At 34.9% G+C, this 144,179-nt stretch overlaps 1 protein-coding gene across 1 annotated transcript; it reads left to right on the forward strand.

The window, feature by feature from the left end:
• Positions 1-16,293: 16,293 nt before the first annotated feature.
• Positions 16,294-111,930, forward strand: LOC149230801 (jacalin-related lectin 3-like). Its single transcript, XM_089379059.1, has 13 exons — positions 16,294-16,483; positions 17,158-17,400; positions 33,160-33,354; positions 34,134-34,352; positions 46,635-46,829; positions 47,558-47,800; positions 73,088-73,282; positions 73,818-74,060; positions 91,565-91,759; positions 92,499-92,717; positions 108,343-108,537; positions 109,257-109,475; positions 111,648-111,930. The coding sequence occupies exons 1-13, from the start codon at positions 16,295-16,297 to the stop codon at positions 111,708-111,710; spliced, it is 2,613 nt and encodes an 870-aa protein (XP_089235185.1). The 5' UTR covers position 16,294; the 3' UTR covers positions 111,711-111,930.
• The last annotated feature ends 32,249 nt before the right edge of the window (positions 111,931-144,179 follow it).

Here is a 144,179-nt window from a genome sequence, read left to right on the forward strand (position 1 = left end):
GGTCAGTAGTAGATTAAGTCATTGGAGACTGTGTAAACTCAGAGGGAGTCTCGCTTTAGAGGGAGTAGCCCTATGGAAGTGTTTAGGTCTTCAGGTTAAGACGAGATGATGCAAAGGAACTATCGATATTACAAGGTTAATTCTACAAAGTATATTGCAGTGATGGATGCCATATGGGCTACTGTCATCGGTGATGAAGTTGATGGAGACTTCCTAGTGTTGGAGGTACCTCCCTCACTATGAGGAAGTGTTGATATTTGTAGCTTGAGAGGTACTCCAAACCCTAGGATAGTGGGTTTTGGAAGAACTATCACACAAAAGTGACTTGTGGATAAAGAACCCAAGTTTGTGGGCTTTGTACCCAAGCTTGTGGGTGTGAAACCACCAAGAGAAACCATGGTTTGACACAGGGAGGTGAAGGGGCAGCCATAGAGGAGCTAGGGGCCACTTCAAGCACTTAAAAAGGATGTATCAAAATGGAGTTGTGAATTTTTATATGTGGTTGTGGGTTAATTTGTCAAGGAGAGTAGGTCGACTAGGGCTAGATTAGCCCTCTTGATAGTTCATTAGGAGCCACATGTTCACGACGCTCCTAACGAAACTGTAAAGCTTTGAAATATTAGTATATACAAAGCCCTCATTAAAGAGAAGAAGCAATCATATATTAATAAGAGACAAGAGCATCTTATTCACCTTTCTAAAGTTGCACCCAAAAAAATTTGGCAGATGGTGCTTGTTCGTAAATCTAAAGATAATCATTCGATCCCCTTAGAAAAGTGGGACATATTTCTTAAGACATTGTATGACTCCCCGAACACCATGGGCAACATCGTTAGCCCTCCTATTAACGAAGATATCTTTTGTCTTGAGGACTCAAGAAAAGTGGGACATCTATCTTAAGATGTTGTATGACTCCCCGGACACCATGGGAAACATCGTGATCACTCCTATTAAGGAAGATATCTTTTCTCTTGAGGACGTTGAGTCTGGGATTAATAATCTCACTAGGGGGAAGATAAAGACATTTAAGGATACCAAGCTGAGATCTTAAAGTTTGTAAGATCTATCCTCATTCCTCATCTCCACAAGCTTCTCAATTTGGTTGTAAAGCATGGCTTCCCTTAACCTTGGACATAAAGCCTTATTGTGCCTATCTTTAAAAATGAGGACAAAACCTTTCCCGCTAATTACATGACCATTATGATTAGCCACATCTTAGCTTAGATTTATGGTCTCATTTTGGAAAAGAAAATTAGCCATTAGCTTGAAAGGAATAGTAAAAGAGCTAAAGGGAAAGTTGGGTTTAGGAGATACCACTCGACTATAGACCACCTCGTCACTCAGGATCATTGCCGAGGAGTGTTGCAATAGTAAAGCTGATATATTTTGTTACTTTGTGGACTTTAGAAAATCCTTCAACATTGTTCCTCATTATAAGATTTGGAAAAGACTTGATGAGATCATAATTGTTCCTCCTAAGTTGAAGATTGCTATGATTCACCTCTACGAGACGGTTGTTGCCAATATTAAAATCACCAAAGGGTCATATAAAGATATTAAATGAAATATCAGGGTTAAGCAAGGGTGACCCCTTTCCCTACCCTTTTTTTATTTACATCGATAGGTTAGAGGAGTGTTTGGAAATCGAGGGGTGCAAAGGAACTGAGCTTGCTAGTATTACCATCACTCTTCTCCTCTACGCCGATGATATCGTTCTTCTTGCTAGAAGCCATTAGGAACTAAACAAGAAACTCAAGACTCTTCATTACTATTTCTCTAAGATGGCTATGATGGTTAATACTGACTCTATTATATTACAATCATAAGCAACATTTAAAAGAAGCTGGTTTTATATGACCCATAAAAAATTGAGGAATAGTTGAATTCATCCAAGTGTAGAGCTAACCAAATCCCAAATGAAGATTGTGTGCCTGATGAAAAGAGCAGCAAAAATTATTCGGTTTGTAGCCAAAATAAGAATACTCATGATATTTGGTACAATGTCATATATAAAGATTCCAATCTACACTTCTGTAATTGCAAGTGGGCCCTAAATGGAAATGTCTGTAAACATGTGTTGAAAGTTGAGATGTTGGCAAGTAACATTAGTTTGGGTGAAAATGTATTGCCTAATGTCAATAATCCTACTACATAAATTCCTAGAATTTTATTTGATTTGAATGAATCACTTATATTGGGCCCAAAAATCCAAACAGAGCTTCTACCATGCCTTGATTCTCCTCCTAGTCTAAATTATCATAATGAAACAAGCATTGATGATTTAGATAATTTCACATATAATGTTGAATCAACCAATGTACGACTAGATAGTGCATTATTTGAAGACGATGAGATGAAACGTGTTAACTCATCAACTCATGAGAAATTGAGATCCATAATCCCTGCAAATTTGGAACAGGTATATGCATTAAACAACTTGGTAGCAAAGCATGTCAAGAATACAACAGAATGTTTTTCAATACTATAACTCCATCCAAGATCACTACCAAGAGAAAACATAGTTTCTTGAGCCCAGTCAATAAGAAAAGGCGTTGTGGTCGCAAGTCAAAAGCAGGGAAAGCTAAACTACAATTTGAAAGGGTTGGACGAGTTCGTGCAAAAAAAAGAGCATGAATGAACAACTGGAGTTATCTTCTCAACAACAAAGAAATGTGGACCACATGCCTGAGTTAGTGCAACATTCTATTATACACAAAAATGGTATGGAAATACGAAGTTATGCATTTTTCATGTGAAATATGATATACTATCATTTGCAATGCATAGGCATAACTATATGAACTTTTTTTGTTGTTACAGTTGGTGGGACAACTTGTCGACTCCAATTATTTAATGAGCATGTCGGTGAAAGAAACTATATCATTGGGAACACTTCTCCAATCAATACCATCCAAATCTCCTCCCCGAGGGTGCTTCCCCCTATTGTATAACAAATCAGAGGAGCATCCGGATCAGTACAATCTGCTCTGAAGGAAAATATGGATGGGACAATTTTGGCTAAAAGTAATGTATTTCCTGTGGCTAGTGTGTAGTGGTAGGATTCTCACCTGGGATGAATTATAGAAGAGAGAAATCCATGGGCCCTCTTTTTGCAATATGTGTGCCTCTCAAACTGAACCATAGAGCATCTCCTGAATATATGCCCCTTTGTAGCCCGACTCTAGCGGAATATAAATACTCTTTTTGATCATCTAGACCGGGATAATACCAGTATCCAATCCACCATTGGGAGTTGGAGGAAAAAAATCTCTTCCAATCTGATGGTAAATCGACCCTGGTGTCTATCTCTCGACTTTCTTTTATGGGTAGTATGGAAGGAAAGGAACATGAGGATTTTCAAGGACCAAAAATTGTCACACTTGCAAATCTAGAAAGAAATACTCCAAAATGTAAGAGAATCTATACTAGAAGATAAATGGCATCCTGATGATTGGAAGGTCAACCCCCAAGAAGCGCGAATATTGTCTACTCTCGACTTATCCCAGCAAATGCTTGCACCTTCATATTGGAACTTAAATTTGCCTCTCAGCCAATCTCCTTCTCGCTTCTCATGACCCCTGAGGGTTTTCTCAAGCTAAACTTCAATGGGGCATCCAAAGGTAACCCTAGGGATGTGGGTTTTGGAGGGGTCATCAGGGATTCGCGGGGCCAGGATGTCCAAATATATGCTTCGGATTGTGGCATGGCAAGTAACAAAGAAGATGAATTCGATGTTGTTAAACATGGTTTGATAATAGCCAAAAGGGAAGGGTTGAGAAAAATGGTGGTGGAAGGTGACTCTTCTCTGGTCATTAATACTATTAAAAATCTTAACCATGGGTCCCAGTGGGAAAATATTAGTAAAAGTTGGAGGACTGCTCACTTGATCTAGGATATCAGTGAACTTATTCAATATTTCGAATATATCATCCCCTCACATGTCTCTTGCAATGGCAACAAAGCTACATATTTCTTAGTAAACTAGGGCCATCTTCAGCCGAGAGTTAATATAGATAAGCCTTGGATAAGGGAGATTGGGGAAGAAGGAATGGAACAATTGACTTTGATTTTGAACCAGGATCTAGCTCTTAATCAGAAACCTGATCGGGGTGTGAGACAGCTGAAGGCCCGCTTGGTCTTGATTGATATGATAGAGCTTGTATTGTTTTGGGACGGTGGGTAGTATCCCTCACACCCTCACACATGTATTCACTATGAAGCGTCACAGATCTTGGCAGATCCATGACATGAAGGTTGGTAATCCTTGGCACCTATAGGTGGTGGGAGCAAAGGTGACGTTAAGACCATATATCCTGCGTATAAACCTAGGTCCTTAGTTTCTTAAGGAGCCTAAGTTTGTTGGTTACAGGTTTGCGACAACGGGAACACGAGAGGAGTACCTAGCTGCTACATGTCTCTACTTGAGGTTGGCGTATAAAGTCTGGTTTGCCTATGTTGTCTTTACTCTTGGCCTCTGTACAGTGGCTTGGGTCACGAGTGCGGGAAAGTGGGAGCAGGGTGAAGAAAGGGAGCCCGACCTTGGTAGATATGGTGAAGTCTCAACCTCATAGTGGAGCCTCAGGTCAAGGTGGAAGAGGTAGAAGACAATAGGAAGATAAAGGAAAAGATGCACATCCATCTTCCGATCAGACTGAGCAGTAGATGACTGCGCGACAAAGAATTGAATGACAAGAGACTGCGCGACAGGTGACTGCGGGGCAGGTGACTACGTGGTAGATGATTGCATGGTAGGGGACTACATGACAGGGGATTGCGCGACGGGGGATAGCGTGGCATGGGACTGCGTGGAAGATGGGTCGAAAAAAAATTATGAGAATCTTCAGGCCACGGTCAAGGCTTACTACGAAAGGACCCCAACACAGGTGAAACAATTGATTGCGAACTGAGAGGCAGAGTTGAATTCATAAGCTAAGCTAGAACTTCCAGTCGAAGAGTGGGGGGAACTAATCACGGACCCTAGGTACACAAGCGACCATCTCACCTTGTTCATACAGTCCATTCATCTTTACTGGTTAATGAAGTGCATAATGGCCAAAGCAATGGCTGCGACCACCAACGGAGTATTGCACAATGACGTCGAGTCGGATCTGTTAGCTCTGTTACGCAACGCTGATATTCTAAGATCAGAAAGGATCATGGCCTGATTGTTACATCCAAAGAAGGGGTTTCACATTGGTCACTCTTCTCTTCTTTCCTTCTACCCCGCTTACTCTCCTCCATCTCTGTTTCCCTATTTGCCTCCTAAACCCGACAAAGTAACCCCCTTTGACTTTAGCCCCGAGCGTAAAACCCCAAACCTACCATAAAACCCTACCATATGTCTTCGTGCGTTCATAACTCGTCGTGCCGCATCCCCACCGTTGATCACCCTGCTGATCCAACGGCTCCCGTCACACCTGATAAAGGCGACCCACTCCACAACTCTCCACTGTCAGATCATATTTGCCAAGATCTGACGGTCTTCGCTTTCATCGCACCAACAACTTAATTGAGCGATAGCGCGCAATTAGAGCGGTTTTTCTCTCTCATTCGCTGATACGTGTCGATCGTTGAATGGAATCACTCGGCCCCGGGATTTTACCACTTTACGCTTGAAAGCGGTGCGATGAAAACCATTACCGCCCGAACAAACCGCCCTCGCCCGTTAAACGCCCGTGCAACTCCATTTCCCGATGACCGTTCGATCTGTTCGCTGAAGATCCAATGGCCCTAACTCACCCCAATATCACCTCGGCCGATAGCCTTTGCCGAGCCATCTCTGCCATCCAATTCCTCGATCCGACAGCCATTCTTCTCACTCATCCAAATCATTCACCTACCCATGCATTCCACGTCCTCAACCATTCTATTTGCCCGAAGAAGGAGATGACCAGCTCCGCCATCCTCAGTCACAGTCAAACCCCCAACAACCATATTTAACAGAAAGCATGGCCAAGGGAGAAAAGGACATAACATGACTCTGTAACTAAATTTATCAATCATGGACTCCACCGGTACGAGCACTTCAACCACCTAAAAGGACAACACAGCACCTGAACAGATTGGATTCACCCACTGAAGTAAGCAAACAAGTTCAGAGACTCCATCAGACAGTTAAATGCGGTTGGTGGTCAATTATGACCCCTCCATACCTAAACGGCCAAGTGCCCTTGAAATGTAAATCTATAAATATCTAGGAGCAAGATGTAATCAGGGTTGGCATTTGATGTAAGGTTCAACTTCTGGAGACTATAGATATTTTGTCACTTGCAGCGTCTCATCTTCATTTTCAGCTAATGCAAGCTTCTTTTGCTGTTAACTGCTCACTGTCCATTTTCCTCTGATTCTAAGCTTGTGCCTGATATGCTGTGATTCTTGATCTTTTGATGTTTAACACTAGATAACTGTCATCTTATCTCTGTGTTAGAATGTTGAATGTATTACTGAATAAGATACTCAGGTTTCTTTCTATCTAATGTAGGAGAGCTGTCATCCTGTCCTCGCATTAATAGATTAGATTTACAGGTTTCTTTACTAGTTGCAACCGGCCATCACATGGTCTTGTGTATCTGCTGGTGTGGTTAGTATTCTCCATATTCACCCTATATCTAAACTATGAGCATTGGTGGTCTAAATCCTTGTAGTTTGGGGGTGTTCATGCATGTCTGGAGTGTAACAAAGTAGAAGTGGTTATCTCACTTGAACCAAACCATCATTCCTTCCATTAAACCTGCAACAATAGTTGAATTTATATGTTACTAGGCATCTCCGAGCTACAACCTAGGAGAGTTTCTTAAAATCCTAACATAATTGGCGCCGCTGTTGGGGAAGCATATTGAAGCTCAGCTTCCCTGGAAGAATGACATAGATCCAGCTTTGATGATAGACAAAGTTTGGACACATTCTTGGTTGTAATCATCTATCTGGCGACTCTACTGGAGGCTGAACCTTGTGGCGACTCCACATCACAGTTTTGGCTTAGTTTGTGAGACACACTTGGAGAAATCCTCAGAAATCACCTGCTGACCTGGTGCCTGACCCTGAGAAGCTTGTTAAGCAAAGCAAGATCTCACGAAAAGGAGCATCGGGATCAGGTAAGCATAAACAACCTTATCTATCTCTGCAAGAAAGGCTTGTAACTGAGCATTCACACGTTGAAAATATAGAGCCTATCACTATCAATGAAGAAATACACTCAAAGATTCATAAAGCTCCTTACTCAATAAGTTTCCCTTTGGATCTCAGTCCAAAGGAAACCTCCCTTCCAGTCCATAATATTCTTTTAGCCCTGTCAGTCATTTCTCAACTCCCTACCTTTCAAACTGCCAGTATCCTTCCCTCTACCCTAGTCATGGTAGGCCCACAAGCACCTACCAAAATGGAAAGAATCATAGCTGCTAGGTATGGACCCCTGGTCCTGCATGTTCCTTTGAATGCCATGCCTGCAGGAGAGTATTAGAAATACATGCCTAAGTTCACTGGTACAGAGGGAGTAACAGCTGAAGAACACCTTGAGTCTTTTTATAGCTATGTTGATAACCTAGATATCAGTGAAGATGATGTGTGGATGAGAGTGTTTGTCCAAAGCCTTGATGGAGAGGCTAGAAAATGGTTCAAAGAGCTGACCCCTAGGTCTATAGCAGACATTGAAGCATTAGATGATGTGTTTTTAAAGCATTGGGGAGATAAGAAAGACTTGCTATACTACCATACCGAGTTTGGCAACCTCAAAAGGGAAAATGGGGAGTCATTCTTTGATTTTAATAAAAGATTCAATCGTATGTATAGCAAGATACCAGCTGAAGTAAAGCCTACCCCCACCTTTGCAAAACTCACCTATGCCAATGCCTTTGATTCTGATTTCTACCTGCTATTAAGAGAAAGAAGATGTGCTACACTAGCCGAAATGCAGCCTTGGAGGTGGAATCCAATATCATGGCTGCAGAGAAACTCAAAGGCCATGCTGATAGAAAGAGACAGAGGGGTGAGTCTTCTTCTTCCTCTTTATCTTCAGATCCCAAAATGGACAGAATGTCTAAAATGATAGAGTCATTAGCTGCTGAAAGCTCCAAGCTGAAGGTTGAGCAGAGTTCTGGGAAAGCAAGGCTTCCTAACACGTTTGCTCCTAGAAATCCAAATCCATATAGAAGAGCAAATGAACAATTGCAGATCATCAAGAGGGGCAAAGAGGCCAGTGAATAACAAAGGGTTAAGACTCCTTTCTAGAACGTAGTCATGGAGGAGGAGCAGTTTGAAGAAGAGGATGAGATCCACAGTATGGAAGATAAGGGCAGTGCCCCTTTTTTAACCAAAGCTGCCTATGAGAAGTCATTATTCAAAGGCCAAATCAACCAAGAGTGGGACAGAGGAGTTGTTCTGCAAACTGAAGATCAGCAGAGATATAATCTGAGGTCTTTGATGGATAATGTCCAAGTAGCTCCTGCTCATAAATTTGTTGTCCCTGCAGAACAACAAGCTAATAAGCAGAAGCAACTAGCAACAGATCCCATCATCCTCAAAGCTCCAACCATAGAGGTAAGAAGCCTTGACAGGTCCCCTTCTTCTTTCAGTTTTCAATCAGAAAGTCAGAAGCCAAGAATACCCATGCTTCTGATTGAACCAGTGAAGAATGAGTCCCTCAAGAAATCTAGCCTTGAAGGTCTTGAGCCTAAAGCCAACCAAGCTTCCAATGACTATGTGAATCTGCAAATTGACCAACCTGCTGTTATTCTTAGCCCAGTGGTAAAAATTTGTGAAGTCAGCTCCCGATCATCTTATGTTTCTCTGTCTGTTCAAGAGACAATCCCTCATAATTACCCCCTAAGCACTGGAGCCAACCATAATTCAATGACCAAGACTGACATGGATAAGCTCAGCCTTGACATTACGAAGCCTGCCTAGTTGGCCTCCACACAACCTAAAAAGGCAGTTTGCCAGATACAGAGGAAGAAGGCTCACAAATTTGGGACACCTCCTTTGATGGGGCTTGTTCTAAGAAAGCTATAGGAGCAGGTGAAGTCTTTGTGTCCCTAACACAAGAATACATTGATTCACCATTTATATTAATTGTACAGGGCACAAATGACACAACCGAGTACACGACAGCCCTTATTATTCAGCAGGTGTACAAAAGATTCCACGAAAAACATCCAAGGATGAGAGCATACAGAGAGGGGGTGAAATATAAACCATCTCTACCTGATAAGGTCAAATGCCCTAAACTTTTTGAGGTAGGTGATCAAATCAACAGGCTTTTGCAAGTCTTTGATGAATTGGCTGACATGCACATTGACCAAGAGAAAGAAACCTTTCATAGAAAGGTAAAAAGGGTCAATTCTTAGTATGGTGACTGTTTTCTCCAATGGGATGCATTGAAGGAAAGGTAGGGAGATCCCGGTAAATTCAATGCTCTACGGACAGGATCCTTTGTCATTACTCAGGTCCAGGGGAACAACACTTTCATGCTGCAAAGTATGGAAAGAGGAATAGTTTTTGATGGCCCAGTTAATGGGCGGTTTTTGAAGATTTATGTTGTTTAAGGGCTTTAGGCCTTAGCATTGTAAATATGTTCTTTTTACAAGTTTTAATGTAGGCTTAATTAGACTCCATGCCCAATGGAACACTAGGAAATATTGCTGATCTTGTTTTTGTGTGAAAGGCAGTGGTCTACAGTTCTTGAAACCTCACAGGGAGGATTTCATCCCCAGAAGGAGCCAGTGTTAGCTCTGCTATGCAATGCTGATATTCTAAGATCAGAAAGGATCATGGCTTGATTGTTACGTCCAAAGAAGGGGTTTCACATTGGTCACTCTTCTCTTCTTTCCTTCTACCCTGCTTACTCTCCTCCATCTTCGTTTCCCTATTTGCCTCCTAAACTTGACAAAGTAACCCCCTTTGACTTTAGCCCCGAGCGAAAAACCCCAAACCTACCATAAAACCCTACCATATGTCTTCGCACATTCATAACTTGTCGTGCCGCATCCCCACCGTTGATCACCCTGCCGATCTAATGGCTCCCGTCGCACCCGATAAAGGCGACCCGCTCCACAACTCTCCACCATCAGATCATCTCCACCAAGATCTGACAGTCTTCGCTTTCATTGCACCAGCAACTTAATCAAGCGACAACGCGTGATGAGAGCGGTTTTTGTCTCTCATCTGCTACTACGTGTCGATTGTTGAATGGAATCGCTTGGCCTCAGGCTTTTACCACTTTATGCCTGAAAAGCGGTGCGATGAAAACCATTACTGCTCGACCAAACCGCCCTCACCCATTAAACGCCCGTGCAACTCTATTTCCCGATGACCGTCTGATCTGTCTGCTGAAGATCCAACGACCCTAACTCACCCCGATCTCACCTCAGTCGATAGTCTCTGCCGAGCCATCTCCACCGTCCATTTTCTCGATTCGACGACTATTCTTCTCGCTCATCCAAATCATTCACCTACCCATGCATTCCACGTCCTCAACCATTCTGTTTGCTTGAAGAAGGAGATGACCATCTCTGCCATCCTCAGTCATAGTCAGACCCCCAACAACCATATTTATCATAAAGCATGGCCAAGGGAGAAAAGGACATAGCACGACTCTGTAACTAAATTTATCAGTCATGGACTCCACCGGTACGAGCACTTCAACCGCCTAAAAGGACAACACAACACCTGAACAGATCAGATTCACCCACTGAAGCAAGCAAACAAGTTCAGAGACTCCTTTAGGCAGTTAAATGCGGTTGGTGGTCAATTATGACCCCTCCATACCTAAACAACCAAGTGCCCTTGTAATGTAAATCTATAAATATCCAGGGGCAAGATGTAATCAGGGTTGGCATTTGATGTAAGGTTCAACTTCTGGAGACTGTAGATATTTTGTCACTTGCAGCGTTTCATCTTCATTTTCAGCTAATGCAAGCTTCTTTTGCTATTAACTGCTCACTGTCCATTTTCCTCTGATTCTAAGCTTGTGCCTGATATGCTGTGATTCTTGATCTTTTGATGTTTAACACTAGATAACTGTCATCTTATCTCTGTGTTAGAATGTTGAATGTATTACTGAATAAGATACTCAGGTTTCTTTCTATTTAATGTAGGAGAGCTGTCATCTTGTCCTCGCATTAATAGATTAGATTTACAGGTTTCTTGTCCTGCCATCACATGGTTTTGTGTATCTGCTGGTGTGGTTAGTATTCTCCATATTCACCCTATATCTAAACTGTGAGCATTGGTGGTCTAAAGCCTTGTAGTTTGGGGTGTTCATGCATGTCTGGAGTGTAACAAAGCAGAAGTGGTTATCTGGCTTGAATTAAACCATCATTCCTTCCATTAAACCTGCAACAATAGTTGAATTTATATGTTACCAGGCATCTCCGAGCTACAACCTATGAGAGTTTCTTGGAATTCTAACAGGGTCTACAAGACATTCAAAATGAGCTCCAGCTTATCCAACGTCAGTTGCAGAACGAGAACGACACTCTGGACCGCATCAAGCGACATATCCCATGTCTGCCACAAACTGAATTACCAGGGTCAAGTGCTAAAGATCCTGGTCAGGTGGAATAGTTAGATGATTAGTGGATTGAAGTTATGACTGCTAATTTTAGATTTTTTTGGATGTTTATGTCGAGTAACATTTATGTTTTCAGTCTAATTTTTATTAGTTGGTTTCTAGATTGTTGACCTTATAAGGCTTGGCTAAAAAGGCTCAAACTATTTATGTTTTGGATGGCTTATAATGCAATTCGGTGGCCAACAAATCTGGTTTTCCACTGGGTAGGTTGAGGCCACCGAATGACTCATATATTTGTAACCTACCTATTTATAGAGGAATGAATGAAAGGTACTGCTAAGCTTACAAAAAAAAATACTAAAATATAATATTAATTAATTTATATCAATATAAAAATATATTATATAATAACACTTTATTGTTTAATTTTTTTTGTTTTAAATAATAATATTCATGTTATGAAAATATATATAGCAATTATTTAGTTTAGTTCATTCAATTTTTTTTTTTTAATGTTATAAATTATTTTTTATATAAGAGGCATGTACTAAACAACAATGTTGCATATTATACTTGTTTATATTTTTATTGATAAAATTTACCAAATATTGCAACATTTTTTGTCCAATCATCCTATTGTAAATGGATGCCCAGATGGTAGAAGATAATTCATAACTTTGAAAACTTATAATCAATTGACAAGATTGTGCATATTTTTTAATAACTTCTTTTACTTATTAGGTGTAAAAAAAATTTTTACTTTTATTTATTATTATATAAATATAAATTTATTATTTACCTCATATATAAATATTATACTATTTCATATAAATTATGAAAAACTTAAAATATTTATTTCAAATTTATAAAATATTATCTAAATATACATATTTCATATTACACAATTTTTAAAATTTTATTATTAGAAGATAATTCATAATTTTGGAAGTTTTAATTTCTGAAAAAAATAGAGATTTCTTTTACTTATTACTAATTAATCATGTAAATTAAATAATTTGGTAAATATCCATAAATATTAAAACACTTGTATTATAAACATATTATATTATTAGAATTTAAAAATAAAGTAAAAACTAAGTAAATTATAACTTTATTTTAAATTACATTAATATTGATTATAAAAAGAATTAATATAAATATTAAACATATATACAAGTAAAAAAAATGTAATAATATTTTTATCCATCTAGATTTATTCTCATTTTACTATAGATATAGATATTTTTATCTATCTTGATCTACTCTCAATTTACTACGGAGATTTTTAATTTGTAAATAAGTTTTGTCACAATATTATGGGTCAATACCATCACTTATCAATATCATATGCAGAAAAATAACAAATAACTCTATATAATACTTGTTGATATAACATTTTTTTAATTAATCAATTTAATTAAAATAGCAAAAAAAACATCACTACTTTGAAATAAATCTTAATCTTTGATTTGTGTATACATCTAAGAATATTCTAAAATATTTATAGAAGGTAAATTTCTACCATCCACATTATTAATAATTAAATTAAAATTATAAAAACAATTAAACATATCTATTAACATAATTATTATATAAATTTGTAAATTAATTTTCAATTATTATTATATAAATTTAAATGTATAAATAAAACATAAAATTTCTCACTCAAAATTACAAATGCAAATCAAATGAAAATATCCTTATCTTAAAATTATGCGTCGTTTAAATCGTCCTTACCTGTCGCGGTCCTTCTTCTGTAGTACATGGCGGCGGGATGGATGACCCTTCCTGATGCACATGGCGCGGGATGGATGACCTTTCCTTTATGGTAAGCCATGCTCATGTATTTACATTTTTGAATCCTCCACTGTCACGGTCACTGTCAAAGCATTCAATACCCTATAGCGTAGGAAATATGGCTTTCCCAGCCCTGACCAGCCCCAGCTACCGCCGCGGGATTCCTCTTGTATCGACGGTATCGAGGCCTGTTGAGCGATCCAACGGCCAGGGTTGGTTCCTTCAACTTTCAATACCCTTGGCGTCGTATCGAGGTTTCATTCTTCCGTCAGTGCTCGTGACTCCTGCTTGGTCTGCTGCTGCCTACCGTGGTCTCATTCCAGCTTCGAACCAGAGCTCTATTGAGGTTTTTGAAAGGCGCTCGAAGTGCCAATCCTTGTCCTCACTGCCAGAGTTGGCATTCCGGGTAAGTTAGCTGCTGGTTAGTTTTCCTGTTTTTGTTTTTCTTTCCTGCAACCATGTTTTAACCTTTCTCCATAGCAGACTAAGCTCTTCTCTAAGGAAATCTTCGAATACTTAATCTATTTGTGGTGGTTTGCTCGTAGGTACACCTTGCTCTCGTTTTCGAGTTTGCTACCAGATGGGAGCGGTGCCTTCGAGGAACAGAGATGACTCCGAGGTTTTCCACTGGGTATGAGGGTTTCCGCCCTGGTTTGTCTTACAACATGCTGTAGTTTTTTCTTGTTTCCTTCGCGGAAGGAGATGGTTCACCCTTCCTGCGTAGTCTAGCCGTCCTCTTGGGCAAATGTTCATATTTTGGAAAATGTTTAAGTGTATGCTTATGAAGAGGCACTGACCCTCTGGCTTCGGTCCGGAGGCCTGAATCATGTCTTTTGTTTTTTTGTTTTAAGAAGCTTGTTAAATTTGAGGGGATTTCACCTCTGATATTTTGAGCCACACTAGCCAACTTTGTAATTGTAATAGCTACCTTCTGTAAGTCGATTCTCTGTTCTAATCTTGGCACTGAAAGACATTTACGCTCTAAAGCTTGTTAATGTGTAATAAAATGGTCGATCTTGTTAATGTGTAATAAAATGGTCGATTTTGTATTACCTTGAGTTACTCTTCCTGGGTTATGTTACACAGAGAACGTTTTCCAAAATTATGTGATGCTGTCGTACGTTACTGGCTTATCAACTATTATTTTGTTTATGTGCTTCTGGTTATGCTATTATGTAGAGGGTTTGGTTTGGTAAATCGTCTCGGTTACCGGACGGTATTCTTATTCGCTATTTCTTGATGTGCTTTTAGATGGAATTATCTCCGTTGATATTTGTTGGGTTTGATTACAGTTGGGGTTTGGAATCTCGTCCAACCGGAAACGGGTTAATCCCTCTGTGTTTAATTCTGTTACGTCGAGCCACAGGGTTTAGGCCTGAGTCCTCACATTCAGGGTCTTTGAAAGAACTAGCTTAATTCTCTGTTGCAGAGTCATGACCAGAAGTTAGAACCTGGTCTTTACGAAAATATTTCCCTGTTCCACCGCATTCTGACCCTGTTTTTTTTTTAATAAGAATATAGTCTAATTTATTTCTGAATGTCGATGAACGTTCGTGTATAAGGGTTGCACAGCTTCCCACAGATTATCTAGTCTCTGCTGCAGTGGGATACGCTGACCAACGTGAGTCCTCCCACAGACTGTCGTCAGTACATACCCTCAATACTGCATTGGCCACGCACCTTAACAAACGCGCAGTTCAGCGGAAATATCATAGATACAATTTCAAATCCAGTAATTAAAAAAAAACACGGGGAAAACGAATACGCCATTACAGAAAAAACAAAAAACACTATATGCACTGCCAAGAGAAAACTCTTATGACTGAAATTTGCCCTGCTGCAATCTATTTTAAGAATTTGTGGCATATCAAGAAAATAGCACACTATATGAACCCGGAATATGTGAAATAGGAAATTAATAAACTGGCATCAAGACGGTACCTTTCGGCGCTTCCTCGAATTTTAGTTGCACACGAACAGAGGACGATGATAGGCCGTGACTTCAGTCACGCAAGGAGGGTGTGGGTAGCTGGTTTCCACCATTTGCAGATGTTACGGAGGAAGACGGGTTGTGTGCAGCTTTGCCGTTAACTGTGAATGCAACTATGGGCGCTTGAAGGTTTGCCCTAACTGTTAGTGCGGTTGTAAACACATTGTCATGAGTCCAGATAAATCAAAATAAAACTTTAAAATCAAAAATAAAAAATTTCTCCAGAATATTTCAAATTCTACAGTACATAGTTTTTTTACATCTAAACATTGTATTGGGCTTCTTTTGTGACGCCCACAAACTTACGTCCTGTGCCTTTCGTCACGGTGCTTGCGTGGGTAAACTATGGCAGCCCACAAAGAAGATTTATGGAATAAGAATTTAACTTTGATACCGCCATTGTGTCTGTTGAGATGAGATTCTATACCATCCAACCTGTGATATTGTGTCTGTACTCTGTTGGGATGTGATAACAAACCATCCCAACCCTGAAAGATGCGACGATATTCGTGCAAAGATTTGTGGAATAAGAATAAGATGGGATTTTATGCCATTCCCATCTCTGCACCTGTTTCTCTTTTGCCCTTTTTTGTTCGCTTGAATGGTCTGAATTCTACCCAATAGTTCCCACGAAAATTCCCATGCGTTTCAGATTGAATGTACCGATTCAGCCACTCTCTCTCTCTATATATTGCTCGGTTTCCACCTGAAATCTCAGAATTCAAGGTAGGTTTATGCCACTTCAATTTCAATCAAACTCTCTGCGCCTCTGACTCCGCCTCCCTTTGAAGTAAACGTTAAGGTAATTCTCAATCGAAAGCATCTATCTATTTTAATAAAAAAATGTTTTACAAAAAATATTGATCATATTTACGATTTGTTATTTTCTATATAAAATCTAAATAAAAAATTAATATTAATTTTATTATAATTATGATATTATTCGTCTATTTTAGGAAATAAGGAAGTTAATTATTTGAAATTTGGTTTTTCAGAATCCGATGACTATATCAGTTGGCCCATGGGGAGGCGAAGGTGGAGATTCATGGGATGATGGGGTGTATGCCGGCATTCGCCAAATAATATTAGTTCACGGAAATGTGATAGATTCCATCAACATTGAATATGAAAGGAATGGGGCTTTTGTTTGGTCGAAGCATGGAGGAAGCGGAGGAAATAATATCGAGAAGGTATTGATCTAATTAGAATTTTGAAGTTTATATGTATTTAAAAGTATGAAATGAATTTAAAGTTTATATTTAATTTTTTTGGTTTGTTTTAATATGTTTGTGATTTGAAAAATTGTGTTTTATAAGAAATTTAGAGGTTTTATGTAAAAAAAAATTTGGTAGAAATCACAAAAGATAAATTTTTGGCCAAAATATTTCTCTTATATAATTTCTAGCAGTAAATTAGATATATTTAAGTTCTTAAAATATTTTTGAAATTATTTTTGATTTGAATTACACAATAACTATTTTTAATTATTAAAAAATTTAAAATCAAAACAAAATCTTTTAAAACGAATCATTGAGAGAAATTATAAATATTTAAAAAATATATATATATATATATTTATTAAATTATTATCTATAAATATAATTAGTTATATTTAGAAAATTAGAATGTATTTAATTATATGAAAGTGGTGGTTTTTTTTTTTTTAATTATATGAAAAGAAATGCATTAGGTAAATAAATGAAATTTAAATTAAACTAAAAATATATGAAAATTAATATGAAAAAAATAACATTTATTTATTTATAAATTATGATATACTTTTGATATGTATTTTGTAATTATGTTAAACTTGTACCATTATTCAATGATTACTGATTTTTTATTTTTTCTTTTTATGTGTAAGATTGAATTGGATTATCCCAAGGAGAGAATCACATCAATAAGTGGACATCACGACGGTTATTTGAGGTCACTCACTTTTGAGAGCAACGTGAAGATATATGGTCCTTACGGAGTTGAAGATGGCACATATTTCTCATTACCCATGGCAGAAGGGAAGATAGTAGGCTTCCATGGTCGAAGTGGTTGGTATATAGATTGCATTGGGGTATATATTTCAAATTTGCAAGCTCCAGCAATCTCAAAGGTACGGACATTTTTTTTTTTAAATTTTAATAACGTACGTGTCATATGCATATAGGATGGATTTTAAAGAACTTTTTGTTTTTATTAATTGATTTTTTTAAACCGATTTTTTTCAAGGATTAGGTTGTTTTCATTTAGTTTTATTAATCAGGTTGTTTGATTAGTTTTAATGGGAAACACGAAGTTTATTAAAGTAAGTTTTCTAGTCTTTTATATAATTGTTATTGGATTTTATAAATTTCTTATGAATGATTTTTTATCCAAAACTTTTTACATTAATGTTAGAGAAATCCAAAATTTATTAAAATAAGTATTCTATTATTTTGTATTATTGTTATCAAATTAAATATAATATTTAGTTTAAAATATTTCACACTTATTTTTACAAAAAGTATCTGATGACTTCTTTTAGCTTTATATTTAATATGTAATAGTTACAGGGATTTATAGTATATCTTCGTACAATTTTAGGGTTTGGAAGATGAGTTTTTTCTTTGATTTATATTTTTTTGAATAAATTCACAAATAAATACATATTTTTTAAATGAAAATTTTAAATAAATTTTCAATATATCATTTTTCATAAGTATATAAAATGATTGTTTTTTTTTAAATTTAAACTTTCAATATTTTACATATTAGTTTTTATTAATGATCATGTTTATTTTTAAATTTAACATAATGAGATGTTGGTTAAAGATCCACTAATTATCTTCAATTTCTCAAAATTAGCATTTTTTTCAACAAAAGAATAGAGGATATGGAAATCAATGTTATCCTCATGAGTGCATGTCCTAGCATTGGAGGTAGTGCTTAGATTTTAGTACCATATGAAAATTTTCCAACAACTTTATATGGATTGAATTTATGGGTTAGATTAGCATAATCTTTTATCCATAAAGGATTAAGATTGGCTTTATGGGCTATAATATTGAATTAAACCTTACCAATTTTAGCACCAAAGCCATTGAGGAGAATAATGCCCTCTTTGGATTAGAGGGTAGAAGTATCATTTTCTAAATTAATAAAAGGGTGTGTTTAAAGGTAACAGTGAAAGTGAAAAAATAACAAGGAAAAGTGATTCTTTGTATTAAAAAATGATATTAAGTCAAATATCTTAGTTAGAGTGATCCCTTGCACATGTCCTAGCATTGGAGGTAGTGCTTAGATTTTAGTGCCATATGAAAATTTTCCAATAACTTTATATAGATTGAATTTATGGGTTAGATTAGCATAATTTTTTATCCATAAAGGATTAAGATTGGCTTTATGGGCTATAATATTGAATTAAACCCTACCAATTTTAGCACCAAAGCCATTGAGGAGAATAATGCCCTCTTTGGATTAGAGAATAATGGCCTCTTTGGATTAGAGGGTAGAAATATCATTTTCTAAATTAATAAAAGGGTGTGTTTTTTTGTAAAAGGTAACAGTGAAAGTGAAAAAATAGGAGATAACAAGGAAAGGTGATTCTTTGTGTTAAAAAATGATATTAAGTCAAATATCTTAGTTAGAGTGGTCCCTTGCACATCAATTTTTTGTTTCTAATGGATAAAATTGTGTATCTATATGTTTGGTAGAGTTTTTTGTTTCAAGGAGAAATAGATTATTTGATGATAGGGACTTTCTCTCAGGAAGTTTTTTTAAATTTCATTTCAGAATTTTAAGTTTTCTTAGCTCCTATTTGTTACATTTAAAATTAATACATCCTTCATTATATTTATATTCCGATAGATGTGCGAAAATCCAAAGGTAAAAAGGGCCCAATTAGAATATCTTCCATTGAAAGTGTGAACCTTGTAGCCATGGACCAAATTCAAAACATACTAATTATTATTCTTCAATATAAAATGTAATTGAGTATGCAAATGCAAGATGAAACTATTTAAAAATAGACTAGCATATATAATCCTATCTATGTTTTGCTAGCTTAAATCACTTTTAGGAAATCTTGGGACAAGGTTGAAATATTGGGACAAGGTTGAAATCTTGGGATAATGTTGAAATATTTCTTCGGCTTTTGGACACGAAAATCTATTCCTATTTTTGTGGCATTGCCACCCAGATTCAAAATGCATTTGTTTTATTTTGATTTTGATTCCCTTCATGTCTAGTAACTCCTCAATTAGTGCAACTGTGAGAAATATATTTTCTTTGGAAATAAACAACTTGTAGTAACAAGAAGGTTAACATCCTTTTTCAGTGTTGGAAACACATTTATCGAGGTTTTCTTCATAATTTTTCACACACTGACCTACTAATTTTCATTAAAACTAAAATAATAGCCTCAAAGTCCCAATGCATACAAAATTAAGTTTAAAAAATTCCAAGTTGTTCTTCATGGATTTTGACATTATGCAACACTCTAGAGATGAGAAAACATAGTTTTTTCTTGTCATATTGGCTTTATATGAGCTAAGTCATGAAAAATAATTTGGAAAAGGAGAGAAAAATATCAAGGAAGGAGGAACAAAAAAATTAGGGAATGCGAAATTAGCGCAAAAGTGGTAGAATTTAACCATGAGAATGTTGAGTGTTTCATGTTGTAGTCAAGAATGGAAGTATAGTAAGCACATATCCCAAAACATAATTAAATTTAATAATTTTGAATGCTAAGAGAAAAATCATCAAGTGAGGTAGATAATGTTAATAGGTGAGTGATTTTCCAAAGAGAGGAAAATTTCTAAGTTTGATAGTCAGTAAGCCCAATTATCAGCTTTGGAAGATGAGAAACACTCCATGGTGGTTGATTTGACTTTTGAGGGTGAACCACTAACATCAAGTAGTAAGAAGATTGACTCAATGGCATTGATGTATTACTAGATTACCCAACCAACCATTTACCTTTTATTAGGGAAAATACCAAAGAATGGTAAAGTTTGTAATGTGCATATACTCCTATATGAGCCATAATTCCAACTTTATACAAATTGTATATTTCAAAATTATTTCAACTTAGCTCATAGTTTCCATAAATTAACAACTTTTATACCATTAATTATACAAATTTCACTTTTCTCGAGGCTCTTACAACTAGATTCTATACTTTAATACCTCAATTTCACATTGTGGCCACTCTACTAGGTATAATTCCTTCACTAGGGTACCCTCGATACCATAATGATTCCCTATAATGCAATATGATGTATACTATCATTATATTAAACACATAAAATAACAAGAGCAACAATATCAACATGCATAAGCACATATAAAACACACACACAGAGAAGATGTAACACAACATTAAGCACATGGAACCATATTTCTAACACTTATCTTGTGCAAATGACACTAATTAGCTATAGAGCTTCAACATTCCATCTATCCATAAACCTTGTTACTCTAGCCCTATCAATAGTAGGTCACCTGAGAGTTGGGACTACGATTCCATAATGGAAATCACTATCTAATCCAACTGAGTCTCATAGTCAATACAAGCAATGCCTAGGATATGGTATAAAACTCTAATAACAATTCCAACTACACTCTCATTCCAATCAAGCTACATAACTCAAGGAATTGTAACCACTTCTCTACGTCAAAGTCCCTCAATTTGTCCAACTTCACATCTAGGGATCTAACATAGACCAACTAAGATGTCTTAGAGTTGTGGCTCTAGGAACTATAACTAGAATAATGGACTCTTTAGGTTCCCTCCAAGCCTCACATTTTGGTTATTCGTATTGACCCAATTCCCCCCTCCAATGCTCCAACATTCCCCTAATAAATGGAAGGAGTAATGCAATAGAATCCCACCTATGATTGACAAGTTTCATAGGAAAATAGGGCCTCATTCCTTTATAAGATAAGGCACACCATAGCTAGACTATAAAGGAAAGGAATAACAATGAAAATGAATGTATTTTTCACTATTTCCATGCTTTAAATATGTATCTCTCTATTGGAAAGTTGTCATCAAGGATCATATCCCCGTGACTTGGGAACTCATTCCTATACTTATGAACTTGGGAAATAATATATGAATTATGACACATTTTGGTTATTCATATTGACGCAATTCCCCCTCCAGTGCTCCAACCTTCCCCTAATAAATGGAAGGAGTATTTTCAATACAATCCCACCTATGATTCACAAGTTTCATAGGGAAGTAGGGCCTCATTCCTTTATAAGATAAGGCACACCATACCTAGACTATAAAGGAAATGAATAATAATGAAAATGAATGTATTTTCAATATTTCCATGCTTTAAATATGCATCTCTCTATTGGAAAGTTGTCATCAAGGATCATATGCCTGTGACTTGGGAACTCATTCCTATACTTATGAACTTAGGAAATAATATATGAATTATGACACAAGACTTGGGGATATTATATTATTTCTTTTTCTTAGTGACTTCTATTAAAACCTTATCCCTCTTTTTCTCATGTGGAGTCCTACTACCTTTTCCATACTCTATTCTAACTTGATTTGCAACCATGATGCATTTTATTGATAAAAAAAATTACGTAAAATTACATAATTAGGCTATTCAACATTTTATTAGTGTAGGATTTTTGGCCCAAAATATTATGGACACTCTGTATCAACATCAAGCTAGGTCACTATGCTATAACTGATATGCACATGAACTTATTACAACTTGAGAATCAAGTTTTGGGTATTACATTCCACTTTCATTATTCTTGAATTGTCCTTGGTACACTATGTACAAATATACATAAATTATATGTAAAAACAACTCAACAATTTCATAGTTTAATGACCCTAACAATTCCAACCATTAATCTCTCATTCTCATTACCCTACACAACCCAAGGAATTATACCCCCTTCTTTGCTTTACAATCCCTAAGTTTGTCCCACTTCCCTTCCATGGACCCATTACAGGCTAGATAGGAAGTCTCAGAGTTGTGCCTATAAGAACTCTACCTTCACAAACAAAGCCTCCAGATTTTCGAAATATCTACAAGTATGCTTCCCACATCACATCCTCTAGCTCTCATTTCTCTTCTTGTGTTTTGAAATATGTCTATTAGACTTGTCATATTATTTTGTTCTTAAGATTTATTTCATTTTAGTTATCATTGGTATTTCATTGCTTTTTGCTTTAGAATGAACCATCTCCTAGTGTTCTTATTTTTGGGTACTCAATTCATTTCTTTATTCTTCATATATTCTCTGGGTATTCAATTCATTTCTTTATTCTTCATATATTCCTATCCATGTGACTTCTCAATTATGAAATGTAATCATGTATTCGAAAATAATTTTGCAATCATAGTACAACGCTTATCTATATGGATTTTCTTTGCTTCACAAAGATTCTATAGGAAATAATTCATCCCTTGGCACACCCTAATGATTCCAGCCACATGTATTCTTAAATTGTCTCTTCCTTTTTATACTCAACCTCTAGACTTAGGTATCCCCTTTGTTACTAAATACATCCTCGAGAAACACATCATTAGATAAGGTTTTTACATCTATGGAGAGTTCCATTTTACTTTTATGCATCCATTGTATCCATTATTCAACAATTCATAGCAATTATATTTTCTAGGGTCATCACAGTGGCATTCTTGTTGAGCTTTCATCTTTTCAACTATCATTATTTTCATAAATTTGTGTCCTCAAAGGAGATTTCTTGTAGTCCATCCTCATGTGACTACTTTAACATGAAACTTTTCATTATAACATCTAGTGGCCCTTGTAACGTTATTGATTTCATGCATTAGAAATAATTACAACATTTCAATTATTACATATTAATTTCAATGAAATAGAACATAAGCACACATCCATACAAATGCATTCAATAATTCCTTCATGCATATATTCGTTGAGATGTTCTCGCATAAAAATAAGGTTTTCTTAAAGGGAAATAAATCCCTAACATAACATCTACCATTAGATTTATTATTTCCAAAAAAGTCTCTTCGAGGATGTTTCCTCTGAACTCCCACTAAGGGAAACAATTATCACTTCCCCCTCGAACCCCCTAGTCAGAATAGTAGGGAAGAAATCCCCCTTACACCCCTTGTCAAGAACTAGTGTGTCCAAATGTGACTAAAAACAAGACCTCTAAAATCAAGAAGATAATCAGACTCCACAATTAACAATCTCCCACTTGGAGACTACTTATAATAGCTATATTTCTACTACACTTGTTGACTGTGCTTTCAACTTTGGACTTGGTTAGTTTATCCTATTTATCAACATTCGTGAAGACCAACTAAAACTAAGTCGAAACTCACTTTCTCCTTGATTTCTACTTTCATTAACATGTCTACAATATTTTGGCTACTATATGTCTTTTCCAACTTCAACTATACCTCTTCCAAAATTAATTATATGAAATGGTACCTAAGTTGTATATGATTACTCTTGAATGAAACGCTGATGTCTGTGCAAGATGAATAGAATTTCCATTATCACTATACAACCCACTACTCTCCTTCTTTCCTAGTTCCTCCATGAATCTTTATAACCAAATAATATCTTTATTGGAGTTTGTAGCAGCAACATACTCTACCTTCTATTGTTGAAATTGCAACAACCCTTTGCAATTTTGAGATCCAACTTATTATTTTTCCACCTATAGTAAAAATATAGTTTGTGGTACTTCTCCTATTGCATATACTACCTTCCATATTTGAGCAAACATATCCCTATAGAACAATTTTTGTACCTTCAAATCATAATATTGAATAGTAGTACCTTTCACGTACCTAAGAACCCACTTTTACTACCTCCTAATGGTTTTTTCCCTGAAATTTCATACACTTGCTCACAACCTCCACCGCATGTGCAATATTTGGCCTTATGCACACCATAACATACACCAAGTTTCCAATTATTGATGAATATGGAACCTTGGACATGTATTCTATTTCCTCTTATGTCTTTGAATGCATCTCTTTAGTCAATTTGAAATGGCTAGCCAAATGTGCAATGACTGGTTTTCATCTTTGATTTTAAATTTCCATCACCTTTTCTATATATTCACTCTGATACAATGTTAGTTTATGAATTTTCTTGTATCTCGTTATTCTCGTTCCAAGGATTTTCTTTGCAACACCTAAATCCTTCATAGAAAATGAATTAGCTAATTTTCTTTTGATCACATTTATATCCTGCATGTTAGACCTTATAACAAGCATGTTTGATCTACATATGATAATAAGATGTGATAGCTACGATTAAATAGTCTCTTAAAATAAATGGAATGGTTAGACTAACATGTATAATAACCTTGTTCTATCATAAATCTGTCAAACTTCAAATATAGTTATCATGGTGCTTTTTTTGAACTATACAAACTCTTCTTTAGTCTGCACACTATTTTTCCCTTCCCTTTGACCTTGTATCCTTGTGCTTTTGTATATAAATTTCTTCCTCCAATTCTCCATGGAGAAAAGTTGTATTTACATATAACTTCTCAAGATGCAAATATTCTATTTCCACTAAAATTAAAATATTTCTAATTAAATTCATTTTGACAACATGAGAAAACATTTCATCAAAATCTGTACATTTCTTCTATGAAAACCCCTTTAAAACAAGTTTGGCCTCATACCTCTTATTTCCTCCATCTTATTCCTTTAAACTTTAAACCCATTGTTTTTTCAATTTTCTTTTACCTACAAGGAATGGGACCAAGTCTTGTGTTTGGTTAAGTGCCAAATAGTCCATCTCTTCAGTCATGACTAGCTCCCATTTCATTCTAGTTTCTACTTGCATTGCTTCTTCAGATCTTTATGGTTCACCAGAATCAGTCAACAATACATGGCACGACAATGAAGAGTATCATTTAGGGGGTATTCTTAACTTGGTTTATATTCAAATAACACTTGTAGGGGTTTTTTGTACCTATTGTTTGTCTTGTTATTGAACATTTTTGTATTTTGGCACCTTTGGAATTTCTTTTTCTGTGATTTCATCGAGCATTGTGTATTTTATGTTTCCTGTTTCTTATTTCTTTCTTTGTAACTGTTTTTCATACAAGACCTTCTCATTGAATACCATATCTCTACTCCTAATGATTTTGTGGTTTTCATAATCCCATAAGTTATAGCCAAAATAGTTAAATCCATATCTAGTAAAGGTCCACTTCTTGGATTTTGCCCCAAGATTTGTATTATTTTCTCTATCAATATGGACAAATGCTTCATAGCCAAAATTTTTCAGAAATGAGGAGTTTACCTTTTTACATGTCCATGCCTCCTATGGAATGCCACCATCCAAGGAAATTGAAGGCCCTCTATTTATTAAATAAATAACAATATCAAAAAAATATACTAATAACTCAAGGGTAATCCTACATTCAATCTCATACTCCTTGCATAGTCCATGATTGTCATATTCATCCTTTTGTACACACCATTTTCTTGTGGTATTCCCAGAACTATCTTCTATATATCAATCACATGGTATGAAAAATAACTATCAAACTCATTCCTGCAATATTGATCTCCATTATGTGATCTGACACTTCAACTTATTTCCTGTCTCATTATCGACCAAAATTTTCATATTCAAAGACATCATATTTGTTTTTAATGCAATAAACCTAAGTTTTCCTAGTTACATCATCAATAAAACCAACACAATAACAAGAGCCACCAAGAGAAGATACTTGAGTCGGTACCCATACATCTGCATGCACAAGCTATAACTTTTCACCCTTCCTTTCCTTCCCAACTTTGACAAATATAAGTATTTTCCTTTTCCATAAATACAATGCTCACAAAATTCCAAATCAACTTGCTTCAAATCTAGAAATAATTTCCTTGAGTGGAAAATATGCATCCCATTCTCACTAATGTTCCCAGGCCTATGATTCCATAATTTTGTATCCATTCTTATAGAAGCTAAAGCAATATAAATATCAACATTATTAGTACATAAATGCAATTTAGTTACCTTCTCTCCTTTTCTATTATGAGAAATCCTCTAGTGCCCTTCCAAGAATTTCCTGTAAATGTGACTATACAATATTCACTTCCCAATTTCCCTATTGCAATTAGATTTTTTCTTAAATCAAGAGCGTGCCTTGTCTATTTCAAAAAACATTGGTTTACATTTTATAATTTTATCCATACTTTACCCTTTCCCACAATTTTACATGGTTCACCATCAACTAAGTAAACCTGTCCAAAATCACCTTGAATATGATAATGAAAATAATTCTTATGGGGTGTGTCATGAAATGAAGCCCTTGATTTTATCACCCAAGAAGCGATAATGTTATCTATTGAAAGGATTAAATTATATTGTAACACATAACCTGCTACATTTTCTTCTTATTATTCTCTTGTTGTCCATCTTCTTTTTTATTTTAGAGACCAACAATATTCCTTCTTGTGTCATTTCTTCCCATAATGCCAACATTCTATTCTCCCTCTATATTTGGATTTTCCCTTCTTAGGCTTTACATGATTCCTTGGGATCTTTCTTCTCTCCCTTTGTATTCCCCTGTTCTCTATAGTCAAAACATTTCTTCACATCTCACTTATGATTTTTTGTGACATTTCATCTCTATGGATAGCACCAACAACATCATGAAACTTTAAAGTGTTTGAACAAAATATAAAATTACTCGTAGTGATGGCCTTGTTATTCTCTTGTTGTCGATCTTCTTTCTTATTTTATAGACCAACAATATTCTTTCTTGTGTCATTTCTTCCCATAATGCCAACTTTCTATTCTTCCTCTATATTTGGATTTTCCCTTCTTAGGCTTTCCATGATTCCTTGGGATCTTTCTTCTCTCCCTTTGTATTCCCCTGTTCTCTATAGTCAAAACATTTCTTCACATCTCACATGTGATTTTTTGTGACATTTCATCTCTAGGGATAGCACCAACAACATCATGAAACTTTAAAGTGTTTGAACAAAATATAAAATTACTCGTAGCGATGGCCAAGCCATTATATTTTTTTAGTGATGAGCACACAATAAAAAAAGTCCTAACCTCATCACCAAAATTTACTCCTATAGAATTTAATTGATTGCTGACCATTTTAAATTCATTGAAGTGATTAGTAATGGACCCACCTTCTAACATATTTAAATTAATTAAATGCCTCGTAATAAATACCTTGTTGGAAGGTGAGGGTTTTTCATACATTTGAACCAATGTTTTCCTTTCTTTCAAAATGTTTAAAGCCACTGATGTTGCTCGCTATAGTTGTATTGTTTTGAGTCCCTTTCTATCAAGAATATCCCATTATTCATTTCCATAGTCACTGGCTTTTTTTCTATTCTTCCCATTTGTACAAGAAGTTTTTTTTGATAAAAATAATATTTCCATAGCTCGTAGTTTTTGCCGGTAAAATTATCAACCCTAAAATCTTTGTCGCTATTGCTCCTACTCGAACTAGGAACCTTCATTTCCTATGAGTTTTATGAGTGAAATAACCCTTTGGCTATGATACTAGTCGTTCGAATTGAAATCACAGAGAGAAAAAATAAAACGAATGCAAAAATAAAACATATAATGAAATAATACAAAGGAGACACTAATATACATTGTTCACCAAATTTGGGCTACATCTGCTAAGAAATATGTGTTCATTCCTTCTATTCGATCTAGCAAATTGAAGGGATTACAACCCGTAGCACATCTACTCCAACCTTCTCCTCTCTCTCACAATATCCTCTCTCTCAATTAAAATGCTATCTCAATAATACACAATTGCAATATGGTCCCTTCATAAAAATAGTGTTTCCTTTTATGAAAAAGGCTCGAACATAAAATCTACCATCAAATCTATGACCTAATGATGAATAGTCAATATTTACTATGAAATTACCATATTTTACAAGTAGAATTTTCCAAAAAATTCTCTGGAGGGGCACTTCTATCGAACACCTATAAGGAGGCTCCAAATATTTGTCACCACCCCTTGGACCCATCGACGATAATAGTAGGGGGAAAGCGCCCCCCATCCCCCAAACCCCTCATTAGAAACAAGGGTCCAAACACATCTAAAAATAAGACTTATAAATCATGAAGATAATGAGGCTCCACAAATAATGAGAGATATAAATCAATAGGTAGATCTAAATCTCTGAGAAATTTCTTATGGAAATGGAAGGAATGTATAAAAATTGGGAATTATAAGAAGGATTAGAGATATAAAAGTGTTGGTAAAGGAAAGGGATTTTGTGGTGTTACCTCTATATAAAGGAATTCCTCTTTAGAGGAAGGAGGGGATGTGTACTTGGCTTCTTCAACCACAAATTCAAATCATGATGTATGGCTAATTGATTAGGGTGCTTCTTTTGAAATGAATCCTCATAGGGAGTAGTTTTATGGATATGAATAGTTTGATGGAGGTGACATTTTACATGGAGATGAATCAATATATAGAATCATATGAAGATAAAAATCCAAGTTGTTGCTCAAGGATGGAAGGGTTGGAACACTCAATGGGGTTTTTTCACATTCCAAAGTTGGATAGAAACTCGATATCTATAAACATGATGAATGAAAGTAGGTGTATGTACTATGTTTGAAAGGAAAATCTACAAAGTGGTTCTAGGAGAAATTACGTTTTTAAAGGGAGTTCATAATGGAACTTTGTATAAGCTTATAGGTAGTAATTTCACTAATGGGTGTAATAATTTTGTTGTCCCCGAGGGTGGAAATGAAGAATACAAAACCTTTATTGTCTCTAGAGAGAAGAAAATTATATGGAATCAAATAATAGGGCATATTGGAGATAAGGGCCTTCAAGGATTACATGGTAAAGGTATGGTTGTAGATATGACTAATTGCACACTAGAGGTTGATTTTTGTTAACATTTTATGTATGACAAAGATAATCAGGTGAGATTCTCATATGGTGCTATAAGACAAAAGGGAATCTTGGAGTTAGTACATAGTGATGTGTTTGTACCTATTCTTGTTCCATCATTAGGTATATTTGTGTACTATGTTTCGTTTATAGATGATTTCTCAAGGAATACATGGGTTTATATTTTTGAAATAAATATAAGGTCTTTAGTAAATTCGAGGAATTTAGGATTTTGTAGAGAATTGGATGGAAAAAAAAATAAGTGTGTTGATGATAGATAATGGTGGAGAGTTTTGTGAGAATGATTTAAAGGATTTCTATAGGAAGTGTGGAATAGAAAGGAAGAATACTGCTCCATACATATATCAACAAATTGAGGTTATAGAAAGGATGAATAGGACATTGATGTAACTTAGAAAGAAGCATTCTTAGTGGTTCCTATTTAGAACAATTAGGTTGAGGTAGTGGATACTACATGTTATCACATAAATCAATCACCCTCACTCTCTGTGTTTTTGGTTGTGATGCTTATATACATGTGCTAAACAAAAATAGGAGTAAGCTAGATAATAAAGTTGAAAGGTGTATTTCTATTAGTTATAATGATGTTAATAGTCAAAATGTTTTCTTTAGAGAGGTTAAAGACATTCCCAAATAGGAAGTCCTACCAAAGGAAAAAGAACTAGACAAAATAGAAGTTGAGTTTAAGGATGAAGAATCTAAATAAATGATAGGAAATGAATTAGAAGAAGAGGAAACTCATACTCTAGTATTGAGGAGGTGAGCTCAACAAAGAAGAAAAAAGGGTATACTCCATCTAATTTGCTTTAGTTTTCCTTCATATATTATCGATGATTATCCCAAAACTGTTAGGGAGGTAGTGGATTTAAAGGACGATAAACACTAAAATAAGGCCATGGATAAAGGAGTGACTACCTAGGATAATAATGAGTATTTGGATCTAGTTCATTTGTTGGCTAGAATCAAATCCATTATTAGTAAATGGGTATTTAATAAGAAGTGGAATGGAGAATGTAAAATGAATATGTACAAAGATTTCTTAGTAGAAAAGAGATATTCCTAGGTAGATGGAATTAATTTTGGTGAAATTTTTTCTTATTCTACTAAATTAACTTCTATTAGATTCATTTAGTCTATTGTTGCTACTTTTCTTCTTGAATTAGAGAAGATGTATACAAGGATAACAATCATACATGGAGATAATGAAGAAGAAATCTATATGAAACAACTATTAGGCTTCACATTCAAGGGGAAGAAAGAGTTGGTTAGCCAATTGTTAAGGATTATTTTAGTGCGGTGCCCTTATCCAATGTTTGTTCCAATTCCTTCTTTGCTTGAGCGAATTCTCTAGATGCATTCTAAATGATGGTCAACATTTCTTGATTGCCATGTGTTGTTACTTGTTTTTAGAGGTCAGCTATCTTTGAATTCATTTGTTCATCACGATCAACCAATTCTTATGCAAGCTATTTGACTACAACAATTGGATCATCAGTTCCATCTGAAATATCAATGTGTAGTTTTTCTGCTACTCGATTCTTGCATTCCAACCAAACCTCCCTTTGTTGTTTCTTTCTATGTTTAAGATTATTATTGTATATCGACCTCTTATTCTACCTATTTTTAGCATCTTGAACAATATCTTGTAGACAAGAAAATAATTATCGATTTGACACATCCTTGAGTTCATATACTCTACTTGCGATATCTTTTACTGGAGGTTTTTGGGACGACAGAGTAAAAGTTCGTGGTGCAGTTGGTTGATGCTCTGGAGTATTTCACTGAGTGTATATTGCATTTGTGGATCAATATTCACTGACATACCTCTAGTTGCATTGTCCGAATTGGTATGGTCCGTTGATACTTGTGTGTCGTTTTGTTGAGTGGATTATGTTTTGACTTATGGCGAAATTGTGTGTCGGACGATGGATTTGTTTTTGTGTCGACTTGAATTTTTTGTGTGTCAACTTGAGTACACTATGTGTCGACTTGGATAGGATGTGTGTCATCCTGAATAATCTGCCCTTTCCTTCCATGTACTTCCTCAATAATAGGCGTGGAGAGATGACGGGTGAATTTTGGAACTTGCACCTTTTGCTTACCTGCTCTACCGATTTGACCTTGAGTCTGTCGTCGGGGTAGAATTTTGTTTGGTGTGGTCGACTAAGTCAATTGCTGTTGTATTTGAGCCTATTTCTTGTCCATTAAATTGTGTCTGACTGTCTCAATAAAGATATATGTGGTTTAGTCTAAGGATCACAAAATGTCGGGTCCAATGGATGACCCAAGAAACTGTTGTGACCTTGTTTGCTTTTTGACTTATTTTCCTTTTGTTTGAGTGTCCTCTAGGACTTGTTTTACAATAACATCCAATCTTTCTTGAATCTAGGGGTATTCAAACTTGATACATGTGAAAACTTCTCGCCAATTTATTCCAACTGTTGGCGTTTTGACCTGAGTTGAATTATGTTCTTCTCTACCTATAACATTTTGTGGGGATTCTGCTAGGGGCACTGATAAGTCAAATTTAAAAGGTTCTATATACAACTCTGCCTCCCATTCCATTTCATTCTCTGCATCTGCCAATGGTAGGAGTACATCCGTCTAGGGATCTCTAACTAGTGATGGAATCAGAAACACCATATTAGTTTGCCAAATTAGTTCTTCAAATATATGGTCGAGAGTCAAATGATATGGAAGTTCCTAGGGGTTGACATCATTGGAGTCAACATACCAAACCTTGGTTTCATCCAGGCATGATTGAATAAGAGACAACATGGGCAACAAACATTAGACATGTTAAGGAACCTGCCATCTATTTGAGATTAACTTTAGGTTTAATAACCAATTTCTAAATATTTCACGGGGTCCAACCGACTGTGGTTTCTCCAACGAACCATGTGAAAATATCTTAAAATCATTCATTAATGGAAACGAAATTGATCGAATTTCGTTCCTCCAACGAGGAAGACTTGTCTTTTTGCTAGCCAAATTAACAATGATGGGAACTGAATAGTCTTACCTGAATTCTGACATTCTTGGAAGTTGGATTTAACCATGTCAACTTCATGTTGTGACCAATTGTATACTCTCCAAGTCTACACCATTTGCCCAATTGCTTCAAGCATGTACAGTTTTTTGTCAGAAGATCTTCATGTTGGACTAAGGCATAGGGAGATGATGATGCATGCCCATTTGATCTGCAAGGCCCAAAAATTGTCTGATGATTAAACCTTTGGAGTTATTTGTTGTCGTCCCACTAGTAAACTTTCAAATCCACATAGCCATGTCGACTGTCTTTGGGATTTTGTCTCCACGGTGTGGTAGACTGGTGAGGTTATAAATAGAATTTTACAAAGTAATTAGTGGTTTTTCTAACCATAGAAGTTCATTACGGTACCAACTAACAATAACCCAACCCTGAAAGATGCGGCGATATTCGTGGCAAGATTTGTGGAATAAGAATAACTTTCTGTCGCCATTCTTTCGGCTTGGATGGGATTTTATGCCATTCCCATCTCTGCACCTGTTTCTCTTTTGCTTTTTTTTGTTCGCTTGAATGGTCTGAGCTCTACCCAATAGTTCCCACGAAAGATGCCTTTTCTTTAAAAATTCCCATGCATTTCAGATTGAATGTACCGATTCAGCCACTCTCTCTCTCTATATATTGCTCGGTTTCCATCTGAAATCTCAGAATTCAAGGTAGGTTTATGCCACTTCAATTTCAATCAAACTCTCTGCGCCTCCGACTCCGCCTCCCTTTGAAGTAAACGTTAAGGTAATTCTCAATCGAAAGCATCTATCTATTTTAATAAAAAAAATGTTTTACAAAAAATATTGATCATATTTACAATTTGTTATTTTCTATATAAAATCTAAATAAAAAAATAATATTAATTTTATTATAATTATGATATTATTCGTTTATTTTAGGAAATAAGGAAGTTAATTGTTTGAAATTTGGTTTTTCAGAATCCGAAGACTATATCAGTTGGCCCATGGGGAGGCGAAGGTGGAGATTCATGGGATGATGGGGTGTATGCCGGCATTCGCCAAATAATATTAGTTCACGGAAATGTGATAGATTCCATCAACATTGAATATGAAAGGAATGGGGCTTTTGTTTGGTCGAAGCATGGAGGAAGCCGAGGAAATAATATCGCGAAGGTATTGATCTAATTAGAATTTTGAAGTTTATATGTATTTAAAAGTATGAAATGAATTTAAAGTTTATATTTAATTTTTTTGGTTTGTTTTAATATGTTTGTGATTTTAAAAATTGTGTTTTATAAGAAATTTAGAGGTTTTATATAAATTTTTTTTTGGTAGAAATCACAAAAGATAAATTTTTGGCAAAATATTTCTCTTATATAATTTCTACGGTTAATTTATTATAGATCGCAAAAGCTTAGCAGTGAATTAGATATATTTAAGTTCTTAAAATATTTTTGAAATTATTTTTGATTTGAGTTGCACAATAACTACTTCTAATTATTAAAAAATTGAAAATCAAAACAAAATCTTTTAAAACGAATCACTGAGACAAATTATAAATATTTAAAAATATAAAAAAAAATTATATTTATTAGATTATTATCTATAAATATAATTGGTTATATTTAGAAAATTAGAATATATTTAATTAAAAAAATTATATTTATTAAATTATTATCTATAAATATAATTGGTTATATTCAGAATATTAGAATATATTTAATTATATGAAAGTGGTAGTTGTTTTTTTTTTAATTATATGAAAAGAAATGCATTAGGTAAATAAATGAAATTTAAATTAAACTAAAAAAATATGAAAATTAATATGAAAAAAATAGCATTTATTTATTTATAAATTATGATATACTTTTGATATGTATTTTGTAATTGTATCAAACTTGTAATATTATTCAATGATTACTGATTTTTGATTTTTCCTTTTTATATGTAAGATTGAATTGGATTATCCGAAAGAGAGAATCACATCAATAAGTGGACATTACAACAGTTATCTGAGGTCACTCACTTTTGAGAGCAACGTGAAGATATATGGTCCTTACGGAGTTGAAGATGGCACATATTTCTCATTACCCATGGCAGAAGGGAAGATAGTAGGCTTCCATGGTCGAAGTGGTTGGTATATAGATTGCATTGGTGTATATATTTCAAAGGTACGGACATTTTTTTTGGTTATTATTTTGTTGCTGTTGTTTTGTTGTTTTTCTCTCTTTTATGTTGTGTTTTTTCATCTTTGATTTTGTTTCTTTAAATTTTAATAACATACGTGTCATATGCATATAAGATGGATTTTAAAGAACTTTTTATTTTTATTAATTGATTTTTTTAAACCGATTTTTTTAGAGGATTAGGTTGTTTTCTTTTAGTTTTATTAATTGGTGTTTATTAGGTTGTTTTCTTTTAGTTTTATTAATCAGGTTGTTTGATTAGTTTTAATGGGAAATACCAAGTTTATTAAAGTAAGTTTTCTAGTCTTTTATATAATTGTTATTGGATTTTATAAATTTCTTATGAATGATATTTTATCCAAAACTTTTTACATTAATTTTAGAGAAATCCAAAATTTATTAAAATAAGTATTCTAGTATTTTGTATTATTGTTATCAAATTAAGTATAATATTTAGTTTAAAAAATTTCACACTTATTTTTACAAAAAGTATCTGATGACTTCTTTTAGTTTTATATTTAATATGTAATAGTTATAGGGATTTATAGTATATCTACGTACAATTTTAGGGTTTGGAAGATGAGTTTTTTCTTTGATTTATATTTTTTTGGAATAAATTCCCAAATAAATACATATTTTTTAAATGAAAGATGTAAATAAATTTTCAATATATCATTTTTCATAAGTAATATAAATGTTTTTTTTTTCTTTGTTTTGTTCATCTTTTCAATATTTTGCATATTAGTTTTTATTAATGATCATATTTATTTTTAAATTTAACATAATGAGATGTTGGTTAAAGATCCACTAATTATCTTCAATTTCTCAAAATTAACATTTTTTTCAACAAAAGAATAGAGGATATGGAAATCAATGTTATCCTCATGAGTGCATGTCCTAGCATTCAAGGTAGTGCTTAGATTTTAGTGCCATATGAAAATTTTCCAATAACTTTATATCGATTGAATTTATGGGTTAGATTAATAATCCTTTATCCATAAAGGATTAAGATTGGCTTTATGGACTATTACATTGAATTAAACCTTACCAATTTTAGCACCAAAGCCATCGAGGAGAATAATGCCCTCTTTGGATTAGAGGGTAGAAATCCCACCTATTGTCAATAGAATCCCACCTATGATTCACAAGTTTCATAGGGAAGTAGGGCCTCATTAAATAAAATTTTGGGAACTTGCACCATTTGCATACCTGCTCTACCCATTTGACCTTAAGTCTGTCGTCGGGCTAGAATTTTGCTTGGTGTGGTCGACTAAGTCAATTGCTGTTGTATTTGAGCCTATTTCTTGTCCATTAAATTGTGTCTGACTGTCTCAATAAAAATATATGAGGTTTAGTCTAAGGATCACAAAATGTCGGGTCCAATGGATGACCCAAGAAACCGTTGTGACCTCATTGGCTTCTTCACTTATTTTCCTTTTGTTTGAGTGTCCTCTAGGACTTGTTTTACAATAACATCCAATCTTTCTTGAACCTAGGGGTATTCAAACTTGATACATGTGAAAAATTCTCGCCAATTTATTCCAACTGTTGGCGTTTTGACCTGAGTTGAATTATGTTCTTCTCTACCTATAAGATTTTGTGGGGATTCTGCTAGGGGCACTGATAAGTCAAATTTAAAAGGCTCTATATACAACTCTGCCTCCCATTACATTTCATTCTCTGCATCTGCCAATGGTAGGAGTACATCCGTCTAGGGATCTCTAACTAGTGATTGAATCAGAAACACCATATTAGTTTCCGAAACAAGTTCTTCAAATATATGGTCGAGAGTCAAATGATATGGAAGTTCCTAGGGGTTGACATCATTGGAGTCAACATAACAAACCTTGGTTTCATCCAGGCATGATTGAATAAGAGACATCAGGGGCAACAAACATTAGACATGTTAGGGAACCCGCCATCTATTGGAGATTGACTTTAGGTATAATAACCAATTTCTAAATATTTCACGGGGTCCAACCGACTATGGTTTCTCCAACGAACCATGTGAAAATATCTTAAAATCATTCATTAATGGAAACGAAACTGATCGAATTTCTGGTGAATCTCGTTTCTCCAACGAGGAAGACTTGTCTTTTTGCTAGCCAAATTAACAATGATGGCATGATTGAATAAGAGACATCATGGGCAACAAACATTAGACATGCTAGGGAACCCGCCATCTATTGGAGATTGACTTTAGGTTTAATAACCAATTTCTAAATATTTCACGGGGTCCAACCGACTATGGTTTCTCCAACGAACCATGTGAAAATATCTTAAAATCATTCATTAATGGAAACGAAATAGATCGAATTTCTGGTGAATCTCGTTTCTCCAACGAGGAAGACTTGTCTTTTTGCTAGCCAAATTAACAGTGATGGGAATTGAATAGTCTTACTTGAATTCTGACATTCTTGGAAGTTGGATTTAACCATCTCAGCTACATTTTGTGCCCAATTGTATACTCTCCAAGTCTACACCATTTTCCCAATTGCTTCAAGCATGTTCAGTTTTTTGTCAGAACGTCTTCATGTTGGACTAAGGCATAGGGAGATGATTATGCATGCCCATTTGATTTGCAAGGCCCAAAATTGTCTGATGATTAAACCTTTGGAGTTATTTGTTGTCGTCCCACTAGTAAACTTTCAAATCCACATAGTCATGTCGACTGTCTTTGGGATTTTGTCTCCACGGTGTGGTAGACTGGTGAGGTTATAAATAGAATTTGACAAAGTAAATAGTGGTTTTTCTAACCATAGAAGGTCATTACGGTACCAACTAACAATATACTTAGCGACTTCTTCCTTCAACCAACGTAAATATGCAACTAATGGTGTGTTGAGGTTATAAATAGAATTTTACAAAGTAATTAGTGGTTTTTCTAACCATAGAAGGTCATTACGGTACCAACTAACAGTATACTCGGCGACTTCTTCCTTCAACCAACTTAAATATGCAGCTAATGGTGTGTTGAGAATGTCCCAGATGCTTGTTGTCCGTAATATTTTGTTCTACTTGATCCATTCATTATTAATTTTGGCCCACTTCATGAATGTTTCAACATGATTTCCCAAAAAGTATCGTTGATTTTTTCTTGTCTAATTTTGTTGATTTGGACCTGGAAATATATTGCAGTTCCTTGGTCAAATTTAGCTTTTGTCCTTGGTTCTACAATGAAATTTGGTTCCTAAAAACACACTCTCTTCTTATCCATTTTGAAATATTCTTGGAACTCTTCTGTTCTTAAACACTCAAGTAGTTTGGGATAAAAAATAACCAGACTTGGAAACTCTGGAAATTTTGAAAGTTCGACCACTTTGTCTAGTGAAAATTCAAGAAAACTAATAAGCAATGTTGCATGTATCTTCATGTTTATAGTTTTCAAATTAAATGTTGCATTGATTTTGACCTCAGGATCCATTTGAAGTTGTCTCGTCACAATAACACTCATATTTTGCATATTTGTCAACTCTTGTGACGCAAATGGTTCACTTATTTTTTTAGATTTGATGGTTGATTCAGATTTAAACTTTAATGCGACATCTCAGGGTTATAAATGTGACTTGACTGCCCCATCATATGGGCCTGATTGTTGAATATATCCATTTGATTCTCTTGAATTTTACTTTTTTGTTGTATTTCTACTTTTCCATTGGTCAAGTAAAATGACCTCCTTTGGTCGATATCACCAACGTGATGTGTAATACCGGTCTTTTCAGTCGAGTTGGTCAGTTGGTTGGTCCAACTTCTGATCATGGGGGCTTCACTGGGGGAGCAATATCATACCATGTCGGTTCATATTGGGGGATATATATTGAGGAAAGAATGACATAATATATTGGCAGATATATGCGGGTAAAGTGTTTTTATATTGGCAAATATAAAATAATGGAGCTTAAAGTTAATGAAAAAAATATAAAGGAGTATAAAAAATGCTAATGAAAAAATGGATACTTACAATATCTAGTGAAATAGGGGTTTTTTAAATTGGGAAGCTATATTGGGTTCATATTTGTAGGGGGTTAAATAATGTGATTTTTAGATGGATTTTCCAATATGTTGTCAAATTGAGGATATTGTTTAATATGCCATGAATGCACGTGATATATAATGGAGCTTAAAGTTAATGAAAAAATATAAAAGGATATAAAAAAAACTAATGGAAAAATGGATACTTACAATATCTAGTGAAATAGGGGTTTTTTAAATTGGGGAGCTATATTGGGTTCATATTGGTAGGGGGTTAAATAATGTGATTTTTAGATGGATTTTCCAATATGTTGTCAAATTGAGGGTATTATTTAATATGCCATGAATGCATGTGATATGTCAAAGGTTCACTAAGTGAATCCCCCGTGCTTTCTACCTTTATTCCATCCTTGGATACTACATAACCTAGCAATATTCCAATTGGTGTAGAAAAAAATACATTTTTGATGTTTAAAGATAACTAAATATGTTTGCATCTTTCAAGCATTAAACGTAGCCATTGAATATGATATTTTAATAATGAATATATTGTCTAATCATCAAAGTATAATTCCATTGTATTATAGATGTATCCTTGAAAGGATTTGAATACAATCCTTGAAAACACTGCAGGTGCATTCTTTAATCCAAAGGGAATTATTGTGCATGCAAAAGGCCCAAATTCAGTAACAAATGTGGTTTTCTCCTAGTATTCCTCCACAATAGGCACTTGATTGTACCTTGAGAATCCATCTATAAAGGAATAACACCCATGGCTCACTACTTCATTTATTATTTCATATGTGAATGGAGTAGGGAATGGATTGGTTAGTGTGAGCTTGTTTAGTGCACAAAAATCAACACATATTCCCATTCTTGTAGGGTCGTGCCCTTTTTGTCCCACAACCATGAGAATTTCCTATTCTGACTTATTGATAGGGTAGATGATGCCAACAACTAGCATCCCTTCTATCTCTTTTTGTACAATGGGTTTATATTTACGTGCAAGTTTGTATGGTATTTTATTTATAGGTTTCCCTCATGAAATGAGGTCAATTTTCATTTCCCCCATTTCCTTAACAAGTCCCTTGATTCTTTTATAATTATGGGAAAACAATTCTTGGTACTCTTTTAGTAAGTTGATGAATTTTGTTGTTTGTTTGTCTGACTAGTAGTCACCTATTTGGGCTAGCTTAGGTTGGTCGTCATTTGATATATCAACTTCCTTTGTTTTAATCTCTACATCCATCTATTCAGGGGCTGTTGACTTGTCGAGTCTCTGACATCTGACTTTTACCTCTCGATATGTGGGTGGAAAGTCTAATTGATCAAGGTTTTCATTTTCTTTCTTTTCCACTTTAAACATTGATTTAATTTTTCTGAGATTTTCGGAATGTTCCTTCTTCCAACAAAAAATTTGACTAGTAGTATGAGTATCTTCCATTTACAAACGACTAGAAATTTTGTCATTTGATAAGCATGACACATGATTGCATATAGGATTTGATGAGATGTGAATTTCTACTTCTTATTTCCACTTATTGAAGGATTTTTCCTTCAAAAATTATTTAATATACTGAGTTTCCTTGACCAATTCCTACTCTTTTGGCTAGAATTCAAAGTGCTTAATAAAATTATCTTTAGTTCTTTCCCTTGTAATGATTGATCACGAGCTTCCTCCAGTTTGTACCATTTATTAGGAAAATTATCCAAAGTGTTAGGAAACATACGAGGCAATACCATTTCATCCCTATATCTAATTCTTCACCATTATGAATCACAATTTTGTATATGAAGAACGAGATCTTGTACGGGCTGGAATATTGGGATATTTTCTTCTATTGATAACTTATGCCCTTCAAAACTTTCAATAAAATATGTTGTGGTTATTGTCCATGTTTGGATTTGGGTTGAATGAGTATCCCACCAAGGAGCTGCTTGACCAATGAAAGTATGAACCAAGCTCTGCATTCTCCCTTGATCTCCAATATCTTTGCTCACTTGCTCAACGTGATTCATAGGAGAAGCCCATTCTTTGAATCTAAGTATATTATTGGAGTCTTCATTTAAATCAAACTGTAACAATGATGACACTCCTTTGGTTTTCCTTTCTTAGATTATGGGCACAGATTTTATGGCGTAACATGACCAAACATTCTTCATTGGTATTTCTTCAATTGTCTAATGTTCTTTCACTTTAGATTCATAATTGTCGATTTTACATTCATAGATCTTGGTGTCAGAATTTTGTCCAATAGAAAGTGGGGAGCCGATTAATACCTCTCTGAATACATTAGGCTCCAAATTTCCTTTATCTTCTTGGAGGACTTGATATAGCCTCCTTGTCTCTGATTTTTTTCCCATGGTTCAACCAAAGGATTTCCTTCGCGAGGGTTAAGGCAAATAATTATCTTATTATTATTACCTTCTAGTTTAATTACGTCTTTTTCTAAAGATATGGTGGCTTTCATCCTTCGACCCCATGGTCTCCTGACTAAATTTGGATAAGCCGGAATTCCATCGACTAAGTCAATGGATTCGAAGTCAACAAAGGTCGAAGTTCCCATAATTGATGGTTTAAGTTGTCATAGTGTTCCAATTGGCTCATTGAACCTTTGGTAAACTAATTTAAGATAGTAGTCTTGTGAAGTGATGGTTTCCCAAAATTAATCCATGTTTCTCTCGAAAGCATATTTACTTGAGATCCAAATTTGAAAAGACTTGTTTCATCATATATCCATTTATTTGCAAATTTACCCGAGGGTTGTCATCGTCTGAAAATCCACTTTATGAAGATGGCACACGTTTTTGCATTGATTTCTTTCTTCATTGCAATCTTTTAATATATTTACAAGTTCAACAAGGCGACCAAATGATTATTCTTCCTTTAATAGTTCCAGAGGATTCATCGATTCCAAGAAGTATTTTCTTGACCCGTGCTAGACCTAGTAAAGACATGGAGGTTTTTTGGATTTATAATATCTTTCTTTGAGAATGATTGTAACAAATTGACAACCCTTTTATTTAATATATTTGGAAGAATTTTAGGGAAATCCTCCAATGAGTGCTCACCCAAACCACACATATTATAAGAACATAAGTTGGTCTTGTCTTTCAGTGGGCATCTAGGTGCCGCGGGGCCCTCTTGGTAGCATCTAAAATAATAATTCTTCCTCACTCTCAACCTCTACCATAACCTTGACCATTGTGTCCTCCACTTCAACCACCATTTCCTCCTCTTTTGTTTTCTCTTCCTCCTTGGATAAGTGGCTCATTATATTGACCCGAAGCCTGAGTATGGTAAACAACATGATATTTGGGATTGTTCTTCACATTTGAATGACCTTCTTGCATTGAGTGGCTATTATCATCATATATTTAACACCATTTTGGCTTAGTATTATGTAAATTATACTAACATTTATGAAATCCCCATGACACTTATACCTGTCTTTTGGGCTATGAATTTGATGAGAAGAATTGGACTTTGCATGTCCCTTGGAACATTCATCTCTCTTTGGAGGCAATTTTCCATTATCACCACGATCATGGTGTGACATATAATCACTTCATGATTTCTTTGCCTCAACAATTTTGGAGCACCCTCCATTTTCTCCATGGTCATAACCCAATCCTTCATATCATGGTCATTCCTTCACCTCGATAGGATTAATGATACCTTGTCCATTGACTCCGAGGTCTCTTCAATCATAGCCCATCTAATTTAAAAGCTTCATACCAATACCCTTGGTATGCTTTTCAAAGGATTCAAAATATGTGTTATCAACATTAGCTGAAGGAGTAGAACTAGAAACACTAATTACCTCCTTTGGCCTATCACCCATCTTTTCTCTTTCAGATGCTGATGACGAAGTGGATGATGACTCTAGCCAACCAATTTTACCAATTGACACATAGGGAGAATATTTCAGATGCTGGCAAAAATTCCAAGCATTATTTTCAACATAGGGTCGATATTCGATGTATGAACCATGCCCACAAATTGGCTTCATCTTGGAGGGATTATTTGCTGCATTGAGGATGGAACTCTACCAGTTTGTTCCTCCAATACATGCTGCAAATGTAGGCACATTTTCCTTTTATCCTCCTCTGCAATTTCAAGCAATCTCCTTAGCTCGACATTCTCCATTTGAAGAGATAGATTAATCACCTCCAAATTTTGGAGTCTTTCACGCTTCAGTTTCTTGCCCATAGTTTCAATCCAGTCAGAAGCCGCTTTGATACCAACTGATATAAAAATGGGATAACAACACTCCTTGATAAAAACTGGTCGTCCTCTAACACTTTTGAAGTTAATAAAATGTGTCTTTAAAGGTAAAATAAGTTTCATAACCTCTTCAAGATGGAAAGTTAAGTTTTCACATGAACTTAAAAGAGAAACAAATTCACATGCAACTCAAGATGATAAACATGAATAGAAGAAACCAACATTTGATAACATAGTTCACCACTCTTGGGCTATGTCTCTGGGCCCTGCTCCAATGACTAGGCCTGCTATATTGATTTCAGCAGAAATATCACAAATTGTTGACACAAGAGTGGCTTATTTCTCCTACCAAGAAACATTCTTCTACAAATAATTCTCACTCAAAAATATGATTCCGTACAAGTCATGATGTCAACAGAAAAAGGACACTCTCACAACACAGGTCCTTATACTCCACCTTAAATCCAAACACAAACATACAACAAATCCACAATGAAGTGTTGAAAAGAGCTTCTGTCATGTGCACATTGAGAAAACACTAAAAATAGTTGCTGTGTTGAAGTAACAACTATTTCAGATGGAACTAGAAGGTTGGAAAACCTCTGACTATGCTCTCTCCATAAAAAATGCCGCCTTGTTGCTGCAAAACTTTGGTTGTCTCTAGTACTGAAGGACATAACTGTGAAAAAGTCCATCATCCAGTGCCCAAATCAGAAAACTGAAGATGCCATTAAGTCCAGGACACTCAAGAAAACCGTATTTAGACTGTATACTTATTCGCTATTTCTTGATGTGCTTTTAGCTGGAATTATCTCCGTTGATATTTGTTGGGTTTGATTACAATTGGGGTTTGGAAGCTCGTAAACCCGGAAACGGGGTCGAACCATGTCTTTCTTTAAAGAATTTAGACGAGTAATCCCTTTGAGTTTAATTCTGTTACGTGGAGCGACAGGGTTTAGGCCTGAGTCCTCACATTCAGGGTCTTGTACTCGCCTCCGGTTGCGTACTTCCCTTTTTAAGAACTAGCTTAATTCTCTATTGTAGAGTCATGACCAGAACCTGGTCTTTAGGAAAATATTTCCCTGTTCCACCGCATTCTGACCCTGTTTTTTTAATAAGAATATAGTCTAATTTATTTCTGAATCATGTCTTTTTTTTAAGAAGCTTGTTAAATTTGAGGGGATTTCACCTCTGATATTTTGAGCCACACTGGCCAACTCTGTAATTGTAATAGCTACCTTCTGTAAGTCCATTCTCTGTTTTAATTTTGGCACTGAAAGACATTTACGCTCTTAAGCTTGTTAATGTGTAATAAAATGGTCGCTTTTGTATTATCTTGAGTTACTCTTCTTGGGTTATGTTCCACAGAGAACGTTTTCTAAACTTATGCGATGCTGCCATACGTTGCTGGCTTATCGACTATTATTTTCTTTATGTCCTTCTGGTTATGCTATTCTGCAGAGGGTTTGGTTTGGTAAATCGTCTCGGTTACCAGACAGTATACTTATTCGCTATTTCTTGATGTGCTTTTAGCCGGAATTATCTCCGTTGATATTTGTTGGGTTTGATTACAGTTGGGGTTTGGAAACTCATCCACCCGGAAACGGGGTCGAACAATGTTTTTCTTTAAAGAATTTAAACGAGTAATCCGAGTTTAATTCTGTTACATGGAGCGACAGGGTTTAGGCCTGAGTCCTCACATTCAGGGTATTGGACTCTGCTCTGGTTGCGTACTTTCCTTTAAAAAAACTAGCTTAATTCTCTATTGCAGAGTCATGACCAGAACTTGGTCTTTAGGAAAATATTTCCCTGTTCCACCGCATTCTGACCCTGTTTTTTTTAATAAGAATATAGTCTAATTTATTTCTGAATGTCGATGAACGTTCATGTATAAGGGTTGCACAACTTCCCACAGATTATGTAGTCTCTGCTGCAGGGGGATACGTTGACCAACATGAGTCCTCCCACAGACTGTCTGCAGTACACACCCTCAATACTGCATCAGCCACGCACCTTAACAAACGCGCAGTTCAGCGGAAATATCATAGATACAGTTTCAAATCCGGTAATTAAAAAAAAACATGGGGAAAACAAATACGCCATTACAGAGAAAACAGAAAACACTATATGCATTGCCAAAAGAAAACTCTTATGACTCAAATTTGCCCTGCTGCAATCTATTTTAAGAATTCGTGGCATATCAAGAAAATAGCATACTATATGAACCTGGAACATGTGAAATAGGAGATTAATAAACTGGCATCAAGACGGTACCTTTCGGCGCTTCCTCGAATTTTAGTTGCACACGAACAGAGGACGATGATAGGCCGTGGCTTCAGTCACGCAAGGACGGTGTGGCTAGCTGGTTTCCACCGTTTGCAGATGTTACGGAGGAAGAAGGGTTGTGTGCAGCTTTGTCATTAACTGTGAATGCAACTATGGGCGCTTCAAGGTTTGCCCTAACTGTTAGTGCGGTTGTAAACACATTGTCATGAGTCCAGAAAAATCAAAATAAAACTTTACATATTAACAACATTTTTGTAAACCAAAAATTTCTCCAGAATATTTCAGATTCTACAGTACATAGGTTTTTTTTACATTTAAACATTGTGTTGGGCTTCTTTTGTGACGCCCGCAATCTTACGTCCTGTGCTTGCGTGGGTAAACTATGGCAGCCCACAAAGAAGATTTATGGAATAAGAATTTAACTTTGATACCGCCATTGTGTCTGTTGAGATGAGATTCTATACCCTCCAAGCTATGATTGTGTCTGTTGGGATGTGATAACACACCATCCCAACCCTGAAAGATGCGACGATATTCGTGCAAAGATTTGTGGAATAAGAATAACTTTCTGTCGCCATTCTTTCGGCTTGGATGGGATTTTATGCCATTCCCATCTCTGCACCTGTTTCTCTTTTGCATTTTTTTGTTCGCTTGAATGGTCTGAGTTCTACCCAATAATTCCCACGAAAGATGCCTTTTCTTTAAAAATTCCCATGCATTTCAGATTGAATGTACCGATTCAGCCGCTCTCTCTCTATATATTGCTCGGTTTCTACCTGAAATCTCAGAATTCAAGGTAGGTTTATGCCACTTCAATTTCAATCAAACTCTCTGCGCCTCCGACTCCGCCTCCTTTTGAAGTAAACGTTAAGGTAATTCTCAATCGAAAGCATCTATCTATTTTGGAAGGATGACACTAATGTAAACTCCACTCCATTGGGTTTCATGGCGCGCTGTATTTTATGGTTTACCAAACCCACAGGAATCTAATTGCAACTTGAGTTAAATACTGTTGAATTAATTCGGTGGGATTCAGTGCTGTTTGAATTTCTGGAACAATTCAAACTGAGGAGAAACTAACATCAGCCATGGTACGTAATGGCTGTATGTGCTTTGATCATCTATATAATTTTTTTTCCTTTTAATTATTTTAATATTTTATTTAAATTATTAATTAAGATCGGCCTGCGAATATCCTCTCCTATCAAGTTTTTATTTGTAAAAAGCAATTTTATTTATATTCATACACAATATATAATGGTATTCGACCGAGATTGTGATTGCTTTAATTATATATCTCAATAAAATAATTAAATTAATTAAATTGTAATTGCTTTAATTTTATTCACGAAAAAAGTTAGGCACAATAGTTATTTTAAATTTTATTTAATAAAAAATATATTCTTATCTAATCATATTATTATAAATATTAATATTTTTATGAAATAAAATTATTTTAAATATTAAAATATTTATTATTATTAAAATTTATTTTAAATTTAATTATTAATAAATTAATTTTATATTCAAATTATAAGAACATCAAAATTTACTAATAAATTTTATGAAAAGAATAAATATCGTTAAAAATATATATATATATTTTTAATGTTTATTAAACGTTTAATTATTAATAAAAAAATGTTTGATCATATTTACGATTTGTTATTTTCTATATAAAATCTAAATAAAAAAATAATATTAAATTTTATTATAATTATGATATTATTCGTTTATTATAGGAAATGAGGAAGTTAATTATTTGAAATTTGGTTTTTCAGATTCCGAAGGCTATATCAGTTGGCCCATGGGGAGGCGAAGGTGGAGATTCATGGGATGATGGGGTGTATGCTGGCATTCGCCAAATAATATTAGTTCACGGAAATGTGATAGATTCCATCAACATTGAATATGAAAGGAATGGGGCTTTTGTTTGGTCGAAGCATGGAGGAAGCGGAGGAAATAATATCGAGAAGGTATTGATCTAATTAGAATTTTAAAGTTTATATGTATTTAAAAGTATGAAATGAATTTAAAGTTTATATTTAATTTTTTTGGTTTGTTTTAATATGTTTGTGATTTGAAAATTTGTGTTTTATAGGAAATTTAGAGGTTTTAAGTAGAATTTTTTTGGTAGAAATCACAAAACATAAATTTTTGGCCAAAATATTTCTCTTATATAATTTTTACGGTTAATTTATTATAGATCACAAAAGCTTAACAGTAAATTAGATATATTTAAGTTCTTAAAATATTTTTGAAATTATTTTTGATTTGAGTTACACAATTTTTTAAGATGGTTAAGTTTTAAATAACTACTTTTAATTATTAAAAAATTTAAAATCAAAACAAAATCTTTTAAAACGAATCATTGAGACAAGTTATAAATATTTAAAAATATAAAAAAATTATATTTATTAAATTATTATCTATAAATATAATTGGTTATATTTAGAAAATTAGAATATATTTAATTATATGAAAGTGGTGGTTGTTTTTTTTTTAATTATATGAAAAGAAATGCATTAGGTAAATAAATGAAATTTAAATTAAACTAAAAAAAATATGAAAATTAATATGAAAAAAATAGCATTTATTTATTTATAAATTATGATATACTTTTGATATGTATTTTGTAATTGTATTAAACTTGTACCAGTATTCAATGATTACTGATTTTTGATTTTTTCTTTTTATGTGTAAGATTGAATTGGATTATCCCAAGGAGAGAATCACATCAATAAGTGGACATTACGACAGTTATCTGAAGTCACTCACTTTTGAGAGCAACGTGAAGATATATGGTCCTTACGGAGTTGAAGATGGCACATATTTCTCATTACCCATGGCAGAAGGGAAGATAGTAGGCTTCCATGGTAGAAGTGGTTGGTATATAGATTGCATTGGTGTATATACTTCAAATTTACAAGCTCCAGCAATCTCAAAGGTACGGACATTTTTTTTTTCTTTGTTATTGTTGGTTTATTTAATTTTAATAACGTACGTGTCATATGCATATAGGATGGATTTTAAAGACCTTTTTATTTTTATTAATTGATTTTTTTCAAGGATTAGGTTGTTTTCTTTTAGTTTTATTAATCAGGTTGTTTGATTAGTTTTAATGGGAAACACGAAGTTTATTAAAGTAAGTTTTCTAGTCTTTTATATAATTGTTATTGGATTTTTTATATAATCAGGTTGTTTGATTAGTTTTAATCGGAAACACCAAGTTTATTAAAGTAAGTTTTCTAGTATTTTATATAATTGTTATTGGATTTTTTAAATTTCTTATGAATGATTTTTTATCCAAAACATTTTACATTAATTTTAGAGAAATCCAAAATTTATTAAAATAAGTATTCTAGTATTTTGTATTATTGTTATCAAATTAAGTATAATATTTGGTTTAAAAAATTTCACACTTATTTTTACAAAAAGTATCTGATGACTTCTTTTAGTTTTATATTTAATATGTAATAGTTATAGGGATTTATAGTATCTCTTCGTACAATTTTAGGGTTTGGAAGATGAGTTTTTTCTTTGATTTATATTTTTTTGGAATAAATTCTCAAATAGATACATATTTTTTAAATGAAAGATTTAAATAAATTTTCAATATATCATTTTTCATAAGTAATATAAAATGATTTTTTTTTTGTTTTTTTTGTTATTGTTTTTTTCTTTTCTTTGTTTTCCATCTTTTCTTTTTAATTTTAACTTTCAATATTTTGCATATTAGTTTTTATTAATGATCACATTTATTTTTATATTTAACATAATGAGATGTTGGTTAAAGATCCACTAATTATCTTCAATTTCTCAAAATTAACATTTTTTTCAAGAAAAGAATACAGGATATGGAAATCAATGTTATCCTCATGAGTGCATGTCCTAGCATCGAGGTAGTGCTTAGATTTTAGTGCCATATGAAAATTTTCCAATAACTTTATATCGATTGAAATTATGGGTTAGATTAGCATAATTTTTTATCCATAAAGGATTAAGATTGGCTTTATGGGCTATAATATTGAATTAAACCTTACCAATTTTAGCACCAAAGCCATTGAGGAGAATAATGCCCTCTTTGGATAAGAGGGTAGAAATATCATTTTGTAAATTAATAAAAGGGTGTGTTTTTTGTAAAAGGTAACGGTGAAAGTGAAAAAATAAGAGATAACAAGGAAAAGTGATTCTTTGTATTAAAAAATGATATTAAGTCAAATATCTTAGTTAGAGTGATCCCTTGCACATGTCCTAGCACTGGAGGTAGTGCTTAGATTTTAGTGCCATATTAAAATTTTCCCATAACTTTATATCGATTGAATTTATGGGTTATATTAGCATAATCTTTTATCCATGAAGGATTAAGATTGGCTTTATGGGCTATAATATTGAATTAAACCTTACCAATTTTAGCACCAAAGCCATTGAGGAGAATAATGCCCTCTTTGGATTAAAGGGTAGAAATATCATTTTCTAAATTAATAAAAGGATGTGTTTTTTTTTAAAGGTAACAGTGAAAGTGAAAAAATAGGAGATAACAAGGAAAAGTGATTCTTTGTATTAAAAAATGATGTTAAGTCAAATATCTTAGTTAGAGTGATTGCTTGCAAATCAATTTTTAGTTTCTAATGGATAAAATTGTGTATCTATATGTTCGGCAGAGTTTTTTGTTTCAAGAAGAACTATATTATTTGATGATAGGGGCTTTCTCTAAGGAAGCTTTTTTAAATTTCATTTCACAATTTTAAGTTTTCTTAGCTCCTATTTGTTACATTTAAAATTAATACATCCTTCATTATATTTATATTCTGATAGATGTGCAAAAATGTCCCAAGGTAAAAAGGGCCCAATTAGACCATCTTCCATTGAAAGTGTGAACCTTGTAGCTATGGACCAAATTCAAAACATACTAATTATTATTCTTCAATATAAAATGTAACTGAGTATGCAAATGCAAGATGAAACTATTTAGAAATAGACTAGCCTATATAATCCTATCTATGTTTTGCTAGCTTAAATCACTTTTAGGAACCAATTGATATAAAATAAAAGTAGAGCTATAGAGAGTAAGGAGAATAGTCCATGAACTACAATGAACACTAAACTTAAGGAAAACTCTTAAAACTAAGGATAACCTATAAATAATTGAGATTGGATACTAGATTCATGTTAGAATTGATGTAAAATAGAGAGATATGTATAAAGAGTAAGAATAATATTCCAACAACTACCATAGGTTTGTTATGGAAAATTTATAATATTTGAGGATGGATAATAAGTTATTGGGGGAATATCTACTTTACATCAAGTAGCTAACAATGCATAAGGCAAGCAAGAATTTGCACTATAAGCAGCATAATAAACTATAGATGACAACATCGATCCCCACAAGCTTAAAAAAAGGCTATGAGTAGATATAATTGTCCATAAACATCCACAATTTGCAAGAATATAAGAGCATAAGCTAACAATGTATTCTATTCAATAAGGCAATTTACATTATTAGAGTAGAATTTTTTTAACACAAAGATAACTTTGAAGTCCATTTATATTATATGTTATTTTGCTCAATATTTCACTTTCTAACCTCATTCCTCAAAAGTGATTTGAATCAAAAAAGCAACTTTGGCAAGGCCTTTTCTTCACACTCTTCATAGAAATTTGCAAGAAGAAATTTAGGTAGGAGATCAAGTGGTCAAATGAAAAGGATATCAAATGTGTAGTTTTATGAATATGTTCCTTTGACACTCTCTCAAAAAAATCCATATCCCTTTAAACATAATATTCACAATAATTGAAAGGAAATGTGGGAATTGAGTTGGTAAACATTCATCAATGCATGTCAAACTTGTAACCATTAAACCATTATGAAAGGATGAACAAGTCCATGCGTTGAAAATGAAAATGGCCATGAGATTACCATAAATTAAAATGTAATATAATTTATGTATTTCTACTTGAATTCTTCATCATGGATGAACACGTTTAAATCTTGGGACAAGGTTGAAATATTTCTTCGGCTTTTGGACACCAAAATTTATTCCTATTTTTGTGGCATTGCCACCCAGATTCAAAATGCATTTGTTTTATTTTGATTTTGATTCCCTTCATGTCTAGTAGCTCCTCAATTAGTGCAACTGTGAGAAATATATTTTCTTTGGAAATAAATAACTTGTAGTAACAAGAAGGTTAACATCCTTTCTCAGTGTTGGAAACACATTTATCGAGGTTTTCTTCATAATTTTTTCACACATTGACCTACTAATTTTCATTAAAACTAAAATAATAGCCTCAAAGTCCCAATGCATACAAAATTAAGTTTAAAAAGTGGCATGTTGTTCTTCATGGATTTTGACATTATGCAACACTCTAGAGATGAGAAAGCATAGTTATTTCTTGTCATATTCGCTTTATATGAGCTAAAATAATTTGGAAAAGGGCAGAAAAAAATATCGAGGAAGGAGGAACAAAAAAATTAGGGAATGCGAAATTAGGGGAAAAATGGTATAATTTAACCATGAGAATGTTGAGTGTTTCATGTTGTAGTCAAGAATGGAAGTATAGTAAGCACATATCCCAAAACATAATTAAATTTAATAATTTTGAATGCTAAGAGAAAAATCATAAATTGAGGTAGATAATGTTAATAGGTGAGTGATTTTCCAAAGAGAGAAAAATTTCTAAGTTTGATAGTCAGTAAGCCCAATTATCAGCTTTGGAAGATGAGAAACACTCCATGGTGGTTGGTTTGACTTTTGAGGGTGAACCACTAACATCAAGTGGTAAGAAGATTGACTCAATGGCATTGATGAATTACTAGATTACCCAACCAACCATTTACCTTTTATTAGGGAAAATATCGAAAAAAAGTAAAGTTTGTAATGTGCATATACTCCTATATGAGCCATAATTCCAACTTTATACAGATTGTATATTTCAAAATTATTTCAACTTAGCTCATAGCTTCCATAAATTAACAACTTTTATACCATTAATTATACAAATTTCACTTTTCTAGAGGCTCTTACAACTGGATTCTATACTTTAATACCTCAATTTCACATTGTGGCCACTCTACTAGGTATAATTCCTTCACTAGGGTACCCTAGATACCATAATGATTCCCTATAATGCAATATGATGTATACTATCATTATATTAAACACATAAAATAACAAGAGCAACAATATCAACATGCATAGGCACATATAAACCACACAAACAGAGAAGATGTAACACAACATTAAGCACATGGAACCATATTTCTAACACTTATCTTGTGCAAATGATACTAATTATCTATAGACCTTCGACATTCCATCTATCCATAAACCTTGTTACTCTAGCTCTATCAATAGTAGGTCACCTGAGAGTTGGGACTATGATTCCATAATGGAAATGGCTATCTAATCCAACTGAGTCTCATAGTCAGTACAAGCAATGCCTAGGATAAGGTATAAAACTCTAATAACAATTCCAACTACACTCTCATTCCAATCAAACTACATAACTCAAGGAATTGTACCCACTTCTCTACTTCAAAGTCCCTCAATTTGTCCAACTTCACATCTAGGGATCTAACATAGACCAACTAAGATGTCTTAGAGTTGTGGCTCTAGGAACTATAACTAGAATAATGGACTCTTTAGGTTCCCTCCAAGCCTCACATTTTGGTTATTCGTATTGACCCAATTCCCCCTCCAGTGCTCCAACCTTCCCCTAATAAATGGAAGGAGTATTGGCAATAGAATCCCACCTATGATTCACAAGTTTCATAGGGAAATAGGGCCTCATTCCTTTATAAGATAAGGCACACCATACCTAGACTATAAAGGAAAGGAATAACAATGAAAATGAATGTATTTTTCACTATTTCCATGCTTTAAATATGTATCTCTCTATTGGAAAGTTGTCATCAAGGATCATATGCCCGTGACTTGGGAACTCATTCCTATACTTATGAACTTGGGAAATAATATATGAATTATGACACATTTTGGTTATTCGTATTGACCCAATTCCCCCTCCAGTGCTCCAACCTTCCCCTAATAAATGGAAGGAGTATTGGCAATAGAATCCCACCTATGATTCACAAGTTTCATAGGGAAGTAGGGCCTCATTCCTTTATAAGATAAGGCACACCATACTTAGACTATAAAGGAAAATAATAACAATGAAAATGAATGTATTTTTCACTATTTCCATGCTTTAAATATGCATCTCTCTATTGGAAAGTTGTCATCAAGGATCATATGCCCGTGACTTGGGAACTCATTCCTATACTTATGAATTTAAGAAATAATATATGAATTATGACACAAGACTTGGGGATATTATATTATTTCTTTTTTCTTAGTGACTTCTATTAAAACCTTATCCCCCTTTTTCTCTTGTGGAGTCCTACTACCTTTTCCATACTCTCTATTCTAACTTGATTTGCAACCATGATGCATTTTATTGTTAAAAAATTATGTAAAATTACATAATTAGGATATTCAACATTTTATTAGTGTAGGATCTTTGGCCCAAAATATTATGGACACTCTATCCCAACATCAAGCTAGGTCAGTACCCTATAACTGATATGCACATGAACATATTACAACTTGAGAAACAAGTTTTGGGTATTACATTCCACTTTCATTATTCTTGAATTGTCCTTGGTACACTATGTACAAATATACATAAATTATATGTAAAAACAACTCAACAATTTCATAGCTTAATGACCCTTGTAACAATTCCAACCATTAATCTCTCATTCTCATTACCCTACACAACCCAAGGAACTATACCCGCTTCTTTACTTTACATTCCCTAAGTTTGTCCCACTTCCCTTCCATGGATCCATTATAGGCTAGATAGGAAGTCTCAGAGTTGTGCCTATAAGAAATCTACCTTCACAAACAAAGCCTCGAAATTTTTGAAATAGCTACAAGTATGCCTCCCACATCACATCTTCTAGCTCTCACTTCTCTTCTTGTGTTTTGTAATATGTCTATTGGACTTGTCATATTATTTTGTTCTTAAGATTTATTTCATTTTAGTTGTGATTGGTATTTCATTCCTTTTTGCTTTAGAATGAACCATCTCCTAGTGTTCTTATTTTTGGGTACTCAATTCATTTCTTTATTCTCATATATTCTCTGGGTACTCAATTCATTTCTTTATTCTTCATATATTCCTATCCATGTGACTTCTCAAATATGAAATGTAATCATGTAATCGAAAATAAATTTGCAATCATAGTACAACACTTATCTATATGGATTTTCTTTGCTTCACAAAGATTCTATAGGAAATAATTCATCCTTTGGCACACCCTAATGATTCCAGCCACATGTATTCTTAAATTGTCTCTTCCTTTTTATGCTCAACCTCTAGACTTAGGTATCCCCTTTGTTACTAAATACTTCCTCGAGAAACACATCATTAGATAAGGTTTTTACATCTATGGAGAGTTCCATTTTACTTTTATGCATCCATTGTATCCATTATTCAACAATTCATAGCAATTATATTTTCTAGGGTCATCACAGTGGCATTCTCGTTGAGCTTTCATCTTTTCAACTGTGATTATTTTCATAAATTTGTGTCCTCAAAGGAGATTTCTTGTAGTCCATCCTCATGTGACTACTTTAACATGAAACTCTTCATTATAACATCTAGTGGCCCTTGTAACATTATTGATTTCATGCATTAGAAATAATTACAACATTTCTATTATTACATATTAATTTCAATGAAATAGAACATAAGCAAACATCCATACAAATGCATTCAATAATTCCTTCATGCATATATTCGTTGATATGTTCCCTCATAAAAATAAGGTTTTCTTAAAGGGAAATAAATCCCTAACATAACATCTACCATCAGATTTATTATTTCCAAAAAAGTCTCTTCAAGGATGTTTCCTCTGAACGCCCACTAAGGAAAACAATTATCACTCCCCCCTCAAACCCCCTAGTCACAATGGTAGGGAAGAAATCCCCCTTGCACCCCCTGTCAAGAACTAGTGTCCAAATGTGACTAAAAACAAGACCTTTAAAATCAAGAAGATAATCAGACTCCACAATTAACAATCTCCCACTTGGAGACTACTTATAACAGCTATATTTCTACTACACTTGTTGACTGTGCTTTCAACTTTGGACTTGGTTAGTTTATCCTATTTATCACCATTCTTGAAGACCAACTAAAACTAAGTCGAAACTCACTTTCTCCTTCATTTCTACTTTCATTAAAATGTCTATAATATTTTTGCAATTATTTGTCTTTTCCAACTTCAACTATACCTCTTCCAAAATTAATCATATGAAATGGTACCCAAGTTGTATATGATTACTCTTGCATGAAACGCTGATGTCTGTGCAAGATGAATAGAATTTCCATTATCACTATACAACCCACTATTCTCTTTCTTTCCCAGTTCCTCCATGAATCTTTATAACCAAATAATATCTTTACTAGACTTTGTAGCAGCAACATACTTACCTTCTATTGTTGAAATTGCAACAACCCTTTGCAATTTTGAGATCCAACTTATTATTTTTCCACCTATAGTAAAAATATAGCCCGTGGTACTTCTTCTATTGCATATACAACCTTCCATATTTGAGAAAACATATCCCTATAGAACAATTTTTGTACCTCCAAATCATAATATTGTATAGTAGTACCTTTCACATACCTAAGAACCCTCTTTTACTACCTCCTAGTGCTCTTTTCCCTGAAATTTCATACACTTGCTCACAACTTCCACTGCATGTGCAATATTTGGCCTTATGCACACCATAACATACACCAAGTTTCCAATTATTGATGAATATGGAACCTTGGACATGTATTCTATTTCCTCTTATGTCTTTGAATGCATCTCTTTAGTCAATTTGAAGTGGCTAGCCAAATGTGCAATGACTGGTTTTCATCTTTGATTTTAAATTTCCATCACCTTTTCTATATATTCACTCTAATACAATGTTAGTTTATGAATTTTCTTGATTCTCGTTCCAAGGATTTGCTTTGCAACAACTAAATCCTTCATAGAAAATGAATTAGCTAATTTTCTTTTGATCACATTTATGTCCCGCATGTTAGACCCTATAACACGCATGTTTGATCTACATATGATAATAAGATGTGATAGCTACTGTTATATAGTCTCTTAAAATAAATGGAATGGTTAGACTAACATGTATAATAACCTTGTTCTATCATAAATCTGTCAAACTTCAAATATAGTTATCATGGTGCTTTCTTTGAACCATACAAACTCTTCTTTAGTCTGCACACTATTTTTCCCTTCCCTTTGACCTCATATCCTTGTGTCTTTTGTATATAAATCTCTTCCTCCAATTCTCCATGGAGAAAAGTTATATTTACATCTAACTTCTCAAGATGCAAATATTCTATTTCCACTAAAATTAAAATATTTCTAATTAAATTCATTTTGACAACATGAGAAAACATTTCATCAAAATCTTACATTTCTTCTGTGAAAACCCCTTTAAAACAAGTTTGGCCTCATACCTCTTTTTTCCTCCATCTTATTCCTTTAAACTTTAAACCCATTTGTTTTTCAATTCTCTTTTACCTACAAGGAATGGGACCAAGTCCCGTGTTTGGTTATGTGCCAAATAGTCCATCTCTTCTGTCATGCCTAGCTCCCATTTCATTCTAGTTTCTACTTGCATTGCTTCTTCATATCTTTATGGTTCACCGGAATTAGTCAACAATACATGGCGCGACAATGAAGAGTATCATTTAGAGGGTATTCTTAACTTGGTTGATATTCAAATAACACTTGTAGGGGTTTTTTGTACCTATTGTTTGTCTTGTTATTGAACATTTTTGTATTTTTGGCACCTTTGGAATTTCTTTTTCTATGATTTCATTGAGCATTGTGTATTTTATGTTTCCCATTTCCTATTTCTTTCTTTGTAACTGTATTTCATACATGACCTTCTCATTGAATACCATATCTCTACTCCTAATGATTTTGTGGTTTTCATAATCCCATAAGTTATAGCCAAAATAATTAAATCCATATCCAGTAAAGGTCCACTTCTTGGATTTTGCCGCAAGATTTGTATTATTTTCTCTATCAATATGGACAAATGCTTCATAGCCAAAATTTTTCAGAAATGAGTTTACCTTTTTACATGTCTATGCCTCCTATGGAATGCCACCATCCAAGGAAATTGAAGGCCCTCTATTTATGAAGTAAATAACAATATCAAAAAAATATACCATTAACTCGAGGGTAATCCTACATGCAATCTCATACTCCTTGCATAGTCTATGATTGTCATATTCATCCTTTTTTACACACCATTTTCTTGTGGTATTCCAAGAACTATCTTCTTTATATCAATCACACGGTATGAAAAATAACTATCAAACTCATTCCTGCAATATTGTTCTCCAAACTGATCTGACACTTCAACTTATTTCCTGTCTCATTATCAACCAAAAATTTCATATTCAAAGACATCATTTTTGTTTTTAATGCAATAAACTTAAGTTTTCCTAGTTACATCATCAATAAAACCAACATAATAACAAGAGCCACCAAGAGAAGATACCTGAGTCAGTACCCATACATCTGCATGCACAAGCTATAACTTTTCACCCTTCCTTTCCTTCCCAACTTTGAGAAATATAACTATTTTCCATTTCCATAAATACAATGCTCACAAAACTCGAAATCAACCTTCTTCAAATCTAGTAATAATTTCCTTGAGTGGAAAATATGCATCCAATTCTCACTAATGTTTCCAAGCCTATGATTCCATAATTTTGTATCCATTCTTATAGAAGCTAGAGCAATATAAATATCAACATTACTAGTACATAAATGTAATTTAGTTACCTTTTCTCCTTTTTCTATTATGAGAAATCCTCTAGTGCCCTTCCAAGAATTTCCTGTAAATGTGACTATACAATATTCACTTCCCAATTTCCCTATTGCAATTAGATTTTTTCTTAAATCAAGAATGTGCCTTGTCTATTTCAAAAAACATTGGTTTACATTTTATAATTTTATCCATACTTTACCCTTTCCCACAATTTTACATGGTTCACCATCAACGAAGTAAACCTGTCCAAAATCACCTTGAATATGATAATGAAAATAATTCTTATGGGGCATGTCATAAAATGAAGCCCTTGTTTTTATCACCCAAGAAGCGATAATGTTATCTATTGAAAGGATTAAATTATTTTGTAACACATAACCTGCTACATTTTCTTCCTTATTATTGTCTTGTTGCCCCTCTTTTTTTATTTTAGAGACCAACAATATTCTTTCTTGTGTCATTTCTTCCCATAATGCCAACATTCTATTCTCCCTCTATGTTTGGATTTTCCCTTCTTAGGCTTTCCATGATTCCTTGGGATCTTTCCTCTCTTCCTTTGTATTCCCCTGTTCTCTATAGTCAAAACATTTCTTCCCATCTCACTTATGATTTTTTGTGACATTTCATCTCTAGGGATAGCACCAACAACATCATGAAACTTTAAAGTGTTTGAACAAAATATAAAATTACTCGTAGCGATGGCCAAGCCATTATATTTTTTTAGTGATGAGCACACAATAAAAAAAGTCCTAACCTCGTCACCAAAATTTACTCCTATAGAACTTAACTGATTGGTGACCATGTTAAATTCATTGAAGTGATTAGTAATGGACCCACCTTCTAACATATTTAGATTAATTAAATGCCTCATACTAAATACCTTTTTGGAGGGTGAGGGTTTTTCATACATTTGATCGAATGTTTTCCTTTCTTTCAAAATGTTTAAAGCCACTGTTGTTGCTCGCTATAGTTGTATTGTTCTGAGTCCCTTACAATCAACAATATCCCATTATTCATTTCCATAGTCACTGGCTTCTTTTCTATTCTTCCCATTTGTACAAGAATTTTTTTTTGCTAAAAATAATATTTCAATAGCTCGTAGTTTTGGCCGCTAAATTATCAACCCTAAAATCTTTGTGGTTATTGCTCCTACTTGAACTAGGAACCCTCATTTCCTATGAGTTTTATGAGCGAAATAACCCTTTGGCTATAATACTAGTCGTTTGAATTGAAATCACATAAAGAAAAAATAAAACGAATGCAAAAATAAAACATATAATGAAATAATACAAAGGAGACACTAATATACATTGTTCACCAAATTTGGGCTACATCCGCTGAGAAATATGTCGAGACACTGTTTTAGAGGTTTAATATGTGAGAATGTACATTGGTCAAGGTCCCTATTCATGTAGGTATAAATTTATTCATAGATAAAAGAGTGAGAGGAGATGTCCCATGGTCCCCATGCTAGTGTTTTTGATAGTTTGATGTATGAAACTATTGTAGTCTAGCAGAAGGTGTGCATGGGTTATCAGTAAAAAGGACAAAAATAACTCACATAATCATAAACAACATAAGGAAGGTAGAAGAGACACAAGGTATTAGAGAACCAACAAAGAAGTACTTTTTATTATATTCTATTAAAGCGATGCTCAAAGAGAAAGTTATGGCGATTTTCCCAAGGTGACTCGTTTGGAATGTAATTTCGGGATCTTCAAAAACCCTAACTTCCTCAGATTATATTTCCGAAAATATAGCGAGACAGGATCTAAAATTCGGACTCGAGGTTTAGCGCAATTTCGTCTCAAGTGGGTTTTTTTTTAGCTTTTGAAACGTCACAAAAAACAAGTTATAGCGAAAATGCCACGATGCCTGTTTGGAGCAGTGAAACCCTAGAATCCAAAGCTCTGATACCAAACGTTATGAAACCAGCTAACAAAAAGATAGAAAAGATAGATGAACTCCTTAAGAATAAGCCTCTTCGAGGGGGCAACCTCCTTTACATTACACAAATGAACAATTCTTGGATGATTCAAATGACAAAACCTTCTTTCTATGTATATGAGTCTAAGGGGTCACAATATAACCAAGAAATAACAATAGAGGGATTCTATGGGGCACAATAATAACAATATCGGAACAATAGGGGCACAGCAATAACAATAAGGGATACAACGACAATAGTAATGGGGGAATCACCAGTATTATAGGGACCTAACAGAAGACAAGTCGCAGATGAGAATTTCTTAATCCTTTGGATGACTGCATGTTGAATATAGATAGGTTAGCCAATTGTTAAGGATTATTTTAGTTTGGTGCCCTTATCCAATGTTTGTTCCAATTACTTCTTTGCTTAAGCGAGTTCTCTAGATGCATTCTTAATGATGGTCAACATTTCTTGATTGCCATGTGTTTTTACTTGTTTTTAGAGGTCAGCGATCTTTGAATTCATTTGTTCATCACGATCAACCAATTGTTATGCAAGCTATTTGACTACAACAATTGGATCATCAGTTCCATCTGAAATATCAATGTGTAGTTTTTCTGCTACTCGATTCTTGCATTCCAACCAAACCTCCCTTTGTTGTTTCTTTCTATGTTTAAGATTATTATTGTATATCGACCTCCTGTTCTACCTATTTTTAGCATCTTGAACAATATCTTGTAGACAAGAAAATAATTATCGATTTGACACATCCTTGAGTTCATATACTCTACCTGCTATATCTTTTACTAGAGGTTTTTGGGACAACAAAGTAAAAGTTCATGGTGTAGTTGGTTGATGCTCTGGAGTATTTCACTCAGTGATCAGAGTACTTAGTGTATATTGCATTTCTGGATCAATATTCACTGACATACCTCTAGTTGCATTGTCCGAATTGGTATGCTCCGTTGATACTTCTTGTGCGTCGACTTGTTGAGTGGATTATGTTTTGACTTATGGCGAAATTGTGTGTCGGACGATGGATTTGTTTTTGTGGCGACCTAGATTTTTTGTGTGTCAACTTGAGTACACTATGTGTCGACTTGGATAGGATGTGTGTCATCCTGAATAGTCTGCCCTTTCCTTCCATGTACTTCCTCAATAATAGGCGTGGAGAGATGAGGGGTGAATAAGAAAATAAATAAAATTTTGGAACTTGCACCATTTTCTTACTTGCTCTACCCATTTGACCTTGAGCCTGTCGTCGGGCTAGAATTTTGTTTGGTGTGGTCAACTAAGTCAATTGCTGTTGTATTTGAGCCTATTTCTTGTCCATTAAATTGTGTCTGACTATCTCAATAAAGATATATGTGCTTTAGTCTAAGGATCACAAAATGTCGGGTCCAATGGATGACCCAAGAAACCGTTGTGACCTCATTGGCTTCTTCACTTATTTTCCTTTTGTTTGAGTGTCCTCTAGGACTTGTTTTACAATAACATCCAATCTTTCTTGAATCTAGGGGTATTCAAACTTGATACATGTGAAAAATTCTCGCCAATTTATTCCAACTGTTGGAGTTTTGACCTGAGTTGAATTATGTTCTTCTCTACCTATAAGATTTTGTGGGGATTCTGCTAGGGGCACTGATAAGTCAAATTTAAAAGGCTCTATATACAACTCTGCCTCCCATTCCATTTCATTCTCTGCATCTGCCAATGGTAGGAGTACATCCGTCTAGGGATATCTAACTAGTGATGGAATAAAAAACACCATATTAGTTTGCAAAATTAGTTCTTCAAATATATGGTTGAGAGTCAAATGATATGGAAGTTCCTAGGGGTTGACATCATTAGAGTCAACATAACAAACCTTGGTTTCATCCAGGCATGATTGAATAAGAGACATCATGGGCAACAAACATTACACATGCTAGGGAACCCACCATCTATTGGAGATTGACTTTAGGTTTAATAACCAATTTCTAAATATTTCACGGGGTCCAACCGACTGTGGTTTCTCCAATCAACCATGTGAAAATATCTTAAAATCATTCATTAATGGAAACGAAATTGATCGAATTTCTGGTGAATTTCGTTTCTCCAACGAGGAAGACTTGTCTTTTTGCTAGCCAAATTAACAATGATGGGAACTGAATAGTCTTACTTGAATTCTGACATTCTTGGAAGTTGGATTTAACCATGTCAGCTACATGTTGTGCCCAATTGTATACTCTCCAAGTCTACACCATTTTCCCAATTGCTTCAAGCATGTTCAGTTTTTTGTCAGAAGATCTTCATGTTGGACTAAGGCATAGGGAGATGATGATGCATGCCCATTTGATCTGCAAGGCCCAAAATTGTCTGATGATTAAACCTTTGGAGTTATTTGTTGTCGTCCCACTAGTAAACTTTCAAATCCACATAGTCATGTCGACTGTCTTTGGGATTTTGTCTCCACGGTGTGGTAGACTGGTGAGGTTATAAATAGAATTTTACAAAGTAATTAGTGGTTTTTCTAACCATAGAAGGTCATTACGGTACCAACTAACAATATACTTAGCGACTTCTTCCTTCAACCAACGTAAATATGCAGCTAATGGTGTGTTGAGGTTATAAATAGAATTTTACAAAGTAATTAGTGGTTTTTCTAACCATAGAAGGTCATTACGGTACCAACTAACCATATACTTAGCGACTTCTTCCTTCAACCAACGTAAATATGCCTCTAATGGTGTGTTGAGAATGTCCCAGATGCTTGTTGTGCGTAATATTTGGTTCTACTTGATCCATTCATTATTAATTTTGGCCCACTTCATGAATGTTTCAACATGATTTCCCAAGAAGTATCGTTGATTTTTTCTTGTCTAATTTTGTTGATTTGGACCTAGAAATATATTGCAGTTCCTTGGTCAAATTTAGCTTTTGTCCTTGGTTCTACAATAAAATTTGGTTCCTAAAAACACACTCTCTTCTTATCCATTTTGAAATATTCTTGGAACTCTTCTGTTCTTAAACACTCAAGTAGTTTGGGATCAAAAATAACCAGACTTGGAAACTCTGGAAATTTTGAAAGTTCGACCACTTTGTCTAGTGAAAATTCAAGAAAACTAATAAGCAATGTTGCATTGATTTTGACCTCAGGGTGCATTTGAAGTTGTCTCGTCACAATAACACTCATATTTTGCATATCTGTCAACTCTTGTGACGCAAATGGTTCACTTGTTTTTTTAGATTTGATGGTTGATTCAGATTTAAACTTTAATGCGACATCTCAGGGTTATAAATGTGACTTGATTGCCCCATCATACGGGCCTGATTGTTGAATATATCCATTTGATTCTCCTGAATTTTACTTTTTTTGTTGTATTTCTACTTTTCCATTGGTCAAGTAAAATGACCTCCTTTGGTCGATATCACCAGCTTGATGTATAATATCGGTCCTTTCAGTCGAGTCGGTCAGTTGGTTGGTCCAACTTCTGATCACGGGGGCTTCACTGGGAGAGCAATATCATATGATGTGGGTTCTTATTGGGGGATATATATTGAGGAAAGAATGACATAATATATTGGCAGATATATAGGCGGTAAAGTGTTTTTATATTGGCAAATATAAAAAATGGAGCTTAAAGTTAATGAAAAAATATAAATGGGTATAAAAAATGCTAATGGAAAAATGGATACTTACAATATCTAGTGAAATAGGGGTTTTTTAAGTTGGGAAGCTATATTGGGTTCATATTGGTAGGGGGTTAAATAATGTGATTTTTAGATGGATTTTCCAATATATTGTCAAATTGAGGGTATTGTTTAATATGCTACGAGTGCACGTGATATGTCAAAGGTTCACTAAGTGAATCCCCCGTGCTTTTGATTTGAGCTTTATTCGGTCTAGTCAAGTCAATTTCTCTGTAATGATGTTCTCTGAATTCCGTTCAACATTCTTCTCTTCTTTCATGATGATGTCAGTTCTTCTCTTTTTTCCCAAGATTTTGTAATAGTACTTCTACTAACTTACTAGCTTAATCCATTAAATGAAAATATTAAATAGAAATATACTAATATACATTTAAAATGTTAGCTTAGCCTACCATAATGTGTTTTTTAGACTAGCCTATGTGACTAGTGCCTCACAGAGGTTTTCACCAGCGACATGCCAATACTTATCAAGAGATATATTTTTTGAGTTGGAAACCATCGAAAAGTGATTTAAATAAGTGCCCTTGTAATTTCTTTAATTGGACAACCCTTGAAGAACACATATCGTCAATAAGAAAGGGTCTAAACCGTGTAATTTTTAACTTTTTAGGCTCTTCCTTCACCCAACTATCGTAAAACAAAGCTAAGTCTATGAATTTTAAGTTCTTGGTCTGCAAATTTCTATCATGCCATGCTTTTTGCTGACCCTTGATAACTTGTTGCTAGTGAGTTGCATGGAGTCTATCTTCTTCTAAGCGTTGTATTTAACGAGTTCATCCCTTTTCTGCTTTTTTATTATATTTTAGGATAGTTTACACACTTGCAACATTTGATGTATAGTGGAGTGGTACATTTGCCTCTTTCACATAAACAATTTTGAATGATTTTAACCCAGTCGATTGCTTATATGTTGTGCGATATTCCCACAAGACAACTGGGAATTTATCATCCCAATCATCTATGTCGAGGTTCCATATCTTGGTTAGTCCTCTATGCAATGTTTTATTAAATGATTCTACAATGCCATTTGTCTGTGGGTGTTAAGCAATGGTTTTTATGTGACCAATCATGAAAATGTGCATCAAAGTTTGGATTGTAACATTGATAAAATAAGTTCCCCTATCATTGATTGTTATTAGGGGATAGCCAAATAGTGTTACTCTATTCGCATAAATGAATTAGCTATTACTTCTTTCGTACATGATTTCACTGGATCTACTTTTACCCACTTCATCATTAGAGAAATTTTGAGTTCTAAAATGGGCCTCCTAAGGAATATTATAAAATAACGGTGGAAAATATAAAATAAATTATATTGCCTCATCAAATTTTGGAGGGAAAAAGAAAAAACTATTTTTCAACTCGTATTTTTAACTTATCTCGCTTCGATTTTACTCAAATCTTTAGCGAGAGCAAGGAGTACCCATGTTGCATAATTTTGAAATGTGAAATGCACGAAAAAATGTGATTGCATATTGATTTCTTTTGCTTGAAATTTGAGTAAAATCGTAGGGAGTTAATTTGAAAATACGAGTTGAAAAAATAGTTTTAATTTTTAATTTTTATACCTTTTTACTCCAGGAATGGTTGAATTATTCCCCATGGTTGACATCATCATATTAAATTCTATTGGTTCTTATAAATTTGGTTTTTATTGTACATTTTTGTTTTGAGGCCCATTTCTGACCTCAAATTTTCTCTAATGCAAACATCCCATTGTTGTTATAATATATTTTTCTCTCGTTCGTCTAGCTCTTTTGTGAAATGGTCCAATAAATTGATTTCCCAAATCCCAAAAGGTAGTGTTGGGATAATTGAGTGAAGCGACATGATTCTTTGCTAACGATCGAGTTGATCTTTTGGACTTGCACTCGACAATCCTGAAATAGAGTCGTGCATCATAATCTTGCTTGCAAAATCTTCATTGTGGTCATGTCACCTTGATAATGTTCGCCTACAACTCCTTTATGGGATTCACTAATAGTAGCTTTCCTTCCATGTTCCAATGTGCACCATTTGAGAATATCGTTTTCTCCTAGCTTGTGTAATTGACCATTTATTAATAAAAATGATGCCACTTTAATTGCTACAATCTTCTTCTTTTTATTTGTCAATCCATCAGGTGCCTTTCTTGTGTGTAGAAATTGTGCAATTTATGCAAACTCTAAAGGAATTGCTTCTACTTTAAATAGGTGAGAATTTGGTAAGTCATCCTCTAGGTCTATCGACTCTTCCCCTATCTCCAACTAGGACAAATGATCAGACATGACATTCTTCTTACCAGGTCGGACGATGAATTCAAACTCAATTTTTTGAAATAATAATAACCATCGAGAGATCCTTGATCGATGGACTAACTTATTAATAATATATCTCATAGCTTGTTGATATGTAAAGAATATGAATGGGTTAGTAAGGAGTTAATGAAAAAATTTATGTAGTGCAAGGATAATGGCGAGTGATTCTCTTTCAGTTTTCGAGTAATTTTTTTCAGCTTTATTTATCTTCTGGCTAGAATAAGCATTGGGATGATGTATAGACTCATTGTATGGCTGTGCTAAAATGACCTCGACCACCAAATTACAAGCATCAACATGAGCATGAATTTTTTTAGGACGGTCGGGGAATTTTAAGTTAGATGCCTCAACCAACTTCTTCTTTAATAGTTGGAAGGATTCCTTGCATTATGTCGGCCATACATATGGAACATCCTTTTTCAGTAACTCATCCATTGGAAAAATAAAATCAGAGGAATGCCTTATCAAAATCTTGTAGTATCGTTTGTGCCCAAAAAATATTTTGATCTGTTTTTTATTAATCGAAAATTACTTTGATCTTTGCCATGTCTACCTTTATTCCATCCTTGGATACTACATAACTTAGCAATATTCCAATTGGTGTAGAAAAAAATACATTTTTGATGTTTAAAGATAACTAAATATGTTTGCATCTTTCAAGCATTAAACGTAGCCATTGAATATGATATTTTAATAATGAATAGATTGTCTAATCATCAAATTATAATTCCATTCTCCCTTGATCTCCAATATATTTGGTCACTTGCTCAACGTGATTCATAGGAGAAGCCCATTCCTTGAATCTAAGTATGTTACTGGAGTCTTCATTTAAATCAAACCGTAACAATGATGACACTCGTTTGCTTTTCCTTTCTTAGATTATGGGCATAGATTTTAAGGCGTAACATGACCAAACATTCTTCATTGGTATTTCTTCAATTGTCTAACGTTCTTTCACTTTAGATTCATAATTGTCAATTTTACATTCATAGATCTTGGTGTCAGAATTTTGTCCAATAGAAAGTGGGGAGCCAAATAATATCTCTCTGAATACATTAGGCTCCAAATTTCCTTTATCTTCCTGGAGGACTTGATATAGCCTCCTTGCCTATGATTTTTTTTCCCATGGTTCAACCAAAGGATTTCCTTCGCGAGGGTTAAGGCAAATAATTATCTTATTATTATTACCTTTTAGTTTAATTATGTCTTTTTCTAAAGATATGGTGGCTTTCATCCTTCGAACCCATGGTCTCCCGACTAAATTTGGATTAGCCGGAATTCCATCGACTAAGTCAATGGATTCGAAGTCAACAAAGGTCGAAATTCCCATAATTGTTGGCTTAAGTTGTTATAGTGTTCCAATTGGCTCATTGAACCTTTGGTAAACTAATTTAAGATAGTTAGTAGTCTTGTGAAGTGATGGTTTCCCAAAATTAATCCATGTTTCTCTTGAAAGTATATTTACTTGAGATCCAAATTTGACCATGACTTGTTTCATCATATATCCATTTATTTGCAAATTTACCCGAGGGTTGTCATCGTCTGAAAATCCACTTTATGAAGATTTCACATGTTTTTGCATTAATTTCTTTCTTTATTGCAATCTTTTAATATATTTACAAGTTCAACAAGGCGACCAAATGATTATTCTTCCTTTAATAGTTCCAGAGGATTAATCGATTCCAAGAAGTATTTTCTCTACCCGTGCTAGACCTAGTAAAGACATGGAGGTTTTTTGGATTTATAATATCTTTCTTTGAGAAGGATTGTAACAAATTGATGACCCTTTTGTTTAATATATTTGGAAGTATTTTAGGGAAATCCTCCAATGAGTGTTTACCCAAACCACACATATTATAAGAACATAAGTTGGTCTTGTCTTTCAGTGGGCATCTAGGTGCCGCAGGGCCCTCTTGGTAGCATCTAAAATAATAAATCTTCCTCACTCTCAACCTCTACCATGACCTTGACCATTGTGTCCTCCGATTCAACCACCATATCCTCCTATTTTGTTTTCTCTTCCTCCTTTGATAGGTGGCTCATTATATTGACCCGAAGCCTGAGTATGGTAAACAACATGATATTTTGGATTGTTCTTCACATTTGAATGACCTTCTTGCATTGAGTGGCTATTATCCTCATATATTTAACACCATTTTGGCTTAGTATTATGTAAATTATACTAACATTTATGAAATCCCCATGACACTTATACCTGTCTTTTGGGCTATGAATTTGATGAGAAGAATTGGACTTTGCATGTCCCTTGGAACATTCATCTCTCTTTGGAGACAATTTTCCATTATCACTACCATCATGGTGTGACATATAATCACTTGATAATTTCTTTGCCTCAACAATTTTAGAGCACCCTCCAACTTCTCGATGGTCACAACCCAATCCTTCATATCATGGTCATTCCTTCACCTCGATAGGATTAATGATACCTTGTCCATTGACTCTGAGGCCTCATCAATCATAACCCATCTAATTTAAAAGCTTCATACCAATACCCTTGGTATGCTTTTCAAAGGATTCAAAATATGTGTTATCAACATTAGCTGAAGGAGTAGAACTAGAAACACTAATTACCTCCTTTGGCCCATCACCCATCTTTTCTTTTTCAGACGCTGATGGCGAAGTGGATGATGACTCTAGCCAACCAATTTTACCAATTGACACATAGGGAGAATATTTCAGATGCTGGAAAAATTCCAAGCATTATTTTCAACATAGGGTCGATATCCTGTGTACGAACCATGCCCACAAATTGGCTTCATCTTGGATGGATTATTTGCTGCTTTGAGGATGGAACTATACCGGTTTGTTCCTCCAATACATGCTGCAAATGTAGGCACATTTTCCTTTTATCCTCCTCTGCAATTTCAAGCAATCTCCTTAGCTCGACATTCTCCATTTGAAGAGATAGATTAATCACCTCCAAATCTTGGAGTCTTTCACGCTTCAGTTTCTTGCCCATAGTTTCAATCCAGTCAGAACCCGCTCTGATACCAACTGATATAAAAATGGGATAACAACACTCCTTGATAAAAACCGGTCGTCCTATAACACTTTTGAAGTTAATAAAATGCGTCTTCAAAGGTAAAATAAGTTTCATAACCTCTTCAAGATGGAAAGTTAAGTTTTCACATTAACTTAAAAGAGAAACAAATTCACATGCTACTCAAGATGATAAACATGAATAGAAGAAACCAACATTTGATAACATAGTTCACCACTCTTGGGCTTACGTCTCTGGCCCTGCTCCAATGACTAGGCCTGCTATATTGATTTCAGCCGCAAATGAGTACATCACAAATTGTTGACACAAGAGTGGCTTATTTCTCCTACCAAGAAACATTCTTCTACAAATAATTTTCACTCAAAAATAGGATTCCCTACAACAAGTCATGATGTCAACAGAAAAATGAGACTCTCACAACAGGTCCTTATACTCCACCTTAAATCCAAACACATAAACATACAACAAATCCACAATGAAGTGTTGAAAAGAGCTTCTCTCATGTGCACATTGAGAAAACACTGAAAATAGTTGGTATGTTGAAGTAACAACTATTTCAAATGGAACTAGAAGGTTGGAAAACCTCTGGCTATGCTCTCTCCATAAAAAATGCCGCCTTGTTGCTGCAAAACTTTGGTTGTCTCTATCACTAAAGGATTTGACTGTGAAAAAGTCCATCATCCAGTGTCCAAATCAGAAAACTGAGGATGCCATTAAGTCCAGGACACTCAAAAAACCGTATTTAGATTGTATACTTATTCGCTATTTCTTGATGTGCTTTTAGCTGGAATTATCTCCGTTGATATTTGTTGGGTTTGATTACAGTTGGGGTTTGGTTGGGTTTGGAAGCTCGTCCACCCAGAAACAGGGTCGAGCCATGTCTTTCTTTAAAGAATTTAGACGAGTAATCCCTCTGAGTTTAATTCTGTTACGTGGAGCGACAGGGTTTAGCCCTGAGTCCTCACATTCAGGGTCTTGTACTCGCCTCTGGTTGCGTACTTCCTTTTTAAGAACTAGCTTAATTCTCTGTTGTAGAGTCATGACCAGAACCTGGTCTTTAGAAAAATATTTCCCTGTTCCACCGCATTCTGACCCTGTTTATTTAATAAGAATATAGTTTAATTTATTTCTGAATCTTGTCTTCTTTTTTCTTTAAGAAGCTTGTTAAATTTAAGTGGATTTCACCTTTTGATATTTTGAGCCACGCTGGCCAATTCTGTAATCGTAATAGCTACCTTCTGTAAGTCCATTCTATTCTGTGATTTAATTTTGGCACGGAAAGAGATTTACGCTATTAAGCTTGTTAATGTGTAATAAAATGGTCGCTTTTGTATTATCGTATTATCTTGAGTTACTCTTCATGGGTTATGTTCCACAGAGAACGTTTTCTAATCTTATGCGAAGCTGCCATACGTTGCTGGCTTATCGACTATTATTTTCTCTATGTCCTTCTGACTACGCTATTCTGCAGAGGGTTTGGTTTGGTAAATCGTCTCGGTTACCGGACAGTATACTTATTCGCTATTTTTTGATGCGCTTTTAGCCGGAATTATCTCCGTTGATATTTGTTGGGTTTGATTACAGTTGGGATTTGGAAACTCGTCCACCCGGAAACGGTGTCGAACCATGTTTTTCTTTAAAGAATTTAAACAAGTAATCCCTGTGAGTTTAATTCTGTTACGTGGAGCGACAGGGTTTAGGCCTGAGTCCTCACATTCAGGGTTTTGGACTCTCCTCTGGTTGCGTACTTTCCTTTAAAAGAACTAGCTTAATTTTCTATTGCAGAGTCATGACCAGAACTTAATTTTCTATTGCAGAGTCATGACCAGAACCTGGTATTTAGGAAAATATTTCCCTGTTCCACCGCATTCCGACCCTGTTTTGTTTTTTTATTTTTTTTTTATTTTTTATTTTTTATTTTTATTTTTGGTTTTTGGTTTTTTTTCAATTACAATATGGTGTAATTTATTTCTGAATGTCGATGAACGTTCGTGTACAAGGGTTGCACAGCTTCCCACAGATTATATAGTCTCTGCCGCAGTGGGATACGCTGACCAACATGAGTCCTCCCACAGACTGTCTTCAGTACATACCCCCAATACTGCATTGGCCACGCACCTTAACAAACGCGCAGTTCACCGGTAATAAAAAAAAAAAACACGGGGAAAACGAATACGCCATTACAGAGAAAACAAAAAACACTATATGCACTGCCAAAAGAAAACTCTTTTGACTGAAATTTGCCCTGCTGCAATCTATTTTAAGAATTTGTGGCATATCAAGAAAATAGCACACTATATGAACCCGGAATATGTGAAATAGGAGATTAATAAACTGGCATCAAGACGGTACCTTTCGGCGCTTCCTCGAATTTTAGTTGCACACGAACAGAGGACGATGATAGGCCGTGGCTTCAGTCACGCAAGGAGGGTGTGGCTCGCTGGTTTCCACCATTTGGAGATGTTACGGAGGAAGAAGTGTTGTGTGCAGCTTTGCCGTTAACTGTGGATGCAACTATGGGCGCTTGAAGGTTTGCCCTAACTGTTAGTGCGGTTGTAAACACATTGTCATGAGTCCAGAAAAATCAAAATAAAACTTTACATATTTACAACATTTTTGTAAACCAAAATTTTCTCCAGAATATTTCAAATTCTACAGTACATAGTTTTTTTACATCTAAACATTGTGTTGGGCTTCTTTTGTGACGCCCGCAATCTTACGTCTTGTGCCTTTCGTCACGGTGCTTGCGTGGGTAAACTATGGCAGCCCACAAAGAAGATTTATGGAATAAGAATTTAACTTTGATACCGCCATTGTGTCTGTTGAGATGAGATTCTATACCATCCAACCTATGATTGTGTCTGTTGGGATGTGATAACACGCCATCCCAACCCTGAAAGATGCGACGATATTCGTGCAAAGATTTGTGGAATAAGAATAACTTTCTGTCGCCATTCTTTCGGCTTGGATGGGATTTTATGCCATTCCATCTCTGTACCTGTTCGTTTGAATGGTCTGAGATTCTATACCATCCAAGCTATGATTGTTTCTGTAACACACCATCCCAACCCTGAAAGATGCGACGATATTCGTGCAAAGATTTGTGGAATAAGAATAACTTTTTGTCGCCATTCTTTCGGCTTGGATGGGATTTTATGCCATTCCCATCTCTGCACCTGTTTCTCTTTTGCCTTTTTTTTGTTCGCTTGAATGGTCTGAGTTCTACCCAATAGTTCGCACGAAAGATGCCTTTTCTTTAAAAATTCCCATGCATTTCAGATTGAATGTACCGATTCAGCCACTCTCTCTTAGAATTGAAGGTAGGTTTATGCCACTTCAATTTCAATGAAAGTGTCTGCGCCTCCGACTCCGCCTCCTTTTGACGTAAACGTTTAAGGTAATTCTCAATCGAAAGCATCTATCTATTTTGGAAGGATGACACTAATTTAAACTGCACTCCATTGGGTTTCATGGCACGCTGTAAATGATGTATTTTATGGTTTACCAAACCCACAGGAATATAATTGTATTTTATGGTTTACCAAATCCTGTTTTGAATTAATTCAGTGAGATTTAGTGCTGTTTGAATTTATTTTATGGTTTACCAAGCCCACAGGAATATAATTATTTTAATATTTTATTTAAATTATTAATTAAAATCGGCATGAGAATATCCTCTCATATCAAGTTTTTGTTTTTATTTGTATACTCATGTCAAGTTTATATATATTATATTATATTTTGTTCGTTTATTTATTTATTGTTAAATTTTTTATTATTTAAATTAATATTTAAATATATTTTAGATTTAATTATTATTTTTAGTTATATTTATATTTATTTTAAATTTATATATTTATTTTAAAAAATAATTAAAAAGCAATTTTATTTATATTGATACACAATATATAATGGTATTCGACCGAGATTGTGATTGCTCTAATTATATATCTCAATAAAATAATTAAATTGTAATTGCTTTAATTTTATTCACGAAAAAAGTTAGGCACAATAGTTATTTAAATTTTATTTAATAAAAAATATATTTTTATTTATTCATTTTATTATAAATATTAATATTTTTATAAAATAAAATTATTTTAAATATGAAAATATTTATTATTATTAAACTTTATTTTAAATTTAATTATTAATAAATTAATTTTATATTCAAATTATAAAAACATCAAGATTTACTAATAAATTTTATAAAAAGAATAAATATCGTTAAAAAATAATTTTTTTTAATGTTTATTAAACGTTTAATTATTAATAAAAAATGTTTTACAAAAAATATGGATCATATTTACGATTTTGTTATTTTCTATATAAAATCTAAATAAAAAAAAAATAATATTAAATTTTATCATAATTATGATATTATTCGTTTATTTTAGGAAATGAGGAAGTTAATTATTTGGTTTTTCAGATTCCGAAGACTATATCAGTTGGCCCATGGGGAGGCGAAGGTGGAGATTCATGGGATGATGGGTTGTATGCTGGCATTCGCCAAATAATATTAGTTCACGGAAGTGTGATAGATTCCATCAACATTGAATATGAAAGGAATGGGGTTTTTGTTTGGTCAAAGCATGGAGGAAGCGGAGGAAATAATATTGAGAAGGTATTGATCTAATTAGAATTTTAAAGTTTATATGTATTTAAAAGTATGAAATGAATTTAAAGTTTATATTTAAGTTTTTAAAATATTTTTGATTTGAGTTACACAATTTTTTAAGATGGTTAAGTTTTAAATAACTATTTTTAATTATTAAAAAATTTAAATTCAAAACAAAATATTTTAAAACCAATAATTGAGACAAATTATAAATATTTAAAAATATAAAAAAAATTATATTTATTAAATTATTATCTATAAATATAAATGGTTATATTCAAAAAATTTGAATATATTTAATTATATGGAAGTGGTGGTGGTTGTTGTGTTTTTTTTTTTTTTAATTATATGAAGAGAAATGCATTAGGTAAATAAATGAAATTTAAATTAAATTAAAAATATATGAAAATTAATATGAAAAAAATAGCATTTATTTATTTATAAATTATGATATACTTTTGATATGTATTTTGTAATTGTGTTAAACTTGTACCAATATTCAATTATTACTGTTTTTTGATTTTTTCTTTTTATGTGTAAGATTGAATTGGATTATCCCAAGGAGATAATCACATCAATAAGTGGACATTACGACAGTTATCTGAGGTCACTCACTTTTGAGAGCAACATGAAGATATATGGTCCTTACGGAGTTGAAGATGGCACATATTTCTCATTACCCATCACAGAAGGGAAGATAGTAGGCTTCCATGGTCGAAGTGGTTGGTATATAGATTGCATTGGGGTATATATTTCAAATTTACAAGCTCCAGCAATCTCAAAGGTACAGACATTTTTTTTTTTTTAATTTTAATAATGTACGTGTCATATGCATATAGGATGGATTTTAAAGAACTTTTTATTTTTATTAATTGATTTTTTTAAACGGATTTTTTTAAAGGATTAGGTTGTTTTCTTTTAGTTTTATTAATCAGGTTGTTTGATTAGTTTTAATCGGAAACACCAAGTTTATTAAAGTAAGTTTTCAAGTTTTTTATATAATTGTTATTGGAATTTTTAAATTTCTTATGAATGATTTTTTATCCAAAACTTTTTACATTAATTTTAGAGAAATCCAAAATTTATTAAAATAAGTATTTTAGTATTTTGTATTATTGTTATCAAATTAAGTATAATATTTAGTTTAAAAAATTTCACAATTATTTTTACAAAAAGTATCTGATGACTTCTTTTAGTTTTATATTTAATATGTAATAGTTATAGGGATTTATAGTATATCTTCGTACAATCTTAGGGTTTGGAAGATGAGATTTTTCTTTGATTTATATTTTTTTGGAATAAATTCTCAAATAAATACATATTTTTTAAATGAAAGATTTAAATAAATTTTCAATATATCATTTTTCATAAGTAACTCCTCAATTAGTGCAACTGTGAGAAATATATTTTCTTTTGAAATAAACAACTTGTAGTAACAAGATGGTCAAGTAAATTTTCAATATATCATTTTTCATAAGTAGCTCCTCAATTAGTGCAATTGTGAGAAATATATTTTCTTTTGAAATAAACAACTTGTAGTAACAAGAAGGTTAACATCCTTTTTCAGTGTTGGAAACACATTTATCGAGGTTTTCTTCATAATTTTTCACACACTGACCTACTAATTTTCATTAAAACTAAAATAATAGCCTCAAAGTCCCAATGCATACAAAATTAAGTTTAAAAAATGGCATGTTGTTCTTCATGGATTTTGACATTATGCAACACTCAAATGAGAAAACATAGTTCTTTCTTGTCATATTGGCTTTATATGAGCTAAAATAATTTGGAAAAGGAGAGAAAAAAATATCAAGGAAGGAGTAACAAAAAAATTAGGGAATGCGAAATTAGGGGAATTTACCCAATTCCCCCCTCTAGTGCTCCAACCTTCCCTTAATAAATAGAAGGAGTATTGGCAACAGAATCCTACCTATGATTCACAAGTTTCGTAGGGAAAGAGGGCCTCATTCCTTTATAAGATAAGGCACACCATACCTAGACTATAATGGAAAGGAATAACAATGAAAATGAACGTATTTTTCACTATTTCCATGATTTAAATATGCATCTCTCTATTGGAAAGTTGTCGTCAAGGATCATATGCCCGTGACTTGGGAACTCATTCCTATACTTTTGAATTTAGGAAATAATATATGAATTATGACACAAGACTTGGGGATATTATATTATTTCTTTTTCTTAGTGACTTCTATTAAAACCTTATCACCCTTTTTCTCTGGTGGAGTCCCACTACCTTTTCCATACTCTCCATTCTAACTTGATTTGCAACCATGATGCATTTTATTGATAAAAAATTATGTAAAATTACGTAATTAGGCTATTCAACGTTTTATTAGTGTAGGATTTTTGGCCCAAAATATTATGGACACTTTATCCAAACATCAAGCTAGGTCACTATCTTATAACTGATATGCACATGAACATTGAGAATCAAGTTTCAGGTATTACATTCCACTTTCATTATTCTTGAATTGTCCTTGGTACACTATGTACAAATATACATAAATTATATGTAACAACAACTCAACAATTTCATAGTTTAATGACCCTTGTAACAATTCCAACCATTAATCTCTCATTCTCATTACCCTACACAACCCAAGGAACTATACCCACTTTTTTACTTTACATTCCCTAAGTTTGTCCAACTTCCCTTCCATGGATCCATTATAGGCTAGATAGGAAGTCTCAGAGTTGTGCCTATAAGAACTCTACCTTCACAAACAAAGCTTCGAAATTTTCAAAATAGCTACAAGTATGCCTCCCACATCACATCTTCTAGCTCTCACTTCTCTTGTGTTTTGTAATATGTCTATTGGACTTGTCATATTATTTTGTTCTTAAGATTTATTTCATTTTAGTTGTGATTGGTATTTCATTCCTTTTTGCTTTAGAATGAACCATCTCCTAGTGTTCTTATTTTTGGGTACTCAATTCATTTCTTTATTCTTCATATATTCTCTGGGTATTCAATTCATTTCTTTATTCTTCATATATTCCTATCCACGTGACTTCTCAAATATGAAATGTAATCATGTATTCGAAAATAAATTTGCAATCATAGTACAACACTTATCTATATGGATTTTCTTTGCTTCACAAAGATTCTATAGGAAATAATTCATCCTTTGGCACACCCTAATGATTCCAGCCACATGTATTCTTAAATTGTCTCTTCCTTTTTATACTCAACCTCTAGACTTAGGTATCCTCTTTGTTACTAAATACTTCCTCGAGAAGCACATCATTAGATAAGGTTTTTACATCTATGGAGAGTTCCATTTTACTTTTATGCATCCATTATTCAACAATTCATAGCAATTATTTTTTCTAGGGTCATCACAGTGTCATTCTTGTTGAGCTTTCATCTTTTCAACTATCATTATTTTCATAATTTTGTGTCCTCAAAGGAGATTTCTTGTAGTCCATCCTCATGTGACTACTTTAACATGAAACTCTTCATTATAACATCTAGTGGCCCTTGTAACATTATTGATTTCATGCATTAGAAATAATTACAACGTTTCAATTATTACATATTAACTTCAATGAAATAGAACAGAAGCAAACATCCATACAAATGCATTCAATAATTCCTTCATGCATATATTCGTTGATATGTTCCCTCATAAAAATAAGGTTTTCTTAAAGGGAAATAAATCCCTAACATAACATCTACCATCAGATTTATTATTTCCAAAAAAGTCTCTTCAAGGATGTTTCCTCTGAACCCCCACTAAGGGAAACAATTATCACTTCCCTCTCGAACCCCCTAGTCACAATAGTAGGGAAGAAGTCCCCCTTACACCCTGTGTCAAGAACTAGTGTCCAAATGTGACTAAAAACAAGACCTTTAAAATCAAGAAGATAATCAGATTCCACAATTAACAATCTCCCACTTGGAGACTACTTATAACAGCGATATTTCTACTACGCTTGTTGACTGTGCTTTCAACTTTGGACTTGGTTAGTTTATCCTATTTATCACCATTCTTGAAGACCAACTAAAACTAAGTCAAAACTCACTTTCTCCTTGATTTCTACTTTCATTAACATGTCTACAATATTTTGGCTACTATGTGTCTTTTCCGACATCAACTATACCTCTTCCAAAATTAATCATATGAAATGGTACCTAAGTTGTATATGATTACTCTTGAATGAAACGCTGATGTCTGTGCAAGATGAATAGAATTTCCATTATCACTATACAACCCACTATTCTCCTTCTTTCCCAGTTCCTCCATGAATCTTTATAACCAAATAATATCTTTACTAGACTTTGTAGCAGCAACATACTCTACTTTATATTGTTGAAATTGCAACAACCCTTTGCAATGTTGAGATCCAACTTATTATTTTTCCACCTATAGTAAATATATCCCCTGTGGTACTTCTCCTATTGCATATACCACCTTCCATATTTGAGCAAACATATCCCTATAGAAAAATTTTATACCTCCAAATCATAATATTGAATAGTGGTACATTTCACGTACCTCAGAACCCACTTTTACTACCTCCTAATGCTTTTTTCCCTAAAATTTCATACACTTGCACACAACTTCCACTGCATGTGCAATATTTGGCCTTATGCACACCATAACATACACCAAGTTCCCATTTATTGATGAATATGGAACCTTGGACATGTATTCTATTTCCTCTTATGTCTTTGAATGCATCTCTTTAGTCAATTTGAAATGGCTAGCCAAATGTGCATTGACTGGTTTTCATCTTTGATTGAAATTTCCATCACCTTTTCTATATATTCACTCTAATACAATGTCAGTTTATGAATTTTCTTGATTCTCGTTCCAAGGATTTGCTTTGCAACAACTAAATACTTCATAGAAAATGAATTAGCTAATTTTCTTTTGATCACATTTATATCCCGTATGTTAGACCCTATAATAAGCATGTTTGATCTACATATGATAATAAGATGTGATAGTGATCGTTATATAGTCTCTTAAAATAAATGTAATGGTAGACTAACATGTATAATAGCCTTGTTCTATCATAAATCTGTCAAACTTCAAATATAGTTATCATGGTGCTTTCTTTGAACCATACAAACTCTTCTCTAGTCTGCACACTATTTTTCCCTTCCCTTTGACCTCATATCCTTGTGTCTTTTGTATATAAATTTGTTCCTCCAATTCTCCATGGAGAAAAGTTATATTTACATCTAACTTCTCAAGATGCAAATATTCTATTTCCACTAAAATTAAAATATTTCTAATTAAATTCGTTTTGACAACATGAGAAAACATTTCATCAAAATCTATACATTTCTTCTGTGAAAACCCCTTTAAAACAAGTTTGGCCTCATACCTCTTTTTTCCTCCATCTTATTCCTTTAAACTTTAAACCCATTTGTTTTTCAATTCTCTTTTACCTACAAGGAATGGGACCAAGTTCTGTGTTTGGTTATGTGCCAAATAGTCCATCTCTTCTGTCATGCCTAGCTCCCATTTCATTCTAGTTTCTGCTTGCATTGCTTCTTCATATCTTTATGGTTCACGAGAATCAGTCGACAATACATGGCGCGAAAATGAAGAGTGTCATTTAGGGGGTATTCTTAACTTGGTTGATATTCAGATAACACTTGTAGGGGTTTTCTGTACCTATTGTTTGTCTTGTTATTGAACATTTTTGTATTTTGGCACCTTTGGAATTTCTTTTTCTGTGATTTCATCAAGCATTGTGTATTTTATGTTTCTCGTTTCCTATTTCTTTCTTTTTAATTGTTTATCATACATGACCTTCTCATTGAATACCATATCTCTACTCCTAATGATTTTGTGGTTTTCATAATCCCATAAGTTATAGCCAAAATAATTAAATCCATATCCTGTAAAGGTCCACTTCTTGGATTTTGCCACAAGATTTGTATTATTTTCTCTATCAATATGGACAAATGCTTCATAGCCAAAAAATTTCAGAAATGAGGAGTTTACCTTTTTACATGTCCATGCCTCCTATGGAATGCCACCATCCAAGGTAATTGAAGGTCCTCTATTTATTAAGTAAATAACAATATCAAAAAAATATACCAATAACTCAAGGGTAATCCTACATGCAATCTCATACTCCTTGCATAGTCCATGATTGTCATATTCATCCTTTTTTACACACCATTTTCTTGTGGTATTCCAAGAACTATCTTCTATATATCAATCACACGGTATGAAAAATAACTATCAAACTCATTCCTGCAATATTGATCTTCATTATCTGATCTGACACTCCAACTTATTTCCTGTCTCATTATCAACCAAAAATTTGATATTCAAAGACATCATATTTGTTTTTAATGCAATAAACCTAAGTTTTCCTAGTTACATCATCAATAAAACCAACATAATAACAAGAGCCACCAAGAGAAGATACCTGAGTCAGTACCCATACATCTGCATGCACAAGCTATAACTTTTCACCCTTCCTTTCTTTCCCAACTTTGAGAAATATAACTATTTTCCATTTCCATAAATACAATGCTCACAAAATTCCAAATCAACTTTCTTCAAATCTAGTAATAATTTCCTTGAGTGGAAAATATGCATCCAATTCTCACTTGTGTTCCCAGGCCTATGATTCCATAATTTTGTATCCATTCCTATAGAAGCTAAAGCAATATAAATATCAACAGTACTAGTACATAAATGCAATTTAGTTACCTTCTCACCTTTTTCTATTATGAGAAATCCTCTAGTGCCCTTCCAAGAATTTCCTGTAAATGTGACTATACAATATTCACTTCCCAATTTCCCTATTGCAATTAGATTTTTTCTTAAATCAAGAACGTGCCTTGTCTATTTCAAAAAACATTTTTTACATTTTAGAATTTTATCCATACTTTACCCTTTCCCACAATTTTACATGGTTCACCATCAACGAAGTAAACCTGTCCAAAATCACCTTGAATATGATAATGAAAATAATTCTTATGGGGCGTGTCATGAAATGAAGCCCTTGATTTTATCACCCAAGAAGTGATAATGTTATCTTTTGAAAGGATTAAATTATATTGTAACACATAACCTGCTACATTTTCTTCCTTATTATTCTCTTGTTGTCCATCTCTTTTTTTATTTTAGAGACCAACAATATTCCTTCTTGTGTCATTTCTTCCCATAATGCCAACATTCTATTCTCCCTCTGTGTTTGGATTTTCCCTTCTTGGGCTTTCCATGATTCCTTGGGATCTTTCCTCTCTCCCTTTGTTTTCCCCTGTTCTCGATAGTCAAAACATTTCTTCACATCTCACTTATGATTTTTTGTGACATTTCATCTCTAGGGATAGCACCAACAACATCATGAAACTTTAAAGTGTTTGAGCAAAATATAAAATTACTCGTAGCGATGGCCAAGCCATTATATTTTTTTAGTGATGAGCACACAATAAAAAAATGTCCTAACCTCGTCAGCGAAATTTACTCCTATAGAACTTAACTGATTGGTGACCATGTTAAATTCATTGAAGTGATTAGTAATGAACCCACCTTCTTACATATTTAGATTAATTAAATGCCTCATAATAAATACCTTGTTGGAGGGTTTGGCGCAGCGAAACCCTAGAATCCAAAGCTCTGATACCAAACGTTATGAAACCAACTAATAAAAAGATAGAAAAGATAGATGAAAGCCTTATGAATAAGCCTTTTCGAGGGGGCAACCTCCTTTACATTACACAAATGAACAATTCTTGGATGATTCAAATGACAAAACCTTCTTTCTATATATAGGACTCTAAGGGGTCACAATATAACTGAGCCGACCTAACAATAATAATATAAAGACACAAAAATAACAATAAAGGGATTCTATGGGGCACAATAATAACAATATGGGGACAATAGGGGCACAACAATAATAATAACGGATACAACGACAATAGTAATGAGGGAATCACCAGTATTATAGGGACCTAACAGAAGACAAGTCGCAGATGAGAATTTCTTAATCCTTTGGATGACTGCGTGTTGAATATAGATAGATTAGCCAATTGTTAAGGATTATTTTAGTGTGGTGCCCTTATCCAATGTTTGTTCCAATTACTTCCTTCCTTGAGCGAGTTCTCTAGATGCATTCTAAATGATGGTCAACATTTCTTGATTGCCATGTGTTGTTACTTGTTTTTAGAGGTCAGCTATCTTTGAATTCATTTGTTCATCATGATCAACCAATTGTTATGCAAGCTATTTGACTACAACAATTGGATCATCAGTTCCATCTGAAATATCAATGTGTAGTTTTTCTGCTACTCGATTCTTGCATTCCAACCAAACCTCCCTTTGTTGTTTCTTTCTATGTTTAACATTATTATTGTATATCGACCTCCTATTCTATCTATTTTTAGAATCTTGAACAATATCTTGTAGACAAGAAATAATTATCGATTTGACACATCCTTGAGTTCATATAGTCTATGTGCGATATCTTTTACTAGAGGTTTTTGGACGACAGAGTAAAAGTTCATGGTGTAGTTGGTTGATGATCTAGAGTATTTCACTGAGTGATCAGAGTACTTAGTGTATGTTGCATTTCTGGATCAATATTCACTGACATACCTCTAGTTGCATTGTCCGAATTGGTATGGTCCTTTGATACTTCTTGTGCGTCGACTTGTTGAGTGGATTATGTTTTGACTTATGGAGAAATTGTGTGTCGGACGATGGATTTGTTTTTGTGGCGACCTGAATTATTTGTGTGTCAACTTGAGTACACTATGTGTCGACTTGGATAGGATGTGTGTCATCCTGAATAGTCTGCCCTTTCCTTCCATATACTTCCCTGATAATAGGCGTGGAGAGATGACGGGTGAGTAAGAAAATAAACAAAATTTTGGAACTTGCACCATTTGCTTACCTGCTCTACCCATTTGACCTTGAGTCTGTCGTCGGGCTAGAATTTTGTTTGGTGTGGTCGAGTAAGTCAATTGCGGTTGTATTTGAGCCTATTTCTTGTCCATTAAATTGTGTCTGACTGTCTCAATAAAGATATATGTGGTTTAGTCTAAGGATCACAAAATGTCGGGTCTAATGGATGACCCAAGAAACTGTTGTGACCTCATTGGCTTCTTCACTTATTTTCCTTTTGTTTGAGTGTCCTCTAGGACTTGTTTTACAATAACATCCAATCTTTCTTGAATCTAGGGGTATTCAAACTTGATACATGTGAAAAATTCTCGCCAATTTATTCCAACTGTTGGCGTTTTGACCTGAGTTGAATTATGTTCTTCTCTACCTATAAGATTTTGTGGGGATTCTGCTAGGGGCACTGATAAGTCAAATTTAAAAGGCTCTATATACAACTCTGCCTCCCATTCCATTTCATTCTCTGCATCTGCCAATGGTAGGAGTACATCTGTCTAGGGATCTCTAACTAGTGATGGAATTAGAAACACCATATTAGTTTGCAAAATTAGTTCTTCAAATATATGGTCGAGAGTCAAATGATATGGAAGTTCCTAGGGGTTGACATCATTGGAGTCAACATAAGAAACCTTGGTTTCATCGAGGCATGATTGAATAGGAGACATCATGGGCAACAAACATTAGACATGCTAGGGAACCCGCCATCTATTGGAGATTGACTTTAGGTTTAATAACCAATTTCTAAATATTTCACGGGGTCCAACCAACTGTGGTTTCTCCAACGAACCATGTGAAAATATCTTAAAATCATTCATTAATGGAAACGAAATTGATCGAATTTTTGGTGAATTTCGTTTCTCCAACGAGGAAGACTTGTCTTTTTGCTAGCCAAATTAACAATGATGGGAACTGAATAGTCTTACTTGAATTCTGACATTCTGGGAAGTTGGATTTAACCATGTCAGCTACATTTTGTGCCCAATTGTGTACGCTCCAAGTCTACACCATTTTCCCAATTGCTTCAAGCATGTTCAGTTTTTTGTCAGAAGATCTTCATGTTGGACTAAGGCATAGGGAGATGATGATGCATGCCCATTTGATCTGCAAGGCCCAAAATTGTCTGATGATTAAACCCTTGGAGTTATTTGTTGTCGTCCCACTAGTAAACTTTCAAATCCACATAGTCATGTCGACTGTCTTTGGGATTTTGTCTCCACGGTGTGGTAGACTGGTGAGGTTATAAATAGAATTTTACAAAGTAAATAGTGGTTTTTCTAACCATAGAAGGTCATTACGGTACCAACTAACAATATACTTAGTGACTTCTTCCTTCAACCAACGTAAATATGCAACTAATTGTGTGTTGAGGTTATAAATAGAATTTTACAAAGTAATTAGTGGTTTTTCTAACCAGAGAAGGTCATTACGGTACCAACTAACAATATACTTTGCGACTTCTTCCTTCAACCAACGTAAATATGCAGCTAACGGTGTGTTGAGAATCTCCCAGATGCTTGTTGTGCATAATATTTGGTTCTACTTGATCCATTCATTATTAATTTTGGCCCACTTCATGAATGTTTCAACATGATTTCCCAAGAAGTATCGTTGATTTTTTCTGTCTAATTTTGTTGATTTGTAACTGGAAATATATTGCAGTTCCTTGGTCAAATTTCGCTTTGGTCCTTGGTGCTACAATGATATTTGGTTCCTAAAAACACACTCTCTTCTTATCCATTTTGAAATATTCTTGGAACTCTTCTTTTCTTAAACGCTCATGTAGTTTGGGATAACAAATAACCAGACTTGGAAACTCTGGAAATTTTGAAAGTTCGACCACTTTGTCTAGTGAAAACTCAAGAAAACTAATAAGCAATGTTGCATGTATCTTCATGTTTATAGTTTTCAAATTAAATGTTCATTGATGTTCATTGATTTTGACGTCAGGATGCATTTGAAGTTGTCTCGTCACAATAACTCTCATATTTTGCATATCTGTCAACTCTTGTGACGCAAATGGTTCACTTATTTTTTTAGATTTGATGGTTGATTCAGATTTAAACTTTAATGCGACATCTCAGGGTTATAAATGTGACTTGACTGCCCCATCATACGGGCCTGGTTGTTGAATATATCCATTTAATTGCCGTGAATTTTACTTTTTTATGTTGTATTTCTACTTTTCCGTTGGTCAAGTAAAATGACCTCCTTTGGTCGATATCACCAGCTTGATGTGTGATATCGGTCCTTTCAATGGAGTTGGTCAGTTGGACCAACCAATTGCTGATCACGGGGGCTTCACTGGGGGAGCAATATCATACGATGTGGGTTTTTATTGGGGGATATATATTGAGGAAAGAATGACATAATATATTGGCAGATATATAGGGGGTAAAGTGTTTTTATATGGCAAATATAAAAAATGGGGCTTAAAGTTAATGAAAAAATATAAAGGGGTATAAAAAATGCTAATGGAAAAATGGATACTTACAATATCTAGTGAAATAGGGGTTTTTTAAATTGGGAAGCTATATTGGGTTCATATTGGTAGGGGGTTAAATAATGTGATTTTTAGATGGATTTTCCAATATGTTGTCAAATTGAGGGTATTGTTTAATATGCCACGAATGCACGTGATATGTCAAAGGTTCACTAAGTGAATCCCCCGTGCTTCTGATTTGAGCTTTATTCGGTCTAGTCAAGTCAATTTCTCTGTAATGATGTTCTCTGAATTCCCTTCAACATTCTTCTCTTCTTTCATGATGATGTCAGTTCCTCTGTTGTGCCTTGTTGTTTAGATAATTTATCAAATATGATCCTTGCTCCATTTTTCGTAGGCTTGTTTCTCTATTCTAATGATTTATTTCCTTAACAACCTTTTGTTTTGATGGTACAATTATTTTTTTCCCAAGATTTTGTAATAGTACTTCTACTAACTTACTAACTTAATCCATTAAATGACAATATTAAATAGAAATATACTAATATACATTTAAAATGTTAGCTTAGCCTACCATAATGTGTTTTTTAGACTAGCCCATGTGACTAGTGCCTCATAGAGGTTTTCACCAGCCACATGCCAATACTTATCAAGAGATATATTTTTTGAGTTGGAAACCATCGAAAAGTGATTTAAATAAGTGCCCTTGTAATTTCTTTAATTGTACAACCCTTGAAGAACACATATCGTCAATAAGAAAGGGTCTAAACCATGTAATTTCTAACTTTTTAGGGTCTTCCTTCACCCAACTATCATAAAACAAAGCTAAGTCTATGAATTTTAAGTTCATGGTTTGCAAATTTCTATCATGCCATGCTTTTTGCTGATCCTTAATAACTTGTTGCTAGTGAGTTGCATGGAGTCTATCTTCTTCTAAGCGTTGTATTTAACGAGTTCATCCCTTTTCTGCTTTTTTATTATATTTTAGGATAGTTTACACACTTGCAACATTTAATGTATAGTGGAGTGGTACATCTGCCTCTTTCACATAAACAATTTTGAATGATGTAAACCCAATCGATTGCTTATATGTTGTGCGATATTCCAACAAGACAACTCGGAATTTATCATCTCAATCATCTATGTCGAGGTTCCATATCTTGGTTAGTCCTCTATGCAATGTTTTATTAAATGATTCTACAATGCCATTTGCCTGTGGGTGTTAAGCAATGGTTTTTATGTGACCAATCATGAAAATTTGCATCAAAGTTTGGATTGTAACATTGATAAAATAAGTTCCCCTATCATTGATTATTATTAGGGGATAGCCAAATAGTGTTACTCTATTCTCATAAATGAATTTAGCTATTACTTCTTTCGTACATGATTTGACTGGATCTACTTTTACCCACTTCATCATTAGAGAAATTTTGAGGTCTAAAATGGGCCTCCTAAGGAATATTATAAAATAATAGTGGAAAATATAAAATAAATTATATTACCTCATCAAGTTTTGGAGGGAAAAAGAAAAAACTATTTTTCAACTCGTATTTTCAACTTATCTCCCTACGATTTTACTCAAATCTTGAGCGAGAGCAAGGAGTACCCATGTTGCATACTTTTGAAATGTGAAATGCACGAAAAAATGTGACTGCACAACGATTTCTTTTGCTCGAAATTTGAGTAAAATCGTAGGGAGTTAATTTGAAAATACGAGTTGAAAAAATAGTTTTATTTTTTAATTTTTATACCTTTTTACTCCAAAAATGGTTGAATTATTCCCCATGGTTGACATCATCATATTAAATTCTATTGGTTCTTATAAATTTGGTTTTTATTGTACATTTTTGTTTTGAGGCCCATTTCTGACCTCAAATTTTCTCTAATGCAGACATCCCATTGTTGTTATAATATATTTTTCTCTCGTTCGTCTAGCTCTTTTGTGAAATGGTCTGATAAAATTGATTTCCCAAATCCCAAAAGGTAGTGTTGGGATAATTGAGTGAAGTGACATGATTCTTTGCTAACGATCGAGTTGATCTTTGACATACATCACATTTTTGGACTTGCACTCGACAATCCTGAAATAGAGTCGTGCATCATAATCTTGCTTGCAAAATCTTCCTTGTGGTCATGTCACCTTGATAATGTTTGCCTGCAACTCCTTTATGGGATTCACTAATAGTAGCTTTCCTTCCATGTTCCAATGTGCACCATCTGAGAATATCGTTTTCTCCTAGCTTGTGTAATTGACGATTTATTAATAAAAATGATGCCACTTTAATTGCTACAATCTTCTTCTTTTTATTTGTCAATCCATCAGGGGCCTTTCTTATGTGTAGAAATTGTTCAAATTATGCAAACTCTTAAGGAATTGCTTCTACTTTAAATAGGTGAGAATTTGGTAAGTCATCCTCTAGGTCTATGGACTCTTCCCCTATGTCCAACTAGGACAAATGATCAGACATGACATTCTTATTACCAGGTTGGACGATGAATTCAAACTCAATTTTTTGAAATAATAATAACCATCGAGAGATCCTTGATCGATGGACTAACTTATTAATAATATATCTCATAGCTTGTTGATATGTAAAGAATATGAATGGGTTAGTAAGGAGTTAATGAAAGAATTTATGTAGTGCAAGGATAATGGCGAGTGATTCTCTTTCAGTTTTCGAGTAAATTTTTTTAGCGTTATTTATCTTCTGGCTAGAATAAGCATTGGGATGATGTATAGACTCATTGTATGGTTGTGCTAAAATGACCTCGACTACCAAATTAGAAGCATCAACATGAGCATGAATTGTTTTAGGACGGTCGGGGAATTTTAAGTTAGATGCCTCAACCAACTTCTTCTTTAATAGTTGGAACGATTCCTTGCATTATGTCGGCCATACATATGGAACATCCTTTTTCAGTAACTCATCCATTGGAAAAGTAAAGTCAGAGTAATGCCTTATCAAAATCTTGTAGTATCGTGTGTGCCCAAAAAATATTTTGATCTGTTTTTTATTAATAAAAAATTACTTTGATCTTTGCCATGTCTACCTTTATTCCATCCTTGGATAGTACATAACCTAGCAATATTCCAATTGGTGTAGAAAAAAATACATTTTTGATGTTTAAAGATAAATAAATATGTTTGCATCTTTCAAGCATTAAACGTGGCCATTGAATATGATATTTTAATAATGAATAGATTGTCTAATCATCAAAGTATAATTCCATTGTATTATAGATGTATCCTTGGAAGGATTTGAATACAATCCTTGAAAACACTGCAGGTGCATTCTTTAATCCAAAGGGAATCACTGTGCATGCAAAAGGCCCAAATTCAGTATCAAATGTGGTTTTCTCCTAGTATTGCTCCACAATAGGCAATCAAGCAATAGGCACTTGATTGTACCTTGGGAATCCATCTGTAAAGGAATAACACTCATGGCTCACTACGTCATTTATTATTTCATATGTGAATGGAGTAGGGAATGGATTGGTTATTGTGAGCTTGTTTAGTCCACGGAAATCAACACATATTCCCAATCTTGTAGGGTCGTGCCATTTTTGTCCCACAACCATGGGAATTTCCTATTCTGACTTATTGATAGGGTAGATGATGCCAACAACTAGCATCCCTTCTATCTCTTTTTGTACAATGGGTTTATATTTATGTGCAAGTTTGTATGGTATTTTATTTATAGGTTTCGCTCTTGAAATGAGGTCAATTTTCATTTCCCCCATTTCCTTAACAAGTCCCTTGATTCTTTTATAATTATGGGAAAACAATTCTTGGTACTCTTTTAGTAAGTTGATAAATTTTGTTGTTTGTTTGTCTGACTAGTAGTCACCTATTTGGGCTAGCTTAGGTTGGTCGTCATTTGATATATCAACTTCCTTTGTTTTAATCTCTACATCCATCTATTCAGGGGCTGTTGACTTGTCGAGTCTTTGACATCTGACTTTTACCTCTCGATATGTGGGTGGAAAGTCTAATTGATCAAGGTTTTCATCTTCTTTCTTTTCCACTTTAAACATTGAATTTTTTTTTTTTTTTTTGGTTGTTATTTGAGATTTTCGGAATGTTCGTTCTTCCAACAAAAAATTTGACCAATAGTATGAGTATCTTCCATCTTCAAATGACTAGAAATTTTGTCATTTGATAAGCATGACACATGATTGCATATAGGATTTGATGAGATGTGAATTTCTACTTCTTATTTCCACTTATTGAAGGATTTTGCCTTCAAAAATGATTTAATATACTGAGTTTCCTTGACCAATTCCTACTCTTTTTGCTAGAATTCAAAGTCCTTAATAAAATTATCTTTCATTCTTTCCCTTGTAATGATTGATCACGAGCTTCCTCCAGTTTGTACTATTTATTAGGAAAATTATCCAAAGTGTTAGGAAACATACGAGGCAATACCCTTTCATCCCTATATCTAATTCTTCACCATTATGACTCACAATTGTGTATATGAAGAACGAGATCTTGTACGGACTGGAATATTGGGATATTTTCTTATATTGATAACTTATGCCCTTCAAAACTTTCAATAAAACATGTTGTTGTTATGGTCCATGTTTGGATTTGGGTCGAATGAGTATCCCACCAAGGAGCTGCTTGACCAATGAAAATATGAACCGAGCTATGCATTCTCCCTTGATCTCCAATATATTTGGTCACTTGCTCAACGTGATTCATAGGAGAAGCCCATTCCTTGAATTTGAGTATATTACTGGAGTCTTCATTTAAATCAAATTGTAACAATGATGACACTCCTTTGCTTTTCCTTTCTTAGATTATGGGCATAGATTTTAAGGCGTAACATGACCAAACATTCTTCATTGGTATTTCTTCAATTGTCTAACGTTCTTTCACTTTAGATTCATAATTGTCGATTTTACATTCATAGATCTTGGTGTCAGAATTTTGTCCAATAGAAAGTGCGGAGTCGATTAATACCTCTCTGAATACATTAGGCTCCAAATTTCCTTTATCTTCCTGGAGGACTTGATATAGCCTCCTTGTCGCTGATTTTTTTTCCCATGGTTCAACCAAAGGATTTCCTTCGCGAGGGTTAAGGCAATTAATTATCTTATTATTATTACCTTTTAGTTTAATTATGTCTTTTTTTAAAGATATGGTGGCTTTCATCCTTCGACCCCATGGTCTACTGACTAAATTTGGATAAGCCGGAATTCCATCAACTAAGTCAATGGATTCGAACTCAACAAAGGTCGAAATTCCCATAATTGATGGCTTAAGTTGTCATAGTGTTCCAATTGGCTCATTGAACCTTTGGTAAACTAATTTAAGATAGTTAGTAGTCTTGTGAAGTGATGGTTTCCCAAAATTAATCCATGTTTCTCTTGAAAGTATATTTACTTGAGATCCAAATTTGACCATGACTTGTTTCGTCATATATGCATTTATTTGCAAATTTACTCGAGGGTTGTCATCATCTGAAAATCCACCTTATGAAGATGGCACACGTTTTTGCATTAATTTCTCTCTTCATTGCAATCTTTTAATATATTTACAAGTTCAACAAGGCGACCAAATGATCATTCTTCCTTTAATAGTTCCAGAGGATTCATTTATTCCAAGATGTATTTTCTTGACCCGTGCTAGACCTAGTAAAGACATGGAGGTTTTTTGGATTTATAATATCTTTCTTTGAGAAGGACTGTAACAAATTGACGACCCTTTTATTTAATATATTTGGAAGAATTTCAGGGAAATCCTCCAATGAGTGCTCACCCAAACCACACATATTATAAGAACATAAGTTGGTCTTGTCTTTCAGTGGGCATCTAGGTGCCGTGGGGCCCTCTTGGTAGCATCTAAAATAATAAATCTTCCTCACTCTCAACCTCTACCATGACCTTGACCATTGTGTCCTCTGCTTCAACCACCATATGCTCCTCTTTTGTTTTCTCTTCCTCCTTGGATAGGTGGCTTATTATGTTGACCCGAAAACTGAGTAGGTAAACAACATGATATTTTGGACTGTTCTTCACATTTAAACTGAGGAGAAACTAACATCAGCCATGGTACGTAATGTCTGCATGTGCTTTGATCGTCTATATAAATTTTTTCCTTTTAATTATTTTAATATTTTATTAAAATTATTAATTAAGATCAGCATGAGAATACCCTCTCATATCAAGTTTTTATTTGTATACTCATGTCAAGATTATATATATTATATTATATTTTGTTCTTAATTTTTTTATTATTTAAATTAATATTTAAATATATTTTAAATTTAATTATTATTTTTAGTTATATTTATATTTATTTTAAATTTATATATTTATTTTAAAAAATAATTAAAAAGTAATTTTATTCATATTGATACACAATATATAATGGTATTCGACTGAGATTAAGATTGCTGTAATTATGTATCTCAATAAAATAATTAAATTAATTAAATTGTAATTGCTTTAATTTTATTCACGAAAAAAGTTTGGCACAATAGTTATTTAAATTTTATTTAATAAAAAATATATTTTTATCTAATCATTTTATTATAAATATTAATATTTTTATAAAATAAAATTATTTTAAATATGAAAATATTGATTATTATTAAAATTTATTTTAAATTTAATTATTAATAAATTAATTATATATTCAAATTATAAAAACATCAAAATTTACTAATAAATTTTATAAAAAGAATAAATATCGTTAAAAACTAATTTTTTAAATGTTTATTAAACGTTTAATTATTAATAAAAAAAATGTTTTAAAAAAATATTGATCATATCTACGATTTTGTTATTTTCTATATAAAATCTAAATAAAAATAATAATATTAAAATTTATTATAATTATGATATTATTCGTAAAAATAATAATATTAAATTTTATTATAATTATGATATTATTCGTTTATTTTAAGAAATGAGGAAGTTAATTATTTGGTTTTTCAGATTCCGAAGACTATATCAGTGGGCCCATGGGGAGGCGAAGGTGGAGATTTATGGGATGATGGGTTGTATGCCGGCATTCGCCAAATAATATTAGTTCACGGAAGTGTGATACATTCCATCAACATTGAATATGAAAGGAATGGGGCTTTTGTTTGGTCGAAGCATGGAGGAAGCGGAGGAAATAATATCGAGAAGGTATTGATCTAATTAGAATTTTAAAGTTTATGTGTATTTAAAAGTATGAAATGAATTTAAAGTTTATATTTAATTTTTTTGGTTTGTTTTAATATGTTTGTGATTTGAAAATTTGTGTTTTATAAGAAATTTAGAGGTTTTAAGTAGAATTTTTTTGGTAGAGATCACAAAACATAAATTTTTGGCCAAAATATTTCTCTTATATAATTTCTATGGTTAATTTATTATAGATCACAAAAGCTTAACCGTAAATTAGATATATTTAAGTTCTTAAAATATTTTTGAAATTATTTTTTATTTGAGTTACACAATTTTTTAAAATAGTTAAGTTTTAAATAACTACTTTTAATTATTAAAAAATTTAAAATCAAAACAAAATCTTTTAAAACGAATCATTGAGACAAATTATAAATATTTAAAAGTATAAATATATATATATATATATATATATATTAAATTATTATCTATAAATATAAGTGGTTATATTCAGAAAATTAGAATATATTTAATTATATGAAAGTGTTCCTTGTTTTTTGTTTTTAATTATATGAAAGAAATGCATTAGGTAAATAAATGAAATTTAAATTAAACTAAAAGTATATGAAAATTAATATGAAAAAAAATAGCATTTATTTATTTATAAATTATGATATACTTTTGATATTTATTTTGTAATTGTATTAAATTGTACCATTATTCAATGATTACTGATTTTTGATTTTTTCTTTCTATGTGTAAGATTGAATTGGATTATCCCAAGGAGAGAATCACATCAATAAGTGGACATTACGACAGTTATCTGAGGTCAGTCACTTTTGAGAGCAACGTGAAGATATATGGTCCTTACGGAGTTGAAGATGGCACATATTTCTCTTTACCCATGGCAGAAGGGAAGATAGTAGGCTTCCATGGTCGAAGTGGTTGGTATATAGATTGCATTGGGGTATATATTTCAAAGGTACGGACATTTTTTTTTTCTTTGTCCTTTCTTTTATGTTGTGTTTTTTTATCTTTGTTTCTGTTTCTTTAAATTTTAATAACGCACGTGTCATATGCATATAGGATGGATTTTAAAGAACTTTTTATTTTTATTAATTGATTTTTTTAAACCAATTTTTTTCTAGGAGATAACATTGAAAGTGAAAAAATAGGAGATAACAAGGAAAAGTGACTCTTTGTATTAAAAAATGATATTAAGTGAAATATCTTAGTTAGAGTGATCCCTTGCACATCAATTTTTTGTTTCTAATGGATGAAATTGTGTATCTATATGTTCGGTAGAGTTTTTTGTTTCAAGAAGAACTATATTATTTGATGATAGGGACTTTCTGTAAGGAAGCTTTTTTAAATTTCATTTCACAATTTTATGTTTTCTTAGCTCCCATTTGTTACATTTAAAATTAATACATCCTTCATTATATTTATATTCTGATAGATGTGTGAAAATGTCCGAAGGTAAAAAGGGCCCAATTAGACCATCTTCCATTGAAAGTGTGAACCTTGTAGCTATGGACCAAATTCAAAACATACTAATTATTATTTTTCAATATAACTGAGTATGCAAATGCAAGATGAAACTATTTAGAAATAGACCAGCCTATATAATCCTATCTATGTTTTGCTAGCTTAAATCACTTTTAGGAACCAATTGATATAAAATAAAAGTAGAGCTATAGAGAGTAAGGAGAATAGTCCATGAACTACAATGAACACTAAACTTAAGGAAAACTCTCAAAAGTAAGGATAACCTATAAATAATTGAGATTGGATACTAGATTCATGTTAGAATTGATGTAAAATAGAGAGATATGTATAAAGAGTAAGAATAATAGTCCAACAACTGCCATAGTTTTGTTATGGAAAATTTATAATATTTGAGGATGGATAATAAGTTATTGGGGGAATATCTACTTTACATCAAGTAGTTAACAATGCATAAGCCAAGAAAGAATTTGCACTATAAGCAGGATAATAAACTATAGATCACAACATCGATCCCCACAAGCTTAAAGAAAGGCTATGAATAGATATAATTGTCCATAAACATCCACAATTTGCAAGAATATAAGAGCATAAGCTAACAAGTTATTCTATTCTATAAGGCAATTTACATTATTAGAGTAGAATTTTTTAAACACATAGATAACTTTGAAGTCCATTTATATTATATGTTATTTTGCTCAATATTTCACTTTCTAACCTCATTCCTCAAAAGTGATTTGAATCAAAGAAGCAACTTTGGCAAGGCCTTTTCTTCACACTCTTCATAGAAATTTGCAAGAAGAAATTTAGGTAGGAGATCAAGTGGTCAAATGACAAGGATATCAAATGTGTAGTTTTATGAATATGTTCCTTTGACACTCTCTCAAAAAAATCCATATCCCTTTAAACATAATATTCACAATAATTGAAAGGAAATGTGGGAATTGAGTTGTTAAACATTCATCAATGCATGTCAAACTTGTAACCATTAAACCACTATGAAAGGATGAACAAGTCTTGGGGATATTATATTATTTCTTTTTCTTAGTGACTTCTATTAAAACCTTATCCATCAGATTTATTATTTCCAAAAAAGTCTCGTCAAGTATGTTTCCTTTGAACCCCCACTAAGGGAAACAATTATCACTTCCCCCTCGAACCCCCTAGTCACAAAAGTAGGGAAGAAATCCCACCTTACACCCCCTGTCAAGAACTAGTGTCCAAATGTGACTAAAAATAAGACCTCTAAAATCAGGAAGATAATCAGACTCCACAATTAATAATCTCCCACTTGGAGACTACTTATAACAGTGATATTTCTACTACACTTGTTGACTGTGCTTTCAACTTTGGACTCGGTTAGTTTATCCTATTTATCACCATTGTTGAAGACCAACTAAAACTAAGTCGAAACTCACTTTCTCCTTGATTTCTACTTTCAATAACATGTCTACAATATTTTGGCTACTATGTGTCTTTTCCAACTTCAACTATACCTCTTCCAAAATTAATCATATGAAATGGTACCTAAGTTGTATATGATTACTCTTGAATGAAACGCTGATGTCTGTGCAAGATGAATAGAATTTCCATTGTCACTATACAACCCACTTTTATCCTTCTTTCCCAATTCCTCCATGAATCTTTATAACCAAATAATATCTTTACTAGACTTTGTAGCAGCAACATACTCTACCTTCTATTGTTGAAATTGCAACATCCCACTTTTCTCCTCCTTTCCCAATTCCTCCATGAATCTTTATAACCAAATAATATCTTTACTAGACTTTGTAGCAGCAACATACTCTACCTTCTATTGTTGAAATTGCAACAACCCTTTGCAATTTCGAGATCCAACTTATTATTTTTCCACCTATAGTAAAAATATAGCCCGTGGTACTTCTCCTATTGCATATACCACCTTCCATATTTGAGCAAACATATCCCTATAGAACAATTTTTGTACCTCCAAATCATAATATTGAATAGTAGTACCTTTCACGTACCTAAGAACCCACTTGTACTACCTCCTAATGCTTTTTTCCCTTAAATTTCATACACTTGCTCACAACCTCCACTGCATGTGCAATATTTGGCCTTATGCACACCATAACATACACCAAGTTTCCTATTATTGATGAATATGGAACCTTGGACATGTATTCTATTTCCTCTTATGTCTTTGAATGCATCTCCTTAGTCAATTTGAAATGGCTAGCTAAATGTGCAATCACTGGTCTTCATCTTTGATTTTAAATTTCCATCACCTTTTCTATATATTCACTTTGATACAATGTTAGTTTATGAATTTTCTTGATTCTCGTTCCAAGGATTTTCTTTGCAACACCTAAATCCTTCATAGAAAATTAATTAGCTAATTTTCTTTTGAGCACATTTATATCCCACATGTTAGACCTTATAACAAGCATGTTCGATCTACATATGATAATAAGATGTGATATCTACCATTATATAGTCTCTTAAAATAAATGGAATGGTTAGACTAACATGTATAATAACCTTGTTCTATCATAAATCTGTCAAACTTCAAATATAGTTATCATGGTGCTTTCTTTGAACCATACAAACTGTTCTTTAGTCTGCACACTATTTTTCCCTTCCCTTTGATCTCATATCCTTGTGTGTTTTGTACATAAATTTCTTTCTCCAATTCTCCATGGAGAAAAGTTATATTTACATCTAACTTCTCAAGATGCAAATATTCTATTTCCACTAAAATTAAAATATTTCTAATTAAATTCATTTTGACAACATGAGAAAACATTTCATCAAAATCTATACATTTCTTCTGTGAAAACCCCTTTAAAACAAGTTTGGCCTCATACCTCTTTTTTCCTCCATCTTGTTCCTTTAAACTTTAAACCCATTTGTTTTTCAATTCTTTTTTAACTACAACGAATGGGACGAAGTCTCGTGTTTGGTTATGTGCCAAATAATCCATCTCTTTTGTCATGCCTAGCTGCCATTTCATTCCAGTTTCTACTTGCATTGCTTCTTCATATCTTTATGGTTCACCGAAATCTGTCAACAATACATGGCACGACAATGAAGAGTATCATTTAGGGGGTATTTTTAACTTGGTTGATATTCAAATAACACTTTTAGGGGTTTTCTGTACCTATTGTTTGTCTTGTTATTGAACATTTTTGTATTTTGGCACCTTTGGAATTTCTTTTTCTGTGATTTCATCGAGCATTGTGTATTTTATGTTTCCTGTTTCCTATTTCTTTCTTTGTAATTTTTTATCATACATGACCTTCTCATTGAATACCATATCTCTACTCCTAATGATTTTGTGGTTTTCATAATCCCATAAGTTATAGCCAAAATAATTAAATCCATATCCAGTAAAGGTCCACTTCTTGGATTTTTCCGCAAGATTTGTATTATTTTCTCTATCAATATGGACAAATGCTTCATAGCCAAAATTTTTCAGAAATGAGAAATTTACCTTTTTACATGTCCATGCCTCCTATGGAATGCCACCATCCAAGGAAATTGAAGGCCCTCTATTTATTAAGTAAATAACAATATCAAAAAAATATACCAATAACTCAAGGGTAATCCTACATGCAATCTCATAATCCTTGCATAGTCCATGATTGTCATATTCATCCTCTTTTACACACCATTTTCTTGTGGTATTCCAAGAACTATCTTCTATATATCAATCACATGGTATGAAAAATAACTATCAAACTCATTCCTACAATATTGATCTCCATTATCTGATCTGGCACTTCAACTTATTTCCTGTATTATTTTCTCTATCAATATGGACAAATTCTTCGTAGCCAAAATTTTTCAGAAATGAGGAGTTTACCTTTCTACATGTCCATGCCTCATATGGAATGCCACCATCCAAGGAAATTGAAGGCCCTCTATTTATTAAGTAAATAACAATATCAAAAAAATATACTAATAACTCAAGGGTAATCCTACATGCAATCTCATAATCCTTGCATAGTCCATGATTGTCATATTCATCCTTTTTTACACACCATTTTCTTGTGGTATTCCAAGAACTATCTTCTATATATCAATCACATGGTATGAAAAATAACTATCAAACTCATTCCTGCAATATTGATATCCATTATCTGATCTGATACTTCAACTTATTTTCTGTCTCATTATCAACCAAAAATTTCATATTCAAAGACATCATATTTGTTTTTATTGCAATAAACCTAAGTTTTCCTAGGTACATCATCAATAAAACCAACATAATAACAAGAGCCACCAAGAGAAGATACCTGAGTCGGTACCCATACATCTGCATGCACAAGCTATAACTTTTCACCCTTCCTTTCCTTCCCAACTTTGAGAAATATAACTATTTTCCATTTCCATAAATACAATGCTCACAAAATTCCAAATCAACCTTCTTCAAATCTAGTAATAATTTCCTTGAATGGAAAATATGCATCCCATTCTCGCTAATGTTCCTAGGCCTATGATTCCATAATTTTGTATCCATTCTTATAGAAGCTAAAGCTATATAAATATCAACATTACTAGTACATAAATTCAATTTAGTTGCATTCTCTCCTTTTTCTATTATGAGAAATCCTCTAGTGCCCTTCCAAGAATTTCCTGTAAATGTGACTATACAATATTCACTTCCCAATTTCCCTATTGCAATTAGATTTTTTCTTAAATCAAGAACGTGCCTTGTCTATTTCAAAAAACATTGGTTTACATTTTATAATTTTATCCGTACTTTACCCTTTCCCACAATTTTACATGGTTCACCATCAACTAAGTAAACCTATCCAAAATCAACTTGAATATGATAATGAAAATAATTCTTATGGGGTGTGTCATGAAATGAAGCCCTTGATTTTATCACCCAAGAAGCAATAATGTTATCTATTGAAAGGATTAAATTATATTGTAACACATAACCTGCTACATTTTCTTCCTTATTATTCTCTTGTTGTCCATCTCCTTTTTTATTTTAGAGACCAACAATATTCCTTCTTGTGTCATTTCTTCCCATAATGCCAACATTCTATTCTCCCTCTATATTTGGATTTTCCCTTCTTAGGCTTTCCATGATTCCTTGGGATCTTTCCTCTCTCCCTTTGTATTCCCCTGTTCTCTATAGTCAAAACATTTCTTCACATCTCAATTATGATTTTTTGTGACATTTCATCTCTATGGATAGCACCAACAACATCATGAAACTTTAAAGTGTTTGAACAAAATATAAAATTACTCGTAGCGATGGCCAAGCCATTATATCTTTTTAGTGATGAGCACACAATAAAAAATGTCCTAACCTCATCACCAAAGTTTACTCCTATAGAACTTAAATGATTGGTGACCATGTTAAATTCATTGAAGTGATTAGTAATGGACCCACCTTCTAACATATTTAGATTAATTAAATGCCTCATAATAAATACCTTGTTGGAAGGTGAGGGTTTTTCATACATTTGATCCAATGTCATCATCAAACCCTCAATTTTCCTTTCTTTCAAAATGTTGAAAGCCACTGATGTTGCTAGCTATAGTTGTATTGTTTTGAGTCCCTTTCTATCAAGAATATCCCATTATTCATTTCCATAGTCACTGGCTTTTTTTCTATTCTTCCCATTTGTACATGAAGTTTTTTTTGATAAAAATAATATTTCCATAGCTCGTAGTTTTGGCCGGTAAAATTATCAACACTAAAATCTTTGTCGCTATTTCTCCTACTCGAACTAGGAACCCTCATTTCCTATGAGTTTTATTGGTGAAATAACCCATTGGCTATGATGCTAGTCGTTCGAATTGAAATCACAGAGAGAAAAAAAAAAAACGAATGCAAAAATAAAACATATAATGAAATAATACAAGGGAGACACTAATATACATTGTTCACCAAATTTGGGCTACATCTGCCGAGGAATATGTATTCATTCCTTCTATTCCCTCTAGCAAATTGAAGGGATTACAACCCGTAGCACATCTACTCCAACCTTCTCCTCTCTCTCACAATATCCTCTCTCTCAATTAAAATGCTATCTCAATAATACACAATTGCAATATGTTCCCTTCATAAAAATAGTGTTTCCTTCTAGGAAAAAGGCCCGAACATAAAATCTACCATCAAATCTATGACCTAATGATGAATAGTCAATATTTGCTATGAAATTACCATATTTTACAAGAAGAATTTTCCAAAAAATTCTCCGGAGGGGCACTTCTATTGAACGCCTATAAGGAGGCTCCAAATATTTGTCACCACCCCTTGGACCCAATGACGATAATAGTAGGGGGAAAGCGCGCCCCCTTCCCCCCCCCCTCCCCCCCCCCTGGCCCCCCAAACAAACCCCTCATTAGAAACAAGGGTCCAAACACATCTAAAGATAAGACTTATAAATCATTAAGATAATGAGGCTCCACAAATAATGAGAGATATAAATCAATAGGTATATCTAAATCTCTGAGAAATTTCTTATGGAAATGGAAGGAATGTATAAAAATTGGGAACTATAAGAAGGATTAGAGATATAAAGGTGTTGGTAAAGCAAAGGGATTTGGTGGTGTTACCTCTATATAAAGGAATTCCTCTTTAGAGGAAGGAGGGGATGTGTACTTGGCATCTTCAACCACAAATTCAAATCATGATGTATGGCTAATTGATTAGGGTGACCTCATTGGCTTCTTCACTTATTTTCCTTTTGTTTGAATGTCCTCTAGGACTTGTTTTCAAACTTGATACATGTGAAAACTTCTTGCCAATTTATTCCAACTGTTGGAGTTTTGACCTGAGTTGAATTATGTTCTTCTGTACCTATAAGATCTTGTGGGGATTCTGCTAGGGGAACTGATAAGTCAAATTTAAAAGGCTCTATATACAACTCTGCCTCCCATTCCATTTCATTCTCTGCATCTGCCAATGGTAGGAGTGCATCCGTCTAGGGATCTCTAACTAGTGATGGAATTAGAAACATCATATTAGTTTGCCAAATTAGTTCTTCAAATATATGGTCGAGAGTCAAATGATATGGAAGTTTCTAGGGGTTGACATCATTGGAGTCAACATACCAAACCTTGGTTTCATCTAGTCATGATTGAATAAGAGACATCATTGGCAACAAACATTAGACATGCTAGGAAACCCGCCATCTATTAGAGATTGAATTTAGGTTTAATAACCAATTTCTAAATATTTCACGCGGTCTAATCGACTGTGGTTTCTCCAACGAACCATGTGAAAATATCTTTAAATCATTCATTAGTGGAAATGAAATTGATCGAATTTCTGGTGAATTTTGTTTCTCCAACGAGGAAGACTTGTCTTTTTGCTAGCCAAATTAACAATGATGGGAACTGAATAGTCTTACTTGAATTCCGACATTCTTGGAAGTTGGATTTAACCATGTTAGCTACATGTTGTGCCCAATTGTATGCCCTCCAAGTCTACACCATTTTCCCAATTGCTTCAAGCATGTTCAGTTTTTTGTCAGAAGATCTTCATGTTGGACTAAGGCATAGGGAGATGATGATGCATGCCCATTTGATCTGCAAGGCCCAAAATTGTTTGATGATTAAACCTTTGGAGTTATTTGTTGTCGTCCCACTAGTAAACTTTCAAATCCACATAGTCATGTCCGTTGTCTTTGGGATTCTGTCTCCACGGTGTGGTAGATTGGTGAGGTTATAAATAGAATTTTACAAAGTAATTAGTGGTTTTTCTAACGATAGAAGGTCATTACGGTACCAACTAACAATATACTTAGCGACTTCTTCCTTCAACCAATGTAAATATGCAGCGAATGGTGTGTTGAGGTTATAAATAGAATTTTACAAAGTAATTAGTGGTTTTTCTAACCATAGAAGGTCATTACGGTACCAACTAACAATATACTTAGCGACTTCTTCCTTCAACCAACGTAAATATGCAGCTAATGGTGTGTTGAGAATGTCCCACATGCTTGTTGTGCGTAATATTTGGTTCTACTTGATCCATTCATTATTAATTTTGGCCCACTTCATGAATGTTTCAACATGATTTCCCAAGAAGTATCATTAACCAACTTAGATGCCTCAACCAACTTCTTCTTTAATAGTTGGAACGATTCCTTGCATTATGTCGGCCATACATATGGAACATCCTTTTTCAGTAACTCATCATCCATTGGAAAAGTAAAGTCAGAGTAATGCCTTATCAAAATCTTGTAGTATCATGTGTGCCCAAAAAATATTTTGATCTGTTTTTTTATTAATCGAAAATTACTTTGATCTTTGCCATGTCTACCTTTATTCCATCCTTGGATATTACATAACTTAGCAATATTCCAATTGGTGTAGAAAAAAATACATTTTTGATGTTTAAAGATAACTAAATATGTTTGCATCTTTCAAGCATTAAACGTAGCCATTGAATATGATATTTTAATAATGAATATACAATCCTTGAAAACACTGCAGGTGCATTCTTTAATCCAAAGGGAATTACTGTGCGTGCAAAAGGCCCAAATTCAGTAACAAATGTGGTTTTCTCCTAGTATTCCTCCACAATAGGCACTTGATTGTACCTTGAGAATCCATCTGTAAAGGAATAACACTCATGGCTCACTACCTCATTTATTATTTCATATGTGAATGGAGTAGGGAATGGATTAGTTATTGTGAGCTTGTTTAGTCCACGAAAATCAACACATATTCCCAATCTTGTAGGGTCGTGCTCTTTTTGTTGCACAACCATGGGAATTTCCTATTCTGACTTATTGATAGGGTAGATGATGCCAACAACTAGCATCCCTTCTATCTCTTTTTGTACAATGGGTTTATATGTACGTGCAGGTTTGTATGGTATCTTATTTATAGGTTTCGCTCCTGAAATGAGGTCAATTTTCATTTCCCCCATTTCCTTAACAAGTCCCTTGATTCTTTTATAATTATGGGAAAACAATTCTTGGTACTCTTTTAGTAAGTTGATAAATTTTGTTGTTTGTTTGTCTGACTAGTAGTCATCTATTTGGGCTAGCTTAGGTTGGTCGTCATTTGATATATCAACTTCCTTTGTTTTAATCTCTACATCCATCTATTCAGGGGCTGTTGACTTGTCGAGTCTCTAACATCTCACTGTTACCTCTGGCTGGAATATTATCCCCCAGTTTGTACCATTTATTAGCAAAATTATCCAAAGTGTTAGGAAACATACGAGGCAATACCCTTTCATTCCTATATCTAATTCTTCACCATTTGACTCACAATTTTGTATATGAAGAACGAGATCTTGTACGGGCTGGAATATTGAGATATTTTCTTGTATTGATAACTTATGCCCTTCAAAACTTTCAATAAAATATGTTGTTGTTATTGTCCACATTTGGATTTGGGTTGAATGAGTATCCCACCAAGGAGCTGCTTGACCAATGAAAGTATGAACCAAGCTCTGCATTCTCCCTTGATCTCCAATATATTTGGTCACTTGCTCAACGTGATTCATAGGAGAAGCCCATTCCTTGAATCTATGTATATTACTGGAGTCTTCATTTAAATCAAACTGTAACAATGATGACACTCTTTTGGTTTTCCTTTCTTACATTATGGGCATAGATTTTATATCGTAACATGAGAAAACATTCTTCATTGGTATTTTTTCAATTGTCTAACGTTCTTTCACTTTAGATTCATAATTGTCGATTTTACTTTCATGGATCTTGGTGTCAGAAAGTGGGGAGCCGATTAATATCTCTCTGAATACATTAGGCTCCAAATTTCCTTTATCTTCCTGGAGGACTTGATACAGCCTCCTTGTCTCTGATTTATTTTCCCATGGTTCAACCAAAGGATTTCCTTCGCGAGGGTTAAAGCAAATAATTATCTTATTATTATTACCTTTTAGTTTAATTATGTCTTTTTCTAAAGATATGGTGGCTTTCATCCTTCGACCCCATGGTCTCCTGACTAAATTTTGCATTAATTTTTTTCTTCATTGCAATCTTTTAATATATTTACAAGTTCAACAAGGCGACCAAATGATTATTCTTCCTTTAATAGTTCCAGAGGATTCATCGATTCCAAGAAGTATTTTCTTGACCCGTGCTAGACCTAGTAAAGACATGGAGGTTTTTTGGATTTATAATATCTTTCTTTGAGAAGGACTGTAACAAATTGACGAGCCTTTTATTTAATATATTTGGAAGAAGTTCAGGGAAATCCTCCAATGATTGCTCACCCAAACCACACATATTATAAGAACATAAGTTGGTCTTGTCTTTCAGTGGGCATCTAGGTGTCGTGGGGCCCTCTTGGTAGCATCTAAAATAATAAATCTTCCTCACTCTCAACCTCTACCATGACCTTGACCATTGTGTCCTCCGCTTCAACCACCATATCCTCCTCTTTTGTTTTCTCTTCCTCCTTGGATAGGTGGCTCATTATGTTGACCCGAAGCCTGAGTATGGTAAACAACATGATATTTGGGATTGTTCTTCACATTTGAATGACCTTCTTGCATTGAGTGGCTATTATCCTCATATATTTAACACCATTTTGGCTTAGTATTATGTAAATTATACTAACATTTATGAAATCCCCATGACACTTATACCTGTCTTTTGGGCGATGAATTTGATGAGAAGAATTGGACTTTGCATGTCCCTTGGAACATTCATCTCTCTTTGGAGACAATTTTCCATTATCACTACCATCATGGTGTGACATATAATCACTTGATGATTTCTTTGCCTCAACAATTTTAGAGCACCCTCCAATTTCTCCATGGTCATAACCCAATCCTTCATATCATGGTCATTCCTTCACCTCGATAGGATTAATGATACCTTGTCCATTGACTCCGAGGCCTCTTCAATCATAACCCATCTAATTTAAAAGCTTCATACCAATACCCTTGGTATGCTTTTCAAAGGATTCAAAATATGTGTTATCAACATTAGCTGAAGGAGTAGAACTAGAAACACTAATTACCTCCTTTGGCCTATCACCCATCTTTTCTCTTTCAGATGCTGATGACGAAGTGGATGATGACTCTAGCCAACCAATTTTACCAATTGACACATAGGGAGAATATTTCAGATGCTGGCAAAAATTCCAAGCATTATTTTCAACATAGGGTCGATATCCTGTGTACCAACGATGCCCACAAATTGGCTTCATCTTGGAGGGATTATTTGCTGCTTTGAGGATGGAGCTCTACCGGTTTGTTCCTCCAATACATGCTGCAAATGTAGGCACATTTTCCTTATATCCTCTTCTGCAATTTCAAGCAATCTCCTTAGCTCGACATTCTCCATTTGAAGAGATAGATTAATCACTTCCAAATTTTGGAGTCTTTCTCGCTTCAGTTTCTTGCCCATAGTTTAAATCCAGTCAGAACCCGCTCTGATACCAACTGATATAAAAATGGGATAACAACACTCCTTGATAAAAACTTGTCATCCTCTATTACTTTTGAAGTTAAAAAAATGGGTCTTTAAAGGTAAAATAAGTTTCATAACCTCTTCAAGATGGAAAGTTAAGTTTTCACATGAACTTAAAAGAGAAACAAATTCACATGCAACTCAAGATGATAAACATGAATAGAAGAAACCAACATTTGATAACATAGTTCACCACTCTTGGGCTACGTCTCTGGGCAAACATGAATAGAAGAAACCAACATTTGATAACATAGTTCACTACTCTTGGGCTACGTCTCTGGGCCCTGCTCCAATGACTAGGCCTGCTATATTGATTTCAGCAGCAAATGAGTACATCACAAATTGTTGACACAAGAGTGGCTTATTTCTCCTACCAAGAAACATTCTTCTACAAATAATTCTCACTCAAAAATATGATTCCCTACAACAAGTCATGATGTCAACAGAAAAAGGACACTCTCACAACAGGTCTTTATACTCCACCTTAAATCCAAACACATAAACATACAACAAATCCACAATGAAGTGTTGAAAAGAGCTTCTCTCATGTGCACATTGAGAAAACACTGAAAATAGTTGCTGTGTTGAAGTAACAACTATTTCAGATGGAACTAGAAGGTTGGAAAACCTCTTACTATGCTCTCTCCATAAAAAATGTCGCCTTCTTGCTGCAAAACTTTGATTGTCTGTAGCACTAAAAGACTTGACTGTGAAAAAGTCCATCATCCAGTGCCCAAATCAGAAAACTGAGGATGCCATTAAGTCCAGGACACTCAAAAAACCCTATTTAGACTGTATACTTATTCGCTATTTCTTGATGTGCTTTTCGCTGGAATTACCTCCGTTGATATTTGTTGGGTTTGATTACAGTGGGGGTTTGGTTACAGTTGGGGTTTGGAAGCTCGTAAACCCGGAAACGGGGTCGAACCGTGTCTTTCTTTAAAGAATTTAAACGAGTAATCCCTCTGAGTTTAATTCTGTTTGGAAACTCGTAAACCCGGAAACGGGGTCGAACCGTGTCTTTCTTTAAAGAATTTAAACGAGTAATCCCTCTGAGTTTAATTCTGTTACGTGGAGCGACAGGGTTTAGGCCTGAGTCCTCACATTCAAAGTCTTGTACTTGCCTGTGGTTGCGTACTTTCCTTTTTAAGAACTAGCTTAATTCTCTGTTGTAGAGTCATGACCAGAACCTGGTCTTTAGGAAAATATTTTCCTGTTCCACCGCATTGACCCTGTTATTTTAATAAGAATATGGTCTAATTTATTTCTGAATCATATCTTTTATTTTTTTGATGAAGCCCCTTAAATTTAAGGGGATTTCACCTTTGATATTTTAAGCCACGCTGGCCAACTCTGTAATTGTAATAGCTACCTTCTGTAAGTGCATTCTTTGTTTTAATTTTGGCACGGAAAGACATTTACGCTCTTAACCTTGTTAATGTGTAATAAAATGGTCGCTTTTGTATTATCTTGAGTAACTCTTATGGGTTATGTCCACAGAGAACGTTTTCTAAACTTATGTGATGCTGCCATACGTTGCTGGGTTATCGACTATTATTTTCTTTATGTCCTTCTGGTTGTGCTATTTTGCAGAGGGTTTGGTTTCGTAAATCGTCTCGGTTACCGTACAGTATACTTATTCGCTATTTCTTGATGTGCTTTTAGCCGGAATTATCTCCATTGATATTTGTTGGGTTTGATTACAGTTGGGTTTGGAAACTCGTCCAACCGGAAACGGGGTCGAACCATGTTTTTCTTTAAAGAATTTAAACGAGTAATCCCTCTGAGTTTAATTCTGTTACGTGGAGCGACAGGGTTTAGGCCTGAGTCCTGACATTCAGGGCCTTGGACTCTTCTCTGGTTGGGTACTTTCCTTTAAAAGAACTAGCTTAATTCTCTATTGCAGAGTGATGACCAGAACCTGGTCTTCAGGAAAATATTTCGCTGTTCCACCCCATTCAGACCCTCTTTTTTTTTTTCAATAAGAATATAGTCTAATTTATTTCTGAATGTCGATGAACGTTCGTGGATAAGGGTTGCACAGCTTTCCACAGATTATGTAGTCTTTGCTGCAGTGGGATACGCTGACCAACATGAGTCCTCCCACAGACTGCCTTCAGTACATACCCTCAATACTGTATTGGCCACGACCTTAACAAACGCGCAGTTCAGCGGAAATATCATAGATACAATTTCAAATCCGGTAATTAAAAAAAAACACGGGAAAAACGAATACGCCATTACAGAGAAAACAAAAAACACTATATGCACTGCCAAAAGAAAACTCTTATGACTCAAATTTGCCCTGCTGCAATCTATTTTAAGAATTTGTGGCATATCAAGAAAATAGCACACTATATGAACCCGGATTATGTGAAATAGGAGATTAATAAACTGGCATCAAAACGGTATCTTTCGGCGCTTCCTCGAATTTTAGTTGCACACGAACAGAGGACGATGATAGGCCGTGGCTTCAGGGACGCAAGGAGGGTGTGGCTCGCTGGTTTCCACCATTTGGAGATGTTAGGGAGGAAAAAGGGTTGTGTGCAGCTTTGCCGTTAACTGTGAATGCAACTATGGGCGCTTGAAGGTTTGCCCTAACTGTTAGTGCGGTTGTAAACACACTGTCATGAGTCCAGAAAAATCAAAATAAAACTTTACATATTAACACCATTTTTGTAAACCAAAAATTTCTCCAGAATATTTCAAATTCTAGAGTACATAGATTTTTTTACATCTAAACATTGTGTTGGGCTTCTTTTGTGACGCCCGCAATCTTACGTCCTGCGCCTTACATCACGGTGCTTGCGTGGGTAAACTATGGCAGCCAACAAAGAAGATTTATGCAATGAGAATTTAACTTTGATACCGCCATTGTGTCTGTTGAGATGAGATTCTATACCATCCAACCTATGATTGTGTCTGTTGGGATGTGATAACACACCATCCCAACCCTGAAAGATGCGACGATATTCGTGGAAGGATTTGTGGAATAAGAATAACTTTCTGTCGCCATTCTTTCGGCTTAGATGGGATTTTATGCCATTCCCATCTCTGCATCTGTTTCTCTTTTGCTTTTTTTTGTTCGCTTGAATGGTCTGAGTTCTACCCAATAGTTCCCACGAAAGATGCCTTTTCTTTAAAAATTCCCATTCATTTCAGATTGAATGTACCGATTCAGCCTCTCTCTCTATATATATATTGCTCGGTTTCCACCTGAAATCTCAGAATTCAAGGTAGGTTTATGGCACTTCAATTTCATTCAAACTCTCTGCGCCTCCGACTCCGCCTCCTTTGGAAGTAAACGTTAAGGTAATTCTCAATCGAAAGCATCTATCTATTTTGGAAATTTAAACTCCACTCCATTGGGTTTCATGGCACGCTGTAAATGATGTATTTTATGGTTTACCAAACCCACAGGAATATAATTGCAACTTGAGTTAAATCCTGTTTTGAATTAATTCGGTGAGATTCAGTGCTGTTTGAATTTCTGGAACAATTCAAACTGAGGAGAAACGTTTAATTATTAATAAAAATATGTTTTAAAAAAAATATTGGTCATATTTACGATTTGTTATTTTCTATATAAAATCTAAATAAAAAAAATAATATTAAATTTTATGTCAATTATGATATTATTCGTTTATTTTATTTTAGGAAATGAGGAAGTTAATTATTTGAAATTTGGTTTTTCAGATTCCGAAGGCTATATCAGTTGGCCCATGGGGAGGCGAAGGTGGAGATTCATGGGATGATGGGGTGTATGCCGGCATTCGCCAAATAATATTAGTTCACGGAAATGTGATACATTCCATCAACATTGAATATGAAAGGAATGGGGCTTTTGTTTGGTCGAAGCATGGAGGAAGCGGAGGAAATAATATTGAGAAGGTATCGATCTAATTAGAATTTTAAAGTTTATATGTATTTAAAAGTATGAAATGAATTTAAAGTTTATATTTAATTTTTTTGGTTTGTTATAATATGTTTGTGATTTGAAAATTTGTGTTTTATAAGAAATTTAGAGGTTTTAAGTAGAAATTTTTTGGTAGAAATCACAAAACATAAATTTTTGGTCAAAATATTTCTCTTATATAATTTCTATGGTTAATTTATTATAGATCACAAAAGCTTAACCGCAAATTAGATATATTTAAGTTCTTAAAATATTTTTGATTTGAGTTACACAATTTTTTATATAGTTAAATTTTAAATAACTACTTTTAATTATTAAAAAATTTAAAATCAAAACAAAATCTTTTAAAACGAATCATTGAAACAAATTATAAATATTTAAAAATATATAAAAAATTATATTTATTAAATTATTATCTATAAATATAATTGGTTATATTTAGAAAATTAGAATATATTTAATTATATGAAAGTGGTGGTTGTTTTTTCTTTTTTAATTATATGAAAAGAAATGCATTAGATAAATAAATGAAATTTAAATTAAACTAAAAATATATGAAAATTAATATGAAAAAAAATAGCATTTATTTATTTATAAATTATGATATACTTTTGATATGTATTTTGTAATTATGTTAAACTTGTACCATTATTCAATGATTACTGAATTTTTATTTTTTCTTTTTATGTGTAAGATTGAATTGGATTATCCTAAGGAGAGAATCACATCAATAAGTGGACATTACGACAGTTATCTGAGGTCACTCACTTTTGAGAGCAACGTGAAGATATATGGTCCTTACGGAGTTGAAGATGGCACATATTTCTCATTACCCATGGCAGAAGGGAAGATAGTAGGCTTCCATGGTCGAAGTGGTTGGTATATAGATTGCATTGGGGTATATATTTCAAAGGTACAGACATTTTTTGTTTTTGTTTTTTGTTTTGTTTTCTCCTTTGTAATATTTCAAATTTACAAGCGCGAGCAATCTCAAAGGTACGGACATTCTTTTTTTTGTGGTTTTATTTGTGTTTCCTTTGTTTAATTTTAATAACATACGTGTCATATGCATATAGGATGGATTTAAAAGAACTTTTTATTTTTATTAATTGATTTTTTTTAAACTGATTTTTTTCAAGGATTAGGTTGTTTTCTTTTAGTTTTATTAATTAGGTTGTTTGATTAGTTTTAATCAGAAACACCAAGTTTATTAAAGTAATTTTTCAAGTCTTTTATATAATTGTTATTGTATTTTTTAAATTTCTTATGAATGATTTTTTATCCAAAACTTTTTACATTAATTTTAGAGAAATCCAAAATTTATTAAAATAAGTATTCTAGTATTTTGTATTATTGTTATCAAATTAAGTATAATATTTAGTTTAATATGTAATAGTTATAGGGATTTATAGTATATCTTCGTACAATTTTAGGGTTTGGAAGATGAGTTTTTTCTTTGATTTATATTTTTTTGGAATAAATTCTCAAATAAATACATATTTTTTAAATGAAAGATTTAAATAAATTTTCAATATATTATTTTTCATAAGTAGCTCCTCAATTAGTGCAACTGTGAGAAATATATTTTCTTTTGAAATAAACAACTTGTAGTAACAAGAAGGTTAAATAAATTTTCAATATATCATTTTTCATAAGTAGCTCCTCAATTAGTGCAACTGTGAGAAATATATTTTCTTTTGAAATAAACAACTTGTAGTAACAAGAAGGTTAACATCCTTTTTCAGTGTTGGAAACACATTTATCGAGGTTTTCTTCATAATTTTTCACACACTGACCTACTAATTTTCATTAAAACTAAAATAATAACCTCAAAGTCCCAATGCATACAAAATTAAGTTTAAAAAATGGCGTGTTGTTCTTCATGGATTTTGACATTATGCAACACTCAGATGAGAAAACATAGTTCTTTCTTGTGATATTGGGCTTTATATGAGCTAAAATAATTTGGAAAATGAGAGAAAAAAATATCAAGGAAGGAGGAACAAAAAAATTAAGGAATGCGAAATTAGGGGAAAAGTGGTAGAATTTAGCCATGAGAATGTTGAGTGTTTCATGTTGTAGCCAAGAATGGAAGTATACTAAGCACATATCCCAAAACATAATTAAATTTAATAATTTTGAATGCTAAGAGAAAAATCATCAAGTGAGGTAGATAATGTTAATAGGTGAGTGATTTTCCAAAGAGAGGAAAATTTCTAAGTTTGATAGTCAGTAAGCCCAATTATCAGCGTTGGAAGATGAGAAACACTCCATGGTGGTTGATTTGACTTTTGAGGGTGAACCACTAAAGTAAGAAGATTGACACAATGGCATTGATGTATTACTAGATTACCCAACCAACCATTTACCTTTTATTAGGGAAAATATCAAAAAATAGTAAAGTTTGTAATGTGCATATACTCCTATATGAGCCATAATTCCAACTTTATACGCATTGTATATTTCAAAATTATTTCAACTGAGCTCATAGTTTCCATAAATTAACAACTTTTATACCATTAATTATACAATTTTCACTCTTCTAGAGGAACTAGTATGAATGAACTATCAACTTGAATGAACTAGTATCTTCCTCTTCTCATCTGTACTAAAGGCAGGAATTTGGGTTGTTTATTGGCCTTATCTCCCGGCGAGCTTGAAGTTATTGTATTTGGATGCCTATTTTACTGGTTTTGGAATTGGTTGTCTATATCATGTACAAGCCTCTCAGCGTTAATGTTGTTGAATGTTGACTAGTTTATATTTAATTCAATGATCATTGTTGTTATCATTACATTCTCCTTGCATGCTTCTAGTATCATGTTGGTTATTTTTGTTTTGTGAATGATATGTCTTCTCATCCTTGTCTAGAAATTTACGTGTATTAAATGAGCATTGATTTGAGCTTGCTAGATAAGCACAAAATCTATAAAATCTATCATAGAAAATGTGTTGGTTAGCTAGGCATAAAAACAATGTTGAAAGCTATTTATTTCTATGGAATTATATGTATCAATGATAAATCTAATTATCTGAAATGCACTTCATACTAACATTTTATATCATCCCTTTGTTTTATTTTTAGGTTTCCCAATCCGAGGAAATAGAAGATGGAAATGAAAACAATGATACGGTTGGATCAATTTGAGATAATGATGATGGTGGTGGTTTCACTAAATATGAGAGTCCAAATACTAGTGTAGATGCATAGGTTATTTGCATTATATCATTGACATGTTGTATATTTTACTTCACTTATGTAAATATGTTCACTTTATGGTTTGGACATCATATTGACTTGTTTCATTTAGTGGCATTAGGAAATGGTTATACAATCATCATTTTGATTTTTTTATTTTATTTTTAAATATGACGATTATAAAAAGTTGTTTTATAGGATATTATAAATATGTCTAGGATATTATATATATGTCTATTTGAATTGATTATTTAGTTTTCTATGATGATGTCCATGACATCATGATGTGATTATATTGAAATCATATATACTGACTTGTTTGATTTGATGGAGATGATGATGTTGCTACAAAATTACGTTTATTATATATTTTTCCACAGTAAAATTTTAGGCACTAGGGATGGCGTGGGGAAAAATCAACCTCCCTCTTATCTTGAAGGCAAGAGGGAGGATGTTGATATCATGCCAATGCCACATTATACACTCATTTAAGAGCACCACATAGATTATTATTTTCTAAAGCTTAATATTTCACATATAATATTTGAACCTTCGTGGTGGAGGCTAAAAAACTATTTTTCCCACCCATTCTAGCTAAACCAATTTGACAAAATGTTTGGACATTAGGGACTACCTAGGGAAAGAAATAACCCTACTTCTTTGCCCAAAGTTAAGATTAAAGTTGTTGATACAATGTCAAAGCCACATAATATACTCACTTAAGAGCACATATATTACTCTTTTCAAGAAGGTATAATGTCATTTACAATATTTAAAACTAGGGGGAGAGGATAACAATCATTCCACCCAACCGTCTAAGTTAAACCCAATTGACATACTTTTCTTATATCTATTGAGCATTGTTGATTTTAATTAATTGCAATTTTGTATGGAAAAATCATTATCTTGAGATATTGTTTGTATAAGGAATATTTTATTGATGCACATTTTTTTTTAGTTAGGATGAATGCCTTTAATTTCACTTTAACTACCTTAACGCGTCTTATAATGTTAATTCAAGTTGAGATATATGTTAAATATTGTATTTATTTTGTATTTCTTAAAATAATTTGAATTAAAAAATGAGTATAATAACATTAGCATTAAACAAAAATATTTATTAGGTGAAATACCATATATGAACTTGATGAATATGGGAAAGAAAGATTGGAAGAAAAACTTAATGCTAAAATGGTTGAAATACTAGAAGAAGCTACATTATGAGAAAAAATCAACACAATACACATTGCTACTCTAGTTAAATTGCATGATGCTAAACCTAGCACAAAAGTGTGTCAGATAAAATTTAGAAAAACAATTAATGAAAAATGTAATGTGAGAAAAATTTGTCATTAAAATTAGTACCAAAATCAATGTAAAATAAAAAATTTATCATTTAGCACCAAATTTTGTGTTGAAAAAAATGTTCTACATCGACAGGAAAAATACATTGAATTTAGAGATAAACTTGGTCTTAATGGACTATTTTGTTACAGTGAAAGAAATACATTAAATAAAAGAAAAATAATGCAAGTTATCTACAAATAATCCATTTGTGTAACATTGAGCTCATCCTCAACTATACGTTTTTATAATACTTAGCAATGCATTCATGAACTCCTTCATTTACCTAATATTTCTCTCATGGCTCCCTAGTCATTGGAAACTGCAATCACTTAATATAATTTTATAAAAAAATATATGTTGAAGTAAAATTATTGTTGGAATGTGCCCCTTTGGAAGATAATATGTCTAGGTTATGTCAAAAGAAACTTTTGCCTTATGTAAAAGAGGTACACCCCGTGTAAGTCTAATGAGGAAACTTTAAATCATCTTTTTACCACCTGTCCTTTCTCTCGGAAGATTTGGGAGGAGGTCACTGGGTTTCTCAAGGTCTTGGCACATTGGGGAAACGAGCCGCTGGCCGAATCCTGGAGGAAATGGTGGCACACATACTCAGATGGGAATATGAGGAACCTGCCGATTATCTTCTGCTGGGGTGTGTGGCTCGCGAGAAATAAGAGTCTGTTTCAAGACCAAATTACACCGCCCTCTGTCATTGCCTCTAATATAGCAGCCATCTATCATGCTCTGCCTCCCCCTGAAGCAAAGAAAACCAGAACGATTCAGAACAATCTCATAATACAGGAGGATATCCCATGCGGCTTCTTTGACAGAGCCTCTCAAAATAATCGGGCCGGCGCAGGTATGAGCATGCACATCAATTCAGAACACATTCTAAAAGCCTCAGTTGGGCTGGGCCCAGGAACAAACAATTTTGCAGAACTCTCCTCTTTGCGCTTACTTCTTTGCTGGCTTCAACACAAAAACATCAACTCAATCCAGTTATTTGGGGACTCTCTAAATGTTATAAATTGGATCAATGGTTTAGCTGCTTGCCAAAATCAAATTTTAATGACAATTGTTGAAGAGATTTTATACCTGAAGACTCTCTTTAACAGATTTTCAATATGTCATATCTACAGGGAAAGGAACGAAGAAGCCGATCAGTTATCTAAGGCAGGTTTACTACAGGATCCGGACAGCTGGGCGATAGAGGAGATTTATCAGGGGCAGTCAGTCAGATCAGACCTGCCTCCTTATGATCAGTAGCATATACAACAGTTTTTTTTTTTGTTTCGCCCCTTTTTTGTCGGCTCTTTATCAGTTTTCTCATTTTACTGTTTATATTTTTTGTTTATATGTCTCCTCAGCAGCTCCCGTTTTTTCGGCTGTTCGATCTCGGTTTTCAGACTTCCAAATTTTGTTTCTCACACAGTGCAGGTGGACACCTTTCTCTGACTGTAATGGAGTTGTTTTCCAATATGGAGACTCCAGTAAACTTTTGATCTTTTGTTTTAAATGGTTTCACATCCTCCTCTTGGGAGGAAGACTCTCTCAGGCTTCAACAGTAAAAAAGCTCCCCGCGGGTTGAGCTGCGACTGCTTCTTTAAGCCCTGCGCGGCTTAAGAACTACTGGATCAAAACTTTTATTATACTAATAAAATGTTGCTTTTTTCCCCGGAAAAAAAAGAGGTACACCCCACTTTCATCATGGAGTAAATTACCCTTGTAATCATTTATTATATAAAAAAGTGAAATTACATTATCCCATATGTATTATTTGGATGTAATTCCTTGATCACTTAGATATAACAGAGGTTATGGAGTCTTATGAAAAGCATAACAAAAGAATATCAAAGTTTTATCTTTGTCAAGTGGTGAAATATTTGTGGAGATGCTCTATGTAAGATTGGATATCTTTGAAGATAGTATGGAAGTTATTTCCTCCCACGGATGTTTTCTCAATTAGAGTTTTACCATGTAAATTTGGTGTGTTTTATTATTGTTCATGTTCTCAATATTCTAACATGGCATTAGAGTTGGTTACTATTTACTATCTTTTTTAGTAAAAAAAATTATAACAATATTTTCTTCAATTGGCTAAACACTATTATCTATAGTTGTGCCATATAAATATATTAACCATTAAGGCATCTGTCTCGGAATTCCGACTTCACCATTGGCTCCATAATAATGAATAAGCTAGATCAACTTATTGATTCATTAAATTTAATTTTGTTAATTAGTTTGTTTAACGTATCTTTGGTATATTTATTTATTTTATAACCTGTAGTTTTTGGTGCATATATATATATATATATATTTCTCTTCTTCTGGCTTCACCATTGGCTCTGGAATAATGAATAAGCTAGGATCAACTTATTGGTTCATTTAATTTGGCTTTGTCTTTCCTAATTTTCAATTAGTTTGTTTAACCTATCCTTGCTAAAAAAAATAAATTATAACTTAAAGTTTTTGGTGCATATTTTAGGTTTGGTGTTTACCATTCCTATTTTTTTTCTACCAAGCCAATTGTCTAAACACTATTATTTATAGTTGTGCCATATGAATATATTAACCATTAAGGCATCTCTCTCGGAATTTTCACCACAAGATTGACTATATATATATATATATACCCCGACTTCACCAGTGGCTCCATAATAATGAATAAGCTAGATCAACTTATTGATTCATTAAATTTAATTTTGTTAATTAGTTTGTTTAACCTATCTTTGGTATATTTAGTTATTTTATAAACTGAAGTTTTTGGTGCATATATATATATATATATATATATATTTCTCTTCTTCTGGCTTCACCATGGGCTCTGGAATAATGAATAAGCTAGGATCGACTTATTGGTTCATTTAATTTGGCTTTGTCTTTCCTAATTTTCAATTAGTTTGTTTAACCTATCCTTGCTAAAAAAAAAAATTAAAACCTAAAGTTTTTGGTGCATATTTTAGGTTTGGTGTTTACCATTCCTATTTTTTTTTCTACCAAGCCTTATTGTTCTTTTGAAGCTAATTTGTTTTTCAATAGGAGCTTATTTTTAGTGAATTTTTTTGTTGGGTTTATTTTTCTAGCGATTTAGCTATTCAACCTTCTCTCTCACATCTTCGTACATCGTACAAGCATGTACATATCTATATGACCTCATAGGGTTTAGAAGCTTTTGTAGTAACATATGGATGGGTTTGCATGTTTCTTTGGTAATAGGTTTCTTTAAGTTCACTTTTAGTGGTCTATATGTGGGGCCTCTTCCCTCCTTTGTACATGAATTATACGAGTCTTTATAGAAATTGTATGGTCATTTGTTTGATACAAAGGTTTTGGGGACCAAGATCTAGTGTGCATATGGGGGTTGATTTCTTTTCGAGCAAGGATACAATTTCTCTTCTTGGTTATATAGATTATGATTAGGAAACTAACAATTTAGATATATGAGCTACCATAGGGTACATCTTTCAACTTGGTTCATGTATTTTTTCATGGTCTAGTAAGAAGTTGAGAACTCTTTCTCAATTCGTGTGGATTGGTTCAAACATCAAATACATAATTAATATGTGATAACTAGAGTTCAATTTATCGTGCATGTAATTTGGCATACCACTCTATTGTACTGTGCAACAACCCCCCCATTTATTATATAGATAGTTAGTATTGTATTAATAAATGGGGACTTTCCAAATTCTTTTAAAAAAACTAGCAAATAAGAGCTTGCCTTTTGAAGCCATTCAGAACAAAACTTTGGATAATCTTAAGATATCAAACCAAGTCATTTTGTGATTAGGAATTCTCGCTTTATCGAAAATCGTAGGATCCAAAGTAACAAAGGTTATTTGTGATTCAGAATCTACGAAATGTGATAAAAGAAACCCCTATAAAAGACCAAAGGTAGCGTTGAAATTTTTATAAAACTTAAGGCTTAAAGCATTCCTAATAAAATAAAGTATTTATCGCAATCGCGTCGCGGCTTCCACAAAGGCGCAAACATGCAATCCATGAAAATTGTGAATGGCAATTTGGCCAGGACCCAACAGAATAATGCACTATGTTATAACTTGAACTAGGTCTGACATATCGTGAATCACTGTTTTTATGGAATAATTATCCGTTTAAGGAAAAGCACTCGTAAAATAAAAAAGTAAGTCGCTCATCGCAAATTGCAAAATATAAGTGACTTTGAATTGGTGTATTCCCGATATCACCAATATTGTGATTTGCGATATTGTGATGTTGCGATTTATCGTAATCGCAGGATTGGTATAACACTTAACAGACACCAATTTGAAATATCATTTAGAAACATGCGATGTGATGTTTTGATGAGTCATAAAGGAAATCACATGTAGGCCTTAATGCATAGTTAATAATGTTTAATTGCATTTACTCTTTTAATGGCTTGAGAAGATTGATATATTTTTTAGCCGTATTTGAAATAAAAGTTCCGTCTTTACTTTTTTTCAAAATTTATTGTGTTATTGTCTTTCCGCTTTCATTGTCACTTTGCGTTTTCATTCTGTTTTCTCAATTACCCAAATTTCAGGAAATTTTTGAAGGAAACAACGTTTGAAAAAATGGTTAAGAAAGGAAAGGGGACTGTAGAGGCTACTACATCTAAGGATTCAGACATGATTCCACTCTTCTCTGATACCACCTGCAACAAGGATGGTGGGACTACATCATGGGAGGTAATGTATAATTCACTGGAGGAAGAAAACCCAAGGGTACTGGAAATTAAAGCAACAACAGATGACGAGGACTCATCCGATGCTTCCTATTTTGAAGTAGCATGTTTCCCTGCACAAGATAGTTGCAAGGCCTAAAATATTACCATAAACAGATATGGTAATATGGATTATTGATAATGTGGAAATTTCAGATAGAACATTCAGAAATTCCAGGCATGAAGTCATGGGGTCATTTACTCCAGACAATTTGCGCCGAATGTACCATTTGTCAGAGCTATAGAGGCTCTATGATAAAGCCTTTATTGAGCATTTTACGAAAGAAAATCAAGACTCGATGGACGCGATGCAGAATTGGAGGTATGGCTCCAACAAGTTCAAGTGAGAGAAATCTGGTATGTACCCAATCGCACATCTGTCAGCCCCACATAATTTTGCAGTCGCAATGATGTGTAGGCTATTTGGAAAGGGTAACAACACTAAATTTTCTATTGAATGGGTTCCATTGATTGATATGGCTATTAATGCTATAATTATGAACTGGAGCAATATTTTGTCGGGCAATTTGGCTATGGCTATTAGAGAATATAGGCGCAATATAATTATTTCCACTCGGGTTATCCCTCCATTTTACATGAGTGCTTAAGTCATGGATGCTATATGTTTTTGTTGACATTTTCCAAACATGGGAATCACAATTTAGCTCCCATTTTTATAAAATTTTTCATGTAGTTATGTTGCCAATTTACCAGGGCATTTTTTATAAGAAAGCCCTTAGGCTATCAGAGGAAGCGAAGATAGACATCTTGCCAGTGGCAAGATGGTTTGGAGAGGAATTATTTACTTATATCATAGTTTTTGGGAGTATTATAGCTCCACATGTTCTTTCATTTTATGTTCTAAATAAATTATTGGCAAGAGAGATTCCCTATCAAACAGTGGGGGATGGTATTACCAAAACCCTCAAAGAAATGAAGAAATCCATCTGGCCGACCTTTTCAGTGCAATGTGGTTCTTTCATATTACATAATTTTGGGCACGTGACAAAAGAGATACAAAACATCCCATCTTTAAATCTGGGTATTGTGTCAGGCAAACAGTGACCCTAACAAGGTCGCCTCAAAGTTCCACTAATATGGTCAAAATCAGGCAATTTATTCACCAGGATGATAAGTTTGATGATCTCTTTGAGGAAGCTGAAAGTTTTCACAGGGTTTACATTTATCATCAATAAAAATGAACTCATCAGAGCTCAACCGCTTCCACATATACAAGAATAAAAGACTGAAAAAGGCCCCTTTGGACCTATTACTAATTGAAGAAATTGGAGAACCTACTCCCAACGTAAGCTTGGAGGAAAGTTCCAAGCACAATTCTGATGAGGAATCTCAAGAGAAATAAGGTCAAGGTTCAGAAAATTCTGAACATCAATCTCATAATACGGAAGAAAGCCCTGAGAAAGATCCCGAGAAGGACACAGAGGAAAACGCTGAAGAAACAAGCAAAAAGGCCTTAGCCAAGGAACACATGGAGACTGACTCCATACAGGTTCGAACAGAAAAGATCAAAGTCATTGATCTGGATAAAGAATGGGAGTAATTTATTAAAAATCTCCAAGTGTAGTAGATAGAGACAAGTCTTGAAGGAACATATGGATTTCAGACTCCTAAACAGACTCAACGGGTTATAAATCCAGAAACAACAATACAAGGAGTTACAACAACTGAAGATATTGAAATCATCCATGCCTACCTAACTTCAGAAATTGTTTTAAAGATTGAGTTGATACCCCCACTGGATATATTCTACATCCCAACACATAAGGCTATAGTGAAGAGGCAAAGGAATAAAAGGAAACTCGATGCATCAATAACAAAAATTCTAGAAAATGAATCGATGGAGGTAGTATGGAAAGACACCCCCATCGATCCATTAGAAAATATTACAAAGCTATCACAATTTGCAGGTGCCTATGCAAATGTAACAATTGATAAGGCAACAAAAAGTTAGACTTTTTCTTAAAGAAAAAGAACAAAGAGTTCAACTGTTAGAACAAAAACTAGAACAAGAAAGACAAAGCACCAATAAGCAAGCATAGATGCAAATGGCACAACTTCAAAAATATTTTGAGCAAATGAGATTACAGTGTCAGACAAACATTGCAGAGAAGGACTCACATATTCATCAAATGCAGAATGTAATGAATAAACTCAAAGACCACCCTCAAACAAAAGAATTCATTAAAGATGTACTTGAACTAAACTCTCTGTTGTCACAACAAGAAGAAATATTCTACCAAAAAATCTCATTGATCAAACCCTATTGTGAAACAAGTGATGCATTAACCAACCAAGTGGTTGATTAGAGACTAGAATATGAAGAGATCTATAAGAGGATTTCAGAGTTTATTTCTTGGCAGGAATCTGAAGAAGGTAGAAAATCTAATCTGCCAAAGATTGAAGAGTCCCACAAGGATATTTTATTCACAAATTGGGACATATAGTTGAAGCAAGAAGAAAAGGCAAGAGCAAGAGTAGCTAGTACAACAAACAATATAATTGATGATGTGAACCAAAACCTTCATGGTGCCAATATTATCAAAGAATGTAGGCCATAAGTTCTTCGAGACATCAAACAGTTAGAAAAACAATGGAAAGACACTGCCAACATGCAAGTTGAGGAAATCAAACAACTATCTAAGCTTGATTGGGAAATCTACTGGCAATTTCTGGTAAAACCACACAATTATTGGATGACTCTGCGTTGTCTAACAAATTCCGCACAAAAGATGGTGCCACCTCTCTTTGATGTTGTATTCACTGGACAATTAAGATCAAGAATTGACTATCCACCCCAGATGCAACCAATGATAGATATATGTGAAATCAAGGACCGAATGGCTGACTAGAACCATTCAATTTGAAAAGCTTGTCATCATTTTATTTTCTATTTTAGTTTTTATTTTACTTATTTTGAGGAAGTTTGTTTGAAACCTCCTCAAATTTTTATGTAATAATATATTTTTGATACATATGTTGTATTATTTAAACCTCTCTCATGCATTTAGAGAGGGGTCCAGAATTTTATCAAAAGCACTTTGCAAAGGCTTGCATTTCTGTACTTTTGTGATTACCTTGATGAGATAATTAGAATAAGATCATGATTTTCTTCGAGATTGAAGCATACTCTACTGAATTTGTACTTTTGTAATCCTAGAGTATATTTAGTTGAAAGGAAGCAAATCAATATCACTGACTTCATGAGAACTTCTCATATCTAGTACTTCTATCTTTATGGTTGAGTTTTGTTTATGAATTGGCAGTAATATTTCTTATATTGTGTTATGTATGAAATCCGAGCTATAGTTTGACGTTATTGCACTTTTGTAAAATGTCTTAGTTGTGATTCCTTATTGAGTACATGAAAAATTGATATATGTGATATAGTTTCCACAATTATTTTGCCTAACTATTTAGTCAAAATAATTATCATTAACAATTTCTTCTCTTATAGCAATTGAATGATCTTTATTCCCTGTTTCTCTAAGGTATCTTTGTAGATCGTATGAGTTAAGTTATTTCTAGGTATGTATTAAGATAAATGTTAGAATAGATAGAAGCATGCGTTTGATTGTTTAATTAGATCATTTTAGTTAAAAAATTTCCCCATTATACCTTATATCAAACCAACATCATCATCATATCAATTCTTGATGGGACACTGGTCCCATTATCTCCAGTGGAAACCACCATTCCAAACGGAAAATGACCTGCTTCCAAGGTCCGGACTAGGTGGTTATCCCCCATGTTGTTGAAGTGGAATTCCGGGGCTTCAACATTTTGGTGCTAGAAGGAGGGCGATGATTGTGAATGGCAAAGAGAACTGATCATAAATTGTTGGGAACAGGATCCCCCAAGGACAATTTTGGGTCAAGTTTTGTAATGAAGTTGTAAAGTCTCCACATTTTGTGGTTATGGAGTGCAAAGGTGTCATGAGTCATAAAGGGTTGTCCACCCTTATTTTGTAAAGTGTAAAGTTGCCTGAAAATATCTACCCAAGTGTAAAGTTGCCTGAAAATATCTACCCATGGTCGATGGACCATGGGATTGTATAAAAAGAGCTAAGTAAGTAGGCTTTAAGTAGTTTAGAGAAGCAAGAAGTCTTGAGCGATAAGGAGGAAGTCTTCAGATGTCTAAGTTTTGGGTCGTAGCGTAGGTAGAGGCTCTGCAACTGAGTGCGTAGAGGCTTAGAGTGGAAGTCCGCAGCTGAGTGCGCGGACTCCTACAACTGTGTGCGCAAGGCGGATAGAGTCTGTAATCATCTAAAGATATCAATAAAGAGAAGCATTCTACAAATTATGTGTCTTTGTTTCCTGTTAACGCATATTGTCATATTGTGTATGAATTTCATTTACAATGCTTATGTAATGTACGAATGTATGTAATTACGTTGGTTAATTGAACGCAAGAAAGAATATTTGTTTACGCGGGCGGTGCTAACCGTGATCGCTTAATAAGATAAGTAAGACACTTAGGGTAGTTTGGGAATTTACACAATACGCTACCCTCGCAGCACGAAAGTACCTGAACCGAAGGTTAGGGCTGTGCGAAGGTCAATCGTACCCCTTCACGGAGGTACCGAAGCGCAGAACAAAGGGCTAGACAAACATGGCCCTATGACTTGGGGACCTACGTGAACACAGGAACAAAAGGAATAAACCAACATCATGACCATCTCAAGGTGCGTAAACTTGATTCCAGCATCCCCCCAAACTGCTTCAGGTAAGACTTCGGTCCGCGCTCCGCGGGTTGATGTCGAAAGGGCCAGTAGTGCAGGGATTTGTTTGGATAATTAACACTAAACCTGGGTCAAGCCCCATGCAACCAACAAATGGTTCCGTTGCCGGGACCAGAATCTACATAAGAGATGTGTGATATCGTATCACTAGAATCCGACTAAAAAAGAGATCGGAGACTGGTTGGATAGGAAGATCCACGAATTCACAGTGCGGGAGAATAGAAATCCGCCACTGACAAAGTAAAAGTGGTGGACAGGTACATATATACAGAGATCCACAAGATCTATTTCTGTTCTTTTCCAGTTGAGCTATACGAGTGGATCACGAAGCTAGTGGATAGCCGAGGAAGGTGGAGATTTGACGGTCTTATTGTCTGGACCCCAGAGTTAGTACATAGATTGGAAGCATCTGAGGATAAGATTGCATGCGCTGTCGATCATTGGCTCGATCGCATCATAGGAGGATTTGTGACTGAATTCGCAATCAATACCTCAGTTAGCTATAGCGAGGTGGAGTGACGCTTTTTCAAAGGTCCACGAGGTAAGTACTTGAAGTCTTTGAATACCTGGATTAAGATGTTATTGTGTAAAAAACAGGTTATGTAGCTACCCTGATGTTCGGAGCCATGCGAAATGGAAAAACTTACAGGAACGAAGGGGGAAAGGGTCCTGAATATAGTCCATTAATTTCACCTCCATTGGGTGATGAAGAGGGAGTAGCGCAGGCTTCTTCGCGAAGTGCTATTTAGTTAATAAGTCAAGGATTCCCACGATTGCCACCTCCACCCACACCACCTCCAACTTCACCACCATCACCTGCGACTTCACCCATACCACCTCCACCTCCACCGCAGTTCAGCATGGCAAATTAAGTGAAGCTGCCTTTGTTTAAAGGCTTGGGAAATGAGGACCCGGACTAGTTCTAGTTCGTTGTGAACGCTGTATGGGAAGCTCAGGGCATCACGGATGATCACACGAAGAAGGCAACATTGGTTAGTGCTTTGGAGGATCGTGCGCTAACCTGGTACATTAAATACTCTAATGATAACGCAAACGCTGGGGTGGCGGATATTCAGAATGCTCTGAATAAAGAATTCGGTAGGCCTAAATCCGAGGAACAGTTGATTGTGGGGTTCAGGGAAATCACGATGAAACCAGGTGAGACACCTTGGGAATTAGATCAGAGGTTGAAGTGTAAAATCCGCGAAGCTAATATGAAATTAACAGATGGACAGCACCGCAAGTGGTTCGTGGCTTCGCTCCTGCCACACCTAAGGGTTGCGCTGTCACAACAGAAGATAATGACTTAGGCAGAGGCCTTGGAGATTGCAATGAGATTGCATGAAACACCGATGTAGGATCCGAATATGGGGTTTCACGAGATCAGGGGCATGATAAGGACCATTGCCCAGTGTTTGCGAACTATATTTCAAGAGGAGCACTGATGCCTTTGAAGACGGAAGCTCAAGCAAGACCGAGCACAAGGCCTACATTGTGGTGCGCTATATGTCAAGTAGGAGGAAAACATATGACGGATAACCGTCATTTGCTGCAGAAGTTTGTAAAAACACCACAACAACTACTCTGCAACTTTTGTAGGTCGGTAGGGCATGATTAGCGCAATTGCAGAAGCTATGAATTGATGATGGATAGAGCACCCTCCTATAGGGTTCAGGCAGAAACGCGACCCCTTGACCAGAGCGTGGGGATGGCGCGGACAGTATTTTAGGGGCGTGGATGAGGCCGAGGCGGAGGAGGACATGGCAGAGATCGGGGACAGCTAATATGCTACAATTGCGGAGGACCGAGACACTACGCCCGCGATTGCACTAACCCAACGCGTCCGTCGTGCAAATATTGCACTCTCTTTGATCATAAAATGGAGGGTTGTTCTACGCTAATAGCAAGGATACACGACAAAGGGGCGCTACCACCTTAGCCGACTCAGAACCTGTAGATGATGAGGTTTGAGCCTCGCAAAGAGGACCCGAATGTGAATATAGTGCTCTAAAGTGGAACTGCAACAGGGGATGATAAGGGGAAACAACTTGAAGACATCGCATGGGTTCGTAAAGCTCCGACGAAGGAAGCTGAATTTGATTTGGAGTGCGCACGCGAAACATTCATGGAAGCAAAGAAGAGCTTCGATGAGGCTTCCACCTCAGGGAGCAAGGATAAACCGGATCAGGAAATGGACCTTTCTATGCTTACGACCTTTCTAGAGACCTACATGAAGTTGTTGCGCGATAGCAAGGCCGTGAAGGGATTACAAGAGCTTATAAATAGATGCGTCGAAAACACCCTAGGTGAACCGTGCGTGGTAAACATAAAACAAGGACAAGATGAGAGATGACACTGATCGCGCTGTAGTGGTCTTCGATTCAGTTAAGGATGGCAAATCAGCGAAAGATCATTCCCATGGGGTGCCTGCAAGGGGTGACTATAGATATTGAAGGTGTGAGCACATTGGCTGACTTTGAAGTAATAGAAATTGTGGATGATAGCAACCCCTACCCTGCGCTCCTTGGGATCGATTGGGATACTGAAATGAATGGGGTAATCAAAATAAAAAAGCAAAAGATGATATTTGAGAAGAAATCACTCCGCGTAATAGTGCCCCTAGATCTTGCTGAAGGATCGCACTATACTGAACCAATTGGCGATTATGAGAGTGATGACGATTTGGACGATATATATAAGATAACAGCGCGAGACCAAGATTGGGTGAATCCAACAGTGGATGGACGAATTACATGGGATCGTGAGTGTTCCTGCACCTCGAACTTTGATGAAGAATTAGAGCGTGATAGAATCGGTTACATGAAGTAACCACGCTAAGCAATAACATGATGACCTGGTCGTTGTGCTGTGTGTCGTCAGAGGTAAGAAATCTGCCCTCTTATAATGGCCTGAATGATGTAGATGTATTTTTGGACGCATTTGAGAGGGAGGTACCAAAAGAGCAGCACTTCCAGGGTTTGGATTGGGCACTATGCGCTACACCTGCAAGGTGGTGGGTTACGCACAAGGGTAGCTTTGATGATTGGCACGAGTGTAGTAGGATGATGAGAACACGCTTTGGGAAGCCAAAGGTACAAATAACGGACAAGTATGATGGGAAGGATGATCTGCGCGCACATTTGGCCAAATGGGTCGAGGCTTATGGAGTGAAGCCCCAACCTGAATGGGTGCACTTGTTCTGTCACACCTTGGATGTCATCCCAATGAACTGGTACTTGGAAACAGAGCTCCGCCATGGTACAGGTGAATGGGATATTCTGCGCGAAGGATTCATAATGACATTCATCTTTGAAGACAAGTTTGACTGTATTGACGAGGCACTACAAGAAGTGAAAGCAACAATCTTTAGGATACCACAGGATCCTTTGGACCTGGCTCAACCTGATTGGACTACTCAGCTGAGTCACGCGCTGGAATGCTATAATGTAACTGTTGAAGAAGAAGATGAGTATCCGCAAAAGATTAACATTCCTGAAACAGAAGGTCACCGCGAGGCCGAAGAACCGTAGATTGAGAATCCTAATATGAATGCACGATTGAAAACGAAACAGGTAAATATTGGTACGGAGGCAAAACCCAAATTCAAAAAGATTGGAGATTACTGGGATGATGCAATGGTGGATAAGGTCGCTGAATTGCTCTACGAATACCAGGATATGTTCGCTACCAAATTTGTGGATTTAAAAGGGATAATCGGAGACATAGGTGTTATGAAGATCACGTTGAAGCCCAACGTGATGCTGGTTAAGAAAAGACCTTACCGTTTCAATCCAAAGTATAAGGAGAAGGTCCACTTAGAGCTAGACAAGATGCTCCCGGCAAACATCATTGAGCCCGTAAAAGAATCTAATTCGGTAAGCCCAATGGTGGTACAGGAAAAGAAGCAGAAGGATGAAATAAGGATATGCGTAGATCTCAGGAAGTTTAGTGACACTTGTGTACATGATCCTTTCCCAACTCCATTCACTAATGAAGTGTTGGACATTGTAGGTGGCTAGGAAGCATATTCCTTTCAGATTGAAGCAAGAGGATATGAGCAAGATGACCTTCGCGACTAAGTGGGGATATTTTTAGTACACTGTAATGCCTTTCGGATTGAAGAATGCGGCTACGATTTTTTTTCATGTAGTCATTGCCGTGTTAAAGGAATTTATTCACAAGTTTACGGAAGTGTACTTTGATGACTAGACTGTGTTTGGGCTGGTGAAATTCCATGTGGAAAGTTTTCACTTGATGCTAGATACTTGTCGAAAATACCAGATCGCGCTCAATCTGAAGAAATGCCTGTTTTGTGTTCCTTTTGGGACCCTGTTGGGTCATGTGGTTTTTAGACAGGGACTGATGGTAGATCCCGCAAAGATTGTGGTGATACTTAATTTAGAAGCGCCAAGGAGTGTGAAACAACTGCGCGCTACGCTAGGGCATACTAGATATTATAGAAAGTTTATCAAGGGCTATGCCCAGATCACCACGCCTGTGGAGAAGTTGTTGAAAAAGGATGTCACATTTTGCTGGAACGAGGACTGTAAGAAAAGATTGGATGTATTGAAAGAAAAGATGGTCACCGCACCGATTTTAGTCTTCTTGGATTGGAAGAAGGAGTTTTGTGTACATGTCGACACATCATGTATAGAGCTGGGAGCAGTACTGACACAGGCTGGTGGAGGAGACTTGGACCATTCTATAGCATTTGCAAGCAGAAGGTTATCCAAGGCGGAGAAGAACTATTCCACCACCGAGCGCGTAGCAATAGCCATGGTATACGTGCTCCAAAACTTTAGACACTATTTGTTTAGGGGGGGGGGAGAATCTGCAAATGGTTGTTATTGTTTCAGGAGTATGATTTTGAAGTTATTGTGAAACCTGGACAACTGAACGCGGGACCAGACCATCTGTCGCGCATCGAAACAAGGGAAGAGCCCACTAATTTGGAGGAGGGATTGCCTGACGCGCAGCTATTTGTAGTGCGCATTGAAGATGGTCATTTTGAAGATATCATACACTTTCTAACGATAGGAACTGCCCGGAAGGTTATGCTGTCCAACAGAAGGAGTTAGTGGTGCGCGCGACACACTTTTTTGTCATTCGCGATTATCTATACAAAATGGGGTCCGATGAGATATTGTGAGGATATGTATCAGAGTTTGAAAGGAGCAGTATCCTTGCAGACGCTTATGGAGGCGTTGCAGATTACATTATGCAGGGAGAGCGACTGCATAGAAGATTCTATGCATAGGGTTGTGGTGGCCAACCCTCCATCAGGATTCGAAAGCTTACTGCAAAGTGTGTGATGTGTGTCAAAGGACTAGCAGGCCATCGCATAGGGATGAGCTGCCTCTGAACCCATAGATGACATTGCAACCCTTTGAGAAATGGGTGATAGATCTTGTGGGGCCCATTCAGCCCCAAGGGAAGAAGACGGTAGTAAAGGTATATTATCACAACGAAGGAGTATTTGACTCGATGGGTGGAGGCACAACTTGTAAAGGATTGTACAAGTGCGACTGCTGCAAAGTTCCTCTTTGAGTATGTACTGACGCAATTTGAGTGTCCAAAGATTTTGATGAGTGATCACGGTACACACTTTTTGAATGAGAAGATTAGTGCGTTGACGGAGGAATTTCAAGTATATCACTAGAAGAGCACGCCTTATCACCCAAAGGCTAATGGGACGATGGAAGCATTCAATAAAGTGCTAGAGAACACACTGACCAAGGTTTGCAACGCTAAGCGAAGTGATTGGGACTTGCGCATACCCATGGTACTATGAGCCTATCATACGACATGCAAGAAGTTGATTGGAAAAACACCCTCTAGGCTTGTATATGGTGTTGAAGTAGTCTGCGTATAGCGGCACTCACGGGTATGATGGATTGCGGAGCCCTGGAAGAAAGGCTTGCAGAACTGGCTGAGCTTGAGAAAGAAAGATTTCTAGCTGGATTTCATCAACAAGTCCAAAAGCAACATGGAAAAGCATGGCATGATTGACACATTAAGCTACACATCTTTAAGGTAAATGACTTGGTTTTGCTATATGACAGCAAGTTTGATAAATTTCCAGGGAAATTCAGAATGCACTGGTTAGGGCCCTATGTAATTAAGGAGATTACTGAAGGAGGAGCGGTTCAATTGGTCAAATTGAATGGAGATCCCTTCCTAGGAAAGGTGAATGGAAGTCGATTGAAGCCATACACCGGTGGTCCAGCTATGTGACTATATGAAGGTAGCACAGTCTTAGCGCTCCAAGCAGCTTAAAGGAGGCGCGAGAGTATAAACTACATTGCTTGGGTTGGGGAGCTGCGCGATTGAAGGATTATGCGAAGCAAGAAAGTGTCACAGGGTTCGCGGCAACACAAAGGGTGCTGCGCTACCCAGGGAGAAATCATGCAGATCAACCGGAAAGTGATCATTAAAGTCATTGTTCATGATTTGACGGTAGAAATGCAGCCAAATGGAGCGGGCGGCCAGCATTTAAGATGGAATTTATGGATGAAATCCTTGAAAATCTACTGCCAATCCGGCATTAATGAACCAAATGTGGGGGGAACTGTCAGATTTGAATTCAAAATGCCCTATAAATTACAGGTGGTTGTCCAACAAAAAACACTTGGCATTTTGAGAATTGAGTTGTTGAGGTCTCAGGCGCACATGAAACGCGAGAACTTCGAAGCTCTGATAGCCAGTTCAGTATTTGAGACATTGCCGAAGGTGACACAGGAGTTATTGAAGAAAATCATGTCGGCACCCGCAGAAGCTATGGATACCGAAGCTTCTCCAGAGGTTGCCGAAGTATTAGAAGAAGTCCCCAAATCACCATGGATGTTGAGACCAAAGCCCACCTCAACCAAGGAGAGCGCGAAGGATAAAAAGGGAAAACAACCTACAACACCGGTGTGCGCATCGCCGAGAAGAAATCCACCGAAGGATAATCTCACCGCACAGGAAAGCGGAAAAGCCATCAATCTGGAGCTGAAGGAGGAAGAAATCGAAGACATCCCGATGGATGATAAGGATGTGGGGATAGACATTGAGGAAGTTGAAATCCAGGGTGATGACCCTATCACTTGGTTTCCTGAGTATGTCCCTCCGCACAAAGGCAAGACCAAGGTACCAAAAGATATCGATGAGAGCAAGGTCCCCTTGCAAACCCCTCTACTGCCAGATGAGATTGTTTTTGAAGGACCACGCTTGGGGCGGGTTCCTTTGTTAAAAATCAAAGACTGGGACTTGGCTGACCATGAGAAGTTCCCACACTTGGAAACCAAGCAACTAATGCGCTGCATTATCAATACAACCATCGGGATGACCGCATTAGAGCCGCAGAGGTGGCTCAGAGGAGTAGACAAGGTAGGTCTACTCAACTTGCTATGGGTGCCGCACTACAACCGCACCCCGGTTACAGTATTGGTCATCAAGCAACTACTATGCTTGGTGCATGATGGGTGTCTATGGCTGGAGATGCCAATACCCATCACTGACAGATTGATCCACAAGATCACGTGGTTGCCTTACACAGGAGAAAATTTGGCCATGATGTTTGGTGGAAAAGGTGGCGAGCAGGTCCTTGCAGAGGCCATGAAAGAGAAATTTAAGCAAGTGAAGAAGCCGCGCGGATATGCCATATCAAGCATCATTGACCCTGCTGTAAAGGTGGCTACATAGATTTTGGCAGGGAAGGTGATGAGGAAGTGTCACGCTGATGAGGTGTCGACACCTGTTGTCGCACTAGCAGCCGAGTGCGCCGAAGGAGTTCAGTTTAATTGGGCGGACTATCTCTGTGGTGAGTTCCTTGCGAACTGCCGAGAGGTCTAGGAGCTTAGCAAGACATTCCACTACGCGTGGCTCTTGTTGTCTATTGTGCTGGTAGCATGGGGGCTACCAGAGGACAGTCCATTCCCTTCGGTCGCACCAGACCTACCAGAAGCAGTGAAGTACACTTTGCTGTGGGTAACCAAGGATGCGCAGCGCATCAAGGACAACAAGATCTTATGGATATTGATGGAGATGAACATCCGCCTAGCATCAATCGCAAACCGCGGTTGTCAACTACGGTGTTTTCCAACCTGTTGGGCTATGCAGAGTTTAAGGTATATTTTCACCATGTGTCCATCAGGGAGGGGAAGGACCCTGCACATATATGGTATGACTTGCCTTACCTTGCAACGGATGATGCCATTAGTGCAGTGCTTGATCGTTGGCCGACAGAATGGCGCACTACAATAGACTTGGCGGTGGGAGGGAGAAAGTCCTCCATGTAGCACAAGGAGGAGGCTAAGCTCAAGATGACGCACTTAGTCGAAAAGAGAAAGAAGGAGGCCATTGACAAGGCCCAGGCAGAGCGCGATGCCGCTTAGCAGACGAAGAAGAAAACAGGTGGAACAAAGTGGGTCTCTGACAAAGGCGCGAGGTCGCCTTCACCTAAGACAGAAGAGGAGATGGACAAGCAGACAGAGTAGCATGATGCGGACCCACAGGCGACGTTCGCCTGCATCAAGCATCTAAGGGAACAAGAGAAAGGAGGATCGGGGAAGAATTCCAAGGCCACTAGGACGTCGTTGGACCCAATCACCCTCACAGAGGGAAAGTTGCACGAAATTGGAGACACGGTGAGAGATGTCACTGTGGAGGCCCTACAACAGTTTACGTAGCAGCAACAACTAGTATTGGGGGCTATCTAAACAGGTATGCAGGAGGTGCAGACCTGCACATCACAGGCTGGCATGATGTCTATCAGCCTTGCTATCGGCACTTCAGAAGCTGCCGAGATGTTGCGCGCAAGGTTATCCAGCGCAATAGTGCTGCCCGATGGAGCACTGACCACAGAGAATGAAGTTTATAGGCCCACTGTCAGCACCCTCAAGGGAGTAGGGTTGAATTTGGTAGCCCTCCTTGGCGAGGTGCTCCACCTATTACAGGATGGAGTAATTACGGAGTTGAGGACCTGTGAGCACCACACTCTATAGGTGATCAACGAGCAAAGGATTAACAATGAGCAGATGGCACTACGAGACTCTGCCATCACCACCATGACTGAGGCTACTGACCAAAACAAGCATATACTTCAGGTCGTGGAGGAGGCATGCCAAATGGTCCCAGAGTTGGCTATTCCAAAGAAAGAACTAGTTGAGGCGTGCGCCTGCAAGCTGGCTACAAGTGTGCGCGACGTTGGTACAGAAATGGAGAGGGTTTAGTTGGAGTTGAACCTGCAGATCACAGAATTACAGTTGAAGGCCCAGCCTTCAACTCTACCAGAAGTAAAGGAGCAGCGTGCAACAGCTATCACAGAGGGTGTAACATCAGTTGAAAGTGTAGTAGCGGACTGCACACAACTCCTTGAACAATCGTTCGAGGTCCTTCGTTAATCCTTTAATCACTTCGTTAACTCATCTATAAAAGCAAAGATCTCCATGGAGCAAAAGGGATAGAAGTGAACATAGGTACATACTGCTGAATTGAGAACCCAGTTGCGCCTTGAGATAAACTAAGGTTAGCAATGGGCCTTGTTGTTGCACAAAGTGTCTAGGCACCACGACAATGCTCGGAGTAAGGGTTGTCACTTTAATCCTTCCTCACTCCGTTTAGACTCCCTCCTAGATAAGTCAAAGGGGGTAGTCCCTAAGGTGAATGGACGAGGGTAGCCTGTGGAACACGGGCTCTAGGAGATTTTAAGGATGAACAACTTGATGAATTTAGAGCAAGTCTCGGTCAATTGAGATAGATAGACACAATCACAAGATAAAAATGACTACAGACCAGTGCCTTTAATTTGAATTAACCAAAGACTAAATAAATGAGAAGTCATCCAGAGAAAATTATAATGCGGCAAAGCGAAGATAATGAACGATTAAACGCAAATGCCCAAAACTTTATCATGCAAGAGATTCCAGATTTACAATGATTTTCATTAATGACCTAGATCTAGAATTAATTAACTTTCTCCTATAGTCAATATAATTTTTGAAACATTAGTCGAAATACATTTAATCATCAAATAACACCAAGGAACTTTAAATTAGTATTTTAATTATTCCTTAGGCAATTAGTCGAATGAAGAAATCAAGATCTTTTACTGTGACATAATTAAAATGAATTGAAGGGTTAAAAATTAAAATTTTAATGGGCCATAGGCCACATTAAAATATTAAATGTGAAAGCGCCAATCCCTTTTTAGTTTATTTTATCCTCAATCACAAAGTCACAAAAAAAAAATTAAAAATAAAAAAATAAAAAAATAAATTTTAGAAATTTTTATGATTTTTAATTTTGTAAAAAATCAAAAATCAAAATCAAATGTCACAAAGATTTAAAAAAGAAAAAAGGATTTTTTTTATTTTTTAGAAATTTTCAATTTTTAAATTTTTTTATGCTTTTAAATGTTTAGATTTTTTAATGTTTTAGATGAAAATAGAAACAAATAAAAATAAAAAATCATAAAAAAAAATGATAAAATGTTTAACATAAATCAAATCAGAAAATAAACTGAAGGGAAACCGAAAATAATAAACAAAAATCAAAATTTTGAAATGGAATAGGTCTAACTCAAAGCAAAGAATAAAATCAAACTTTAAACTTTCTTAACTCATAAATGAAAAAAAAAGGGAACGATGCTAACCCTAACCCACTAAAACATAAGAAGTAAATAAAAAGAAACAAATCGAAATGTTTGCTTGTTGCTTATGCAGGTTTTGATGACGGAATGGAAGTGCAGCAAGGAGGTCGTGAATTGCAAACAACGAGAAGGACACAGGGGCAATGGAGCAGCGGGGGATTGATGGTTGCAATGGAGTAGAAGAGAGCTGTGCAAGAGTGAATGGAGCAACGTGCAAAGGAGATCCACGAGCTAAGGAGAGGTTTTTGCAGGCAGAACTGCGGGAAAGGATGGCTGCGGGCTGGATGGAGGATTAAGGAGTGAGAAGAATGGATACGGGCTGTGAAGAGTTGAGAGATGTGGGATGGAACTGCTGTGAGGGCAAGGAGATACCACACGCAGTAGGAGAGGAATTCGCAGGCAGAGCAGCAAGGCGATGGACAAATTTCAAGGGTAAAAAGAGTTGGGCAAAGGGATGTGTTTGCAGAGTTTGAAGGCAGTGATGGGATGATTGAAGAAAATGCAGATGGGAGAGATGGCAGCAAGGTTGGGGTTTGCAGATTCGTAGAGAGTTCAAGTAGCAGCAAAAGGTTGTGGGCCTTGTAAAAAAAAAAAATCAAAATTTTGTAGCGAAACGAAAACCCAACCAGCAAATCGAAAAACTCAGAAAAATGGTAGCCAGAAAACCCCAGAAATTTTTATTAAAATGTTAAATCTTTTTGCTTCAGATTTATTTAAAACCTTTTGAAAACCTTGGACTTCAAAATCTCTTGAATAATATCCCCGGAAAATTATGCAAATAAAATCCCAGATATCCAGATCTTATCCTCCAAGGCCTAGATTTGGACTCTACACGGGTTTCTTCTTCGGATCTGGAGCTGCACGACAACAATAAAACACCCAAACAATATATACAATGATAAAAACTAAAACCCAGAAAAAACCCAAGTAAGAAAACCAAAATTAATTTTACAGATCTATGCGCAGGAATGGCAGATCTATCAGATCTGAGGAGTGTGAGTCCAACTCCTCTCCCAGATCTGATAGTCTAAGGCTCTCAATAGCCAGATCTATCAATTTCGCACATAAAAAATTAAATTTTAAAATTTTAAAGGAAGTGCTTAGCTCAAAACCCTTCATGCATCACCAATAAAAATCTTATGATAAGCCCGGGATTAAATTAAGCTAGGCTCTTCAGAAAACATGGATCGGGAGTTGGTTGGTCCTAAAAATCAAAACTTTCCTACAAAACTCAATTTAGCCATCAAAATAGAGCGAGATAATGATAATAAAATTCAAATAAATAGAGATACTTGCTATTACATTCAAAATTTAAATTATGACTTAAACCCTAGCGACTGGGCAAGATACCTGTACTCAAATCACTCTTCAGAAGCTATTATCAATTGCTAAAAAAAAATTACACATGAAAAATGACACATCTTATAGTATTTCCATGAAGAGTAACACCGGCAAAGATTAACCCCAAAGTCTTTCTTTATTATTCAAAAAAAAGATTACACGAAAGCTTTTCACTTCGCACAATACTCTAAGGTCAAACGAATTCACTGACGAATGATTGCCTATTTAAAGATAAATCTTCCAATGGCTAGTTTGAGTAATCCTTGTCAAAGCAATCTCGATCGTTGATGAAGATTAAAATTTCTTTTAATCTCATTCGTCGAAATATTAAATTCTTGAGGAAATTCAAAATTTTCAATTAAATGCATTTTAATTAACTCAAAAATAAAAAAAAATAAAAATTGAGTTAATTTCTTCAAAAATTTGACTTTGACTTAACCCCCAGGGACCAAAGGCTTAAAATTTAGCGAGCTAGGACCTAGAATTAATTAAATTTCAGGCTTATGATTTTAATTAATTTTTTGCCAGAAAATTTAATTAATTAACCTATGAGGGGATAAATTATTTTTCCAACCCTCAAGACACTTTACATCATGATTTTCATATTTTTTACATCTCAAGGGGGAAAACCCATTTGTAAAAGACTCTCACAGACTACCCATTTCTGCGACACAAATATAATCCAACAGACCAAGCAATTTGTAATAAAATAACCTAACCAAATAGTTAGGATTATTCCCAAATCACTTTTACATAGACTCGATCTAGAACACTAGGACTCGCCTAAGATCCCAGTGACAAAATCCATTCCGGCTTTGGGGTAAAACTGAAGGAAAACTCTGTCGATCATTCGAGAATGGATTGGTGAGACAAAAAACCTCCCAGAATGTAAATCGTCACCAGAAAAGTAGGTTTACCTAGGTCGTTACATACACGACACAGATCTGCTGAGATTATTTACATCACATACATGCAGAATGGGTTTACATTATAACATCTTGGTCAAGCTGATGACGATAGTTGGATGACACGAACACATTGATCAGACGCTATCCCTTTTGCAAAAAAAGGGGTGTACTGCTATGGGTTTTTGACACATAGTGGTCAACAAGCTTGATTGTCAGCTTTGGTTCGAGAAGGAGCTAAGGACAAAGGGAAAAAAGGAACTACAATTATGTAAGTGCTTTAACATAATAAGAAAATAATACATGGAGCAATACCCACTCTGACCCCAATATTGACTACTCTCCTTTAGGAATAGTACATTTCCAAGCCAAGAATGGTAACCCTAAAATTCATTTGATCTTCCAATGAGTACTCTCTTACTCTCAATTTGCAATTAATATAAAGAAAACACGAGCATAGAGAAAGACAAGAAATAACTCGAAAGAGTTCTTTGTATTCAGTTTTTTAATAAGAGAGCAAACACTTTCTTATATAGATTACATTAACACGTCAATCCACTTTATGAATGTGGGATTGATCAATAAGACATAAATAAAAAATATAACATAAACTTAAATACCTAAGTCTAATTAATTATTGACCATCATTACATATTGAATTGAAGCTTTTGTGATCCATAAGAAGTTTATAATAAAAGTTTTTGGCGATAATCACATCAAAATTCATTTGTCGACGTGTTTCGAACCAGCAAGTGTGGTTCATCGTCAAAACAAGATGAGATTATCGCGTCGACAACCACACGGACAATGAACCACACTTGCTGGTTCGAAACGCGTCGACAAATGAATTTTGATGTGATTATCACTGAAAACCTTTCTTATAAACATTATTACATAATTTAATACCCTCCCTTAATGGTCAATTTACTAACTACACCAAGCTTATCCCGGAACTTTACATATTTTTCAGGACCCAAAGGCTTGGTAAGAATGTCTACAGAAATCTGTATATCCACCATGGAAAATTTTTGGGGCTAATGTTCGCCCAGTGGGCTAATTTTCCATGATTTTTCCACAAAAAAGATTCGCCAATTTCCAATTTTATAAAAGGTGATTCGCCCAAATTTTAGAATATAAAATTATTTTACCTTAAAAATTGCCAACATTATATAGAGACTATATATAAAATCATTATAAATTTGAATAAACTTGGATTCTTTGCTTATGTTATACAGAATGCCAAAGTCAAGTGTCCCTTTCACATATCTCAGAACTCGTTTTGCTGCGGTCCAGTGTTCTTTTGGCGCTCTCATGAACCTAGAAATGTAGCTCATAGCAAAACATAAGTCAGGTCTAGTGGCTGTAAGATATATCAAGCTCCCCACTAGTTTCCTGTATATGGACTCATTAACTTCCTTAGAGTCCATCTAGGCTGAAAGTTTCAACCCTTTCTCCATAGGTGTAGATGAAATTTTGCAATCTGTCATTCTGAATCTATCCAACAAACCTCTGGCATATTTTGATTGTGATATGAAGATGTTGCTACCTGTTTGCCAGACTTATACACCTAAACAGTAGTGCAGGAGGCCTAGATCAGTCATGTCAAAAGCTTTTCTTATATTATTTTTGATCTGTTCTATAGCCTTTTATTCACTACCCGTGACAATGATATCATCTACATATATAACTAGAATAATGATATCATTACCAACTCTTTTGACATACATGTTGGAATCTGAAGGACTCCACTAGAACCCTTGTTCATCCAAATATCTGTCAATCTTAATGTACCATGCTTGAGGTGCCTGCTTCAAGCCATATAGAGCCTTCTTCAGTCGACAAACCAAATGCTCCTTTCCTAAAACCTAAAACCCATGTGGTTGTTGCATGTAGACTTCTTCCTGCACATCTCCATTTAGGAAGGCACTTTTCACGTCCATTTCATGGAATTTCTAGCAAAACCGTGTTGCCATGGCTAGAACCAGATGAATGGTGCTCATCTTTGTTGTGGGAGAAAAGGTTTCCTCATAGTCGATGCCTTCTCACTAAGAGAATCCTTTTGCAACCAATCGTGCTTTGTGTTTGTCAAGTGTACCAGCTTCTTTGTACTTGACCTTGTAGACCCATTTGCAGCCTATATGTCTCTTCCCTGGTGGAAGAGATGTGAGATCCCAAGTCTGATTTTTCATCAAACTCTCATGTTCATATGCCATGGCTTTCTCCCATTCAAGTCTTCCTTTTGCCTCCTCAAATTGTTGTGGCTCATAGATTTCCTCTAGGTTAGCCATAAGAACAAAGTTAACCATAAATGGTTGTTAAATGCTCTTTCCTCTGGATGATCATCCCCCGATCATTTCTCCTATCTGAACATCACCAACGGTGTTGTGCGACCATTTTGGCCTTGTTTTGGGATCTAACCCACTCAAATCAGTATTGCCACCACGACTTGGGCTTCCTGTAGGAATATCATCTAATTGTCGAATCAGACTGTCAAGAGTAGAAATCACCGAACTATGAGTCTCATCTTCCCCCCCTTCAGGGGGAGTTGCCTGAATCTTTTGGTACCTCTAGGTGTTTGGTAATTCGGGACTCAGAAGAAGATTGGAAAGGTCTAATATCTTCATCAACAACAACATCTCTACTGAAGATCACCTTATGAGTGGCTAGATCAACCAACCTGTAAGCCTTGTGAGTGTCACTGTACCCTGTAAGCATCAGTTTCTTGCTCTTTGGATCTAACTTGGTTCTTTTGTGAGTTGGAATCCAAGTATACGCAGTAGATCAAAAGACTTTCAAATGACTCACTTTAGGCTTTCCACCAAACCATGCTTCCTTTGGTGTCTTCTTCTTTATCGGCATCGTTGGAGATCTATTCTGTAGGTAAATTGTTGTGAATACTACTTCAGCCCAAACCTGTGTGGAACAGAGCTATTCTACATCATACATCTTGCCATCTCTGTGATGGTGCAATTTCTTCTTTCAACTACTGCATTGTATTATGGAGTGTAGGGTGTGGTGCATTGTCTCTTTATGCCATGCTTAGTACAAAATTTTTGGAATTCTTTGGAACATAATTCTCCACCATTATCAAACCTAAGAGTGGTTATGTGACAATCTGACTCTTTTTCTACTAATGCTTTCAACTTTTGAAATTCATTAAACACTTCATATTTTAATTTGAGAAAATACACCCACATTTTTCTACTAAAATCATCAACAAACAGTAGAAAATACCTGGCACCGGTGATTGATGTCATATTCATTGGTCCACAAACGTTCGCATGAACCAGCTGAAGGACCCTTTGTGCTCTCCAAGCCTGTCCTTCATCAAATGGTGATTGATGTTGCTTGCCAACTTGGCAAGCTTCACAAACTCCCTGGATCTTTATTGATATATCCAAAAGTCCAGCAGCTAGTTTCTCTCGAGCCAACTGAGAGAGGTAAGTCATATTGAGGTGCCCATACCTCAGATGCCATAGTGTACGAATATCTGATACAGATTTGGCTGCTAATGCTTGTTATTTTACCTGACCAATGTCTATCAACCTGAACAAATCATGATCTTCTACACCAAGAGCAACAGTCTTCTTGGTGTTCCTTTCAACTATATAGCATTTATGATTGCTAAAGTTGATATCTAGATTTGGACAATGTCACATAATCTGACTAACTGCTAGCAGATTGAGTTTCATGCCTGGCACATAGTAGACATTGAGAAAGAGTAATGTTTTTTCTGCAAAGGAAAGCTGAATATGTCCTTTACCAGCGACCTTATACCAGGCCCCACCACCAAAGATTAATGAATCCTTGGATGAACATGCCCTGAACTCCTCCTGCCTGTTGGTGAAATGTCGGGATGCTCCAAAATCAATATACCAAGTAGATGATTTGGACTGGTCTGCTTGGGTTGTGGCTATGAAGGCATAGAAGGTTGATTCCTTCTCCTCGATGTGCTCTACAACATGAGCCTTTGGCTGAGACCCTCCCTGGTTGGATTTCTGGTCAGCTAACATTTTCCTGCATTATTTCTTCACATGGCCAGTCTTGCCACAATAATGACAAGTGATGGTCTTCTGTCCCTGGGGACCATCCTCCCCACTTTGCTGGCCTTTCTTCTTGGCCCCATTTCCTTTGCCATTGTAGTTAGCTACAAAGGCCTGCTCAAAACCCTTTGTCTCAGTGCTGTTGCCGAATGGTTTATTCCATTTGTTCTGCTGTAAGAGTTTATTGCAAATCTCTTTGAACTTCAGGTCAACATTCATAGTAGTAATGTTGAGGGTTTCAATGAAATGGTCATAGGCTCGTGGTAAGCTTTTTAGCGTGATAACCACAATGTCCTCTTCCTCCATCTTCTGACCAATGGCTAGCAACTGATCTTAGATGTCCTTGATCTTGAGCAAGTGCTCTTGCAATGAGGCACCTTCACTCATCGTGATCAATAACAACATGTTATTCAGAAAGAATGTTCGCCCTTTGTCAAATGTCTCATGAAGATCTTTCAAATGCGTCCAAACTGCAGTTGAAGTTTTCCCTGTTTGAACTTTAGGAAGCATCTCATCAGTAAATTACAGTCTGATAAGCATCATGGCCTCTCTGTCATAGCCATCAAACTTGTCCCGATCTTTACTCGCAATTGTGGGTCGGGAAGTTTTGCCTAGAACCACCTCATCCAAGCAACGATACTCAAAGATTGCAAAAATCTGTTTTTCCACGTGTTGCACTTCTTGCCAAAGAACTTCTAACTATTTTCCAACATGATATTGTTCAATGAAGCCATCTCTGCAAGTCAAATTTGGGAAATTTGCCACCAAACTAATCAAAAGCGCATCAAAAACGCTGAAAAATAATAGATCGGCCACTAAAAACACCAGATTCGCAAATCTAGTCCACAAATCAGGTATAAGCATATCCAATCTACTATATAACAATCTGGTTTTTCACAATTTGAGAGAAATTACAGAATTTACAGCCAAATTTCAAAAAATTGACACCCAATTTGGACAAATTGCGGTTCAAATTGACTACTTCCCGCCCACTTACATGTATTTCATGTGATTTTTGAATATATGCATTTTGGTTTTTTATGTGCTAACATTAATAATTTGTAGGTAGTAGAGTTTGGTAGCTTTTAATTGTCTATTTTGTAGGTCAGTGGTGCAAGGAGCAAAAAGTTGGATCTCAAGGTCCAACCACCGAAAGCAATCAGTGACCTGGCTTTCATGTCAAGCGTGTCTTCCATATCTTCTCTTGTTCATTTAAATTTTTTTGTGCATGCATGTATGGAGGGATAAAGTAGGTCATAGGAATTGTTTGTCATGAGTCTTGGGTAGACTTGTGGGAATTGGTACTCTGGCAACAGAGGAATGTTTGGCTAAACATAATTGGCAGTGATTTCGAGGAGTACCCTAGAAGGTTTCTTTTGGTTCTTTTGCCTTCTTTCACTTTTATTGCTTTTGAGTCTTCATTACGAATTCCGAGAAGATCAGGCCTCAAAAATTTCTGCCTAAAAACTAAGTATTTGGGTTTAAAATTGATTCTTGGGTTTGATTCACTACAAATACATTAGAGTGGAACACAACTCTATTGCCATGGTCTTGTAACCCTTTTGTTTGTGCCTGCTATAGTGAGTGTGTTGAGTCATCATACTCATATTTTTAATGCACGCTTGCTTGTAGGTAGGGTTTTAAGTTTTGGGTGCATCTTTCGTTGTTGTTTCTTTTGGATTTTCTTCGCTTGTTAATCTATTTCAAACCAAATCTACTTGTGAATGTTCAAAGTGGTAAAGGAAAGTGTGGTAAGGATCTGCATTTGTCTTTGCATTGGAAAGATCTCACCTTACCTTAGTTAGTTTTCATTGAAAGTGATAAATTGCACCTTCATCTCTTGCATTCTTTTATATAAAATTAAGTCAATCACACCATACAAGTTTCATACCATAACCCATGACTTAATAACAGCCACTAAAAGCCAACATTAATAAAATTCATAAAACATATTACTATTTTCCCTAGTAGCACGCCAACATTACCTTGAGATTTTAGGTCCTTGGAATAGTTTGGAGAGGACATTCTCCTAGGCTATAAAACAAACACTAGAATCTTGAGTTGGGGAGTGCAAAATCCATTTGCAATCGAACGTTTCTTAGGAAGCCCATCTAACACAAGGGTTAAGCACTAGGTCACATTGGCATCAATGGAGTGATAGCCCCAGTTCATTTGGTCTCAGTGGTGTGGTCTATGCACATATGAGGATCTCTTTCTGGAGGTTGTGTGCTTGATACCCTTCCTTTATGTGTGGATCCAACCCACAATTGTTCCCCCAGGTCGTTTGGTTGTAGGCGGTAACCATAGTGGCCATAATCTTAGGGACCTTACACATGGGACAGTAAGTGGAGCATGCTTACTGTAACTAGGACAAACGTTGGTCTATACTCACTCAAATCCCCTGAGGGTGCCCATGCATAATGAAGGGCACTTGCACTAGGCATTGAGTTGTTAAGCAGGAGGCCAAGGTAACTGTCCCATCCATATCTTCGCAGTTGAATTGGGCCCTAATCAACCAAACTCCAACCAAGGAGAGATCCCTTTGATACACTTGGTTTGCTTGCTTATCTCTTAGATTTGTTAGATGTGTGTTGTTTGGTTGAGTCTAGTTGGCCTGAGATGTTGCTTTATTTTAATGCATACATCTTTTATTATCATCATGGTTGAGTATAGTCCACGTCATTCTCCTCGTCTCAAGGGAATTCCACCCAAAGAGGAGGGTCCACCTATTCGTAGACATAAGATTTACCTTGCTAACAACTTAAACTTACCTACCTCACAGGCAATCATCGTTGGTTCTCCAAGGATCGAACCCATACTTCAAGAAGTGGTTGACAAAACTTTGCCACCTTGTTCTCATCTCCTTATGACCCATAGTACATACTTCTTCACCCAACTAATCTAGGTGCGAGCGCAAATTTGACCTAATCTTTTCAGTCAAACAGAGTTTACCAAGAGTCTACTGCAATTGGTTTACACCAAGCAAAACCTTGTATCCACATCGAGTCTCACTAGAGTTGCCCTCGAGATAACTTCCATACCTTCTTCCTCTACCATAGGTATTGTTTCCACCACACCTACTCAACCTATTTGTTGAGAATCTAGCGAAACACTAATAGGGCTTCTTATTAATTTGATTTCTCTATTACTTGACAATTTCTTGTGATTAGGTATTTATTCTTCTTTGTTATTACACTACTATCATCGGGACAATTGCCAAATGACAAAAACACAAGAGAACACGAGATATAGGCACTCAGCTAGGCAAAACCCTTAGGTAGGGGAAAACCCAATCAAGAACTCTTCCTTCAGTGGATTCAAATCACAATGAGACAACCAAGAGTCTTGGCCTAAACGTCTCTCCATCCATCAAGTCAACCTTTCAATTGAAGTAGTCTTCTTCTAGTATTTTTCTTCAAGAATAAGAGTTTCGATCTTTCTTTAACCAACTCGGCTTCTGCAATTATAGGAAGAAACTTTGGTCCCGCAATTTAACTCTAGCCCTGGAATGATAGAAAATTTTGACCTCTGTAATTGTGGAGAATTTCGATCCCGAATTTATGTCTTGCTTCAGTACTTTGTTGTCCTATATATGATCAAAACTTCGTTGAATGTAACTTCGCTCACTGCAATTTTTGTATTGTAACTTCGCTCACTGTAATTTATGTACTGTAACTTCACTCACTATAATTTTTTTATTGTAACTTCGTTGACTATAATTTATGTACGGTAACTTCCTTGACTCTAGTCCTGATCCAGGTGGATGTTGGTGGCCACCCGCCTATCCCACTTGGACCCCCACCACTATCTCTTTCAGTTCTTCAATTTCCTTAATTGTAGCACAATTTACTTTTTTTAGCAGTTTTTCTAGTCCTGAACTTTCGAAGCCGTTTTGAGGCAATTGTTATGGAAATCACTGGGGTATATATAGTGGTTTTTGTCTGTACATTGAGCTGAAATGTCTAGTAGGAGAAGTCGACTTGAGATTGAAGGCAAATTTGCTTGAGGCCGAATTGATGGTGGAGGAGATAACATGCCTCAAACAATTTTATTTTTTTAATAGAATGATCCCAAGTAGGGTTTACCTAGTTAAATTTGACTTTGACTCAACAAAATCCTAGAGCACATAATGAGTGCTTTGACCTATTGACCATTGACCCAAGCATGAAACCCATGCTTTAATAAGTCAATTTAATAAAAATAATAATAATATTTCTTTTGACAAATATATTAAATCGTGACTCGTACAATTATGAAGACCAATACTAGTTACATTCTTCAACACTCCCTCTTAACGAGGGAGGTATTCAAAATTACATATATATGAAGGTTTATGGAAGATCTCAAAATGAAATGGACTACGAAGAGTTCTAACACACTCAGTGTTGCAGACTAGATACCTGACTAGGGTATTCTATTCAAGTGGGACTACGATGGACTCAAGCTTTCAGCCAGTCTAGGTACCATCAATCTTACTTGCTAACCATCAACCCATGGATCTAAGTGTGTATCCAAGGTTAGAGCTCCATGACCAATGCCACCCTCCCTCTTTGAGATCTAGACATCATGAACATAAGTCGGCCAGATGTCCTCCCAAGCATCCGCCATTAGATGCTTCATCTCTCCCTAAACTAGATATATCCATTTGTCCAAGCATGCTTCAA

Source organism: Pinus tabuliformis, chromosome J, assembly GCF_031772625.1.
Source record: "Pinus tabuliformis cultivar Carrire ecotype Pingquan chromosome J, CPIR1, whole genome shotgun sequence".
Taxonomy (NCBI): Eukaryota; Viridiplantae; Streptophyta; class Pinopsida; order Pinales; family Pinaceae; genus Pinus; species Pinus tabuliformis.

Bases quoted from the DNA above. Each gene is read 5' to 3' on its own strand.
- LOC149230801 (XM_089379059.1), top strand. From the start codon at position 16,295: ATGACTATATCAGTTGGCCCATGGGGAGGCGAAGGTGGAGATTCATGG. The intron at 16,484-17,157 runs GTATTGATCTAA...TTTATGTGTAAG, and splicing joins GAGGAAATAATATCGAGAAG to ATTGAATTGGATTATCCCAA. The intron at 109,476-111,647 runs GTACAGACATTT...TTTTATTTTTAG, and splicing joins TTGGGGTATATATTTCAAAG to GTTTCCCAATCCGAGGAAAT.